The following is a 118,215-nucleotide window of genomic DNA, read 5'->3' on the forward strand; positions in this document are numbered from 1 at the left end:
AAGGCAGTACTGGTAAATAATGGTGGACACACAAAATATTGACACTTAGGGCCAGTTTGTACATTTTCACTTAGGGGTTTACTTACTTTTGTTGCCAGACATTAATGTGTGATGTATTATTTTGAGGGGACAGCATATTTACACTGTTATACAAGCTGTACGCTCACCACTTTACATTGTAGCAAAGTGTCTTCAAAAAAAGTCTTCAGTGTTGTCACATGAAAAGATTTAATCAAATATCTACAAAAACGTGAGGGGTGTATTCACTTTGTGAGATATACTGTGTATCTTCCTGCACAGTGAAGGTAAACATCCATATGAAGAAAACCCAGTTTTGAATGGACAAGGTCTAAAACCTTGCTAACAACACTTTTTTTTTAAACTGTAAACTGATGATGGGACAACAGCCAAATTACAGGCACAGCCACACTTTATTCTGGACATTTGTCTATTTTTAATTTCTCATTTCTAAGAAGGAATACACCAGACATTGGCCAACTAAAAGCCACAATATAATTCACACACTTAGGCTTGTTTGGTTTTGGGGATGAAAATGCTATCTGCTTATGTTCACCCTAGTTTCTGACATCATTGTCATTCATCATCAGTCATTTTCCTGTTTGGCCAGAGTAACTAATGTTAGCTAGTTTTGCACACTGTTGGCACTGTAGTGGAACAGAAGAGAAGGCGCTCAGGAGTGCGTATAGATATCACATCCTCTGGATTTCCCCTGTCCACAGGCTGTTACAGGCAACCGAAAAAGTCTGAGAATAGTCGCCAGTCGTTATGTGTGAACTACTCAACAACACATTTCTGACACATCACAGACGCCATCCAGATATCAGCATGCCAAATATCTGTAAGAGTCCGCTGACTCAACATCCACATACAGCCAATGACAGCAGGCAGAGCAGGCAGCTAGTTTTTCACTGCAAAATACTTTTTACTCACCTCCAGCTCTCTTTGTAGCTCAGATGATCCCTGCTACCTGCGTGTGCTAATTCATTCTTTTCACCCAGATTCTTCTTCTGATGTGTAGTGTGAACACCACAAAGATTTCAAGACTCCCGTCACAAGATGACAAGTTGTGTAGTCTGCACAAGCTTTAAGGTCGAAATCTGAGACATACAGCAGACCAGTCGGGTCACCAGCCAAAAAGGTTGGACAATCAGTAGTACGCTCACACATTCAATACAAATACATTTATTGGTTTTAACTGCAATGTGCCATTACAAAATAAGTCATTACTGCAGTAAAAGCACATCTGCTGAGAACGCATTCATTCACAATCTTGATCTCCATCTGCTCAGTCATACAGAAATATGAAGGCACAACATTTGAGAAACATGGAATGTATTTATAGGCACTTATTGGGGGTGGGGGGGGGGGGGGTCTTCTCATCATCATCATAACTCAAAGTGCTAGTACATCTGTGTGTGACTCTGGAACAGATATGAGGCATCATTTCTATCGTTTTTATAATGCATTTGTAAGTAAAACTTGAGTAAAACTGATGCAGTGACCTTGATGCTCATGAGGACTCCTCCCAGTGAAAGACACTGATGAGGACACCGATTGTACTCACTCTGGCTGCGTCCAAAAAGTCTTTTTCGCTTAGGAAGGTTCCTGAGTAAAGTGACCCAGAAGTGTTTCAGTGGCAGCCATGATGAGAGCTGTTCAAATACTCTAAAAGCTAAGGAAAGGAGCCTCAATGCTTTCGCTCTCTGGATTCTTGTTGATAAACAGGCCTATGGTTGGGCAGGAGGGTGAGTGTGAGCAAGCATTCTCAATGTGACAACGCTGTCCATTATTTAGTAACTGGTACCTCATCTGCCTTTTTGCTATCTTGGTTATGAAGTAATATTTTCCACTGTGGTTTCCACCTTTAGATGGCCTGCATTAAAACAAAACGGGGGCGCAGTGTCAAAGATGCACTTTTTGTAGTCCATATTCAGAACATTGTAGTTTCATCACGGCAGGTCACATCAGTAACATTCGCTGTCACATAATTACTTCGCCTAGAAAAGAGCAGTCACATTCTCTTAGAACCGCCATCCTCTTCTCCTAAGTCCTTATGGATTCTCCACATCTTTCCTTGACCTCTCAATGTTTTCCATCGAGGTCAAGGAGAAGTGGTTAGGAAAAGTGATTTGTTTGACTTTTCGGACACAGCCTCTGTTCATGAACTGTATTAGCTTTTTTCAGCATCTGAACTTGTTGTTTATGGCAGCTGTAGTGGGGCAATGATTTTGTGCCTTCAGGACTCACAGTCCAACATGTGGGAGGAGCATGCCATGTATAAAATACTAAACATTTTGTTTTAAGTTATTTGAATTAAGACTCACTTTCAAAATAGACCAAGGGTTACAAAAAAAATTTCACTCCAGTATAATATATTAAAACTGTGGAAAAAAAATTATTAAACAGCTCCGCACAATCTAATATGGTGGATCATAATTTAACAAGAAGAAAATATATATTCTATTGTTTAATTAACCAGAAAAACAAAATAAAAAAGCTTAAGATCAGCAATAAATACATTGATAAATAATCAGTGACAGCCAAAGCCCTTACTCTGAAGGCTTTGGGAAATTAACTAGACAATAATAATTATTAACATCATAATCTTAACATTGAACATGGTAGAATCAACAGGAGACTTTAAGATGACCAACAAGCACCAGGAAGCTGCAGACTGCTGGCACAGTCCCAGCTCCTCATCACCCCATAGAGCTCAGTGTGAACACTCCTGAGGCTCTATGGACTATTCAGAAGCCTGACCTGGACCAAACTTTATTACACCTAACTCTAATGCTATAGGCAGACCTAACGCCGCTGTATTGGATAGAGGCAGAAATCTCAGAGACCCAAATTATCTGCATGGCTAAAACATAAACACCACAATAGGTATGTGAAAGAAAGTAGTCTGGGTGAAGTGACCCTGTAACTCAACTTCAGAGGTCATTTTAATTCCTGTGTGCATTCAAACCCCAAAAATAAAGTCTCTCAGCAGCAAATAGAATGATAACTGGCCTCCATCAAAACAAGACACACATCTGCAGCACTGCAGCATGACTGATGGAAAGCAGCCTGTAAGAAACAGGAAGCTGGAAAAAGTCTTGGCTTACTGTTGGCTTCACAAGAGTCATCTCAAGGCACTTTTCTAAATCTGACAGAATCAGTCATATTCAACTACTCTATCATGTGATCAGAGCTACATTTCACATTCTTTCACATGCAGGCCACCACTGTGGGGCCTGCATATGAATAATATTCTGGTTTACCAACTGTTCATCATACTGAAAAGACTTGATCTGGATTTTGTGTGGGTGGGGGTCCCTAAAAGACAAGGCGTCTGGTGTTCTGAGGTGACTCACTGGCTACAACAATCCTGTGAACAGGATTGATAGGAGAAGGCGGTGGAGGTGAAGTCTCCCTCTTCCTCTCGTGGAACCCCCCCCCTCCTCCCATCTCAGCCCAGGGACGCAGACACCTTAATCATCAGAGACTGAGAGCCTGCTGAAGATGGGGAGGCGGCGGGAGGCATCCAGGAGGGGGGACTCTGAGTCGCTGTGGCTGCCCAGGCTGCTCTGGTAGCCCTCCTGATCAGACAGGGAGTCTGGGAGATTTGGGGGACTCTCTAAAGTGGGCTGGAAAAAACAGGGGGACATAGGGGAAGGTTGGGCTGGACTCTGAGGCTCAGGTGGGGGCCCCAAGCTGGCACCGAAGAGGCAGGCAAGTTCCTGGCTGGAGTAGGTAAAGGGGTTGCTTTGCCACTTCATCAGGCCTTTGGTGGAGAACATGGGTGGAGGTGTGACGGAGGTAGGGCAGTCTTGCAGGCCGCCGGGGCTGGGGAAGCCAGCGAAGCTGAAGCTGTGCTGCAGCCGGGTGCGCTCCCTCTTGTTGAAGGCAGCGAGGGGAGGGGGCCCACGGCGCTCTTCCGCATTGTGGATAAAGTGGCAGCGGGGGCCATAAGGGCAGAAGCCAATGGTGTGGAAGGTGCGGCACAGCTCAGTCTTGTACTTCGGGTGGCGGCTCATGTTGCGCAGCTCGTGCATGCCGTGGGCAAACTGGCACTTATCGCCGTAGTTACAGGTGCCGTTCTCCTCAAAAGGCCGGCACAGTTCTGTCTTATAGCGGCTTGAGTTGTCCTGGCCGCTTCCACCCACACATGCCTGACTGCCGGGCCGCAGACGGTCCCCCAGCTCTGAGAAGGAGCGTTCACGGAAATGGTTCTCCTTGTTGCTGCCCAGTGCTATTAACGGGTCCGTTTTAAGGCTGTTATCAAACTGGTTCTGGCTAAACTTTGCACTGGGGAGGCTGACTGAATGACGCCGTTGGAACAGGCCTCCAGCAGAGGGGGCCCCCACCACCTTCCTGTCAAGCAATGACCCAGCGGGGACACAGGAAGAGTAGCTGGCACTGAAGCATGGCACAGACGTCATCTGAGGTCCACTAAGACTGCTGTTGTTGCTGTAGTTCAACATTTTATTGCTCTGTAATCAGAAAAATGTGTATTAGAAAACTCTGTTCACCAAGCACACCATCTCATCCTGGTGATGTGAATAGCTGGTGTGCGCTGTGTTCATCAAGACTTTCTGGGCAGTGCAACCATTTTACACCCCAAATGACTCATGGGCAATTAGCAATATGTCGGAGTCGAAGTCATCCCAAGCATAATTTGGAAGTGAAACCTAGTGTTGGGCTGGAAATTGTTCCAAATTAATAAAAACAAATATGACATGTCATTTTTACCACACACACACTAAAATCAAAATTAAAACCGTGGTCTTCAATGGGGCATGACAAGTATCTTTGACACCAAGTCATTTATAACAAATTACTTAATATAATCAGCTGATAACACTTTGGTTCCTTAAATCAGAACCATAATTTCACAAGAACCAGATTTGGTAAGCAGAAATTAGGGGTCGACCAATAATTGGCCTTGCGATTATTGCGTTCGGTATTTAGCATTTTTCCAATAATCTGCATCGTCATTTTAAAAACGGATATAAATGAATAAATATGAATAGAAAATACTCGTTTGGCTCTGTCCTCACCACTCTGTGGGCTGGAGAAATGTCCTGCCCACAGTGCTAGCTGACTGGTTACAAGTCACGAGTAATAGCAATCAACACTGATTATTGTGCGGAAGAAGCCAATAGGACGAGTGAGCCATCACTCTGCAGCCCCTCTCCTCCTCTCTCAGCAGAGCTCCGCAAACACACAGGTGGAGCGAAATGAGCGAGGATCAGATCAAGTTGACCATAACTACGGCCATTACTGTAGGTCAGCGATTCCCAAAATGTGGTGCCCACACCCCTGGGGGTGCGTGACAGGAAAAATGTAATGGTGGTGTAGTAGTGTAACAACTACAATTATTATGTTTTGGTGGAATTTTTCATGAAATTAAAAAACCTGTACTTAAAACTTTCCTTTGTAAATTTAATTTAAAATTAAAAAATGTATTATAAATAGTTAGGTCACAGGAAATGGCTACTCACACGCCTCTTTCCCTCTCCTCTCAATCTCTCAGGCTGAACAATCCTATCTAACTACCTAACTATCCATCCATCCATAAGGGCTCGACAATAATGGGCTGGGAGGAGGCCTCAGGGAAGACCCAGGACTATGTGGAGAGATTATATCTCCACACTGGCCTGGGAATGCCTCGGGATCCCCCAGTAAGAGCTGGTTAATGTGGCTTGGAAGAGAAGTTTGGGGTTCCCTGCTGGAGCTGCTCCCCCCGCAACCCGATCCCAGATAAGCGGATGAAGATGGATGGATGGAATTATGGTTACCCGATGGCCCGGGGCCAGTAAAACGTAACGTTGGGAGATCATTGTTATGGCGTGTTCCCATAACTGCTCTCCTCCCACACTTACACAGGACACCTGTGGAACATTGGATGAGATTGGAGTCATTTGGCTCAGAAAGATAATAATATGCTTGACTCCCAGGCTTAAAATAGTCAGTGTGAGGATTTTTGTTTTGTACTCTGACATGTTTTATAAACACACATCCTTGTCAGAGGTTTGCCATGATACATAGTATGTTTTGTTTGGCTAGAATACACCAAAATGTACAGTATCATAGTCATGGGAGGCAGCATTGAGTTCAACCAGCCAGCAGAACAAAACCTGTCTCAGCAGGTTGGTCCAGGTGATGACTCCCTGCTTTGGATGTGCACTGCTGACGTTCTCCAGCAGTTTGTCTTTAAACTCTGCTAGAGAGAGGCACTGCAGTTTAGCATCCAAGACTGGGAGAACAAAATAACCCCAGTCAGTTTACCCATGCACTGAATTATAGCTGATACGCATTAGGTGGATGCAACTTTCATGGACGTTTGTCTTGTGTAAGTGTGGGATAACATATGCACATATTCCCTACACTTCAAACTGAACTTCTGCACATCCCTTGGTCAATATTTTGGACTGTACAGTTTAAACAGTTATTGTATATATGTTGTATATATTTTATAATATTCTTTTATATTTTCCTTTATACCTGTTCTGTTTCTATTATACATCTTGACTTGCAGTACCTGCTTTATATGGTTTTAGTTTCATTTTCTCTTACTATTTATTGTTATGCACCAGGGCGATGGACGAGACTGAAGCCAGGCAACATGTTATTCGCAGGAATAAATAGTGGTCTGACAAACAAAGAGACATAGCTTGGGAGTGATAATTCCTATCACATTGTTCATTAAGCTAAATGCTCACCACCAACTGCAGACCCCTACATGACTAGCAGGAAAATCACTTAAGTCAAGTCTCAGGTCAGACTTTGAGTAGAGAGAAGATCATCTCCACATAAAGTTTTAGAAATAAAATGGGTTTCTGTGGAGCCATTCCATAATATTATCCACCAATATTAAAATTACCCGTACACCCTTGCTTCTGGGGGAAACTAAGGAGATGGGATGGTTTTGTAGGCATACGTATACATGTAGGGGAGCCAAGCTCATTAGTTCCCAAAAAAACAAAAAAACATAAAAACCCATCCTGCTGTTGTTTTGCAGCTCCTGGCGCGCACCGATGTCCAATCCAGAGTTGTAGTTATGTGATGAGAGGTTGTCAAATGTTATTTCTCTAATCTCAATCATGCAGCACCCTCTGGGTTGAAAGTGAAATCATGCAGACAGATATTAAAGCTGCATTCTCTCTAAAGGCAGGCAGGGGGCGAGTTCCATTAGAAATAATGGTAAAATTTTGCTACTTCTCAGCTGATTTATTACCTCAGTAAACACTTTTAAATGAGTTTGGAGTCTCAGTCGCTAGTTTCAAGTCTTCTTCAATACAGCATGAGGTTCATTTAGTATATTATGATAAAAGAAATTATATATACACAATATATTAAATAGAAAGTATAATGTTACTATATTTACATGTTACACTTGGATAATCTGCCTACAGATAGTTTATTAGTAGAGATTTAGCTGTGTCACAAATAAAACCATTTTCTGATATTAGCCTACACCACTGTGGTTAAAACATTAGTGCTAATGTTTGTGTATTCATTATAATTTCAGATAATAGTACAGGCTACTATAGCTTACCATCAGCCTATAATATTAATTCGAGTTGGGCAAAACAGCAGTTTCTGTGGGTTGTTTTCAGTCACTAAATTATTGTGCAAGAAAATGCTTTACATGGTGGTCAGTCTCTCATTTGTTTATGCAAATTAACTTGTCAAATATAAAAACTGTGCACGAAGAATGATGAGCTAAACATTCTAAAGTTTGCTGTAGTGCCTCAACCTTTTTTTAAATGTTCCGCCTCCTCCAGGCTGGGATTTAACGAGCCACTATACACACGGCTGCATGAAAGGCTCTCAATCTCCCTGCGGAGGTTAGCAGGCAGGCAAGAACGGGAACAGGTGAGCAGCACGTAGTACCCAGAAAACCTGATTTAGAGAGGGCAGAAGAGAGGACCGGTGCCCGTACGCCAAAGAGTAAAGTGTTAAAGTGACAGTACCGGTGAATAACAGCACATTCAAGCATAAACGGCTTTAATATTGTGAGAAATAACAGTAAGTTAGTAGCGCGAGCTTCGTAACGGAGCGTTCAGGCGCAGTTAAACCATACTGTCTATGAGTTAAACCAACGCAGCAGCTGGTTTATTAATCCAGCGTCAGCTTCATGTGTAAAATACAGAGGCTGTGGATGAGAGGTGACTGCTGGACAAGACATTGTATTTAAGTTCATGTTTTGCTTGCTCAACAGTTGTTTGATAAATGGCTATTAAAACACATTTGGAGAATATTAGAAATTCAGAATGACTCAACATAAGGGCGACTTACGATTGCAGATCATAACAAAGCAGGGGGGTTAAGTGACTATAAAATGACCACCCACAAGAGCACTACCCCCCATGGAGGATCATGAAGGATCCCCTTCTCCCCCAGAAGGGAACAATCCCATCCAACTACTGGCCAATAACCTGCCTCTGCACAACATGGAAGCTCCTGTCAGGCATCGTAGCGGCTCAGATGAGTAGGCACATGGCTCAATACATGGACAGGTCCATCCATCCATCAATCCCCTAAAAAGTTTGGGAACCACTGCTGTAAATAAATGCAGCAAAACCAGCAGCACTAGTAAAACGATCAGTGCTCAATATACTACTTTAGAATTCATTATCAACTTTTGCACATAACTATGCAATTAATCATAGAAAATCATGCAAGTAAAAATTTCAATTGTTGCCCAGCACTAAATACAATATAAATGGCAGAAGGTAAAGACAAAGTTTACGATAATTTATCACTCATATCTCTGGGATAGATCTCTAACTCATTTAATCACGGGGTAGTAATGGGGCAGTGGATTAGATACCTGCCTTTGGTGTGAGAGACCCAGGTTCAATCCCCCACTGTGACACATCTACCAACGTGTCCCTGAGCAAGACACCTAGTTGCTCCAGAGGCATGCGACCTCTGACATAATTAGCAATTCTAAGTCGCTTTGGATAAAAGCATTAGCTAAAGATTAAACATGAAAATTAAGTTTAATCTTGTTATTTTCAACAAAGTTGAAAGTTGGAGTTTGGGTTATTCAGGCATGTGATTGGCAAAAGGTAAAAAAGACGGAACCACCCTGAAACTGGCGGCGGCTCTATTTATAACATGATGGTTAAGCAGGACCCATGACAATAACTTATTTTGTGGATGTGTTGCAATCAAAGACAAGTGTCTAATCCACTGCGCCTTCACAACCTTCACAATCTTTTGTATTAATTTTTTACCAAACGTCAACAGCAAAATGTGCAACATGTAACTAACTAAATAATATAACTACTAACTTTCAAATTAGTTCAGTAGAAGTTTTTATTTTTACTGAGTAAGAGACAGCAGCAGAGGTTGTCGCCTGTTTAAGACCTGGCAGCCTAACTGTTAAAGAAACAGTTATATTCTCCAGGAAACTCTGATCAAACAGCTGATCAGTCTCTGTCTATTGATAAACTGTAGGAAAAAGTTTGACATTTCGACTCTGGCAGCAGACGGGCCTGTGCGTGAGACGAGAAGGACGGCAACAGTCTCACTGGATCGTGCCAGTTACACAGAAGCCATTGCCATGGTTACCTCACGGGCGCCAGAGTTGACAGGGGGTGCCCAAAGCTTTATCTGTTTTGAGGCTGTCAAAAAAACTTTGGTTTGCACATTTTTAAACAATCATGATAGATAACTAGATAATTTATACAAAAGTTTTCCGCACTGAAAATAGTAGGCAGACTACTTAGTAGTAGTAGGGCTGTAATGGTTTTGAAACAGAGACCAAAATCGCAACACAAAAGTCCACGATCTGATGGCGCGGATCCAACAGACAGAACTGCAACACACCCGCTCACTGGACTGCTGTCCTCCTGGCGGCTGGTATAGGTTGGTCTTGGTAGCGGTGCATATTGTAGGCTATTTGTATTAACAGTAGGTTATTGTAGGTAATTTTTCACCTTATATTAGTTATTTACTTGAATCTACGCCTCTGCTCTTCTCCCCACACTCACACACACCTAGCCTGCATCTCTGGTCTCTCACGGCAACACGCCAGCTTGTTCTGCCTCTTTCTGTCTCTCTCTACCTGTTATGTGTATGCTGATTTTCTCCATCAGCAGTAAGTTTCATAAAGTTGATGTGTTTAATAAACTCACCCGTGATTCAGTTTTAATGTGCCCCGCATGTGGATTGAAACTTAACGTTAGGTGAGTGACATCTGCAGTGATGCGTTCACTATCGCTCCGTAATGTAACATTTCCTGCATGTCCGTTGACATAATACCAGATGACCTCTCCCTCACCGTTTCTCTACAAAATGTGGGTTGCCAAATATACTTTGGCAGGTGCAACTATACCTGTCCAGCCCACCCAAGTAAAATATGTTGAAAACACTTAGTGCAAGCTGTAGGCCTATAGGTAGGCTATTTTGTAAATATTACACCTTATAAACCCCTTTTCTTGGTATTAAACAATACCAAGAAACAAAAAAACCAGGAGACTGTTTGTGAAGGCCAACCAAGAGCTGGCATTGAGTTACACAGAGCCATGGAGGTGTCATTTGACTCTATTTGTTCCTATTGGTTAGTAATTGTCAGCTGTTGGGGGGGGGGGGGCTGAGCTTTTCTTAGATAAAAGTAGCGGGGGCGCCAAGGAAAAAAGGTTGGGAACCACTGCGCTATATGATTGATCAAACAACAACGTCAAAGTAAACATTAGATAGCCTATAACTCTGGCCAGAGTTTCTTTCCGATTTTCACATTAGCTGATGTGTATAGTATAAAGTATAAATGTAGAATTGTTCGCGTTTTTTTCCGGTTCACACAAAGTTTACAACGGACGACAATGTTCTTTGCATCTTAGACTGACACAATAACGGCAATAACGTTACATACAGTCGAAAAGACTAGAAAGGCACTATACAAATACGGAGCATTTACATTAGAATGAAAGGTAGCAAGGAATCAATGCCAGGCAGGACTTAGCCTATGGAATCTTGGCTGGTAAGTGAAAGTTAGGCTGAGAGGTTAACATGGATAACCCATTAAGGAAAACAAATTACATTGAAAAGAGTAAGTTTGGAAAGCTTTTATGGTCTGTAATTATAGATCACTTTATAATCCATTAAGCCCACATCTTGCAACCACGGCTGCCAATAATGAAATCTGATGCAACCAGACGTCAACTACTGCAGGTAACGTTAAGGTAACATAAAACTTACATTAAATGGTTGAGTTTTGCATTGTCTAATAGTTAATCAAACATATACACAGATTGGACATTTTACAGTAGGTCACTGTGCAAGACAATTTGCTGGAGGCAATATTTTGGAAGGGGGGGCGCTGAGCTGCTTTCTCTTTCTTGGTGGTAAAGTGTTTCTTTCTTTCAGGAACACACCGCGAACATCTTGTTGTCGCAGTGGTTACACATTTACAAGAGGGATATTCCGCTGTCGGGCTCACCCTGAAAGCAACTTTGCTGCGACACCAGCGAGTGATGTGGACCCACCTCGCGCTGCGAGACTGAAAGCACCATGAGTCGCAGACATTTTGCGCCAAAGCAGACATATACTATAGTTTCAGTAAGCTATAAAAATGTAACGTTAAAAACTGAAGCCCCGTCTTGCTCTGTTGGGATCGTAATCGGCACTTTATCAGAGGTGCTGAAGTCAACGTGTGTGGAATTATTCGTGAGCTTTCTGTCTGATCACAGCTAGGTGTTGTCGGTTAGTTTCATTTCCCCCGGCATGAGCACCTCGTCGTCTCATTCAGTTTTGTCTGTTAAGAATTCCAGCAAAATCAGTAACATAATGCAGTATAGGGTATGTCGTAAAATATGAATTCTCTTTATATAGGCTAATGACGTTAGTCTCCCATTACTTCCTTTACATGTCAGAGAACTCCGATATGTTGGAGAGATTCTGAATGTGCAGAAAGTTTTGAACATGAGCAGATAAGTTACGGTGTTTCCCGTACCTTCATTTATTTGTGGTGGCCTGTCACAATATCAATGCTGACCGCCACATATTGATTTTCGATTTTTTCACTAAGCCTATTTAAAATCGTATTTGAGCTGCAGGCAGTGTGTTTTCGTGCAGCACATCCTCTCTCTGGTCTCTCTCATCCGTTCCTCGATCTCTCGCTCTCTCCCTCCTTAGCACAGATGCACAAATCTGTCCAACACAACTCTGTCAATGTCAGAGACCCAGCTATTAAAAGTTATTAGCAAGCATGTAAGGAGCATAGCTAATAAGGAGAGCTAAGTTAATGTTAGAATACAGCTGGGTTTTCGAGGCTAGCATGCTGTATCTGCGCCAGTTACACAGTCATTCTGTGGGAATCACTGAGTTATGATACAAGTTATTAACAGATGAGCTTCAATAACTGAATTAAAACAGATTAATTATTACTGAGACGAAAAGGGGCCACAAACATTTAAACAGGTTACTTCCCCACAAAATAGGTGGTAAGACTTAATCATGTGTGTTGACTCAGCAGGGATGATATTAAATAAGTTGATCTACAGGAGAAAGCCTCACTACATTATATTCTATTATAATTATATATTTTGAATTGTCACCTGACATTTCCCCCATAAATTTGTACAGAAAAGGCAGAAATTGGAGGAGAAATATTCACCAGAATGCAGGAAAGTGTTTAATGCTCAAAATCTTCTGGGGGAGGATCCCATACCACTTGTTAAGTTCCCCATCCAAGAAAACAGTATCTGGCTTCACACACAGTTTCTGGGAGGAAAATTCACTTTAGTTAAATATAGTTACTTTCCCCATGGCTTTTGTGTTACATTTTCCATGTTTTGCACAACAAAAAAAAATATAAATATTCAGGTCAAATCACAAACATCTTTTTTGATGGGAGGCGGGTAAGGGACCTATAAAATGGATAGGGGGGCGCTGGCCCAATAAAGGTTGAGAACCACTGAGTTAGAGCTTCAACAGCTCTTTAGTTTATCAGACTCACGAGGACGTGTAGCTAATTAACATTAAAAGGGACGGCTAGTATGGTAAAGTTTCCTACCTGGGATAACAACAATGTTGAACTAGTTTCCGTGACACAAAGTCCAGACATGCAGCTGGCGCTAAAAAACTCCACACTGTTCAGGGGCAACATTCAAACACTGACCCAGCTGCTGCTGCTAGTGGAGCTGCAGGGCGTCCGCATGCATGTCAACTAACATCATTAACTTACAGGGTAAACACTGGCTATGGAGTCTCACGCTAAACCGCTGACGTTAACTGTGCCCCTTATTTTAAATGACTAAGTGGTTTACAGTCGAGTTTCATGTCGACGAGTCCATCAGACACGTACTATAACTACTCAACAATAACGTGGGGGGTGCAAGTTACTACCGTCAAAAACTTTCGATCAGAACTTATAGTAAGAAAAGTGGATAGGCTAGGCTAACGTTAGCATGCTTTTTTTTGAAAAGATAAACTGGGTCGGCTGCTTCTCCCGGATCGGCGCCATTTACCTTGTTAGAGACATCTCTGTATTCGAAGAAAGAAGAAATAATAGCCGTTGACATGTTTGTTGGTAATTAGAGAAAGAGAATTAGAGGTGGTGGTGGTGGTTGTATGTGCTAACATACTACAGCACTAGGTCTTCCCCGCCCCGTGGAGAGCCCCCTCTGCCGTGGAACGGCGCTGCGCACTTCCTTTTCAGCTGTCGCGGCTGCGCGGTGGGCGGGTTTCCGATGACGCGGTACCGCCGTACACACCTGCTTCTGGAAGCAACTGAATTTACCATACAGAATTGAATACGAGTGCACTCCAGATTTAGCTGCAGCCAGCTGACCGTGTGCTTCTCCCTATACCGCAGTTCTGTGTCCATGCATGCAGCAAACTGAAAGCACTGTCTGTCGGAGCGTCTACGTGAAAAGAGAAGGAAGACATTGCTGGTAGTATTGTCTTCAGAGTTGTTAAACACCTCAGCGCACTGAAGGAAGCCATCTGACTGTGTGAGGGGCAAGATCGTTGATGTCTGCAGGCAGAGTAGGAGCTCTCCTGTCTGACTGGTCCACCAATAGCAGAGAAGATGACCCCTTGAGACACAGCCCCTCCTCATTTGCATAATGAGGCAGAAATGCATACAAAAATTTAAAAAAGACAGGCAGAAATAAATACCATGGGTGAAAATAAATAAGGTAAATAAATACAAAGGAAGAATAAAACAGACAAAAATATTAAAACACACATAAATAAATACATTTAAAAAATTAATAATAATAAAGTTGAATGAACAAATAAGGTAATTATAACAAAGGTGAATAAGTAAAGGCACTAATTAAAATATATACATTTATGTCTACTTGTATAATTTAATTACTACCTACATTTATTTATTAGGGCCCGAGCACGACCGTGCGAGGTCCCTATTGAATTTGCTTGAATTTCGTATTCTACAAGTTTCGCGCATGGGCGTTGCAAAATGACTCGCTAGCGCCACCTAGAAAATTGGAAAAAATTAGCCCCTCGTTCACGTTTCACCTACGTGCACGAATTTTCTGTGGTACGTGTATCATGTCAAGACGCACAAAAAAGCCTCAAGAACCCATAGCCTAAAGTCAACAGGAAGTCGGCCATTTTTAATTTTACGGCCATTTTTGGATGATTTACACACTTCGTACTTTAACGAACTCCTCCTAGGGATTTAGTCGGATCGACGTCAAATTTCTGCTGTGCCTTCTAAAGGCATTGACGATGAAAAGTTGTGCTATTTGCGAGTTTTCGTCAATGGGTGTGTCCGTGGCGGGGCGTCAAAGATCAAGTCTTCGCCATGACGCAGGAAGTTGTTGTAACTTGAGTGTACACATTCACATCTGAACCAAACTTTACGTGCTTGATAACTCAAGGGGTCATCTTCTCTGCTATTGGTGGACCAGTCAGACAGGAGAGCTCTAGGCCTACTCTGCCTGCAGACATCAACGATCTTGCCCCTCACACAGTCAGATGGCTTCCTTCAGTGCGCTGAGGTGTTTAATAACTCTGAAGACAATACTACAAGCAATGTCTTCCTTCTCTTTTCACGTAGACGCTCCGACAGACAGTGCTTTCAGTTTGCTGCATGCATGGACACAGAACTGCGGTATAGGGAGAAGCACACGGTCATCTAGCTGCAGCTAAATCTGGAGTGCACTCGTATTCAATTCTGTATGGTAAATTCAGTTTTAACGGAGCAGAGCGAGCTTTTAGGCAGAGTTAGAGACTTTTTCTGTCCGTTTCTCTCTTTACAAAGACGCATGTTGCAGTCAGAGTCTTCTCTGAGATGCGAGCACGACATACAACACAATTTATCAAATTACACATCGGATATACAGTATGAAAATAAGATTGATTGGATTATACTCACAGGAAGTATAAAACCTGTTACATGCGTCTATTAAAAGTAAAGTAACACAAAAATGTCAGGGAAATTACTTTACTTAGATTTAAGTACTGCAGTTGTACATTTGAAATACCTTCCTACCTTTCTGATAGGAAGCCTTCTTGAGGTGGTATAAAACATTTCTTCTTATATTCTGATTTGAGTTGTGGACAACTATGACCACATGAATTAAAAAAAATAAACATTTCACTGCCCAAGTCAGCTATAACACAAGTCTTGTTCATCAGACTACATGCTGTACAGTATTTGTGGACAGGATTTATTATGCATTTCTTCTTCTTCGTTGCATGATTTAGAATAATAAGGTGAGAAATGGGTCTGTTCTGAGTTCATCCTGCACTGCAGCAGCTAATAAAGTCCATTTAATCCCAAAAACGCTTTTCTTTTAGGCAGGCTGGAGCAGAAAACAACTAACCTTTCTCAAGTTGTACAGTAATGTCTCATGTGTATGAAGGTGGATCAAACAAGCTAATCTTAAATGTCAAAGTAGAGAGGAGCCTAGTAGGCCTATTTATTTTCATTCATTACACAATATGAATAAGCTATGCAGACAGTTGTAAAGAAAGAACAACTTTTTCTTCTGTTCTCTACTTGTTATAGTTACACAGTATTAGGGGTGTGGGCTGTATTAAAAGTATCCACTGTTCTCCCATGCTCTAACACACAGTAACGATGAAATGTGTGCTGTTCTCACATTCTTCCTCTGTATGTACACATAAACAACAAGGCAGGGAAATATAAAAGGAATTTATTTTATTGTTTGGGTACATTATTGTTCAGTGTACATGCTCACATCTGAAACAAACTTTACGTGCTTGATAACTGTCCCACCCCGAAGACATCTACACGCCAATACCGATTTATATTCATAGCGGCAAGTGCTATGTAGCTCCACATATGGGACACAGGAAGTGACATATAACACCTTCATGCGGCGTCGGAACCGCGTAGCAAATTCACAGCAGCACCGGCAGAGGTGAAGGCCATTCAGGGGGACCTGAAGGTAAGGATCAGGGAGGCTAAGGAGAAGTACAGGAGGAAGCTGGAGCGTAAACTCCAGCAGAACAACATGAGGGAGGTCTGGAGCGGCATGAGGAACATCACTGGCTTCAGACCGACTGGCAGCAGAGGAGGTGAAGGCAGCTTTGACAGGGCCAACCAACTTAATCTGTTCTTTAACAGATTTGATGCTATGGCCCCCGCCCATCCCCCCACTAACTCAGCTGCTGTCTCACCTCTAACCCCACTACTCCTCCCTCCTCCTCCTCACTGTCCCTCGCCCTTCTCCTGGGAGATCCCTACTCCCCCTCCTCCGGCTCTCAGGTTAACAGCTCTCTCCAGCCTGACGACTCCTCCTCTCCCCCTTCCCCACCTGTAACCTCTGTGTCCCTAACTGCTGACCAGGTGAGAAGACAGCTGAGGAGACTCCACTCTAATAAGGCTGCAGGCCCTGATGGTGTCCCCCCCAGGGTGCTCAAAGCCTGTGCCCCCCAGCTATATGGAGTCCAACCTGAGCCTGAGTCTCCAAAGGGTCCCTGTGCTGTGGAAGACATCTTGCCTCGTTCCTGTGCCAAAGACGCCACGTCCCAGTGACTCCAAGAACTACAGACCTGTGGCACTGACCTCCTACATCATGAAGACCCTGGAGAGACTGGTTCTGGATCAGCTGCTGTCCATGGTGAGACCTCTCCTGGACCCACTCCAGTTCACCTACCAGCCCCGACCTGGAGTTGAGGACGCCATCATCTTCCTGCTCAACCGCATTTACGCCCACCTGGACAAGCCGGCGAGCACTGTGAGGGTCATGTTTTTTTGACTTCTCCAGGGTTTTCAACACCATCCGTGACAAATGTGACAAAGACTAAGGAGCTGGTTGTGGATCTAGGGAGAGCCAAGACAACAGTGAGTCCTGTTTCCATCCAAGGGGTCAGTGTCATTGTGGAGGATTACAAATACCTGGGAGTGCACATGGACAATAAACTGGACTGGGACAAGAACACTCAAGCCCTCTATAGGAAGAGCCAAAGCTGTCTCTAATTTCTGAGGAGGCAGAGGTCCTTCAACATCTGCAGGACAATGCTGAGGATGTTTTATGAGTCTGTGCATTATGAATTTGCTGTTGCATGCTGGGGCAGCAGGCTGAGGGTAGTGGACGCTAACAGACTCAACAAACTGATCCGCAAGGCCAGTGACGTTGTGGGGGTCCAGCTGGACTCTCTGTTGGTGGTGTCAGAGAGGAGGATGCTGTCCAAGCTACATGTCATCTTGGACAATGTCTCCCACCCACTCCATGACGTGCTGCTCAAACACAGGAGCACTTTCAGTGTAAGACTCATTCCCCCAAAATGCACCACAGAGCTCCACAGGAAGTCATTCCTGCCTGTGGCCATCAAACTCCTCCCTCCCCTGTGTCTGACACATGGACACTTAGTTTTAAACTGGACAAAATTTTCTGTTTTGTGCAATACTCTGCTGCTGCTATTTATTCCTTATGGGAACCATAACATCATTGTTATCACCATAACAATTCCTTTGACTATGTAAATGTTGTACATATCCACACTCCTTATTTTATTTTATATTTTTGCTCTGATATTTATATACTTCTCTATATACCACTATCTTTATTATATTCCTTTGCCCTTGTGCAATGTGTGCAACTGTAACACAGTTAAAACACAGAAAAAGAAAAGAAAGTATTTCTGATTGTGATTCTGAAGTTTGTTAGTATAACCATAAAGATCAATATGATTGAAATTTTATTAACTTTATTTATAAGACCTGAAAGCAAAACACTGTGGTGACGCTGCAGTTTCCCTGCAGAAGTCAAGACCATGTGAATAATGATTTGTTTAGATTCAAGCACAGCTCTGGCTAGTCTCAAAAGTACAACATCAAAATGTAGGGAGGATATTATGTTTGAAATATTGTTATCTTTATACAGAGTAAGTAGTCTGGGAATTGATGTTCAGTTTTTATGGGTCCCAGCACACATTGGCATCCAAGGGAACGAGATGGCAGGTCACTTTAGCTAAAAATGGGTTGAAAGTAAATCGGGTAGAGTTGGCAGCACCAGTTAGCAAAGGAGAGATCAAAGCATATGTATGGAGTAAAATTAGATGCAGTGGCAGAGTTGACTGGATAATGGAAATAAAGGAAGACATTTACACAACATTCAGCAGAAAGTGGGGGAGGAAAAGTCACTGGGGAAGAGCAGGAGAGTCAATTTAGTAGAATTAGACTGGGTCACACAAAGTTAAACGCATCTCTGCACCTTGTTGGAAAACATCCATCTGGAAATTGTGAGGCACACAGGCAACCAGAAACTGTGGAACATGTGCTGTTTGAGTGCACTAAATACTCAAACGAAAGACTGGCTTTAAGAAATGGACTGGAACATGGAGGAATTAAACAAATTCACATTAAAACTATTTTCTCAAATAACTCAGGAAAGATGGTGCTTAAACACATCTCATGTTTTTTGCAACAAACGGGACTGAACACAAGGATTTAGACATGTGTAACTAGGATACAGTAGGTGGCAATAATGCTCCGTGTGGTTGCAAGTCGCCAGTAAAAAGAAGAAGAAGAAGTTGCCCAGCAGTCAGTGGGGCATTATGGCGGACACCAGGGAGAAAGCGTTGCAGGACTACAGGAAAAAATTACTCGAACACAAAGAAGTCGACGGGAGATTAAAAGAATGTATGAAACTATTTCATTTTGACGTTCGTGGCGTGGCAGAAATATATCCATCGTTTGTTTTGATTACTTAATTTTTAGTGGACAGCTGTCATCAGCTAGCCGGCTAGCTAGCTAATGCTTTGTCATGCAGTTAGCATCCTCGTAGAAATGAATGGAAGTACAGCGCTTAACGATAGCAGTGCGATTTTTAGCTAGTAACGTTAGTACACACACAGTAGTAGCGTTAGTGCTGTGCCCAACAGGGTAATACCTTCTAAAAGTCAGCTAACGTTAGTCTGGGTAGCCATTACTGTTAAATGATGTACTTTGTCGTATCAGTTAACGTTATTAAGAAGTTTACGTTAAGCTAACTTTAAACAGCTAATGTTACCTTACAGTTATCTAACAAGCGTGTTTTCATTGACAGTGTCAGATTCTATCCTTATCTGTAACACATAGTTTAATTCTTGGCTTTGTGTTTAATAATGAAAACTAGAAGTGATACATTCTGGTTGTCCTTCATGTTTGTTTTCCAGTGAGGGAACAGCTGAGAGAACAAACTAAACAGTACGAGAAATCAGAGAACGACCTCAAGGCTCTGCAAAGTGTTGGTCAGGTAAGAGTATTGTTTGTTACACATTTACATTTCAGCTCTTCACATCGCACTTCTGGATTAATTCAACGGTAGACTGAAGTTCAAGCTAACCTTAGTGCTACTCGATTTGTGACGTTGTGTCACACCGATGTTTGTAATAAACACTTTGCAAAGGTAAAGGACAAAAACAGGTGATATGACAATTTTGAAAATGTGTCGTGGTCTATCTGCGCTGTTGGAGCAACACTTGTCAGGTATTTGTCATTACTTTTGACTAAATAATTATGGAAATTCTAAATTATTATATATATATATATATATATATATATATATATATATATATATATATATATATATATAGCTTGCAATGTTCAGACAGTAGTAAGTTAGAGGGCTTTAGCTTCTATTTTTTTTTTTTTTACCTCAGTTTTCCAACATGTTTGTTCCCATCACATATTCTCTGTTCCATCCAGCCTAAATTAGAGTGAGTTAAAGATTTGGGTCAGTGTCTGTGGGGATAGAGAGGGTGGACAGTGGAAGGGACCTAACTAGGTGAACAGAATGTTCTTTCCTAACTACATATTTGCCTTGTTCCCTGCAGATTGTTGGAGAAGTACTCAAACAGCTGACTGAGGAGAAATGTAAGTTCATTGGCAGATATTTCCCAAGTGTCACAGCACACGGTGTAATGGCAAAATGATTTAGGTCTAGGGGCTGTAATTACCACTGAGCCTCATGGCTGTCCTGACAGGCCATACATGGGCTAAATACCTTGGCTGTCAATCACTAAAAGAATGCAAGACTTACCTGAAACCCTGGTGAGCCCAGCAGCTGTGCATTCATCTGTTGCCAGCTCCTTTGGAGCTCATATTTACGTACGACCAACCTTCTTGAAGCTTGGCAGCCAATGAAAAATGACAACTGAGAATTGTTACTGATGGACATTAAACAATGTTGAGCTGTGACATAAAAACTAATGCGCCTCTTTGTTTAATTCCAGTCATTGTCAAGGCTACCAACGGCCCCCGATATGTAGTTGGATGCCGCAGACAGGTAAGTGCTGAACAGACACTAATAGGGATGAAACAGTAAGAAATTTTACATCACAATTATAGTGACCTAAATTACCACATTTTATTTTTAGTATTGTATTTAGTATTGTAAAAACAGCAAATGCCTTTTGTAAACAAATGAAAATCATCTAAATGTGCATGATCAAGATTTTATATTATATAGGTAATACAATGACCCTGTGGACAAGTCTTTAGAAGACAGTGATAGTAACTGCAATGAACCCAAAAACTGATATAAATACAGAGCAGGGATTGGATTTTCCGACCTGAAAATCTGACCCACGTGAATCATGCAGATCTGTAATTTAAAAATAAGAAGGGTTCTTATTTTTAAATTACAGATCTGCATTGTTGGTAGCATTCTTGAAAACATCCCAGTCAGTGCAGTCCAAACATGCCTGGAGGTCCTCAACAGCTTCACTACTCCACTTCTTTGATGTCCTCACTACAGGTTTACAGAGCTTTAGTTTTTGCCTATAAGCAGGGATCAGATGGACCATCATGTGATCAGAGTGTCTCAGTGGAGCGCGTGTGACGGCGTGATAAGCACTGCTAACTATGGTGTAGCAGTGATCCAAAGTATTCCCCGCTCTGGTTGGACAAATAAACTGTCTGTATTTGGGGAGTTCATGGTTGAGAGTTCCCCTGTTAAAGTCACGAGAACAATAACAAGGGAGTCTGGGTTTGTCTGTTCCACACACAGTATCTGGTCAGCCAGCATACGCTGTGCGGCGAGATGTAAACACCGACCAGAGTGAAGAAGCAAACTCACGTGGGGAGTAAAACGGTTTACAGTTAATGATAGGAAATTCAAGATTAGGAGAACAGTGTTGTCATGACAATCACTGTCATGTCGGTACACCAGCCATTGTTAATATAAAAACAGACACCTCCATGTTTTGTTTTGCCGGAGAGTTCTGTGTCGCGGTCCGCTCTGTAGAGTTGGAAGCCTGCCAGCTGCAGTGCGGAGTCCGGTATCAGCTCACATAGCCACGTCACATCCCTGACGTGAATGTGCGACCGCGCTGCAGGTCAGCGGCATCAGACCTTATGCTGTTAAAGTCAGCTGTTAGCCAAAAAGCTAAAGGAAGACTGGAGAACAGGGAGAGAGGAATTTCGGACAGCTGTAAGTAACTTTATTGCCATTATTGTGTCACAGTCTACAATGCAAAGAACATTGCCGTCCGTTGTGGAGACTTGCTATAATGCAACGTTATGTCTCGAGCATCAAATCTGATTTAATTTGAAACGCAATGGATAAGAAAATCATCAGGCTGCCTGCTCTCTGTCGGCTCCTACATACATACACACACATACTCACACAGCGGCAGCAGAGCGAGAGGCTGCGGTGGAATAATGTTACGGTGAAGGTTAAGTTGGCTCCAAACTACTGTAACGTTAGTTGATGACAACTACACTCGTTACTGTAAGTACGTGCAATAAAACCGTTGCAAGTAAAAAGACAATACTTTATCAATACACCTGTGTGTAATGTAACATTAAACATGTAGAAATGGTTAATTTAATCATCTATGTCCTCAGTATCTCATCCTGTATGTTTTATACTAACACTGCTAACGCTTGGCATTAGCCAAATGTTAAAAACAAGCTAAATTGAAAGCTGTCTGTAGTCTTAAAAACTCAGCTGCTGGCTGAGACACACCAGACGCTCCTCCTCCTACCTGGTAACTTAACCTGCAGCCAGCGAGAGAGGAGGAGGGACTGATACAGACTGATGTTGTTCTTTCTAAACGTCACTCACTACTTGTGATGTCAGATAAAGTTATTGAGTTACTTTGCTGTTGTAAACATTAATGTTGCTGTTCTAGAAACAACATTTTTAGCTGTATTTAAAAAAACAACCAGGCAGTTAATATGTACCCTTCAATATATGTTTATTTATTGCAAGTGATATGTCATCTCAATATATAACGTTCTCGCACATTGAATATTTCCCGTGCAGGCCTACCTCATGCCCGTTGGGTCTGGTCTTACCAAATAACCATCACTAAAAAATAGTAGTAAAAATAGTAAAGTATTGATAAAGAATCAGATCGTTAAGCAGTCTCAATAAGGGTATCAATATCAATAAAAATTAACGATCCCCATCCCTAGTCGCTACTTCCAGTGAAGCTTGGACACATGGGGAGAGAGTGGCGTTATCTACTTATCAACCAGTAATAAGTAGAATAGCTAATATTACTTTTTAAGGCGTATATGCTTAGTAACTAGTAGGTAATAACTATTATTTCTGAGTAACTTGCCCAACACTGAGTTGACAATAAGGATCGGATAAATTGGGTATGTTTTGATTATTGCTTGTTATAGGCTATCTGATGTTTACTTTGACTTTGTCGTCGACTGATCAATCATATAGCCTATATACACTTTGCTGTATGAATAGTAGCTTTTTAAGTCGTCCTTATGTTAAAGGTTTTGGCATGTTATAAATTAATTTCTTGTGAATGGTTGTGACAGGGTTTATATAAGGCCGTTTCAGACGGCTTGGATCCGCGGGGTCGCTCTGCGCTCAGGCAAACAAGCGCTCCGCGAGGTAACCATGGTGACGGCTTCTGTGTAACTTGTGCGATCCTGTGAAACAGTCGCGGTTGTTCTCGTCTCGTGCACATACTCGCCTGCTTCCTAGAGTTGAAATGTCAAACTTATTTCTACAGGTAATCATCAGACAGAGACTGATCAGCTGTTTGATCTGAGTTTCCTGAATAATATGACTGTTTCTTCTGCGACAACCTTTGCTGCTGTGTCTTATTCATTAAAAATAATCTATGAACTTCTACTGAACTTATTTGAAAGTTAGTAGTTAAATTATTTAGTTATAGACTCCCATTATTTCATGTTGCATGTTGCACATTTAGCTGTTGAGAGGTTGTGATGGCGCAGTGGATTAGCCGCTGCCAGTTTAATCGTGGTGTTGGGGGGGTCTCTATATATTTTCCTGCTTTTTTGCCCTTTGCCAATTACATGCCTGACAGAGGAGACTGTAGCGTTTCTAGATGCGCTGGTTGGTTGACTACACATTATCATGTGCAGTGGACGAACGGACTCTGCCGACACACGACGCACACAGCAACAGAACAACGTGTAGCGTTTTTACAAGAGCAGCAACACTGAGAGCTTCAGTTTACACGCTGTCAGCAAGTCAGTCAAGGCAAGTTTATTTGTATAGCACATTTTAACAACAAGGTAATTCAAAGTGCTTTACATAAAACATAAAAGCAACAGGGAAATATAAAAAAAGTTAGTGTTACAACCAGGGTTAAAAGAGTTAAATGGGAAAAGGCGATGATAAAAAGCTAAAAACAAAGAAAACAGGACAGTAAAAGTTACAGTGCAGTGTAAGTTATCAATAAAAAGAAAAATCTTAAATATTTAACTAAAAGCAATGGTAAAAAGAAAAGTCTTCATTCTTAATTTAAAAGAACTGACTGTTTCAGCAGACCTGCAGTTATCTGGGAGTTTATTCCAAATATACGGAGCATAATAACTGAACGCTGCTTCTCCTTGTTTAGTTTTGACTCTGGGGACAGAAAGCAGACCTGCCCCAGACGACCTGAGAGGTCTGGATGGTTCGTAATGAAGCAGAAGATCAGAAATGTATTTTGGCCCTAAACCATTTAGTGCTTTATAAACTACCAGCAGACTTTGAAATCAGTTCTTTGACATACAGGAAGCCAATGTAAAGACCTCAGAACTGGAGTGATGAGATCCACCTTTTTGGTCTTAGCGAGGACTCGAGCAGCAGCGTTCTGAATACTAATACTAAGAAATTCTGCCACTGTCAGTGTTTAAATGGATGTCATTGAAGACCTTAGCAATAGCCGTCTCAGTGCTGCGGTGTGGTCGAAAACCTGACTGGAAGACATAGAAACAATTATTTAGTGCCGAGAAAGCACTAAGCTGTTGAAAAACGGCTTTTTCAATGATTTTACTTAAAAATGGGAGATTTGATATGGGCTTATAATTACTCATTAGTGAACTGTCTAGATTGCAGTCAGACAAACCAAAGTTAACTCACCCTGCGTTAACTATAAGGTTACTTTCTTCAATCAAGTTTCCCTTCAGCACTCTCATAAAAACTAAAATACGACCGGACTTCAGAGTGACTGAAAAATCTCTGCAGCGTTGTCTTCCTCCGTGTTGTGGTTAAACCAAACAAACCCACGTTGCATTCTGCGCATGCGCACCTGCTTCTGGGAGACGCTGGACAGTGTTTGCCGTGAGATTATACCAGTACCCGGTTATCATGGTAATTAAAATGTATACGGTAATAATGACCGGTAATCGTTTCATCCCTAGACACTAATGTGTTTAGCATCCTGTATTGAATTGTCTTTTCTGGGGTTTCTGAGTCCTGTCTGGTCCATGGCACAACTTTAATAATTAAGAGCTAAAGAAATTCTCATGACACCATGTATTAATGAATTAATGAATTTTATTATTGTGTCATGCCTATAATTATGCCCAGCTGGTATGGGCTAATAAGACACCAAAATATACAATATGGCCAGGTCCAGAGTACATCCTACACAGTGAAGGAAGAATAAGAAGTGGACTAATAATATTAATAATAAATACATATACATGTAGGGCTGTCGTGGTAAATGGGCTTCCACAACTAACGGTACTACAGTGTTACACAGTGTAGTAACGTTATAACTAAATTTCCACAGAAAGCAACATGAAAAATAGCTGCAGGCATCCAACATACTACTCGTTATTTAGTCAGCTTCAAATGAGGTTTAAGTGCATTTATACTTCTGCGTCAAATCGACTGCGTAGCCTCTGCGTAGCCCCGTACACTACGCTGTATGCCGTGCTTAGCTACATCATAGGCTACACACGTAGACGTTAGTCCAACATCGCTGAGCCTGCTAGCTACATTAGCTGTGCAATATGCTGCAACAGCAAGTTAACTAACCTTCAAAATAAAAATAAAGCAACACAAAACACAGCAATACTTAAAGCTTCTAAGTTTTAAGACGGGTCACGTACAGACCATGGGGATCCATCCTTATACTGTTACAGAGCTTGTTACACTGGAAGAATTTTTGAAGCACTAATTTATTAATTCAACACTCACTGAAATATGAACATTGTAGTTGTTGCATTGCTTGCCATCCTCCGTGGTAGGCTTGGCCAATAGCGCAGTATTTCAATTTTGCGGTTATCGCAACAGTATACATATAGATACATACTTATACATATGCAACCACATATACCCATAGTTATACCTAAATATACTAGGGCTAGACAACCTCCACTACTCACCTTCTGTAACATTAAACACTGCTGTGACTCGGGAGAGGGCAGTGAAAAACGGGAGGGTTAGGAAGTCTTGTCTGGTAATGAAGTGATGAGGGCTAATTTTATAATTAAGTCATGTAATTGACGTGGCCAACTCTTTATGAACACTGAGTGTGAGAGGTTAGCTGATGTTTTGTTCTGTGGTGCTGCTGTGTTGTTAATGGGGAAGTTGCAGAGCGCCCTCTGTTGGGCAAAATATGCAACACTCATGACACGAGGGAAGGATCCGACTCACTTTATTTTTTTAATAGTCATATATTGGCTGTTATAAATGCCGATGCAGATATATCTGCAAGTAGCTCATATCGGCCGTCAATATCTGCACAACGATAAATCGGTCGGGCTGTAGCCACTATTAGCATTACATACCTGAATATCTGAGCGAACTAAGGTAGAAACCAGGGGCCACATTCAGAAAGATTGCTGCGCACAAAAAATTGCCTTAACGGCAAGCGTCTGAATTTATAGAAAAAATCTATGCCGATTTCCACGCATCCTTTCACCCATGTGTAGAGCTCACGCAAAGTTTTTCAGATACGGGAATCTGCATTGCCAGATGGCGAGATCACAAAATAAAGCTCAGTCCATGAAAACGGAGATAAAATACAAAACAGACATCACTATTGCTGATAGGCTACACCATCATAGTTTAATATGGATAATGTTTAACATCAAAATGAAATGTGGGGGGATCATTATAGGAATGATGATGCTTCTCAGAAAAGTTTTCCTTTGTAAAAGACACACTTCCACATTATAACTGTGCTAACTGATTAAATGTTCATCGGTTGTAAAAATCCAGGACAGAAGAGTTGCAGAACAGCATCTCAGTAGTTTTTCCAAATATCTATTGATATAAATATTGAGAATGCACAGAGTGGATTTTCAGTATTTATTTTATATCATTTTTGTGTGTGAAGTGGCTGCAGTGAATAGGCTACATTGTGCTGTCAGGCACACTGAGACACCGCTGTGGTACACAAATATATCTGCCTTCTAGCACATCTGCACCACCTGGACTGTGTAAATGAACAAAGTCTGGAAATGAAGCCACTGAGAGCTCTTGCACAGTTGCCACTCTCAAATATCCTCATCATAATGCAGGCCAAACATAACAAACCGAGATTTACATTTTTTTGTTTACCTGTCAAAATTCCATCTTCAATGATATCCCAGGACTCAGGGTGGCGGATACCTCTGACTGAAAAAAAGAAATTTCGGGAAGGTGTGGGTACTCAGTGTGATTGATGTAAACATAAATACTATGTGACACTTGTGTGTAATGCTGCATGGCTGCGTGATAGCCATGCAGAAGACACAAATGGAAGGATTGAGCAGTGTCCATGAGTCATCAGAAAACTTCTGAAGATGGCAGGACTCTGTGTGGTAGTTGAAGTCTGGTGAAGAGGAAGGGAGAGAGGAACGTCCCCTGCGGGGTCCCAGTGTTATTGACCACGCTGTCTGACACAGTGTTGCAAGTGCACATACTGTGGTCTGCTAATCAGGTAGTCAACAATCCAGGACACGAGGGGGGGCATCCACCTGCATCGCTGTCAGCTTCTTACCCAGCAGGGCCGGCTGGATTGTGTTGAAAGCACTGGAGAACTCAAAAAACATGACCCTCACAGTGCTCGCCGGCTTGTCCAGGTGGGCGTAGATGCGGTTGAGCAGGAAGATGATGGCGTCCTCAACTCCTAGTTGGGGCTGGTAGGCGAACTGGAGTGGGTCCAGGAGAGGTCTGACTATGGGCCGCAGCTGATCCAGAACCAGTCTTCATGATGTGGGAGGTCAGTGCCACAGGTCTGTAGTCCTTGGAGTCACTGGGACGTGGCGTCTTTGGCACAGGAACGAGGCAAGATGTCTTTCACAGCACAGGGACCCTTTGGAGACTCAGGCTCAGGTTGAAGACATGGTGAAGGACTCCATATAGCTGGGGGGCACAGGCTTTGAGCGCCTGGGGCAGAGACCATCAGGGCCTGCAGCCTTGTTGGAGAGAAGTCTCCCCAGCTGTCTTCTCACCTGGTCAGCAGTGAGGCACACAGAGGTTACAGGTGGAGAGGGGACAGGAGGAGTCATTAGGCTGGAGAGAGCTTTTAACCTGAGAGCCAGAGGGGGACAGTGAGGAGGAGGAGGGGGGAGTAGTGGGGTTGGAGTTGTTTGAGGGCAGAAGGCAGCTGAGTTAGTGGGGAGATGGGCAGGGGCCATAGCATCAAATCTGTTAAAGAACAGATTAGGTTGGTTGGCCCTGTCAAAGCTGCCTTCACCTTCTCTGCTGCCAGTCGGTCTGAAGCCAGTGATGTTCCTCATGCCGCTCCAGACCTCCCTCATGTTGTTTAGCTGGAGTTTACGCTCCAGCTTCCTCCTGTACTTCTCCTTAGCCTCCCTGATCCTTACCTTCAGGTCCCCTGAATGGCCTTCACCTCCACCTACATGCGTGCATTTTAAAATTTTAATCATGACTTACAAGCTCCCTGTCACATCCAGGATCTATTGCATATACACACCTCTGGTCACTCTCTGAGGTCGCCAGGCGAAAACCTTTTAACTATTCCAAGAACACGTTTTAAAACAAGAGGTGATTGTGCTTTCTGTGTAGTGGCTACAAGGCTCTGGAGCTCTCTCTCCTTAGCCTTGAAAGCCTTGGATTCTGTGTAACCTTTTAGAGAACACCTCAAGACACATTGTTTTAGACAAACTTTTCACTAGCCATATGGTTTTGTAATGCACGTCTTGTTGTTTTATTTTGTTTTTAGTTTATTTTTACTGTAAAGCACTTTGTGACCCCTCTTGTCCGTGAAAGGTGCTTTATAAAGTTTACTTATTTACTTTGTCAACTCACTGTAGTCCCAGTAAATGTAGACCTCAGTGATTTGAATATGAACTCTAATCTATTCATATTTTTCATCCCAGTTGGACAAGTCGCAGCTGAAGCCAGGCACCAGAGTGGCTTTGGACATGACTACACTTACTATAATGAGGTAGGCTGGACACAATCACCACTTAAAATTAAACTGTACCACTATATACGGATAATAACTGGAAGCAAGCAGTTGTAAGTTGTGCGCACAGCGGCAAAGACGATAACTTGGTATAGGCACAATTTCAGTTAGATTTTATTTGATGGGATTTTTTGGTTTCAGTTCATATTGTTGTTTAAATGTGGCCCATATCAAACTCCAGTGTTAACTGTCCACGGCTTGAAAGTGACCCGCATGCGCAGAAGAATAACTCTCCTGAGTTATTTGCATCTCAGTTATGCTATTAACAGAAGAGAGCTCACGATCTGGTGGATTTTAGTTGTAAGAAAGGGAATCTGTGAGCAGATGGTGGCAAGGTAGAGGAGGAAGAGAGCCACATGATTATAATGGCTTTTTGTGGAGCTTTTTCATTCACCGTGGCTCCGTCTAAAGCAGAACTGTGACAACCGCTGCTCTAGAGTGACGTCAAAGTCTCATCAATTCCTACCTGAGTATCCAGACACAGGTCACATTTAAAATGATCCAATCTGTGTCATCTGTGGATTTGGACCACATATGGAATGGGCCCAAATCCAAACTGGAAAAGATCAGGTTCCATGTGACTTGGCCTGTTCACACTGTCATAAAAGATCAGATCTGAGTTACATATGAGTAAAAAAATCGGATTTGGATGGAGTGAGAAACCCCAATGCTAATGGGCATCCTAATAAAGAAAAGTTACAAAAATGTTTATGTATGCAGTCAATTATAGTTTAGGAAATGGCTCGGAGAAATGCAATCTGTCCTTAACTTTTCTTTAACAAACTAGTTTCAAATCTCAATAAGAGCTTAGGAGCAAAACAAACATTTGACCGTAAATATGCTTAATGTGTTGACAGATGTTGTGGGGATCTGACTGTGGCATATTTTGTTCCATTTTCAAAATCTCTGAGTATCCTTCGTGTGCACGTCAGGGTTTCCACAGAAAACTCTTTAGCCGAGCTTGTAAGCTACCCAGCTCTTGATGCATCCTCTGTCATGACGAGTTTTATTAATGTTTGTGTGTTGTAGAGTAGAGCCCTGCACCGGCCTCAAATCTGGGGTCTAACCCGGCCCTGGCCCGAGACGCTGAGGCCTTAGCCCGGCCCATGTCCGACCGCTTATCAGAATTCTCAGCCTGAGCCCGACTGGAGCCTGTGTTTTGTTTGTCTCCTCCCCATAACACAGTTGCAGCCAATAAAATGGTTCAGTGGTTATATTTTGTTTTGTTTAAGTTAATTTAGCAAAAATGTTTTTTATTTGTTTAAATGAAATAGATGTTTTAGATATAAAACATTCAAGCTTATTACAGTGTTAGATCATACGTTTATTATCACTAGTAAAAAGGCATTTTTGACAGGCTGAGGCAGGTGGTTGCTTCTGTTCGCAAACAACATGCAAAAAACAGGCTATACGATCTAAACAAAGGCTAGTAATAAAAAACAGGCAGGTTGTCTTACATCTTGGCTATGCATCAGAAATCAAGGATTCACAGAACATCATGGCCAATCCCAAAGAAAAAAAACAGAACAGCCTCTTAACATTACAACCAGAAGCCGAGCCACTTTCTACATATCCTATATCCACCAATATGCTGCATTCGCTCATTCATATTGAACAAAGGTTTGCCATAATCCCGCAACCCTGTGTTCTTTCACATAGTGATCCGGCTTTCCGGAACTAACGGCTTAGAAAAAGACGGCTACAGGCAACACTGGCATGTCGGCTGTGTCTTTTCACACAGACATCTTTCCGTCTCTTAGGCTACGTTCAAACTGCAGGCTAATGTGACCCAAATCCGATTTCTTTGCCCATATGTGACTCAGATCTGATCTTTTTATGACAGTGAGAACAGGCATGGAATCTGATCTTTTCCAGTTCGGAATTGGCATGCTACTTGTCCGAGCGGACACAGTGAGGGGAGAGAGAGAGAGACGGAGGGAGTGAGTTGGGGGGCAGTGCTGCATGTGACATGGTGTTATTCTTCTGTGCATGAGGGTCACTTTCAGGCCGCGGACAGTTCACACTGGAGTCTGATATGGGCCACATGTAAACTATAATGTGAACTGTCAAACAAAAAAAATGGAACCGGAATTGAGCATTAAGGCCTGCAGTCTGAACGTAGCCTTATTACCATCTTTCTCGGCTCAGAGGCAAATCAGATCTGACTCCCCTTTCCAGCCTAGTAACTTTCATTCTGTGGAACATTGGTGTAATACTCCCGGAAAATAGTGTGAAAGCAGTGTGTGCGAGCGAGCAGACTGTCAGTATAATAAGTTATAAAACGTCTTTCTATCTTTGTTTTACCATGTTAAACTATCTCTCCTACTTTCTTTTAATTGGTGGATGTATAAAACATATAAAGGAGAAGCCTAATACTAGCTTGATGCCTGGCCCGTGTGTGAGCTATTATATGAAAATTGTCCCGAAGCCCGACCCCAGGGCCGTAAATAAGTTGGGGCCCCAACAGTCTTGGGCTGAGTTGCAGGGCTCTACTGTACGCAAAGAATGAAGCCTGTGAACCACTGTTTGAAGTTTCCGTTGCTCAGAAAAAACATATCAAGTGGTGACTACATGGATGTTGTACTGTTAGTTACTCTGCTCAAGCATTAAATGTGTCGCAGAAGATGGAAGCTCATAGTGATTTGGTAAAGATAAAGAATGTGCTTTTTTTTTTTTGTACGAATGTATTTCTGTTTCTTTGTGTCATGATGTTGTGTGTATTTAAAAGAGTGTTTGTTGTGGAGGAACACATAATGCACACTCTGTGCTCAGCATGTGTTTCTGTTTTTTCAAAGGTACCTGCCCAGAGAGGTGGACCCTCTGGTGTATAACATGTCCCACGAGGACCCTGGCAGCGTCTCCTACTCTGAGATTGGAGGCTTGTCTGAACAAATTCGTGAGCTCAGAGAGGTACAACCAAGCCCACAATCAGTCAGCAATTAGAGGCAGTCTCTTCGTGTTTGGCTGTTTCTTGGATTAGAATACTCGGTCTTAGAAATGCATTGGCAGGATGTGTTTTACAAGATAACATTTGTATGGTCGGGCCTTATTGGAGGAATCTGTGGAGATGAGAAAGTCTTAACCTTTACTAACTAGGTGATACATTTTGATCTCCTGTCCATAAGTCCAAAACAATGCTGGTGCTGTTATCTCATGGCAGGTGATTGAGCTTCCTCTGACCAACCCTGAGCTCTTCCAGAGGGTGGGGATCATCCCCCCTAAAGGCTGCCTGCTCTATGGGCCTCCAGGTTAGTTTTCCATACATCCACGTATGCACAAACGTATTTAAAGGTGGGGTCAGTGTTTCAAATCCAATAAACCTCTTTAGGGGTCCATGCCTAAGTGGGCTGGGAACCCATGAATGCAAGGCATCGCTGGAATGGCTGCCCGGCCAGTCCATACCTTAAAGGTATCCATACCTTTAAGGTATGGACTGACTATTGCTAATTGTTTGGACTAGTGATACCCAGCCCTAGTTTTGTCACTGCCTGGACTGTTGTGCTGCTCTGGGACTGCCTCGTCCTCTCTGCATGTTAACTTCTCAGCAGCAACTGCAACCACAGCTTGGCTAACATCAGTTAAATTACGGGCTGTGTCTCTATTTACTCTATATTTAGGGCCCGAGCACGACCGTGCGAGGTCCCTATTGAATTTGTAAAGATTATTAGGGCCCGAGCACGGCCGTGGGAGGTCCCTATTGAATTTGTAAATTTTATATTTAGGGCCCGAGCACGGCCGTGCGAGGTCCCTATTGAATTTGTAAATTTTATATTTAGGGCCCGAGCACGGCCGTGCGAGGTCCCTATTGAATTTGTAAATTTTATATTTAGGGCCCGAGCACGGCCGTGCGAGGTCCCTATTGAATTTGTAAATTTTATATTTAGGGCCCGAGCACGGCCGTGCGAGGTCCCTATTGAAAATAAAGGCATTGACGATGAAAAGTTGTGCTATTTGCGAGTTTTCGTCAATGGGCGTGTCTGTGGCGTCGATGATTCGCCGTGAAACAGGAAGTTGTTGTAACTTCAGTGTACATGCTCACATCTGCACCAAACTGTACATGTAGGATGAGAGTCCCGCCCTGAACACATGTACATGCCAACATTCACCCACAATCATAGCGCCACCTGCTGGCAACAGAAAGTGACCTTTAATGAAGCAGCCCCCGCCGCACGTTTCACCTACGTGCACGAATTGTCTGTGGTACGTGTATCTTGTCCAGACGCACAAAAAAGTCTCTTGGAGCCATAGCCTAAACCCAACAGGAAGTCGGCCATTTTGAATTTTACGTCAAATTTTGGATGATTTACACACTTCGTACTTTAATGAACTCCTCCTAGGGATTTAGTCCGACCGACCTCAAATTTCTGCTGTACCTTCTAAAGGCATTGAAGGGGGCATTCGGGAGTCTCTGGGGCGCATGGCCGGTGTTGTCGGGGTAGGTTTTGGTGCTCCTCCTTGGGGGTGCTTGGCTGGGGGGGGGTGGGCCCCTGTCCGGAGATGAGATCGGCCTCGGGGGCTGCTGTCACTGCCTGCACTGTAGGGAGGGATGCCTCTGGCTGGGCTGGGGGACCGTTGGCCTGGTTCTCCCGTGTTATCGCTCCCTGGCGGCAGGGAGCTTCCCGGCACGGCTTTCTGCTGTTCTTCCTTGGGGCGGGGTACAGCTTCCCCCGGGACATGCGGTCTGGGGTCCTTTGCGCTTTGGGGGGTCGCAGGGTGTCCTGGCTTCTGGGGGTGGGGGTCTCTGCGCAGGTTGATCCAATTGCGGTTTGGTGGGCTGCGGTGGGATTGTGGGGCAATTGTCGATGTATCTTGATGCATTGTGCTTTTCTTCCTGGGCAGGGTCTCTGGATGGCTGCTGGGCGTTTAGTTTGTGCATTGGAGTCCGGGGGAGGCTTTTCCTCGTTGGCTTGGAGGGACCTGTTTGCGTCCCTGTTTTGCTTCGTTGGCCTCGGATCCGTGCTTCCCCATTTCTCTGTCGGCCAGTTGTTGGACACCTCTGATACTGAGGTATATAGTTATTTTTCGGGATGTGCAGTGTGGGTGCAGGGCTGTGCTCCGGTTTGTTCTGGGTTTGTGCCTGGAGTTCTCAGCCCTTGACGGGTGGGTGGGTTGTTGGTGGCATGTAGCTGAGCTAGTTGATTTTGCCTCGTTGCTGGTTTGGCTGGTGTTGCACGGCCGGGCGTGCTGGGCATGGGGGGATGTCGGCTGGCGCCGGCGGCCTTAGTTTTTTCCGGCGGTTGGGGGGACGGCGGACTTTTATTGGCGGGTGCACGGTGACCTGTGCGGCGCGTTTACTTCCAGGCTGGGACTTGCTGCTGCTGTTTCTCTCCGCTGGCTGGCTGTCGTGTTGTTCCGTTTGCTCTCTCTCGTTTGCCCGACCTCGCACGCGGGATTTGCGGGGGGCTGCTGGGCATTGGGTGTCGCCGTACTCGCGCGTTGGGCTCGTCACTTGTGCATTGGTGTTGATGATTGCGTGGCATTTGGGCATTTTGGTTGTTCGCTGCGCGGCGGGGGGTGCTGGGTGGGGGGGGAGCACTGGTCTAGGTTGTGTGCGCGCCGCGGTCGGTCCGGGCGCTGCTCTTCTGCGGGTTATGCTTTTTGCGTTCCATCGGCATTACGTTGTCAACTGGCATTTGGGTCGGGGTCTTCTGCGTTTGCATCGCAGTCTTTGTTTTTTTTTTTTTGATTTGATTTATTCTTTTTCTTTCTTCCACCCCTATTGGCTACTGGGGTTCTTGCCTGCCTGTTACAGTCGTGGCGTCCCACTCTCACTAACAACTACATTCTTTAACAGGCTTATGCGCACACACATGTACACACACACACATACAGACACATTCACCCGCACACCACACAGACACAAACAAATTTAGGTTGTTCCTGGTAGAATTATTCCTGATGCTTTTCTTTCAGTTACTTATTTAAATTAGTTATTATTTCAGCTCTCGTGGCTGTGTTGTGTTGCTTATTTAGTGTGTGTGACTGTTTCTTGTTTTCATTTTTCTCTTAGTTGTGTTACTATGTCAACTGTTTATTGCTGCTGTTCGGCTGGTTGTCTTTTACTATTATTATTATTTTTATTGTTTGTTGTTGTTTTTCTCCTCCTCCCCCCTCTCTGTTCTATTGCAGGTTTCGTTGCTTTCTGCAATTGGTGTTTCCCACAGCTTTTCCCTGTTGTCCCCACCTTCCATCCCCCTTTCCCCCTTCTCTTACAGGTGTTGTCCTTTTCTCTGTGCTGTCTGTTTTTGCACCCTCATCCCCGTGTCTGCCCCCCTGTCCGGCCTGGTGACAAATCAGTACAGAATTAAATAAATAATAAAACAGACAAAGGAGTATGTTAATACTCGCTTGTTAAAGTAAAATCTGTCTGGAACAATATGGTATCCAGGTCATCATACTCTATACCAGGCTGCTGGGCAGGACAGGTTTAAAAAAATAAAATAAAATAATACATATAATATATATAAATACAATAAAGGCATTGAAGATGAAAAATTTGCGAGTTTTCGTCAATGGGCGTGGGCGTGGCGTGGCGTCAAAGATCAACTCTTCGCCATGACACAGGAAGTTGTTGTAACTTCAGTGTACATTCTCACATCTGAACCAAACTTTACGTGCTTGATAACTCTCCCACCCCGAAGACATCTACACACCAATACCGATTTATATTCATAGCGGCAAGTGCTATGTAGCTCCACATATGGGACACAGGAAGTGACATATAGCACCTTCATGTGGCGTCAGAACCGCGTAGCAAATTCTCAGCCGCACCGGCAGAGCTCCAGAATATGCGAGGGCCCGCCCAACGCTGCTTGCAGCTTTAATTATAAATGTGTATGGTTGATATTATTTGAATTTTATGAAGGACATGTAATCCTGTAAATGTATGCGTGCATTGATGGGACTCTGCTGTAACAGGCACTGGGAAGACTCTTCTTGCCAGAGCAGTGGCCAGTCAGCTGGACTGTAACTTCCTCAAGGTGAGAGTCTGTGCCAATATCAGTGTGTCCTGCCACAGTGCAGTGCTGCCAGTAAGCTGATGTGTGTGTGTGTGTGTGTGTGTGTGTGTGTGTGTGGGGGGGGGGGGCGTCCGTGCAGGTGGTGTCTAGCTCCATTGTGGACAAGTACATTGGTGAGAGTGCCAGACTGATCAGAGAGATGTTCAACTATGCCAGGGACCACCAGCCATGCATCATCTTTATGGATGAGATTGACGCCATTGGTGAGTGAGGCTAAGGATCTGGTTTGGTTTTTGTCTGTCCTGGGGCTTTAGCATTTTATTTTAGGTTTAATGCTCTTTAAAGCTAAATACATTTTCTCATCCAGTACTCTACTGGACGCCTTAATCTGGCATCTGTTGTAAGACATTAAATGTAATGCAGCGAAAGCTTCCTGTAGCTGTTAGCGACTGCTAACTCATTCGTTAGTAAAAATAGGGCAATATCAAGCCATGTACACTTTCAGTGCTTATTTGTCAATTGAATTTGAAATTTCAAAAAGACCTAGTATGCACTCTGACACCATTACATGTATTGCAAAACCTACTGCCACTGTACACGTTATATTAATCATACACCCCTTTTGAAGACAGGTTATAGATGAGATTTTATTTTTATTAGATAAATAGTGGGAGAGTACAGTATTAATCTTACAGGGAAATGAGTGTTTATGTAGCCAAATCACATAAATACGGAAAGACAATAAATACAGTTATAAATGTAAATGTAACTAAAAATATACCCACAAGTGTCGATTCACGGGTTCAAACCCTTTTCCACAAGCAGTTATTTCAAAATAATTTCCCACAAGTGGTTCAACATTATTATGAATGTATTTGTGTAATGCCACGCACATTTCACATGTCTCTGATACATACGTGGACACATCCTGTGAGTTTTGTGGTGATTAGCCCAATGCTGATTTGTGTCAATTTAATTCCAGAGCCAAGCCCCTTTTTTTGTTTATTTTTTTATAAATTTGCAAAGATTTCAAACTTTCATTTGCACGTTATTTCCAGTTATTGGATATTCATGTCTGTATGTCCCATGTAGGCGGCCGTCGTTTCTCTGAGGGAACGTCTGCTGACAGAGAGATCCAGAGGACTTTAATGGAGGTAACCGAGTCACTGTAGTGTCACAAAACACAGCCACCACTGTCATTTTCTCTGTTGTCTTATCCCTCTTTTAGTTTAACGAGTGATAAGAAGTGCCAAGTCACAGAGTCCTCTTATTTTTCAGGAGCAATGAGATTTGCGGAGCCTAGTACTGTTAGACTGCAGTGTTGGGCAAGTTACTTATTACTCCTTTAAAAGTATTGAGTGATAAAAGAAACTAGTTACGTTACTCATTACATTAGTATATTGCTTTCACTAACCCCCGCCCACCAGCCAACAAATAGTCTCTCCCAACTTTTTAATCATAATCAAATAAGCAGCAAGGAGTATAGTTTTTTACAAAACATATTGTTTCTTAATGCCACCAGCTAAAATAAAAAATAAAGCAAGTCAAAGCCAATTTGGAGCCGCATTCACGTCAAGCATGGTGTGTTCAGCTGGTGACACACTACTGTTGAGTCTGCTTATTCAGTAAAGCTAACTTGGTTCAAACAGGGCTAATGTTGGGGTTAAAGCATTTTATTCTTTTAGTCATGAGAGCGATTAAAGTAAGCTCAGTGGATAGATGGTTAAAAGCAGTGATTGATTTGTTTAATATATCCTGTCAGCTGCTGAACCAGATGGATGGCTTTGACACGCTGCACAGAGTCAAGATGATCATGGCCACCAACAGACCTGACACTCTGGATCCAGCCCTGCTGCGGCCCGGCAGACTGGACCGCAAAATCCGTAAGATCTCGTTCTGTTCCTGTTCACCATCTGTGTCAGCCCTGTGTGACCATGCGGCAAATTCTATGTCCTCTTCTCTTCTTCAGACATCGAACTGCCCAATGAACAGGCTCGTCTGGACATCCTCAAGATCCACTCCAGTCCCATCACCAAGCACGGAGAAATAGGTCAGTTAGCAGGGATTGGATTTTTCCCATTAATCTGGAATTCTGGATTTTCTGACCTGAAAATGTGACCCACGTGAACCATGCTGATTGGTAAAAAAGTATATTCTGGTTGTGCTAGCTTCTCTGCGCGTTTGACCGAGGGCAGGGCTTAGTGCGCGCGCACACACAGCAGAAAGTGGAGACCTCAAATGCTCCTGCATGCACACTGTGCTATCTGCCTTCTCAGCTGTCCTCTGTCCTTCATGGTTATTGGAAAGTCACAGGGATGTTCAGAGTTTTGTAGTTCTGATGTTTGGTTGCTTGTGATTTTGCTCATCTAGGAAATACAGCCTTATCCTAACCTAATGTAATGATGTTGTAATGAGCCCCATTTGTGTACTCCCTACCAGAAAGCAGTCAGGCACCCCAATTACTGAATCACTGTCCTCGAATTGATCAAATGACTTCTTCTAATCCACATTTAAAACTACCTGGATTAGGCCTTGCACTGCTAATCATAAGGGTTGGGTAGTCACCTCACGATTCGATTACGATTCAGAGGGCTGCAAGATGACAAGAAGACAACATTACGTTACCTTAAAATACTTTTTTATTTTTTATTTTTTTGACATTTCTACAGTCTCAAAGACTCATTTCCCGAGCCACTGCAGTTCTAACAAAGGAACAGAAAAGCGGGAGGAACAAAATAAAAACCACAATAAATCAGTGTAAATAGTTTAAATAAAGTTTGAATAGTTTTCAGTGCAAATTAACAGTTTCAAGTCAGTATGTGGTGCTCACTGGTAAATACTTACAGTAGTTTAATGTGAGTTAAACTTGATCAGTTACTCTCAACCTTAAGCATTTTTAGCATCGATTTAGCTAGCTATTTATATTTAGTCCTATTAACAGGGATTGACGTCAGATATTGTTTAACAATAAGTCACCGCGTACAGAAACAACTTAAGTAGTACACAAGTAGGGATAGGGATTGTTAATTTTTATTGATATTGATACCCTTATTAAGACCACTTAATGATCCGATTCTTTATTGATACCACTATCGATACTTTACTTTACTATTATTTGGTAAGACCAGACCCAACATTCAGTGTGCGATAATATTGTTATACATTGAGATGACATATCACTTAATAAAATAGCCTATATTGAAGTGTACATATTAGCTGCCTGGTAGTTTTTAAAACTATAGGATTAGACTTTAATATTTTAAATACAGCTAAATGTTGTTTCTAGAGCAACATTAATGTTTGCAACAGCAAAGTCACTATATAATCTCAATATCTGACATCACAATACTGAGTGATGTTTAGAAAGAATAAAAAACTACGTCTTTATCCGACCTTCTAACGTTACCTGGTAGGAGGAGCGGCTGGTTTGTCTCAGCCAGCAGCTGAGTTTTTAATAATGTGCCAGATTTTAAAGCTTCAGACCAGTCTGTGCTCCAGACAGACAGCTTTCTATTTGGCTTGTTTTTATTTGCTGTGACATACAGTATGAGAGACTGAGGAATGAGATGATTAAATTAACTATTTCTACATGTTTACCCTACAGACAAGTATTGTCTTATTACTCATGAAGGATTTATTGCACGTACTTACAGTAAGGAGCGTAGCTGTCGGCAACTCGAGTAGTTTGGAGCTAATGTCACTTAATTGCAATGGCGCAGTGTCTCTCTCTGCTGGCCGCTTTGCTGCTCTCTGTCGGCTCCTACATACACACAGAGACTGCAGCCTGATCATAAACAGTCCCGGGCCCGTTTGATACTGCGTTTCGATGCAATCATTAAAAACATTAGTTTTCTTATTCATCACGTTTCAAATTAAATCAGGTTTGACGCTTGAGACATAACGTTACATTATAGACCTGCTAGTCTCAATAGCAGTAGGCTATCGATAAGCTCGAGCCTTATTGATTTTCCGGTTTTGAGAAATTTTGGAACCGGGCCCTTTTTAGAACTGGGTCTTGATCCCCCCTTTACACAAGCATGTACCACTACAAGTTAGCCGATTTTGTTTGTTTGCTAAACGTTAGTCTTACCTGTCGGAGTCTCAGCCATAGCGCCGCTGCCGTCATCAGTAATGTCTTGGTGGCAGTAGGGTGCTGAGATGATGACTGCATCTGCAACTTTCTGCTCTTAAGTTTATTCCATGCACAGTCAAGGGCTTCACCAGGTTTGTCGTGTTGCCGGTCTTGGCAGCAATTATCTTACTTCACAAATATCGCATCAAGCCTGATGCAGTGTAGCCACACTTCTGATCTTCTCCATGTCTTTTACATCCACAAGCCACGTCTCTGCGCGTAAGCAGCGTGAACTAGTGTTTACATCACCACAGCCAATTACAGTCACTTTTAGATTTGGGCACAACAAGCATGCTGCATGCTTATTGGTTCATTGACGTTGACAAGATAAAACCTTAAGGTGCCTAAAAAGTATTGAACTTGATACCCAGCCCTAGTGATGAGGCTGGACTACAATCGAGCTGTTTCAGGCAGTTCAGAGCAGTGTTTTCTGTGGGAGGTGGGAATTCCCTTTGGGGCGGACTTGGGGCTTTTTCACTTTGCACCTATTACATGCAAAAAAAAGATATATAACTCAATGAAGGAGAGGGAAAAGCCAAAAGGCATAATATGACCTCTTTAAATTACTACAGACTTCAGCATAATCTGAATCACTAACATAAATTAATAGACTTGTAGTCAACATCCTCCTGTTAAAGTGAGGAAAATAAGTATTTGAACACCCTGCTATTTTGAAATCATGGAGGGGTCTGAAATTGTCATTGTAGGTGCATGTCCACTGTGAGAGACATAATCTAAAAAAAAAAAAAAAAATCCAGAAATCACAATGTATGATTTTTTTAACTATTTATTTGTATGATACAGCTGCAAATAAGTATTTGAACACCTGAGAAAATCAATGTTAATATTTGGTACAGTAGCCTTTGTTTGCAATTACAGAGGTCAAACGTTTCCTGTAGTTTTTCACCAGGTTTGCACACACTGCAGGAGGGATTTTGGCCCACTCCTCCACACAGATCCTCTCTAGATCCGTCAGGTTTCTGGGCTGTCGCTGAGAAACACGGAGTTTGAGCTCCCTCCAAAGATTCTCTATTGGGTTTAGGTCTGGAGACTGGCTAGGCCACGCCAGAACCTTGATATGCTTCTTACAGAGCCACTCCTTGGTTATCCTGGCTGTGTGCTTCGGGTCATTGTCATGTTGGAAGACCCAGCCTCAACCCATCTTCAGTGCTCTAACTGAGGGAAGGAGGTTGTTCCCCAAAATCTCGCAATACATGGCCCCAGTCCTCTCCTTAATATAGTGCAGTCGCCCTGTCCCATGTGCAGAAAAACACCCCCAAAGCATGATGCTACCCACCCCCATGCTTCACAGTAGGGATGCTGTTCTTGGGATGGTACTCATCATTCTTCTTCCTCCAAACACGGTTAGTGGAATTATGACCAAAAAGTTCTATTTTGGTCTCATCTGACCACATGACTTTCTCCCATGACTCCTCTGGATCATCCAAATGGTCATTGGCAAACTGAAGACGGGCCTTGACATGTGCTGGTTTAAGCAGGGGAACCTTCCGTGCCATGCGTGATTTCAAACCATGACGTCTTAGTGTATTACCAACAGTAACCTTGGAAACGGTGGTCCCAGCTCTTTTCAGGTCATTGACCAGCTCCTCCCGTGTAGTTCTGGGCTGATTTCTCACCTTTCTTAGGATCATTGAGACCCCACAAGGTGAGATCTTGCATGGAGCCCCAGTCCGAGGGAGACTGACAGTCATGTTTAGCTTCTTCCATTTTCTAATGATTGCTCCAACAGTGGACCTTTTTTCACCAAGCTGCTTGGCAATTTCCCCGTAGCCCTTTCCAGCCTTGTGGAGGTGTACAATTTTGTCTCTAGTGTCTTTTGACAGCTCTTTGGTCTTGGCCATGTTAGTAGTTGGATTCTTACTGATTGTATGGGGTGGACAGGTGTCTTTATGCAGCTAATGACCTCAAACAGGTGCATCTAATTTAGGATAATAAATGGAGTGGAGGTGGACATTTTGAAGGCAGACTAACAGGTCTTTGAGAGTCAGAATTCTAGCTGATAGACAGGTGTTCAAATACTTATTTGCAGCTGTATCATACAAATAAATAGTTAAAAAATCATACATTGTGATTTCTGGATTTTTTATTTTTTGATTATGTCTCTCACAGTGGACATGCACCTACGATGACAATTTCAGACCCCTCCATGATTTCTAAGTGGGAGAACTTAAGAACAAAATAGCAGGGTGTTCAAATACTTATTTTCCTCACTGTATGTGCAATGAGCTATATAATCCATCCATCCATCCATCCATCCATCGTCAACCGCTTATCCTGCATACAGGGTCGTGGGAGGCTGGAGCCAATCCCAGCTGACATCGGGCGAAAGGCGGGGTACATCCTGGACAGGTGGCCAGTCCATTGCAGGGCCACACAAAGAAAGACAACCAGTCACACTCACATTCACACCTAAGGACAATTTAGGGTAACCAATCAACCTAGCCTGCATGTCTTTGGATGGTGGTAGGAAGCCGGAGCACCCGGAGAGAACCCACACAGACACGGGGAGAACGTGCAAACTCCACAGGCCGGCTTCAAACCCACAACCTTCTGTGAGGCGACAGTGCTAACTTACCCACCGTGCCGCCTGCTATATAATCCTTCAAACAAAAAACCCAAAAGATTTTGCGGTACCTAAAATCACAAAAACATAGAAATCTTTACCAGCTTACAATAATGCTTGTGGACTAAGCTCTCCTTATTCACAAGTTAATAATAGGCTTCCAAGACCTCTCACTACAAACAAATTCCTGAGCATAGAATCCCTCACACATAAAAACATATTGCTGTATACCACAATCAAAAACCACTTTTATTTAAAATATAGCGACTAAACTTAAAGCAAAAACAAAGTAGTCGCTGAGAGGCTGAGGTAGGGCCTTGGGGTGCTGTTTGTCTGACAAACAATTCACGGATCTCAAAATATAACCTATTGCTTTTATTGATGAAAATATACAACTTAATATAATGTGAAAAATGATCACAATGATCAAAAACTATAAAGAATACCAAGGTCTACAAAAAATACAGCTTCCCATTCACTCTCCCTCTTTCTGCCGCTGGTGTTGAACAGGTGTGCAAATGAACTATACAGAAATCACCGCCCACATCCACGTGACTTATCAAAAAAGTGCAAAAACAAATAAACCTATATACAATTCATTCCAAACTTGCAATAAATCAGTTCATGACTCCTACATAAAAAAAAGATCTTGAGCACTAATTGAAGATCTGCAGAGAGGACAGTCAAAATATTCTGTAAATGGCTGCATTGATTGCAAACCTACTTTAAGACTGAGTTTACTTTCAGATCAGTTTACAATTTCAAAGCTAAACAATACAGAAAGCAGCTTCTATACAAAACATACGAAATCAGCCACAATAAAACCATGACTATGTATGGCGGTGCAAATGTGCTTAGTATCTTCAATCTAAAAACAGATTTGAACAAAATTGTGAGCTGCCTTTTTTTTGCAGGATGAGAACATTCACATACTCATTACACATTCACACCTGGAAGCTGCGCAGTACAATACTAAGCTTGGGGATATGGGCCTTGCTCAAGGGCACCTCAGTGGTTTATTTTCCACATCAGGAATTGAACCGGCAACCTTCCAGTCACAAGCTCACTTCTCTAACCTTTGGGCCACCACTGCCCACCAGGTTTGAATCAAGGATGAAAACTTAAACTAGTCATGCAGAGCTATTTAATTGTTTGGCCACTCAACCTAAAAGGCAACACCTGGGCAACAAGAAACATCTGTCAGTCACATGTTCTAATAGTTTTGCTCACTTGAAAAATGGGTGGGTTCAAACAAAGGGTGATATGTCCTGAGTTGTTTAACACACACAACAAAGGAATTTGCCTTCCTGTTCCAATACTTTTGGAGTGGACTGTAGCTGTTTGATGTGTGGCTAACCCTGTCCACATGTCTCACTGAGTCAGCTACTGAACCCAAGTTTCTCAATCTGTGGTAGACTGTGAAAGGCCGAATGTGACACAGTTGGACAAATAAATGCAGGTCTTAATTTCACATCGTTTGGCTGTTAGATTAGAAAATAAAAGCCTGGATTATTAAGTGAAGTTTTCTGATAATTTAAGTTTTGTAGTAGATTTTGGGTTTCGGTTGATAAACTTTGAAATTCTATAAACATTTTCTGGAACATCGGTTTTTTTTTTAAGGTAATAAATAATGGAATGAGACTATGAATTGCTATTGTTATTCAGAGCTGGAATAATTAGTGGCTGGACAGAAAATGAATCTGCAACAAGTTGTACAGTTTCCGCTGTAGCATCACATTTGGCTTTCAGAACTTAGTAGTAATGTGCTTTTTTAAAGTAAATAACTGACTGACAGATGCATAGATATTTAGATTCAGCCCTACTGTTTTTATTTTTTCTATGCTTTGAACAAAGGTTTTACCTCAAGCTGTCGGGCTGAATACAAAGCTGAAATACTGATCAATTATTTACCAGTATGTGGATTGTGTTTTAATTCAGTGTGCAACTTTCAGTGCATAGTGTGACAAAATGTTGTACATTTCCAGTACACTTGTAGGCAACATGGTTATATCGTAGGATAATGACACAGATGGGATGCAGTCTCGCAAACAAACTTTCATCTCTAGATAATAGACTGGAAAGTTGGACAAACACAGGGACATCAGAACATTTCCTGTGATTGCCTTTCAGATTATGAAGCCATTGTGAAGCTGTCAGATGGTTTCAACGGAGCTGATCTGAGAAATGTGTGCACAGAAGCAGGTTGGACATGAACTCATTCGGTATCATCGTTTTAAGTCATTCAGGAACACTTCTGTTAATGTTGGCTTGTTGTTTGTTTGCAGGTTTATTTGCCATCCGCTCTGACCGCGAGTATGTCACTCAGGAAGACTTCATGAAAGCCGTGCGGAAGGTGGCTGACTCAAAGAAGCTGGAGTCCAAGCTGGATTACAAGCCTGTATAAACCCTCTCTGTGTCAGTCCTTTTCTGATATTTTTCATTGCATTTTTCATTTTTGGTTTGCTGTGTTGTTTATTTGTGGGAAGCTATAAAAAAGTACATTTTCCTCACAGTTTAACAGTGACTCTCCTGTTTCCACTTGTTAGTCTGACTTGCCTCAGTGTTTACACTAGCTCAAAGGCTGATCATTCTAGCATCCCACAAAAAGCTTCATGTACTGAAATATATACCATTATATCTGAAGTTGTGTGTTTTTCTGTTTTTGACCATTCAATTCTCTTGTTACCTTCAAGTGAGTTAGATGGACGTTGAGCATCTCTGTGACTGTCCAAACAGATTACAGGGTGTCCGCGGGGTCTTAAAAAGTCTTAAAAGGTAATAAATGTATTTTGCGAAATTTAAGGCCATTAAAAAATATTTACAGGGTACAGGGTAGTAACAGGGTATTAATTTTTCAATTCAATTTTATTTATATAGCGCCAAATCACAACAGGGTGCCATTGTGCCAATATGTGCTGCTTAGCCTCCTCCTCCTCCTGAGAGCAACACGTTCCCCTTGTTCTATTTTACATCTGTTTTACTAAAGTTTACACAAATCAGCTTTAGGATGCAGAGGTGGGCTGTGTGGTTTTTAGTGGCTTCTAACAGTAAGGTTTTAGATTGCAACCAACAGCATACGCTTTACATATTTGTGACTGAAAATAAGTTACAACTATGTGAGGTAATTATCAACTGGTCGGCGTTTGCAGGCAAGTTTAAGACAATGGATTTTTGCAGGAAATCCGACGAGTCCTTCACATAGAAAACAGTAGGCCTAAACAGGCTGTTATAGGCAACTGAGAAAGTTGGTGAATGCCTCAATTTTTTAGGTAAGGTTACAATCTGGTCATGTATAGGTAATAAAATGTTATAGATATGTTTAAATTCCTTTCAAAAACTCCACAATTCCCCTTTTAAAGGTGTGAGGCTGACTTAACCAGTTACAGCTCAGTGGCGCAGCAGTCTTAAATTATGTTGAAGAAGGTCTTAAAAGGTATTGAATTTCACTTCTGGATTCCTGTATATACCCTGGATTACACACATGACAAAGTAGTAGTACCCAATGGGAATTATTTCGTTATCTCACAACAAGGTAGATTTATTTGTCACAAAGATAGTCTTTCTTCACTAACATAGAAAAACATAATGAACTGCAGCCTGAAAGAAACACTTTCTCTTTTATTTGGAGATCTGAAATGTATGGATCAGTGGGAAACGCTGGATGTAGTGTAATGGATTGGTTCTTAGTTTGTAGTTGTGTGGCTGCTGCAGTGTAACTAACAAAGATAATACATTGCTACAGTCCAGCTAAATGTTTGTCCATGGAGGCTTGATGGAAAATAATTTCAAGAATATTTGATTCTGATTTGGTGTCCAGTGAGGGATTATTTTGCAACAGTGAATGTGGTCCTGTGTATTATATTATAAATAGCATTCACTGGTTCAATATGGAGTCATTGTTCTGCAGCTTGTCCCGGTGTCAGGGTGAAGGACTCCAGGACGAAGGCCCTGCAGATGGGGCAGTGCTGGAAGTGTGACACACAGCTGTCACACACACAGGCATGTCTGCAAGGAAGCAGGACCCTGTTCACTGCCGCATTCTGACAGACCACACAGTCTCTGCCCCTCCCTTCTGACCAGTCCTCATCCTCCAGCACCGGACTCTGCTGTACTCTGCTGGCCTTGTCGTTGGGTTCACTGGGTTGGGGACTCTGTTCTGAGTCAGGAGGCCCAGATACCCCCCCACCGTCAGCTGACATGAAGAGAGGCTGCAGGAGACAGAAGGCATGTTCTCACATACAGTACTGTGTAAAATATGCTGCAAAGTAAGAATGCTTTCAAATAGACATGTTTACATTTATTCATTTAGCTGACGCTTTTATCCAAAGCGACTTACAGCTGCTATACATGTCAGAGGTCACACGCCTCTGGAGCAACTAGGGGTTAAGTGTCTTGCTCAGGGACACAATGGTGGATGTCTCACAGTGGGAATTGAACCCAGGTCTCCCACACCAAAGGAAAGCGTCTTATCTATGTGCCATCACCACCCCAGTGGTTAATAGATTATATTTATCAATGAACAAAGTCCAAAGTGAGTTAACAGAAGAAAAATCTAGATCAAATCAATATTTGTTGTGACCACCTTTTGCCTTCAAACAGCATCAGTTCTAGGTACACTTGCACAAAGTCATATCATTGGGTGTTTGATTAAACAATTATACTGAACAGGTGATAATGATCATAAATTCAGTACATAGGCTGAAACAATCAAGTGAAACAGAAAAACAACTGTAGGAGGAATCCAGCTGTGTGAGGCTGCTGAAAGCCGTTTACTGGCAAAACTCATGCACTGTGGCGAGACTGACCACGCCAACACAAGGTAGTTGTACTGCATCAGCAAGGTCTCTTTAAAGCAGACAGGGGTTTCCAGATGTGCTGCCCAAGCTCTTTAGAAGAAGCACAAAGAAATGGGCAATACTGAGGACAGTAGATGCAGTAGTTGGGCAAAACTTACTGCAGCAGATAGGACACATCTTGCACACTCCCCTTCCCTCCCCAATTGGAAGATCATGACCTGAACTCAAAGGTGTAAGACTTTCTCTGTACACAGAGGGCCTGTTTCTCTCAAATATTGCTCACAAATCTGTCTGCTGAGATAATCCATCCACCTCACAGGTGTGGCATTTCAATATGCTGATCAGACAGCATGGGTATTGCACAGGTATGCCTTAGGCTGGCCACAATAAAAGGCCACTTGAAGATGTGCAGTTTCACTGTCTTGGTGGGACCGGAAATCAGTCAGTATCTGGTGTGGCCACCATTTGCCTCACGCAGTGCCTTCGCATAGAGTTTCAGGTTGTTGATTGTGGCCTGTGGAATGCTGGTCCATTCCTCTTCAATGGCTGTGCAAAGTTGCAGTCAGGTCGATTCCCTGAGAAGGTTCCTGACTGTTCAGAAATTCTTTGGTTATGCAAACTGATTGTTGAAGCAGCTGTCCGGGTGGCTGGTCTCAGACGATCTTGGAGGTGAAGATGCTGGATGTGGAGGTCCTGGGCTGGTGTGGTTACACGTGTTCTGCGGTTTTGAGGCCGGTTAGATGTACTTGCAAATTCCCTGGAACACCTTTGGAGACAGCTTATGGTAGAGAAATGAATATTCAAATCACAGCCAACAGCCCTGGTGGACATTCCTGCAGTCAGAATGCCAATTGCACGCTCCCTCAAAACTTGCGACTGTGGCATTGTGCTGTGTGATGGAACTGCACATTTTGGAATGACCTTTTATTCTGGCCAGCCTAAGGCACACCTGTGCAATACCCATGCGATCTGATGAGTATCTTAATATGCCAAACCTGTGAGGTGAATGGATTATCTTGGCACAGGAGAAGTGCTCACTAATACAGATTTGTGAACAATATTTGAGAGAAATAGGTATTTTGTGTATATAGAGAAAGTCTTTGATCTTTGAGTTTCAGCTCATGATGAATGGGGGCAAAAACAAAAGCATTACGTTTATAATTGTGTCCAGTGTAGATTTAAGAGGTCTCTTTGCATCCAGTATGAACAGGAAGAATAATTACAGCACCCAATAAAACGTTCAATGTATATGTGTGCATGTGATTATTGTATCAAGACAAACTTACAAAATAGGCAACCTGTCCTTTTATGTTGTGGAGAACCTCAAAAAAGCCTCAACCCCATGACTAGTGAGTTGTGCCTCTCGACGCAGGTTCACTTAACACGGGTTTTGCAAGTCACAGTGTGGTTACCTTGCTAAATACCACACTCTCTTCTAGCTAACCATTGATTTTAGACAAAATACAAAGCACCTGGCAGGAACAATCTGCTTGAACCACTATCACCATATTTCCATCTAATTGTCAACCAAATTTTAAGCAAACTTTTGAAATGTCGCAAAAAAGAAAATATGTGTGTTTCCATCAGCTTGTTTGGAGTGAATAAACCAGGCTATGGTAAGCGGAGGTACATTAATAGTTGATGTTACACATGGCTGTAATTAAAGGGGACCTACTATGCTTTTTCATATTTTCTAGCATTTTATATAATGTTACAATGTCAGATGTTCATATTAAACATGACCAAAGTTTCAAATGATGAGGCAAAAGTATTAAAAAGAAATTCCTGTGAGCCAAAACCTCATACCCCCCTGTTCTGAATGCTCTGTTTTGAACTGTTTTTTTCTCCAGGCATCGAATGCTGGCCAGGCCCACAAAGGAACATGCAGCCCTATCTCTGCATCAACCTGGTAAACACATTAGACAATGGCCAATCAGAAGACAGTGGGCTTTGGGGGGGGCGGGGTCTCAAAGAAACAGAAGCATCTACAGCTTGTTTCAGACAGATGCTGAAATGAGGGCCTGCATGAAGAGCCAGTATAAGATAGAAAATACTTGAATCTTGAATTGGGCAAAGCCACCACACAGGAGTCACAGAACTACAATATAGGGCTGGAAATGCAGTATAATAGGTCCCCTTTAAAAGAAGTATGGGTTGCAAACCAGAAACCAAACCAGTCGCATGGACCTGAGGACCATGCATCTGAGAAAAATCCTCAGGAATTTGTTTCCTGCGGGCAAGTTGCTACCAGCAATGTCTATACGTGTTATGTGAATATCCGACAAAACAGCTGATCAGTCGTAAGTTACATGTTTGCTATGTCAGAACTTATTCGGCAAAAGTGTTTCCATCTCCCATTTGTCGCATTAACTCTTTTTTTGAGAAAGGCAAAGACAACCTCAGGCGAGCATAAAAACTTTTTTGCAAAATTAAGGAAGTTTTTTCAAATTTTTCGTTTCCATCAACCTTTTCTAATGCGATACTTTAAATTGCACAAAAAAAAAACATTGATGAAAACATGGCTCATGTGACATACCTTTAATTCGAACATGTTCCCTTGTGACGTGAGAAGGTATTGAAAGAGAACACGTGCAGAAAGGCTGTATTTGTCATCAGGAACGTGAATAATATTCACACTGGCCACCTAAAAGAGGAAACAGCACAATAAGTTTCTTTCAATTTGGATTTTTTAATTGGTTTAAAAAGTCTCCTTTCTATGCCAAGGCTTTTCTTTCTAGAGAGTGGGCTGGTCAGGATGGTGGAGCCCACTGTCTACGTGATGGACTAAACAAAAATCTGCAATTTCCACTTACCCTTAGTCTTTGTGCTAAATGTCCTGGACCCTGTGTAGGGTCAGGTTTGTCCCCTACACAGTGTGGTGAAAATACAGAGCTGAAACTGAGAATCACTTTACTGTTGTGTGGATGTGAAATTAACTCACAATGTTGTACATGTCTCTGGCTTCTCCCTCTGCCAGTGTCAGCACAGCCACAAGAGGGTAGCATTCCCTTGGCAATGGCCCAAAATCTGTGATCCCCTGGTCAGCAGGAATCTGTGTGTGCCGTTCCTCTCTGTCTTCAATGCCGATACTGGGAGGGTGGGGTCAAGGCTGGAGGCTAACATCAGGAGCTACTGTAGGAACCATGAACATCAGCCTAATATGTAGAATGTTGCATACAGATGCTGTATGTGTGTCAGTGATGAGAACACAGACCGTTTTAAATAGCTTTACTTCAGTCCACCAATCAGAACAGAGGACAAAGTCCTTTGATATTTAATTACCTAACTAACATCATCAAGGTAACCCACTCTACAATAAAGATAGATAAGAAAATCCCTCTGAAACTTTGTCAAATAAACCTACTAAAAACCCTATAGGTTGTATCGGCAAAATGACCTGACCAACAGTAGTATTTGTGAACAATTTGAAATTTTATTTGTGTGGAGTATAAAAAAGTGAGCACCTCAGTGAGTTCAAAAACTGGTACGTTCTGTTTTACAGAAATTTCAATTATTATTTTTTTTTTTACAATGTGAATGGAAGAGTTTCTTGTGACTCTCGTCCTTTGGAAGCGTGCTGAGGTAAATATATATGTTGGATGAATTCAATAAACCCATGTGAGGAACCACAACAAGATTTCCTACATTTCAGATGTAAAATAATTCATGAATAGTTAAAATTGTGGTAAAACCAGTGATTTAAAGACAATTTTTTAAAGATGACTTTCCAAGGCTTCTCCACTCAATTGATGTCACACACTTTAACACACACAATACACACTCATTTTTAATTTAGAAAAGAGCTGAAAAGAACATAAAACTAAAACAGCGAAACTTACTCAACTAAAAAAGACATCAAAAAGCCGAATACAAATTTAGAGCTTTGTTTAATTTAGAAGAGTTTATATGAATTCTGTAGCTGAAAGTATGCCCGACTAGTGACATTTCAAATTGGAGTAGTTATGAGGAGGATTTGAACCTTCGCTCCATTCACTTGCATGAAAAAACATTCCTGGAAAACTTGAATATTTTGGGAAGTATTCAAAGTATCAACATTCTGAATAGAATCAACCCTTTCCTCATTGAGATGAATGAACAGAGTTTCTACTTACTACTTACTAAGCCATGTGAGGGGAAAAGGACCTGCCCACATATCTGGAGGATATAAGCATACTATTTTTTAAGAATCAGGACTGCAAGATGTAAATCTTGAAGGAGAAGCAACTTTTCAGTCCACTGCTGGGGGCGGCAGTAACTCGGTGACTAGAAACTGTGGATCTTCACAGAGAAGCATCTTCAGTCCACTGCAGTGTTTGTTCTATAATGCCATCAGAGAAGAACTCAGCCTGCAGTTAGCACAGGAACCAATGAGACCACAACTGATGGTTACCTATCAATTAAGGTTTAAATTTACAAAACTAAACCTCCACTGAGGAAGATGTTGGCATTCTGAAAGAGAAAGAACCTGTAGCTACATTCTGATGCCTTTTTGTGCTTATTGAGATGAATATGCGTGACTGGCAGCTAAAAACTTTCTGGTCTTCAAAATCCCCTTTTCCACACTCTAGCTGATCATGTGAGACACTGATGATAGCAATGACAGCATTGACTGCTTTGATTGATTAGTGTTGTTGACATTTGAAAAACAGGGCTCCTGACTGCGACCAAATGTTCACATTTTGCGTACATTTTTTGAGACAGTGCAAGAATTCTTTACAACTACTCTACTACTTGTCAACTTGACCACCAACTTTTATTGTTGAAGCTCATGTTCAGATTCACTGAAAGTGTGTGAAGTTTTTTGGATACTTATGTATTTTGTTATTAGCGGTCTGTTGGTTTGCGTGAACAGGGTGGCCTGGATGGAGTCAAATTCCTTGCTTGAATTATTGTACCAGTCCGCCCCTGGCTGAGACAGTTTACAGTGATAGATGAGATGTATCTACTGCTGAGGTCCACAACATGTAAGGGGAAATAAGTTTGCTAAGGCAGCTAGCACTGCACAGTTTAAACACGACACCTCAATGAAACAAAACAGCAGCTTAAAACATAATATAGGGTATGTAGAGACTGATTCAATAATGAGTCTGGAGCCCTGAAAAGGAACATCCTCTCCAACGCATTTCAACACTCATAACTAACAGATATTTGACTCACTTTGATTAGTTTGTTTTTCTTGGGTTATTTTGCTGTTGTTTTTATTATGACCAATCAGAAACATGACATCCCTACAGTGAAGACAGAGAGCAGAAAATCAGTTATGTGGATTATCTGCATGGACAAAAACCACCAAGAGTGAGAAAGTATGCATGTTTGTAATGTGGGTGAACTGACCTTTTAAGGTATAAGGTTAGAAAAGGTGTTTTTTAGGTATCAGGTAGAGCCCGACTGAGTACAGTCAGCCGATATGAGCTAATTGCATTAGCATAATGGCATTGGCGTTTATAAGAGAAGATATATGACTATTAAAAAATAAACTGAGAGACAGATCCTTCCCTCATGTCATGAGTGATGAATAGTTTGCCCACCAGAACTCTGCAGCCCCCCTGTTAACAACACTGCCTTACCACAAAAACCACAAAAGAAACAATCAGCTGACCAGAGTCTACCAGAGCATATAGAAACAGTTGAGTTGCTCATTTGTTGTGTTAATTACATGTCTTAAATTATAATACAAACAGCCCCCATCACTTCTCCTCTCCTGAAAACATTCATGTCTACTGTCGTTACAACAGCCAGGAGCAGCGGACGAACCAGTGGTATCAATGATCTTGGCAAACGACCCCACAGATGTTAAATAGCTGAGTTTCCCTACTAGTCATTTTAGAACTGAAGATGTCTCTTAGATAAGGGACAAAACAAAACGTCTTCTAGTATCTTCAACCAAGTCCAGTTGCCCTTGACTTTAACCTTCTTTGGATTCATGCCTTGCTAACTCCCATTTTTCATTGCCCTCCCCCGGCTTCCTCCCGGCTCACAGCAGTAACGTTATGTTGAATTTTACAGTAGTTGGGTGTTGGAGACTACGCTGCTGACAGAAGTGACAGCAGATTTCTTTCTGAAACAGTTTGAGTGAAGAGTCCTATCATTTCTCCCAAGTTCATCACCTCTAAATATTCTCTAACATCACTTACAGCAGATAACGCGGCATGTTGCTAAATTAGCTACAAAGCTTATGCCGTGTTTATCAGTGGAAGAGTGCTAACGTTAATGAGCCGTTAAAATATAGAGTTTAACATATTCTAAATATATTTGCGAGTTGCTTGTAGTTGTAGTTACAGTTGTCTATGAAGATTCTCAGTCATCCAGGTCATAGTTATCCAACGAAGGTTAAAATGAAGGGCAACTGGACTTGGTTGAAGCTACTGGAAGACGTCTTCCAGTAGCTTCAACCAAGTCCAGTTGAACAACTGAACAAGAATCTAACACAGCTTCCTGCCAGACAATGTTATCTAGCTCCTCTTTCAAATGTGAAACTTTAATGAATGAAAACAATACACAAAAACGATACCACTGTTTTTTCCATCTGGAATTAATACTGCAGCATACTAGTGGGAAGCTATATAGTAATCTATACTATTTTCAACTTGTGAATGGAGAGTACTGTATACAGTGACTGAGAAAATAAAAAAAAGTGAAATAAAAATGAAACAGAAAAAAAGTTCCTCATTAATTATCATATAGTTAGATATGTAAAAAAAACAGATATTATTACTATTAGATATTTCTTTAAAAGCAAGTAGAAACTTGTTAAATGTGTAATGTATTATGGCATTCCATTTCTTTTGTATGTATAGTTAAATGAAATCTCAAAGTTGCAAGTGCTCGTTGTAGACAGTCATGTAGTACTTGACAGTACAGCAGTTCACTGTATCATATATGACTCGCTCACAGAGCGAGATGGTGGCTGAGAAATGGTTACTCGTAGCTTTGGTTAGAATTAAAGAGTGCTGGTACAGGGATAAAGCACATGTGGATATGCTACATTGAAAGTAGTTATTAGGGCAGATTACGTGTAAGGTAAACTACACATGCTTATTCTCTCTCACGCTCTCTGTTTACAGATGGCTGAAAAAGTTGCACCTTCCTGTAGCAAATATTTATTGATGTGCGATTGTTCAGTTATTGAGACTGTAATCCATTTTCTTAACATAATCCATTAAGTAAAGGTATTATAGCCCACATATAGAACAGCTTTCAATGTCGGCCTGTTCTAAATGTAGTTTATACAGGAAAGGGATCTGCTATCCAAATAATTTTCAAAATCAAAACATCAGCTCATAAATAAGCTCTTTTTCATTTTAATATTGGCATTGGCTTCCAAAAACCCATATCGGTTGGGCTCTAGTATCAGTTTATGTTAACAGGAAATATCTTGTGTGCTCTGGCATCAAGCACTCTCCTGGTGCCATGCTTTGTTAAATAACAATAAAGATCCCCTTTATTAAATGCTTAGACACTTTACAAAAAGACAAGATTAAATCTATGAAGAGCAAGGGGTGAGGTTGGGATGGTAAGTCAGAAAAGGTGATGTTAACCTGAATATTATTGCAGTGAAAGTATTTATTAGCACTCTAAAGGATATTGGAAGCTCTGGCAGTGGTGGTAGCGAAGGTGCAGGGCATCCTGGAAATGTTGGGGGGTGTTGAGCCTCTGGCCATGCTGGTGGGCCTGCAGCCCTCCCTGCAGGGCACTGACCTCACAGCCCCAGAAACAGCTCAGCACGCAGGGCTCCAGACAGCAAGGCCTCAATGACACCCCGTCTGCAAGGGAGTGTTCTCTAATGTTATCATGGCCTATGTGGCTAATACTGGATATATACAGGCTGGATATATATATATATACAGGACATGTGGAGGCAGGAGTTTATAGCCCTGCACATTTATAGTTGGAGAAACAATGCTTCCAACTGCAGAACAGAAAAGAAATGATATATAAGTGATATATAAGTGATATATATATATATATAGTGTGGTATATTCCTTTACTTAGTACTGGGTGATAAAAGTAACTAATTATGTTATGTTACTAAATTACTTTCACTACCCTCCCCCAAACAAAGCAGTCTCTTCTGACTTTTTAAACTAATATCATATTCATAACAGCAACAAGGAGTATAGTTTTTACAAAACATACGTTTCTTAACATCAGAGCTGAAATAAAAAATAAAGCAACTAAATTCAGACTTTTGAACTACTGTTACACATGCATATATAAGAGCAGTATTCAGTTATCTTACAAAACGTAAAACATTGCTTTACGCCACTCTCTCCCCACGAGTGCATGCCTCACTGGCAGTAGCGGACGGAGACTCCGGCTCCCTCCACCCTGTGCTTTACGACTGTTCTCACCAGTGACAGATGCCAGCCCAGAGCCCATCTCCAGGGCAAAAGGATTGGTCACCTGAACCATTTGCTTATCAGGGGTTGGTAGGATAGACGCTGTCTCATCAGAGCTGCGAAGGATCACTGGGACATCAAAGCCAAACCTGCAGGACGGGAGGCCGAGTGCACAAAAGAATTATGTTCTGCGCTCATCCCACTTATTCTTCTAAAGATTTAGAAAGCGTAGAGGTGTACACACAGGAAACATCTTTCGTAAATCAGACCAACTGACTTCACTGATTACAAAACTCTGCCTCTCTGTTGACTCTGTCCAATACTCTGGTCCAGAGAAAGTCTCGACAGCTGTTGGTTACATTGTTGTAAAATTCACTTGACTACACCAGCCGTGTTCAGACTAATTGTGCAGACTGCCATGACAACGTGTGAATATATTCATGAACCCTTCCACTTTAACCTCTCCCTGAGGTTTCTCCTTTTCACGATCTCTCACAATCTAACAAAACCTTTTTCTAGCGCCACCTTCAGGACAAACCCCACCTAGAACGTATAACATTAAGGCATTGTTGCAAATGTACAGTTAATCTAGCCCAGGTCTTTTTTTGACTTGTGCTTTTTTATGACGCTGAAGTTAGCTTCCGATTCGCAGCTTCCGATTGGGCAGTTAAGGGAAAACGTAAGGGGACTTAAGTATAAGTTAACTTACGTTGCCGAGCGACCGATTCTCCGTTTTTTGCACCTCTTACTGCTGTGAAAGCTGTTATGCATTTTAGACAAAGCCTTAACGCTGTCTGAAACACTTTTTTAGATTTGAAAAAACTTCAAAAAAAGTTTCTTTTAAACATAGTTTCAGATATGTGAAACCTTTTTTCAATTTGTGAAAATGCAATAAAGTGCTATTTTCCTTTTTTTTTTAGCATGTAGACATTAGACCAGGTCCAGATCCAAAACCACTATGCCTAGAGTTCTCAAATCTGGAATAGATTGTCCCAGAGAGACTAACGTTTCTCTATAACACAGTTTCAGATTATTAAACTTTTATTCCTTTTGTGAAAATACTATAAAGGGCTACTGCAAAAACTTTGTAATGTCCCATGAAGTAGACCTGGTTGCCCGCGCTGAACATCCAATCACATGTCCTGCTATTTGTGATGCATTCAGGCAATGTCAGCAGAATGGACACAACCGCAAAAACACTCCATGGTTGAGGCATTATTGGCATAAGGTTGTGGCTTATGCTAACCTTAAAGTTACAGTAAATAAACATCATAAATTAGCTGTATTTGTAGTACTACGTATTTTTTGTAGTTTGTTACAGAGTGAAACCAGATCAAGACAAACTGTGTACCTAGACCTAAAAAATGAGCAGAATCGATGCCTTAATGTCTTAATATTGGGTTTTATTTGGATGTATCGGACAGTGGAGGTTCTGCAATCTCTCTGTTGATGCCTGTAGTTGATGTCTATAGTTAGTATATACTAAATACATAATATATACAATATATAAACACATTATAAACATAATCAGAGGTGAAATAATTATCCAGATCCTTTACTTAAGTAAAAGTACTACCACACTGTGAATATACTCCACAACAAAAGTACAAAATGTACTCAGTTACATTCCATTACAGTAATCAATGCATTTATACATGTAAGTGTTATACTATACTATATGTATAATATGTTCTTATTTATTTGCATAATGAAGGCTTTGGACTTTGACAGACTCAGAGACTCAAAATATGCCTCATATCCTGCCCCCTACTCTGACTGATTGGCAAAGGAAAGGAGTACTAACCAATCAGAGGAAGAGCTGTAGAAAGGCTGCAAGACCAGGTCCCTTGGTGTGAAAAAAAAATTGAATTATCACCCTTTTTTTATTTTCATGTTTTAAAGAAATTTTAGCCTCTGTGGGACAATCTTGTCCAGATTTGAGACCTCTAGGTATAGTGTTTTTTTATAGATTTTATTTATAGTGGATCTAATGTGGTCTACAAAAAAGCAGATAAATCGCCCTTTAAAGCATTTTCACAAATTGAAATAAAGGTTTCACAAATCTGAAACTATATTTGATTGAAACTTTAGCCTCTGTGGGACAATCTAGTCCAAATTTGAGAGCTCTACTCATAGTGGTTTTGGATCTGGACCTGGTCTAATGTGGTCTACATGTGAAAAAAGGAGTGAAATCGCCCTTTTTTCATTTTCACAAATTTCAGACAGCATTAAGGCTTTGCCTAAAACGCGTAACAGCTTTCACAACAGTAAGAGGTGCAAAAAACATAGAAACGGTCGCTCAGCATCCTAAATTAATTTATACTTAAGTGCCGAATCGGAAGCTAACTTCAGCGACGTTGCTTTTCTACGGTTTGATACGGTGTGTGCGTGTCTAACAACAGCTTACTTTCTTACATTGGCCCAAATATGTTTCGACATCAGCGATGTTATGAATTTGCGTCAGAGGATTCGGTGCTATATTACGTATTATGCTGCAGTAAACGTGCGAGTTATTAAAGAAGAGGGTTCAGGGTTACATGTCGGTAATATGAGGAAATAGTAATGTAGCAGCTGCTACTAACTCACCAGCCGAGCACAATGGCGGCGGTAACAACAAAACACAAAGACACCACGCTGATATAAAACAGTGGGGAGTACTCATACAGGGTCACCAGGAAAACCGCTGCCATTTGCTATCATTTATGTCATAGGTTAAGCCAAGTTATGAAAAGATCCTCTGGTAAACACTTTCCATGACGGCCATAACTCCTCAGGAACAACTACGGTGGCCTGAAAGGTATACAAAGGTAACAGCAAATGCTGGCGTAATTTAAGTTTTTAACATTTTTATTGTAACCTCATATCGATAACCACTTTAAATGAACATGTTTATTTTAAATATGTTACTTTTCCTTGTATTTAGGCCAATACCTTACATCCATCAAGCCCAAGAAAGCTAGAACACATGCATGTTATTTATATGGTGAACCTGCCTTCAAATTAAAAGTGTATAATTAAATAGTAAAAATGGCTGCAAGCTATTTATTAAAAATACACAGTAAACAACAATACAAACTACTTGAACAGTTGTTTTTATCCTTCAATATATATCTCTCTTACATACTTTACTTTCTGCTAATATATTGCAGTTTTAAAATCCTCCAATTTATTTTGAATGTTTGAACAGGAAGTTAAATGTTGTCGTCGTCCCATTGCCACTATGGAGCGGCTGAGATGACCATTTTAGCTAAAACCGTTCATTGATTTTTTACTTTTTCACGAAAAAACGGGAACATGACCGAGGGAGTGTACCGGCAGGATATCCGGAGGTCGCAGTCAATGTTTTTAAATCTGGAGCTATAATGTAACGGCTCTGAACAATTCGGCACACAGATGTGACCAGCTGGGGAGAAAGACGCCGTTAATCTGGGATAACGTTAATTGTCTAGCGGTATCATCGTGGATTTTATTACACCCTTTACATGTATTGAGTGTACATATGTGGGTGTGTGTATATATATATATATATATATATATATATATATATATATATATATAGTTAAATGAATAACGTGAACCATGAGCAGTATGAAGGACACACCGACGATCCGCCAGCAGAGCTCGGAGAATAACTCTGTCAGCAGTAGTGAATGGGACATGGCAAACGATGTGTTTGTGTCCGGCTACGACGACACTCCGGTGGGAGACGTGGCCGCTGCCGGGGACGGGAACCCGGCGCAGCCCGGTTTGGACAGACACCTGCCTCTGTTAAGGCGGGACTCGCGTCGGTTATCTCAGGATGGCATGATGCTGGGCCTGGCTGGAGAGGAATATACGGGCTCATCGTATCTTTCCATCGACCCGAACTACACCGAAAGTGACGGGAATGTGACTGCCAAGAAGCGCATACGGTCCAACAGCTCTAGGCACCGCGGAGAGGTCGTCGCGGAGCTGGGGCCGGAGGAGGTCCGGTGGTTTTACAAAGAGGACAAGCGGACGTGGAAGCCATTCGTCGGACACGACTCTTTAAAAATCGAGATCGTCTATCGGAGATTCTGTGAGCAAAACCCCGACAAGGTCAAACGCCCTGTCGAACCCGGCGAGGCCGAGGGGAAGGAGGCATCCAGGTCCGGCGACAGTGGGGCGCTGGACAGTGGAAGTGTCCGGGCGGAGTCGGCGGTGCAGCGGGGCGGGGGGCAACGGCGCTCGGTGTCAGAGGAGATGAAGGACCCGGACGACATGAGCAACAGCGTGGAGGCAGTGTGTGTCAGAGGGGGGCTGTACGAAGTGGATATAAGGGAGAAGGAGTGCTACCCTGTTTACTGGAACCGTGAGCATGTCAATGATTTATGTCCATCCTGATACAGGTCTTAATCTACCATGGCATCACTGTTATCAGTACCATCAGCACTACCAGCCTGCACCACCTGTGACACCAACACCAGCACTCAGTTAGCAGTAGCTATTCTCAACACCACTGCTGTCTTCAGATGTCACTTACAATGAGATAAAGTCCTCACATTGGAGAAGCTTTTCTTTATAAATGACTTCAATAATGAATCGATTATTTATTCAAACTGTTGTCAATTGACTAATTGATTGATGGATGAATTGTGTCTTGTAAAAGGTATATGAATGAGTCACATGTATATAAATCCTGGTGAGCAGCAGCCTAAACATACTGGTGGATGTTTTTATTCATATTTATTTGAAATATGGAAAAACTGTGTTTCTAACACACACGCACACTGAACAGCTGACCAATCTGCAGCTGTGATACAGCATATAGCTTGTCGGATACTTTCAGCAGCATCAGTATTATTTCTGCTACTGCATAAATTTAACTACTAATACAGCTTTTGAAGACATTAAAGGACGGTGAAACAGGTTAAAAATATCCTGCCAGTGATCTTCTTCTTTCTGTCTTTGATATCAGTGTTGTATTACCACTTATGTTCTGTCCCTCAGAGCAAGACCGCATTCCTGTGATGAGGGGTCAGTGGTTCGTTGATGGAACGTGGCTTCCCCTGGAGGAGGATGAGAGTGACCTCATTGAGATGGAGCACCTCGCCCGTTTCCGAGGGCAACAGATGAGGGACACCTACGAGATGGAGATGGTGACCACCACAGTGGACAGCAAGGATGGTATATGTAGACATGTGTTTCTGTGTATGTGTGACAGACAAAGAGGATTAAGATGTGTGTGTGTGTGTACAGTCTGTATCATGACTTTTGTAAATGGTCTTGAAGTGCACACACACACACACACACACCCTGGGGAATGGTAAATTAATTATGCTGCATTAAGTGTGTCACTTGCTGTTAATCACTTTGTGGCTGTCTCCAAGCCATCCACAGCCTGAAGCTGAGCAGAAGTCATGTGGACTGGCACAGTGTGGATGAGGTGTACCTGTACAGTGACGCCACCACCTCCAAGATTGCACGCACCGTTACTCAGAAACTGGGCTTCTCTAAAGGTATATATAAAGGAACAATAGCACAGGACAAACACAAGAGATCTGATGGAAAGTGTTATTTAGCAAATCAGCGACCAGGTGAACAGTGTTGACATGTGTCTGTGATGTCATTTAGATGTATTTACACTGAAAAAATAGAGGTCGCTGCAGTCCGTGAGCAGTATTTGTGTTAAGAAATAACGGGCTTCTGGGTAACGTTAGTAGTTTGTTGTATATTTTTAGCATCTAAAGCAGTAACTGCTAGGTAAAATGCTAGTCTGTTCGAGGATGTCCCTACCCTAACCCTAACCCCCTAACCCTTTCTTATATACAGTCTATGGGATGTCTACAACTGTTAAACAGTAACTACAGCATGAGTCAGTGTACTGCATGACAGTGTCCTACACACATCCATTCCACTAGTTAGTGGTTTACTGCTGCTGCTTGTTTGGCCACAGATGCCTTTCTGAGCTGAAAATAACATCGGAGGCTCAGTTCAACTAAATAACAAAGAAAGTCATTTGTAGTGTTTAGAGCATTTAAAAGGTACATTTGGAAAACTCAGCAGTAGGGCTGCAGCTAACAATGATTTTAGTAGTCGAAGCTTCTATAGATTATTTCATTGATTCATCGATGCTTCGTTTAAGTACTTTTGCTTGGCAGCGCCTCCCCCCACCTCGGTAACGGGATTAGCTGTGTACGTTTATAGATGATTGATATTTATTTGTCCTTTCGGAAATTCATAGAGCCTGATTTACTAACATCCCAAATAAACAGTACTAAATTGTGTGTGCATTCTAAAATATTGCATGTGCAAATGTAGTACCTGTTATGGGTGATTTACTAAGAATTATTGCATAAATGACAACAGGAGCAAACACAATATAGGTGGCAGTATTTAAAGGAGGGTTTTGTGTCTTTTAATGGTTTTCGCCATGGAGAGCAGCCACTGTGTAAAAACCTTGGTTTATTTCATTCAGTGCATCCTGAGTACGTGGAAATCGTATGTACCAAGTACTTGGGACAGCACACCTAAAAAACTGCTTTGGGAACAAAAACAGATACAGTATGCTGGATTAACCTAGACGCGAGGAAATGGCAAAAGATCGTGCTTCATCCAGCCAGAGGGAACAATCACCGACTGTCCACACCGTGCCCGGTCGCTCTGCGATCTCCTGTCCCGGTACCCCCCAACGCCCCATTCCCTCTCCCATACCTAAAATGGCTTGTGTCGCTATTACGACTGGTGCGCTGTGATCGCTCCCTCTGGCTGGTGGATTTTACACGTGATCCATGCACTACTGCAGCTGGGGACTCTCCACAGCGCCACGCAACAAGTCAGGTCGAAACGAAATTTGCTGTATTGGCATGAATGTTAATACAACAGTATTGCCAACGCTAAAGGAAAATACAAAAGAAAACAATTCAATTCATATAGTCCATCGAATAAATAAAATAAAATAATTGTATTTCAATACATTGGAAATAGAATAATATTATCTAATATTGTTAATTTCTCTACATTTTCTTTCATTATAGCCGTGTCTCCTTCTGGCAAGGATAACAGCTGCCATCTCTGCGCAACACTTGGCAGTTTGCACCTTCCTTTCAAACGTATTAAATACAGATGCTGTTGCACTCACATGAAATTGCGTTTAGGCTTGCAATGAGGCCATAATGTTGATACAGCACTGTATTGGCCAATCGATGCAAGCGCACATAACTTTGTTAACGGGGTAACTGTGCTGTTTACCTGGTGACTTTTGACATTACAGTTAACTGCTGTATGATGCTGTATTGTGGAAAAATGGGACAAATAAAAAAATGTTGATGATGGGGATGCTTTGGGGGATTTCAGAAAAGTTATATAAAATGGTATTGACCACTTTAGTAGTCATTAGCTGGTAGTGTCAGAAAACAGACTGAACTCATGTTCCCTCTAATATCCTCAGCCTCCAGCAGCGGGACGCGTCTCCATCGGGGATACGTGGAGGAAGCAGCACCTGAGGACACCCCACCTGAAACCACACACATCGTCTTCGTGGTGCATGGCATCGGCCAAAAGATGGACCAGGGACGCATCATCAGGAATACCAGCATGTGAGATATTGAGAGGTTTCCGGTGGGAGCACAGAGAACTGAAAAAGGAATCAAAGCCATTACTGAAGTACTTGTTTTGTCTCTGGTGGTGTGCAGGATGAGAGACGCTGCCAGAAAGATGGAGGAGAAGCATTTCTCTGATCGCACCACGGAGCATGTTGAGTTCCTTCCTGTGGAGTGGAGGTCAAAACTGGCTCTGGATGGAGGTATGCTACACCTCAGCTCACGGCCATCCAAAACAAAATCTGAAGTGGCATTCTGGTTGGCTGCTCTGCCTTAAATGTGTTCAAATTACAGGCAGGTAAAATGCCTGGTTACACTATTCATGGGACTTTTTGAAAAAGCCCTGAATCTCAAAAAGATTTTTGTATCAAAAAAATATGAATGATCATGCATTAAAGCCCTTGAAAATAATATGATATGGTTGAGTCCTCTGCCCAAGCAGCAACATTGCTCCACACATTACTCAGCTTTTAGAGCGAGCACAAGAGAAGAGATAAAACCCCTTATTGATTTCAGATTCAAGACTCGTCAGTGACTTCTGAATTGTCCCTAGCAATAATTTTGATCAAAAAATTTAAATATCATCGCTGTTATCCATCAGTGTCTAATCAGTGTATTTGGTGCAGAAATGGGTACATCTGAAAATGATACATGTGCCACAGAACATTGGATGTGTTCAGGGTGGGACTCTTATCACATATGTAAAATTTGGGTCAGATCTGAGCATGTACAGTGAAGTCACAACAACTTCCTGTGTCATGGTAAAGAGTTTAACTTTGCCACCACACCACCGCCACGCCATTAACTGCAAATTCACAAGTTTTACAAATTATTTTTTTCTTTTCCTTCCTTTTCTTTCCTCCTTTCTTCCTTCCCTTCCCTTCTGAAGAGGAAGGAGAGGGAGAGAAGGGAGTGTTGACTGGGGGGGGTTGAGAAGATGAGGCAGAAAAATATGAACAGAGAAAAATAAATTAAAAACCACTGAGGTGAAAGAAAAATAAATAAATAAAATATAGCCATAAGCGACAATAATTAGGATCCAAGCAAGTCGTGAAAAACACAACATTTGAAATTTTCAGAGGAGAAGAACAGATGCAGACGACTTGAGAGATTGAAGTAATGAAAGAATTTGGACTTTGTGATAATTGCAGAAACGCAAACTTTACAGCATCACCTTGAGATCAGACAGTGTCATTATATGTAGCTGTATTATGTATTATATGTATTATATGACTACTGGGTGAAATGTTCAACCCACCTGCAACATTTTGTGTTTCAAAGTTTTAAAGTTTAAGCTGATCTAACACTTTTTAGCAGAGAAAAATAAGAAAGTATCACGGGATCCAAATTAAATGGAGACCTTATACTCAGTGTGATTGTCATCTGGGGATTTGAACCCTGGAACTTCAGATCTCCAGAGTAGGCGACTTATTGACTGAGCTACTGGGTGTTTCCATACACCTTTTCACAAAATGAGGTAGTGACGTGATGTGCCAGATCTGGATAGTTTTGTCAGTTTAAACTTAAAACGCTTAAACAACAGTCAAAATGTTGGTGAGAAACTTGGTAAGAAGACTTTTAGTTATGCTGCCCCATCCAGCCGGAACACATTGCAGACTGATTTGAAGTTGCAAAATCTTCTCTCATTTGGTAAATTTAAACACCACATGAAAGACTTGGAAGTAGATGTTATAAAGTGTTGTCACTGCTTTTAAAATAACTAAATCCTAAAACTGTACTTTTAAGTAGTCTAATGTCGTTTGTTTATGTATCGTAAGGGTCTTGTTAATTATTCTTTGTTGTTGTGCGTGTTCTTGGTGTTCGTATTAGTAACTGTGCATGGTCAATATCTTGCTATTTTGGCCGGGTCACTCTTGAAAAAGAGGTTTTAAATCTCAATGAGACCATCTGGTTAAATAAAAAATAAAAAATAATAATAAAAATAACTCATAACCTAATTATTATTGTTTTATTTTTGTTTCTGTTTTTCTGTTAACTTTTCTCCTTCCCCCTAGATTTTCTATTTCTGCTGCTATTAATATTATGGTGTCCATCACCTATGTAACATATACCCCTGTAACTAAATAGATAAGTAACTAGCTAGAGTCTATTAGTAGAACAATAGTATGATAATAGTTATATAATATGAGTACAGTGATTCAGATTCAGATTGTCCTTATCAAATCTCAGTTCCGATTCCTATATTCTAAGCTATAATCTGCCAACTGTCAACTTTAACAGGAAGTTTTTTTTCCCCTTAATTTATAAAATAAATGACTCTCTAATAAGGAATTATCTGTGATCTGTCAGCTGTTGAGCTACGACTCAGGAAAATACCAAAAAGGCTGAAGTCCATGGATATTGCTGTGAATAAGCAGATATCAATAACATATTTTGAAATCAACCGTAATGGATGTAACCTCTTCAACAAAATCTTATCAGCGCTCCTCCTTGCTCCTCTTCCTCTTCATGACTAAAGTGAAAGGACAGCTCACCTGTGTTTTATACCTAAGCGTGAGATGTTGGCATTGTCAGCATTCCTTCAGATTCACGTCGTGTTGAAGTAAATGCTTCGTCATGTTGGAGCCGCTTTCTCCCTTGCACCAAATGTCCTTATTGCAGGTGTTGCGTTTTGCTGTGTCATTGTCTTTCTTAGTGAAGCTAAGCCAAACCTTTTCTTTTTCAAGCATTTGCTGCGTTCCGCCATGGTCCAGGAATGGAAACTGAAGGAGACCAGGAGGCAGAGTCGCAGTCTAACACACTTCTCTGCTCCTCCATTTCAGCAGTTAGTCAAAATCCTATAGTGAGGGTGTCTGCCCCCCGACCATTGAAATTATTTAAATCAAAGGTAAACAGAAGAGGAGCTGTGCATAAAAACCTCATAAAAATTAAAATCACAAGTGCAATCGCGCAAAAGAATAGGAGAATTAAATGTGGACATAAGCTCTCTCTCTTCTAAAGGTGTACTAGTAAATGAACTAATATCAGATTATGATATTTATTTATTTTGTCTTACTGAAACCTGGCTGAGTGATGGAGAATATGTTTGCCTAAATGAATCCATCCCTCCCAGTCATATTAATACTCACATTCCTTGAGGCACAGGCCGAGGAGGTGGAGTTGCAGCTATCTTCGACTGTAGCCTACTAATCAGCTCTAAACCTAAACTAAACTATAACTCAGTTGAAAGCCTTGTTCCTGGCCTTTCGCACCCAAGTTGGAACTCACTGCAACCAATTCTTTTTGTTATAGTGTACCGAGCACCTGGTCAGTACTCTGAATTATTATCTGAATTTGCAGAGTTTTTGTCAACTTTAGTCCTTAAAACGGACAAAGTTATTATTGTAGGGGATTTTAATATTCATGTGGACGTTGAGAATGACTGCTTCAGTACTGTGTTAATCTTTCAATTAGATTCAATTGGCTTTTCTCAGAGTGTTCACAAACTGACTCACTGTTTTAACCACACCCTCGACCATGTATGGTATTGAAATCTGTGAAATATCTGACCACTATTTGACAACTTTTGAGTTCTCTCGCCCCCAACCGGTTGAGGCAGATGGCTAACTAACCTGAGCCATGGTTCTGCTCAAGGTTCCTTTTCTCTCAGTGGGAATTGTTGGGTTTCTGTAAATATCATCACAGAGTACGGTCTAGACCTGCTCTTTTATGAAAAGCACTCTGAGATAACTGTTGTCATGATTTGCTGTAATATAAATACAATTGAATTGAATAGAAGTACTCTCTTCGTCATGCTTTGTTGACGTACTGCGTAACAAATGATGTGACATTTGGTCTGCATATCAGGCCCTGGCAGATAAGTGACACTTTTATAGACTGTAAAATGCTCACTGCAGTTCAGTCAGGAGGTCCACTGACATGTGCAGAAAGTTAGAAACTCATACAGACTCCAAACGCACGGGGCTTAGAAATTTGGTAATGGTTCCAACTTGAATACCTGAAAATATATGTGATGTATTTGTATATTCTCCCTCCAGACACTGTGGATTCCATCACCCCAGACAAAGTGCGAGGTCTCAGAGACATGTTGAACAGCAGCGCCATGGACATCATGTACTACACCAGCCCTCTGTATAGAGATGAGGTGACACTAAGACTATACTGCACGATTGCTTTCCACTTCCCTTCAAGAAACACATTCAGCCTGAAGTTCAGCCTCCTTCTGTCTCCTCATAGCTGTGTTGCTGCACTTTGACATCCTGCTGGCAGTTTGGGAGCGTTAGTCCCATGACTCCAAATCAACTCCCCTCAGGCATAACTAAATCCTGGCTAAGCTGTTTTAATCCAACATGGCTGTATAGGACTGAATTATGGTCTACTGCCTGACTGTAAAATAATAGATGATTAAACAAGACTCTGAAGCATCAAACATAACCAAATCTACCTGAATCTTATTGACACAATTAAAGTTAAAGAGGCAAGTACCTCACAAATGTGTATATGTGTGTTACTTGTGTACTTGTTGTGTGTCTGTGTGTATGTAGATTACCAGGGGTTTGACTCTGGAGCTGAATCGTCTGTACTCACTCTTCTGCTCACGGAATCCAGACTTTGAGAAAAACGGGAAGGTGTCCATAGTGTCGCACTCGCTGGGTTGCGTCATCACCTTCGACATCATGACAGGCTGGGACCCCGTCCGCTTTCATCATCAAGAGGCGCCAGACCCGGAAGAGACAAAGGTCCGCTGGCCGAGTGATGAGGAGCGCCACCTTCAGGAGCAGCTGAGACTCACACGCCTCAGGTACTACCCAGGTTGTTGTCCTGGAACAGGTGAGGAGTTTGACTCTACATCTGTTCTGTCAGAATTGCACTACCTATGGTCACCAAAATTGCAAAAGCAGTTGGTTACAGGGAGTTGAACTTTTGGATAATGACACTGATTGAGTTTACCCTTGTGTTTGTCCTTGCATGAGGTTTTAGGAAAATATGTCCCTATCAGTGGTAAGCTGTAACTGCCTTACATTGGAGTAATTTTAATCTATGTATAATATTCATATATCCCAGGTTGAGAGATTTGGAGGATCAGTTCCAGGGTCTGCAGACATCGTCTTGTGTTGCAGTTCCACCCTTGAAATTCAAGGTAACGTTGATAAGTGTTGGACTCTTCATATCTTTATCTGTGTCCTAGATATGATTACAACTAAAAATCCTTTGACTCTAACTATAAACCCTCTTAATCAAACTACAAACCCTTTGACTCAACCTACAAACCCTCTGAATCAGACTACAAACCCTCTGATTCAAACTACAAACCCTCTGATTCAGACTACAAATCCTCTGATTCAAACTAGGAAACCCTCTGATTCAAAATAAATCCTCTGATTCAGACTTCAAACCCTCTGAATCAAACTACAAACCCCCTGACTCAAACTAGAAAACCCTCTGATTCAGACTACAAACCCTCTGATTCAAACTACAAACCCTCTGATTCAGACTACAAACCCTCTGATTCAGAATACAAACCCTCTGTTTCAAACTACAAACCCTCTGATTCAGACTAAAAAGCCTCTGATTCAAACTACACACCTTCTGATTCAGACTACAAACCCTCTGATTCAGACTAAAAAGCCTCTGATTCAGACTAAAAAGCCTCTGATTCAGACTACAATTCCTCTGATTCAAACTACAAACCCTCTGATTCAAACTACAAACCCTCTGTTTCAAACTACAAAGCCTCTGATTCAGACTAAAAAGCCTCTGATTCAGACTACAAAACCTATGATTCAGACTACAAACCCTCTGATTCAGACTACAAACCCTCTGATTCAAAATAAATAGCCTCTGATTCAGACTACAAACCCTCTGATTCAGACTACAAACCCTCTGATTCAAACTACACACCCTCTGATTCAGACTACAAAGCCTCTGATTCAGACTACAAACCCTCTGATTCAGACTACAAACCCTCTGATTCAAACTACACACCCTCTGATTCAGACTACAAAGCCTCTGATTCAGACTACAAACCCTCTGATTCAGACTACAAACCCTATGATTCAGACTACAAACCCTCTGATTCAAACTACAAACCCTCTGATTCAAACTAAAAGCCTCTGATTCAAACTACAAACCCTCTGATTCAAACTACAAACCCTCTGATTCAAACTACAAAGCCTCTGATTCAGACTACAAACCCTCTGTTTCAAACTACAAACCCTCTGATTCAAACTATAAACCCTCTGATTCAGACTACAAACCCTCTGATTCAAACTACAAACCCTCTGATTCAGACTACAAACCCTCTGATTCAAACTACAAACCCTCTGATTCAGACTACAAACCCTCTATTTCAAACTACAATCCCTCTGATTCAAACTACACACCCTCTGATTCAGACTACAAACCCTCTGATTCAGACTACAAACCCTCTGATTCAGACTACAAACCCTCTGATTCAAACTACAAAGCCTCTGATTCAGAATACAAACCCTCTGTTCCAGACTACAAACCCTCTGATTCAAACTATAAACCCTCTGATTCAGACTATAAACCCTCTGATTCAAACTACACACCCTCTGATTCAGACTACAAACCCTCTGATTCAGACTACAAACCCTCTGATTCAGACTACAAACCCTCTGATTCAAACTACAAACCCTCTGATTCAGACTACAAACCCTCTGATTCAGACTACAAACCCTCTGATTCAGACTACAAACCCTCTATTTCAAACTACAAACCCTCTGAATCAGACTACAAACCCTCTGATTCAAACTACACACCCTCTGATTCAGACTACAAACCCTCTGATTCAGACTACAAACCCTCTGATTCAGACTACAAGCCCTCTGAATCAGACTACAAACCCTCTGATTCAAACTATAAACCCTCTGATTCAGACTACAAACCCTCTGATTCAAACTACAAACCCTCTGATTCAGACTACAAACCCTCTGATTCAGACTACAAACCCTCTGATTCAGACCATCTGATTGAAACTACAAACCCTCTGAATCAAACAATGAATGAGATTTTTCATTGGAAGCAATGACACACACATATATATATATAGTTTTGATTAATGATTATTAAAAGAAGGTTTAGTGTCTATGTTATAAATAAATAATAATAAAGCAGCATATGGAATACATATACTGTCGGACACATTAGCCCACTACAGCGGTCCGGCAGTCCTCTGTAAGTCCTCTGTAACTCAGCACCTCTCCTGTTGAATTAACTCTGTTCTCTGTGTTGCAGGTAGAAAATTTCTTCTGCATGGGCTCTCCTCTGGCTGTTTTCTTGGCATTAAGAGGGATCCGGCCTGGAAACAACGGTGCGCAGGACCACATCCTTCCCACTTCTATCTGCAAACGCCTCTTCAACATATTCCATCCCACAGACCCTGTGGTGAGCTACAGTACACACAACTGAGTGTGTTACTATCCTGCTTCAATCGCAATTATCACCCACTTTTGTGATCAACCTATTGTCACATCTTTAGGGATGAGTTATGGCTTGTAATGAACATAACAGACTTTTATAGTATCCATTGAAAGGTTTTTTGTCTGTGGTGTTGCCATTATATTGCACAACAAAATGATTAAAACTATCATGACAAGCTGGCAATTACATTGAAGTAATGTGTGTTAATTTTTGATAAGTAATGTTGACAGGAACCCCCCTCTGCTCAAGCATTTGTATTTGTTTGTTTCAGGCATACAGATTGGAGCCTCTTATCTTAAAGCACTACAGTAACATTGCACCTGTTCAAATCCACTGGTAAGATATTACATTACATTTATTTAACTGCTGCTTTCATCCATAGTGACTTATAATAATTGCATTCAACCAGGTGGATACAACCAAGTAATTGCAGGAATCACGCAAAAACATTAATAAGTGCTGCATTTAGAAACAGAGGTCGGATGGCACACGCAGGGACACCAGACAGGAGCGATCTGCAGTAATATAGATGAGAGAGGACAAGACGAGAACCTGTGATGCCTCCTGGGTGAGGGGCAGATGGATTCTCCTGATGTTGTGGAGCATCAAATTGCAGGAGCGGTTCTAATAGTGATGTTGGCAGCGATACAAATGAATTGTTTCAGCTTATCCCTAGTTTCTGTCTCTTTACTTTTTAGGGCCCGAGCACGACCGTGCGAGGTCCCTATTGAATTTGCTCGGATTATATATATATATATATATATTTATTTTTTTATTTTTTTTCTGCAAAGTAGGCCCAAATGACATGGCCTAAACATACTCGAAAACTCACCAAAATTTGCAAACATGTCAGAACCGGTGAAAAATTTCGTATTCTACAAGTTTCGCACATGGGCGTGGCAAAATGACTCGCTAGCGCCACCTAGAAAATTGGAAAAGATTAGCCCCTCGTTCACGTTCAACCTACATGTACGAAATTTTCTGGGGACATGTATCGTATCAAGACGCACAAAAAAGCCTCAAGAACCCATAGCCTAAAGTCAACAGGAAGTCGGCCATTTTGAATTTTATGGCCATTTTTGGATGATTTACACACTTCGTACTTTAACGAACTCCTCCTAGGGATTTAGTCGGATCGACGTCAAATTTCTGCTGTGCCTTCTAAAGGCATTGAAGATGAAAAGTTGTGCTATTTGCGAGTTTTCGTCAAGGGGCGTGTCCGTGGCGTCGATGATTCGCAATGAAACAGGAAGTTGTTGTAACTTCAGTGTATATGCTCACATCTGGACCAAACTGTACATGTAGGATGAGAGTCCCGCCCTGAACACATGTACATGCTGACATTCACCCACAGTCATAGCGCCACCTGCTGGCAACAGGAAGTGACTTTTAACGAAGCAGCCCCCGCCGCACGTTTCACCTATGTGCACAAATTTTCTGTGGTACGTGTATCTTGTCCAGACGCACAAAAAAGTCTCTTGGAGCCATAGCCTAAACCCAACAGGAAGTCGGCCATTTTGAATTTTACGTCAAATTTTGGATGATTTACACACTTCGTACTTTAACGAACTCCTCCTAGGGATTTAGTCCGACCGACTTCAAATTTGTGCTGTGCCTTCTAAAGGCATTGAAGATGAAAAGTTGTGCTATTTGCGGGTTTTCGTCAATGGGTGTGTCCGTGGCGTGGCGTCAGAGATCAAGTCTTCGCCATGACACAGGAAGTTGTTGTAACTTCAGTGTACATGCTCACATCTGAACCAAACTTTACGTGCTTGATAACTCAAGGGGTCATCTTCTCTGCTATTGGTGGACCAGTCAGACAGGAGAGCTCTTACTCTGCCTGCAGACATCAACGATCTTGCCCCTCACACAGTCAGATGGCTTCCTTCAGTGCACTGAGGTGTTTAACAACTCTGAAGACAATACTACCAGCAATGTATTCCTTCTCTTTTCATGTAGATGCTCCGACAGACAGTGCTTTCAGTTTGCTGCATGCATGGACACAGAACTGCGGTATAGGGATAAGCACACGGTCAGCTGGCTGCAGCTAAATCTGGAGTGCACTCGTATTCAATTCTGTATGGTAAATTCAGTTTTAACGGAGCAGAGCGAGCTGACAGGCAGAGTTAGAGACTTTTTCTGTCCGTTTCTCTCTATACATAGACGTATGTTGCAGTCAGAGTCTTCTCTGAGATGCGAGCACGACATACAACACAATTTATCAAATTACACAACGGATATACAGTATGAAAATAAGATTGATTGGATTATACTCACAGGAAGTATAAAACCTGTTACATGCGTCTATTAAAAGTAAAGTAACACAAAAATGTCAGGGAAATTACTTTACTTAGATTTCAGGACTGCAGTTGTTCATTGGAAATACCTTCCTACCTTTCTGATAGGAAGCCTTCTTGAGGTGGTATAAAACATTTCTTCTTATATTCTGATTTGAGTTGTGGACAACTATGACCACATGAATTAAAAAAATTAAACATTTCACTGCCCAAGTCAGCTATAACACAAGTCTTGTTCATCAGACTACATGCTGTACAGTATTTGTGGACAGATTTTGTCCCAGGATTTATTATGCATTTCTTCTTCTTCGTTGCATGATTTAGAATAATAAGGTGAGAAATGGGTCTGTTCTGAGTTCATCCTGCACTGCAGCAGCTAATAAAGTCCATTTAATCCCAAAAACGGTTTTCTGTTAGGCAAGCTGGAGCAGAAAACAACTCACCTTTCTCAAGTTGTACAGTTATGTCACATGTGTATGAAGGTGGATCAAACAAGCTAATCCTAAATGTCAAAGTGGAGAGGAGCCTAGTAGGCCTATTTATTTTCATTCATTACACAATATGAATAAGCTATGCAGACAGTTGTAAAGAAAGAACATCTTTTTCTTCTGTTCTCTACTTGTTATAGTTACACAGTATTAGGGGTGTGGGCTGTATTAAAAGTATCCACTCTTCTCCCATAACCCTCTAACACACAATAACGATAAAATGTGTGCTGTTCTCACATTCTTCCTCTGTATGTACACATAAACAACAAGGCAGGGAAATATAAAAGGAATTTATTTTATTGTTTGGGTACATTATTGTTCAGTGTACATACTCACATCTGAAACAAACTTTACGTGCTTGATAACTCTCCCACCCCGCAGACATCTACACACCAATACCGATTTATATTCATAGCGGCAAGTGCTATGTAGCTCCACATAGGGGACACAGGAAGTGACATATAACACCTTCATGCGGCGTCATAACCGCGTAACAAATTCACAGCCGCACCGGCAGAGCTCCAGAATATGCAACTCGGCCGGCTCACACGCGGACGCGCTACAAGTGCGAGGGCCCGCCCAACGCTGCTTGCAGCTTTAATTTTTCATCTGTTACTTGTGAAATCATTTTGTTGTCTGAACAATTATCAATAAGCAATTAGCTTAAAATTTTAAAGGTCAGTCCGTTAGCTGTGTTTGAAGCTATGGTGTACCCAGTTTAATCAGCTGTAGAAAGAATGAGGAGTTCAGTGCCCTGAGGTTGATATGGATGTGATGTGTAGGTATAACACCACCAGCCCGACACCGTACGATCAGATCCGGCCCACGTTGCTCAACCTCCCAAAGGAGACCACATCTGTCTCAGATTCAGAGAGCATCCCCAGCCCCTGCACATCTCCCCCACAGGCCCGACGGCACTACGGGGAGTCCATCACCAGCCTGGGCAAGGCCAGCATCATGGGTAAGAACACATGGAGGGTTGTGGTTGCATGGATGACCAATTTAAGAAATAAACAAAAAGCAGGGAACCTGCTATGGATGTGAAAGACATTCAGTCACTGTGTACCTGATCTGAGCTGAGAGAAACTGGAGCCGCCTGCACTGCTCATACTGTAGCAAGACAAGCATGGTCCAAACCAATCAATACAACCAATTAGCTCTTTACTCTTCCTTTATGCATCAACTGCAGAGTGGAGACTAAAAGCACATTATAGACAGATGTTTTTTATATAAAACATCTGTTTTGCTCAGTCCACCAGCCACGCCATCAGTAGATATTGAGATACTGTTCCTTATTACTACTAAATATGTCCTCTTTATTGAGCTCTTACTCCACAAATCAGACAAATATGAAATAAGATGTGTGTCAAAGTAAAAAAACCTTTTTTGATAACTCATTTATGTGAACTATTCTGGGCAATCCATTCTTTTCACTTTGTTTATTAGTTTTCACATTAAAACAATATATGCAGAAGATCACAAGATCAAACTCACTGGAGCAAAAAAATTCCTTATTGTGGCGCTTCAGTGGTCGTTCCCTCTGGCTGGATGAAGTCTGATGATCCACTTATGTTTATGTTCAAGCTTATCTTAATTAGCCCACATTTAATCAGTCACTGCCATTGGCCAATTGTATCTGCTGCAGGTTTATCAAGTGTAACACACAAGCTACATAAATCAGACAGATTTAAAATCAAAATCAATATTTTTCCGTTTTGGTTTTAAAACAGAAAAACAAAAAATTACTAGTTTTTTTGTTTTTTACGATATGGTTTTGAAAGGAAATAATCAAAGAATGAACCATACACAGATTGTGTAGACTGCCTGCCTGGCCGTGGTGGAATCCATCTACGTTTATAGTTTAACGCAGGGGCGATTCTAGGATCAGACCTTTAGGGGTGCTCAGCCCCTAATGAGAATGTAGCATGCAGACAATGCTTTGCAAAAGTGTTCATTAATCGGTGGAGAGTATAAGTAGGCCTACTAGGGAGGAGCTGGTGCAGAGTGGAGTCAGGGGCGTCACTTTGTGTTGAACAATGGGGGTGACATAAGGGCTCAGATTAGGGGGGTGATGATACATTTGGGTCATGAGACATGACGATGCACGAGAACAAGACAAGAAGATTTTTAGCACCATTTCGATTAAATATTTGATGCAGAAATATATGTGCCCGTCTGGGGGTCCTCCCCAAAAGATTTTGAGTATTAAACTTGTAATTTCCTGCATTCTGGAGACATTTTCTGCTCCAATTTATGATGGAAATGTCTGTTAATACATGAGGGAAAAATGTATTGCATTGCATGTTTTCTTATTGTTCAAATAAACCTTTTCTCAGACCATTTTGATTTGCTAGTTAACATTTCTTGGTGCGAACTATTTTTCAGAACATTTTTAACAAATGCTTTAAAAAAGTGATGGACGCAAAATCAGCCATTTCAAAATGTGGTGGGGACATGTCCCCAGCATAAATGACACCTATGGGGTCAGTGAACCAGTTAGGGTCAGACAGCAGTGTGGAGCTGTGTGCTCGTGTTTACTCCCTCAGAGGAGGGAGGGTGTTAAAAGTGTCCTAAATAAGTGTTCATTCTTGTGTTTTCAGTTGAATCTTGGCTTGCTTTCTCTTTTAAGGACGTAGTTTTCTGTTGCTGATTGAGTTTAATTTGTCAGTATTATTGAATTGTTAATTAGGGCCCGAGCACGACCGTGTGAGGTCCCTATTGAATTTGCTCGGATTATATATATATTTAGGGCCCGAGCACGACTGTGCGAGGTCCCTATTGAATTTGCTCGGATTATTAGGGCCCGAGCACGACCGTGCGAGGTCCCTATTGAATTTGCTCGGATTATATATATATATATATATATATATATATATATATATATATATATATATATATATATATATATATATATATATATATATATAGGGCCCGAGCACGACCGTGCGAGGTCCCTATTGAATTTGCTCGGATTATATATATATATATTTTTTTTTTTTTCTGCAAAGTAGGCCCAAATGACATGGCCTAAACATACTCGAAAACTCACCAAAATTTGCAAACATCTCAGAACCGGTGAAAAATTTCGTATTCTACAAGTTTCGCACATGGGCGTGGCAAAATGACTCGCTAGCGCCACCTAGAAAATTGGAAAAGATTAGCCCCTCGTTCACGTTCAACCTACATGTACGAAATTTTCTGGGGACATGTATCGTATCAAGACGCACAAAAAAGCCTCAAGAACCCATAGCCTAAAGTCAACAGGAAGTCGGCCATTTTGAATTTTATGGCCATTTTTGGATGATTTACACACTTCGTACTTTAACGAACTCCTCCTAGGGATTTAGTCGGATCGACGTCAAATTTGTGCTGTGCCTTCTAAAGGCATTGACGATGAAAAGTTGTGCTATTTGCGAGTTTTCGTCAATGGGCGTGTCCGTGGCGTCGATGATTCGCCATGAAACAGGAAGTTGTTGTAACTTCAGTGTACATGCTCACATCTGCACCAAACTGTACATGTAGGATGAGAGTCCCGCCCTGAACACATGTACATGCTGATATTCACCCACAGTCATAGCGCCACCTGCTGTCAACGGGAAGTGACTTTAACGAAGCAGCCCCCGCCGCACGTTTCACCTACGTGCACGAATTTTCTGTGGTACGTGTATCTTGTCCAGACGCACAAAAAAGTCTCTTGGAGCCATAGCCTAAACCCAACAGGAAGTCGGCCATTTTGAATTTTACGTCACATTTTGGATGATTTACACACTTCGTACTTTAACGAACTCCTCCTAGGGATTTAGTCCGACCGACCTCAAATTTCTGCTGTGCCTTCTAAAGGCATTGAAGATGAAAAGTTGTGCTATTTGCAAGTTTTCGTCAATGGGCGTGTCCGTGGCGTGGCGTCAAAGATCAGCTCTTCGCCATGACACGGAAGTTGTCGTAACTTCAGTGTACATGCTCACATCTGCACCAAACTGTACATGTAGGATGAGAGTCCCGCCCTGAACACATGTACATGCTGATATTCACCCACAGTCATAGCGCCACCTGCTGGCAACGGAAGTGACTTTTAACGAAGCAGCCCCCGCCGCACGTTTCACCTACGTGCACGAATTTTCTGTGGTACGTGTATCTTGTCCAGACGCACAAAAAAGCCTCTTGGAGCCATAGCCTAAACCCAACAGGAAGTCGGCCATTTTGAATTTTACGTCAATTTTGGATGATTTACACACTTCGTACTTTAACGAACTCCTCCTAGGGATTTAGTCCGACCGACCTCAAATTTCTGCTGTGCCTTCTAAAGGCATTGAAGATGAAAAGTTGTGCTATTTGCAAGTTTTCGTCAATGGGCGTGTCCGTGGCGTGGCGTCAAAGATCAGCTCTTCGCCATGACACGGAAGTTGTCGTAACTTCAGTGTACATGCTCACATCTGCACCAAACTGTACATGTAGGATGAGAGTCCCGCCCTGAACACATGTACATGCTGACATTCACCCACAGTCATAGCGCCACCTGCTGGCAACGGAAGTGACTTTTAACGAAGCAGCCCCCGCTGCACGTTTCACCTACGTGCACGAATTTTCTGTGGTACGTGTATCTTGTCCAGACGCACAAAAAAGTCTCTTGGAGCCATAGCCTAAACCCAACAGGAAGTCGGCCATTTTGAATTTTACGTCAAATTTTGGATGATTTACACACTTCGTACTTTAACGAACTCCTCCTAGGGATTTAGTCCGACCGACCTCAAATTTCTGCTGTGCCTTCTAAAGGCATTGAAGATGAAAAGTTGTGCTATTTGCAAGTTTTCGTCAATGGGCGTGTCCGTGGCGTGGCGTCAAAGATCAGCTCTTCGCCATGACACGGAAGTTGTCGTAACTTCAGTGTACATGCTCACATCTGCACCAAACTGTACATGTAGGATGAGAGTCCCGCCCTGAACACATGTACATGCTGATATTCACCCACAGTCATAGCGCCACCTGCTGGCAACGGGAAGTGACTTTTAACGAAGCAGCCCCCGCCGCACGTTTCACCTACGTGCACGAATTTTCTGTGGTACGTGTATCTTGTCCAGACGCACAAAAAAGCCTCTTGGAGCGATGCCCTAAAATCAACAGGAAGTCGGCCATTTTGAATTTTACGTCAAATTTTGGATATTTACACACTTGTACTTTAACGAACTCCTCCTAGGGATTTAGTCCGACCGACCTCAAATTTCTGCTGTGCCTTCTAAAGGCATTGAAGATGAAAAGTTGTGCTATTTGCAAGTTTTCGTCAATGGGCGTGTCCGTGGCGTGGCGTCAAAGATCAACTCTTCGCCATGACACGGAAGTTGTCGTAACTTCAGTGTACATGCTCACATCTGCACCAAACTGTACATGTAGGATGAGAGTCCCGCCCTGAACACATGTACATGCTGACATTCACCCACAGTCATAGCGCCACCTGCTGGCAACAGGAAGTGACTTTTAACGAAGCAGCCCCTGCCGCACGTTTCACCTACGTGCACGAATTTTCTGTGGTACGTGTATCTTGTCCAGACGCACAAAAAAGCCTCTTGGAGCGATGCCCTAAAATCAACAGGAAGTCGGCCATTTTGAATTTTACGTCAAATTTTGGATGATTTACACACTTCGTACTTTAACGAACTCCTCCTAGGGATTTAGTCCGACCGACTTCAAATTTCTGCTGTGCCTTCTAAAGGCATTGAAGATGAAAAGTTGTGCTATTTGTGAGTTTTCGTCAATGGGTGTGTCCGTGGCGTGGCGTCAGAGATCAAGTCTTCGCCATGAAACAGGAAGTTGTTGTAACTTCAGTGTACATGCTCACATCTGCACCAAACTGTACATGTAGGATGAGAGTCCCGCCCTGAACACATGTACATGCTGATATTCACCCACAGTCATAGCGCCACCTGCTGTCAACGGGAAGTGACTTTTAACGAAGCAGCCCCCGCCGCACGTTTCACCTACGTGCACGAATTTTCTGTGGTACGTGTATCTTGTCCAGACGCACAAAAAAGTCTCTTGGAGCCATAGCCTAAACCCAACAGGAAGTCGGCCATTTTGAATTTTACGTCACATTTTGGATGATTTACACACTTCGTACTTTAACGAACTCCTCCTAGGGATTTAGTCCGACCGACCTCAAATTTCTGCTGTGCCTTCTAAAGGCATTGAAGATGAAAAGTTGTGCTATTTGCAAGTTTTCGTCAATGGGCGTGTCCGTGGCGTGGCGTCAAAGATCAGCTCTTCGCCATGACACGGAAGTTGTCGTAACTTCAGTGTACATGCTCACATCTGCACCAAACTGTACATGTAGGATGAGAGTCCCGCCCTGAACACATGTACATGCTGATATTCACCCACAGTCATAGCGCCACCTGCTGGCAACGGGAAGTGACTTTTAACGAAGCAGCCCCCGCCGCACGTTTCACCTACGTGCACGAATTTTCTGTGGTACGTGTATCTTGTCCAGACGCACAAAAAAGTCTCTTGGAGCCATAGCCTAAACCCAACAGGAAGTCGGCCATTTTGAATTTTACGTCACATTTTGGATGATTTACACACTTCGTACTTTAACGAACTCCTCCTAGGGATTTAGTCCGACCGACCTCAAATTTCTGCTGTGCCTTCTAAAGGCATTGAAGATGAAAAGTTGTGCTATTTGCAAGTTTTCGTCAATGGGCGTGTCCGTGGCGTGGCGTCAAAGATCAGCTCTTCGCCATGACACGGAAGTTGTCGTAACTTCAGTGTACATGCTCACATCTGCACCAAACTGTACATGTAGGATGAGAGTCCCGCCCTGAACACATGTACATGCTGATATTCACCCACAGTCATAGCGCCACCTGCTGTCAACGGGAAGTGACTTTTAACGAAGCAGCCCCCGCTGCACGTTTCACCTACGTGCACGAATTTTCTGTGGTACGTGTATCTTGTCCAGACGCACAAAAAAGTCTCTTGGAGCCATAGCCTGAACCCAACAGGAAGTCGGCCATTTTGAATTTTACGTCACATTTTGGATGATTTACACACTTCGTACTTTAACGAACTCCTCCTAGGGATTTAGTCCGACCGACCTCAAATTTCTGCTGTGCCTTCTAAAGGCATTGAAGATGAAAAGTTGTGCTATTTGCAAGTTTTCGTCAATGGGCGTGTCCGTGGCGTGGCGTCAAAGATCAGCTCTTCGCCATGACACGGAAGTTGTCGTAACTTCAGTGTACATGCTCACATCTGCACCAAACTGTACATGTAGGATGAGAGTCCCGCCCTGAACACATGTACATGCTGATATTCACCCACAGTCATAGCGCCACCTGCTGGCAACGGGAAGTGACTTTTAACGAAGCAGCCCCCGCCGCACGTTTCACCTACGTGCACGAATTTTCTGTGGTACGTGTATCTTGTCCAGACGCACAAAAAAGCCTCTTGGAGCGATGCCCTAAAATCAACAGGAAGTCGGCCATTTTGAATTTTACGTCAAATTTTGGATAATTTACACACTTTGTACTTTAACGAACTCCTCCTAGGGATTTAGTCCGACCGACCTCAAATTTCTGCTGTGCCTTCTAAAGGCATTGAAGATGAAAAGTTGTGCTATTTGCAAGTTTTCGTCAATGGGCGTGTCCGTGGCGTGGCGTCAAAGATCAACTCTTCGCCATGACACGGAAGTTGTCGTAACTTCAGTGTACATGCTCACATCTGCACCAAACTGTACATGTAGGATGAGAGTCCCGCCCTGAACACATGTACATGCTGACATTCACCCACAGTCATAGCGCCACCTGCTGGCAACAGGAAGTGACTTTTAACGAAGCAGCCCCTGCCGCACGTTTCACCTACGTGCACGAATTTTCTGTGGTACGTGTATCTTGTCCAGACGCACAAAAAAGCCTCTTGGAGCGATGCCCTAAAATCAACAGGAAGTCGGCCATTTTGAATTTTACGTCAAATTTTGGATGATTTACACACTTCGTACTTTAACGAACTCCTCCTAGGGATTTAGTCCGACCGACTTCAAATTTCTGCTGTGCCTTCTAAAGGCATTGAAGATGAAAAGTTGTGCTATTTGTGAGTTTTCGTCAATGGGTGTGTCCGTGGCGTGGCGTCAGAGATCAAGTCTTCGCCATGACACAGGAAGTTGTTGTAACTTCAGTGTACATGCTCACATCTGCACCAAACTATACATGTAGGATGAGAGTCCCGCCCTGAACACATGTACATGCTGACATTCACCCACAGTCATAGCGCCACCTGCTGGCAACAGGAAGTGACTTTTAACGAAGCAGCCCCCGCCGCACGTTTCACCTACGTGCACGAATTTTCTGTGGTACGTGTATCTTGTCCAGACGCACAAAAAAGCCTCTTGGAGCGATGCCCTAAAATCAACAGGAAGTCGGCCATTTTGAATTTTACGTCAAATTTTGGATGATTTACACACTTTGTACTTTAACGAACTCCTCCTAGGGATTTAGTCCGACCGACTTCAAATTTGTGCTGTGCCTTCTAAAGGCATTGAAGATGAAAAGTTGTGCTATTTGCAAGTTTTCGTCAATGGGCGTGTCCGTGGCGTGGCGTCAGAGATCAAGTCTTCGCCATGACACAGGAAGTTGTTGTAACTTCAGTGTACATGCTCACATCTGGACCAAACTTTACGTGCTTGATAACTCAAGGGGTCATCTTCTCTGCTATTGGTGGACCAGTCAGACAGGAGAGCTCCTACTCTGCCTGCAGACATCAACGATCTTGCCCCTCACACAGTCAGATGGCTTCCTTCAGTGCACTGAGGTGTTTAACAACTCTGAAGACAATACTACCAGCAATGTATTCCTTCTCTTTTCATGTAGATGCTCCAACAGACAGTGCTTTCAGTTTGCTGCATGCATGGACACAGACCTGCGGTATAGGAAGAAGCACACGGTCAGCTGGCTGCAGCTAAATCTGGAGTGCACTCGTATTCAATTCTGTATGGTAAATTCAGTTTTAACGGAGCAGAGCGAGCTGACAGGCAGAGTTAGAGACTTTTTCTGTCCGTTTCTCTCTTTACAAAGACGCATGTTGCAGTCAGAGTCTTCTCTGAGATGCGAGCACGACATACAACACAATTTATCAAATTACACATCGGATATACAGTATGAAAATAAGATTGATTGGATTATACTCACAGGAAGTATAAAACCTGTTACATGCGTCTATTAAAAGTAAAGTAACACAAAAATGTCAGGGAAATTACTTTACTTAGATTTCAGGACTGCAGTTGTACATTTGAAATACCTTCCTACCTTTCTGATAGGAAGCCTTCTTGAGGTGGTATAAAACATTTCTTCTTATATTCTGATTTGAGTTGTGGACAACTATGACCACATGAATTAAAAAAATTAAACATTTCACTGCCCAAGTCAGCTATAACACAAGTCTTGTTCATTAGACTACATGCTGTACAGTATTTGTGGACAGATTTTGTCCCAGGATTTATTATGCATTTCTTCTTCTTCGTTGCATGGTTTAGAATAATAAGGTGAGAAATGAGTCTGTTCTGAGTTCATCCTGCACTGCAGCAGCTAATAAAGTCCATTTAATCCCAAAAAGGCTTTTCTTTTAGGCAGGCTGGAGCAGAAAACAACTCACCTTTCTCAAGTTGTACAGTAATGTCACATGTGTATGAAGGTGGATCAAACAAGCTAATCTTAAATGTCAAAGTAGAGAGGAGCCTAGTAGGCCTATTTATTTTCATTCATTACACAATATGAATAAGCTATGCAGACAGTTGTAAAGAAAGAACATCTTTTTCTTCTGTTCTCTACTTGTTATAGTTACACAGTATTAGGGGTGTGGGCTGTATTAAAAGTATCCACTGTTCTCCCATGCTCTAACACACAGTAACGATGAAATGTGTGCTGTTCTCACATTCTTCCTCTGTATGTACACATAAACAACAAGGCAGGGAAATATAAAAGGAATTTATTTTATTGTTTGGGTACATTATTGTTCAGTGTACATACTCACATCTGAAACAAACTTTACGTGCTTGATAACTGTCCCACCCCGCAGACATCTACACGCCAATACCGATTTATATTCATAGCGGCAAGTGCTATGTAGCTCCACATAGGGGACACAGGAAGTGACATATAACACCTTCATGCGGCGTCATAACCGCATAGCAAATTCACAGCCGCACCGGCAGAGCTCCAGAATATGCAACTCGGCCGGCTCACACGCGGACGCGCTTACAAGTGCGAGGGCCCGCCCAACGCTGCTTGCAGCTTTAATTGTTCTTGTTTTTATTTTTTTTATTCTTCAGCCACTAATTCCACTACTGCAACCTAGACGGTAACTGCCAGGGACGCGAAACTCATAGGGTGGGTACAAGCCACTGCAAGTAACACAGGCGCAAAAATCCGCACACCTCTAGGGGGCACAATAAGTAAGGTCAACACGTTTGGGCTTGGAACTCCCGCTCAAGAAGGCGGATATCTAAAAACCTTATATCCACGCGTTCAGGGGTTCGAGCTGAATCTCATGGGATAGGCCATGCCCATTTCCGTCTAAACTTTTTTTTTGCTATATTGCTAAAACTGAAAATCTATTTTAATTAACTCCTCCAAAGCCGCAAGTCCGATCGACACCAAACTTGGCATGGATAATCTCTGGACCAAGCTGATGACAGTTTGTAGAGGAAATTTTGATCCAACAAAAAACTGCCCAATTATAGGCTAACAAGTGTTTGCGAAAAACGCTATAAACAGGAAATGAGGTCATATCTTCGCTTTGGAATGGCCGATCAACACCAAATTTGGAGCCTTAATGTGGGAGCCCCCCCTGAGGACCTCTGCAAAATGTAGTGCAACTCACCCCTAGATGGCGCTATTTAATCCGAAAAAATTGTTCCTCTATAACCACAACTTACATTGACATGAAACCACAGCTGAATTGTTCAGCATGGTCTCCTTACTACAGGCACCAAAGTTCACAAAAATATTCCCATAGGTGGCGCTGTTATTGCAGATTAAAGACGTAAAATAAAATCCCATTGACTTACATGCATTTTATATCTCCATAACCACAAGCCCAACTCATACAAAATTATTCCCCATGGGGCCCTGATGAAACCTGATGAATTTTGTGCAATTCGGCCTAAAGGTGGCGCTATAATCAAAGCTCAAATACACCATTAATTTCAATGGGATTTTGAACCAAAGGACATTTTGCCTCATAACTACACGCCAATACATTGCACATTCATAAACCTTATGTCTGCGTGTTTCGGGGATGCTGCCGATTCCGATGGTATAGGACACGCCTCTGTGCAATGACGTTTTCGTTTTGCTAAATTGCAAAAACTGAAAAACCTATTTTAACTAACTCCTCCGAAACCGCAAGTCTGATTTGCAAGGAAATTGCCACGGACGATCTCTGGATTGAGCCGATAAAAGCTTGTAGAGGGAATTTTGACCCGACAAAAAATTCCCAATTGCAAGCTAACAAATATTTGCGAAAACACAAAAAATAGGAAGTATAACATATCTCAGGCTTGGAAAGGCCGATCAACACAAAACTTGAGGACCTTATGTGGGGGCTGTGCAAAATTTGGTACAGTTAACCCCTAGTTAGCGCTATTCAAAAAAATCCCATTGACTTACTTGCATTTTGTATCTCCATAACCACGTTATGTCCGAATGACACCAAATTTGGGTCAGTTCTTCCCCATGGGCCCCTGATAACACCTAAAAAAATTGGTGCAATTCCGCTTACAGGTGGCGCTAAAATCCAAGCTGAAATCTCTCACTAAATCCCATTCATTCCTAGGGCATTTTCAAAGACAGGACATTTCGCCTTTTTTTTGATTGGCCCATCAACACCATACATGGGGACCTCATGCGGCACGACGGCGGGGCGCTCGGGCCAACTCTGGACCCCGCTTATAACTGCTTGCAGTTCTAGTTTTACATTTATTCTTTTTCACAGTAACTAGTAGTGTAACAGATTACTATTTACAAAACAATATTATTATTCTTATTATTATTACAGTTACTAATCCAAGTAACGCTGCGGTACAGAGTTACTGAATGTACCATCCTTGGTATGAATGCGCAACTGGGCATCAGGTCAGCTGCACTGGATCTGATCAAGTCAGTTGTTATTATAATGTTACTATATTACTAACTATAACTATACTCTCAGCTTATTCAATAAATTTTCATATACTGTGTAGTTACTACTAGTTTAGGCCTATTATGAATATTATATTCCATTTAACAGTGCTGGGAAGTAACTAGTTACATGTAATTTTGTTACGTAATTTAATTACAAATGAACTGTAACTAATATGTTAAAGTTACTGGAGAAAATGTGTATTTAAATCAGTTATTTCTGAAAATGTTCATGATAACATCGGGGGTTACATCTGAACATTTTCTATAAAAAGCTCGGCTATATATTAAATAATATTAATTAATTAATTAATTTAGTTATTTCACCAAGGTGATTATCCCAAGAGACATTTTATAAGTATTTTGTTATCCCTGATAGAAAGTGTTCCCCCTGCCGCCGGAGCATGCGTGCATTCAATGGTGAAGGTGGATTTTCGACTTCACAAAAGTAAATGAAAAATATCACGTTTCATCCATCATTTTAGTATTGTTTTATCAACAAGGTTTTTGCAGAGCCCAGAACCCTTTTATAGGCTAACATTAACGATACGTGTAATTGAACTTTGTATTATTCATTGCACTGAATTGAGAATGACTAAATTATTATCATAACAATTTAATAATGCATTTAAACAGCACTTTTCATACACAAAAAGTGATAACAGTAGCCTACTGGTCCAACCAGGCTGAACATGCAGTCTGCCAAAATACGTATCCCCAAAATGCACAGATGATGGCCTAGTATTTAATACTGTGTACTTCACATCATGACTAATAACAGGGGTGTATATGGAGAAGTTTCTTTTTCCTAGCAAAAGTTACAGTGGGATACATAGATCTAGTACACTAGAGCAGTGGTTCCCATCATGGGTTCCGCGCCCCTAAGGGGGCGCCAGAGATCACAGGGGTTGCCCAAAGCTTTATCTGTTTTGAGCATAGACTGTATATAAGAAATGGACGTAGTCATCGTGATGTCACCCGTTGTGGACTGCCGTTTTGAAGCCTCAAGTTTGGCCGATAGGGCAGCGCCATGTTGAGTTTTTGCAACCAGGAAGTGTCGCCCCCTGCTGGATTTTCAATAGAATGCAGGTTTCAGGGACTTCCGCATCGGCTTCATATTGTAGACCGGAAGCTTCCCGCTTGGTTTTGAGGTTGTCAAAAAAACTGGTTGGTTTGCACATTTTTTAAAAATTGTGATAACACACTAGATAATTTATACAAAGGGCAGTTTTTCCCCACTGAAAATAGTAGGGCTGTAGTGGTTTTGAAACAGAGACCAAAATCGCGACACAAAAGTCCACAAAAGCCCACTCAAGATTACAGACATCACGGAGCATTAATATTTTTCTTTCATATTGGACTATATAATAATTTAATTGAAATATACACTATGTATATACTAGTATTATTAACCATACTAATTCATTAAAATGGTTTGAAAATATAGATGCCAGTAAAACTACAATACAATACTTTCTCTTGCTATGTTTCTAACATGTCAACAAACAGCATGGTTCCACAAAACACAGAGAGAGAGAGAGAGAGAGAGACAGAGAGAGAGAGTGTTCATTTACACTCCCCGGCTCCATACCTTTCATATAGCGCAGCCAGCCGCCATATTGGCGTAATAATCGCGGATAATAAAGCAGCATGAAAGCGGCTACATGACAACATCCATAGCCTGGTATCACAACATATGTTATTCTACAGCGAAATTTTTCATTATTATATTTCCTACGTACGTTTTTCACTGGGTTTCAACTCCTCTCTACTTTGTGCTACAAAAACCATTCAACTATCAAAATGTTCAGCTCTTTAAGGACATTTATGCAATTTTTTTTAACAATGTAAATCAATGGAGAAATCTTCAAATTCTCCTTAAGCTTTTTCAAATTTCAAAGGCTACTACTTGTGCATACTTTCAGCTACATTCATCATTTCAGCTTTAAAATGTTCACAAATCTTTAAGCTATAATGTTTACATTCAACTTTTTGATATCTTCTACAGTTTTTTCACAGTCCCTGTTTCAGTTTTACAAAGATTTCAAGCCGTTTCTGAGTTTATAATGGAAGCAGATGGCACGGAATGTTCAGAGTTAGAGCATGTGACATCATTGCTAAAGGGGATGGCAGCTTGCAAACTGATCTTAAAAAAATCTCTTTAACTCGCTGCCATGACTACAATTTTAACTCTTTTAGGCATAATTTTATACTAGAAATGTAGGTATTTTTGTTGTGATTCCTCACGTGTTTAGTAAATCCCTTGGACTTATAGATTTGTCTCTGGTCCCTTCCAAAGGACAAGAGTCCTTTGGGAGCCAATATAAATTCTCCTCAACATTTCTTGACCAGAGCAGAAGGTACCAGTTTTTGAATTCGCCAAAGTGGTCCCTTTTTTCAACTTTATCCACACAAAAAATATATCAAATCGTTCGCTAATGCCTTCTGCCGTTACCGGTCAGGTCAATATGACCTATAGTTTAGTCTCTAGGGAGGTTTGTTTGAGACAAAATCTCAGAGAGATTTTGCCTGCTCTCTGTTAAAAGCACAGAGAAGATCAAAAGGGGACACACACACAGGCACATGCAAGGGCGCCGTATAGGGGGGAAAAGTTAGGACAATTCCAAGGGCCCCTGACTGACAAATAAACAAATAAGTAAAAACTATTCCCATTGACCAAAAAGTAAACATCCATATTGAGCGACCGCGCCCGAAAATCAGGTTTTCAAAAAAGGAAAGACAGAAAAGAGAGAGAGGAAAGACAAAAGAAAGCATGTCAATCTGTAACCCAGTTTTTCACCAAGAAAGGTGGGCAGCCTTTAGTCTGTGGTGTTAACCTGTTGGCTTAATGTCCACAGTGAAATAAGCTAGCTAGCAACAGACTAGCCTACATTTCATCAACATTTAATCAGTGCAGGGAAACGTTTAGCAAGACATTCATATTAAATCATAGTCCCTGCCCCTTTTAGCAGACTAACAACAGATGAGTCAGCAGCACCCCAGTCTGCCCATAACTGTAGCCCTCCCTGTCCCAGTGAAGAAGGTGAGCAGCATGGTGTTAATGACATGCCAGTCATTGCAGGGAGTCTGTGGGGATTTCTCTGTCTCTCTTGCTCTTTATTCCATAACAAAAAAGAAAATGAACAGATGACAGAAATTCAAACAAATTATTTTCTCACAAAATGTTCTTTATGACATAAATAAATAAACAAAACAACCTCCTGTCTGTACTGGATGCTGGACAGTTGGAAACAGTGAGTAGTTTACCTGAGCCTGCATGTAAGTTACAGACAATATTAATATAATCCAGTTTGACATGTTCATTTAGATTAAATTATGGCCGTTAAATGACATTTATAGATTAGATAGACAATATTATTCCCATCATGAAGGGCAATTTATTTGAGAAGCGTGCGCACATACACACACACACACACACACACACACACACAAAAGAACAATCGTATCTAATGTATGTAATCAAGTGGTGGTGATACAGAACTGTAGGTAATTTGTGAAACGATTCATCGATAAAATCGATTCATAAAATGCATCGACACAAATTCTTTGCATTGATGCTTCGTTTAATCCATGTAACTATACAGCACAGTGTTTTGCAAGGACATTTATTACTGTGGCACATCGTGCTTACACTGTGAACACGACGTAATTATGATGGGAAGAGAAAACAAAAAAGAAAGTGTCCAAAGTCTGGGATTATTTCAAGCTAAAGAAAACAACAACTCTGTAATGTTACCGTCAGTCCACCGTAAAACGAAACTTTTGTCGCCTCGGCAACAGCACGACAGTGCCTTATCAGAAAGCAGCCGGTGTTCTGCCAGCGGACCACAGACAAGGTAACAGTAAGAGCAACTTTAGCATTTAGCTTAAATCTTGATTGATTGTTGAGTTGAAGCCAAAGTAAGCTGCAGTCCTCTGCTGAAAATGTGCACATGTGCGTTTGTTGTTCTCCTTTTTGGGCTCTGAGTTGTAACCTCACAGTCAAGAGTTAACTGGGTGTCGGGAGCTGTACCTTTCAACTCCCCTGCAGCTCAGCTGTTTCGTGTGCAGGATCACTCATTTCCCATTTTACATGTGTTTTCTTGATAAAAGTGGTTTGGAAATCAGCGTTGGGCGCCATAGCTGTTGTCAGCTCCTGTATTGTGTGCGACCCCCTTGTCAACGATCAGTCACGTAGTGTGAACGCCACAACGACTTCAACACTGCCGTCATATTACAGCAAGTTGTGTGAACTGCACGGCCATCGGCTGACGCTGAAAGTCATGTAGTCTGCACAAGCCTTTAGTATAACTTGTATATCACTCGGGTGATGTTTGTGTTTGTAAAGCAGCTGTCTGGTTGTTGGTCTGATGTTTGCTGTATGACACACTATGAATTTCCAAAAGGACTAATAAATATCTATCACTTATAAACGTGCACAGCTGATCCCGTTACCGGGTTACCGAGTACTTCTTAAACGAAGCATCGATGAATCATTGAAGTAATCTATAGAAGCTTCGAATACTAAAATCATCGTTAGCTGCAGCCCTACTGTATATCACAGTATACTGTATATGTATATATCACAGTATATATGTATATATCACATGCATTGTGTGCATCCTACAGAGCCAGGGCCCTCTCAGGTAGAAGGAGGAAGAAGTGAATCCTGGATGTAACACTGCACTTGGCATCAAGGAATTTACCTTTCAGGGGTAAAACCAAAGACCTAGATGCTATCCATAATGGAAATTTCTTGGGCACACTAGAGCTTTTGTCTGATTATGATCCACTGCTTAATGAGCACTTGCAAAAAGTCAGGGACGAAAAAAAAGGAACCAGGCTGACGCATTATCTGAGCTCTGACATTCAGAATGAATTTATAGATTTATGTGGCAGAAGAAAACTATTTTAAAGGAAAGGGAAGATGCTATTTATTTTTCAGTCTGCTGTGATGCTACACCAAACATTTCTCACACTGAGCAGAATGTGGTGCATATCAGATATGTGAGGTATAACAAAGAAACTTTCACACAAGCCCAGATATTAAAGAAAAATTATCTAGCTACATTTTAACCCTATGCCTCCCACACCTTAAATCTTGTTAGGACAGACAAGCCCTGTCTCCTTTTTTAGAGTGACATGTATAACAGGTAGCTAACGCTAGCCATCTTGGCATGAAGTTTGACTGGCAGTGCATTTGTGCACTCAGGCATGACGAGCTAGGCTAAGGTTAGCTATTCATGTTTAAAACACATTGTACATGATATCCAGCTAAACTAGTTCTTTGTGACTGTGGTAACTGAAGTTTATGGTCACACAGCATACACTGTAATATATGAGGGACTAAAAATTACACATCTATAAATGAATAAATAAATAAATGCAGAAATATATTTTGTCATAAAAAATGCTATTTCTGTATTTCTAGATGCATATATTTCTGTATATATACATTTTTTAAATCTATTTATTTATATATTTATTTATATATTTATACATTTATTTATTTCTGTATTTCCACATTTATTTATGCCTGTATTTCCACATTTCAACATTTATTTTTCCCTGCGCCTGTATGCTAATAGAGTGGGTGGTGCCAACATCAGTCTGAAGCAGGATTGGTTAGCTGGGGGCCACATTGCAAACCAGACAGAAGCAAGCGATTCATCTACATGACATAAGCCAGCTACACAGTAGATTCCTTTAGTCAGACATATTCAGTGTCCATGTACATGGATTCTTCCATGGTTATTACAACAACAGCTAGATTAAGATTCTTCCACTGTTGGTGTAGTTTTTCGTAGTTAAAAGACTTAGTGAAAGAATTACACCGGGAAGGCCCGCCCAACTCCTTCTCTCGGATTTCAACCAACCGGATTATTTACTGCGCCATTTTCCTCTTTGAAAGTCTTTGGTAAGTGTCTCTAAATTACTTAAATCATTGTTTTGCATTTCAATAGAAGCAGTAATGTAGAATATTGATGTCCACCTACACTGCAGCTGGTTGTATGTCTTAAAACACAGAATTCCGAAGGGCTGACAGAGTTGATGGCTAATGTTAGCTCCAATGTGCCATTAAATGGACGAGCAAAAGTAAAAAGCCTTAACTTAATCCAACCTGCTAAACTATATTTCAATTTAAAAAATAATTTAATGCAACATGACAACTGATGCTCAAGCAGCAGGACCTTAACGTAACTTTAGGTTCCTAGTTTCTAAAAACCTGAAAATTTCAGAGCATAACATTAAATACAGGTAACATTATTCAGTCTAGCTTGTGCTTTAATGCAGAGCTAATGTCCCAAGAGTGTCATTTAAAACTGATCTAACTTGAAACGTGATGAAAAAGAAAACTAATATTATTAGTGATGGCACTGAAACGCGGTCTTAAACTGGCCGGGGGCTACAGCGTACTGTTAATGCTGCAGCCTCTGCTGCTCTGTGTCGGCTCCTGCCCCTCCCCCCACACACACCCCCACACTGGCCAGCGGCCAGCGGAAGGCGAGGCCGCGGTGTACACCGTGTTAGGAAGGGAGCTCTAAACTACACCAGTTTACCACTGCTACGCTCTTTAGTATAAGTATGTGCAATAAAACCTTCGTGACTAAAATTATATTACTTTACCAATCCACCTGTGGGCAGTGTAAAAATGTAGAAAGCGTTATTTTAATCTGCTCTCTCCTCCAGTCTGTCATCTTCTGTGTTACAAGCATAGCTAACGTTAGCTTGGCAATTAAAGTTAGCCAAATGTTACAAACAAGCTAAATTGAAAGCTGTCTGTCTGTAACATTAGTCTAACTGTTTAGCTTAGTTTGCCCTGTAGCTTACAATTTGGCACACTGTTGTAAACTCAACTGCTGGTTGAAACGAACCAGCTGCTCCTCTACCAGGTAAGGTTACCTGCTGGTGTGACAGTGGTGGCTAAATTAACTGTGAGCACAGACCATGCTACATCGTAGCCCACATTCTCAGCTGATTTTAGGTATGAGAATTACTGTATGATTAAATGATTGTATTTCAAAGTGTAGCCTACAACCTCTACAGTAGTAGAAATACGTTGTCCAGCTCTATATTGTCTGGCTAAAGTAACGCGATTCACTCGCATTGTATTTGTAAGCACTGTTCAACCTACTCCCACACCAGTAGTGAGCACAGACCATGCTACATCGTAGCCCACATTCTCAACTGATTTTAGTTTCTACACCCACTGCTTCCAACTTGTGTGTGTGTTTGCTAAATGAGTGATATGGGACAGGTAGCTAACGTTAGCCGTCTAGGCATGAAGTTTGACTGGCAGTGCATTTGTGCACTCAGGCATGACGAGCTAGGCTAAGGTTAGCTACTCATGTTTAAAACACATTGTACATGATATCCAGCTAAACTAGTTTTTTGTGACTGTGGTAACTGAAGTTTATGGTCACACAGCATACACTGTAATAGACTTTAGACCGCTAATATTGGAAATATAGACCGTTATCCAGATATTTTGAGGTGTTGTTGCCTTGTTACGTTTTCTCCTGTAACGTTAGATGTGACATAGAAGAATTTATTACACTCATTTATTTTACACCCATAGTTGCAGTGTGGATCATTGGTTACAGCTATGTCCAGCATGGTGGCCAGAGAGCTGCAGAGAGCTTAGGGAGCATCTTCACCCTGCCGGATGTCTCTTGGTCTGGTTGGCTTCTCCCCTTCTTTTCCCCTCACTATGAAGAGGTGTACCATCAGATGTCATTCACTGTGGCGGCAGCAGCATGGGGGAGGTCATCAGCGTGAAGCTGGTCAACATGGAGGACGACCTGCACCGGCTTTACCTCCAGCACCCTGGCATGAAAATTCTGTTTTTGTCTGTGACACAAAGTGTTGGTGGAAGGCTGGTGACAATCAGTGAACAGTGTTATGGCTGTATTTGTTTGTAGCTTAAATGATGCCATGATTAAGAACCCTCGCATCAGACATGGTAGTCCTGGGCTATATTTGAAAAATGTATTTTATTTTACAACTAGGGCAGATTATGTTTTCAATTACAGTAGCTAATTGTCTCAAAGATAACTTCCAAATGTAGTGAACTGCTTTCAGTTGGCAGTGTTACTGCTTTTGAATTTGGTTGCTTTTAGGACCCATTTTCTTGCACCTAAACAGCTGACAGTCATGGTTAATGTTGTTTATGTTCATAATAGTTGTTAAAAAAAATAACACTCCCACCTTTATACCTTTATCCCCCTTTCTCCCTACCACATCATCATTTAATTGTGATGATTAAAACAACTAATGAAAATCCCAAATTCTGTATCTCTGAAAATTTGAATATTACTTAAGACCAATACAAAAAAAGGATTTTTAGAAATGTTGGCCAACTGAAAAGTATGAACATGAAAAATAGAAGCATGTACAGCACTCAATACTTAGTTGGGGCTCCTTTTGCCTGAATTACTGCAGCAATGCGGCATGGCATGGAGTTGATCAGTCTGTGGCACTGCTCAGGTTTTATGAGAGCCCAGGTTGCTCTGATAGTGGCCTTCAGCTCTTCTGCATTGTTGGGTCTGGCGTATCGCATCTTCCTCTTCACAGTACCCCATAGATTTTCTATAGGGTTAAGGTCAGGCCAGTTTGCTGGCCAATTAAGAACAGGGATACCATGGTCCTTAAACCAGGTACTGGTAGCTTTGGCACTGTGCAGGTGCCAAGTCCTGTTGGAAAATGAAATCTGCATCTCCATAAAGTTGGTCAGAAGCAGGAAGCATGAAGTGCTCTAAAACTTCCTGGTAGACGGCTGCGTTGACCTTGGACGTCAGAAAACACAGTGGACCAACACCAGCAGACGACATGGCACCCCAAACCATCACTGACTGTGGAAACTTTACACTGGACTTCAAGCAACGTGGATTCTGTGCCTCTCCTCTCTTCTTCCAGACTCTGGGACCTTGATTTCCAAATGAAATGCAAAATTTACTTTCATCAGAGAACTTTGGACCACTCAGCAGCAGTCCAGTCCTTTTTGTCTTTAGCCCAGGCGAGACGCTTCTGACGCTGTGTCTTGTTCAAGAGTGGCTTGACACAAGGAATGCGACAGCTGAAACCCATGTCTTGCCTATGTCTGTGCGTGGTAATATTCTAATTTTCTGAGATACTGATTTTGGGGTTTTCATTAGTTGTCATTTATAATCATCAAAATTAAAAGGAATGATCACTTGAAATATATCAGTTTGTGTGGAATGAATGTATACATTATACAACCAGAGGTCACTAATAGGCGGACCGCGGTCCGGATCCGGACCCAGCCGCCGTCCTTTATTATTGAGACTTACTACCTCGTGACGGAGCGTTTCTATTTTAACCCGCTCAGCTTTTCTAGCATTTACTGTACTGGTTTAGAGGACCAGGAAACTCACAGACCAATCACATGTGCTCCAATCGTCTCATGTGACGCTGCTCAGCCAATCAAATCTGTGCATACCGATGCTTGCGAGTCGAGTCCGCGAGATTCACCAGAGACGTTTTGGAAACACACCCGAATTGAGGAGACGAAAGATAAAAGAGATTTCACATGACTTTTAATCAAGAATGTACAGATTTTTACATGTACATTCCTCCCACGGGCAGTTCAAAACCAGAATATCTCATAGATCTCCAACATGCTAGCTGGAGCTCACGTTTCTCACTGAACAACAGAAAGTAGGAAAGTGGTTGCTCTGTAAGAGGAAATGAAAGAGAAGAGGAGGCATTACAGCTGTTCATTTGTTATGATGTGTTGAGTGTTTATTATAAAATTGGTTAAGACTACACTTCATCACTTCAAGCTACACTTTTTATTACATTTTTTCTAAAAATTAGGCACTTTAGTTTACTTAAATTTAGAATTTATTATTTTAATAGTTATTATTTATTATCCCTCCAGTTTGATGTGAAAACTGACTGAAATATTATTTGATTTGACAGTCAGTCCGTTGTTGACTAAAAACATGTGTTGATACAACTATAGGTTATAGTACTGAATGATGCAAGTTTGTCGTTTTGATGTTCCGGACCTTTGCTTCAGGAAATTTTCTCTAACTAGACCTCTTTGAAATCTAATTGAATACCCCTCACTCACCCCTTTCACTTTTTGAATGGAATTACTGAAATAAATCAACTTTATGATGATATTCTAATTATATGACCAGCACCTGTAGTGCTGAATAAAAGGGCTTAGAGTGAAAAAATGAGGATGACCTACACACTAAGCAGTTTTGAATCCCACTAGGCAGTATCATTTATTACAATGTTTCAAACTCTGAGGTCTTCTCAGGCAAATACACAGGTATCGTGAAGCTTTTACAGTGAGGCAAAGACAAACAATCAGCTGATATGCACCTCTGATTATGCTTTCTATCAGCTGATTTAGTTATTTTCCTTTTGCCTCACTAAACAGGTAAAGTCTCACAATACCTGTGCAATATCTACAAGACTTCTCAGAGGTCGCAATAAATGACACCTCCTAGGGAGCTTCACAACTATTCATTGTGCAGATATTTCTTTGAGTATAACTTCTAAGTTAATTTCACACTGGTCTCTTGCTTTCCATTTTTTACTTTCTGCAAAAAGAGATTCAACATGTTAACCTATAAATACCATCTCATTGTTTTCAATTACAACTATTTACCATCATATTTTGTGAAAGGTTTAGATCACTACTATGTTTCAAATTAACATAGGGAACTGATTATTAGTCCTAATAATAGGATAAGCGGTTCACGATGGATGGATGGAACTGATGAAACAAATGATTACACTGCACAGGAAACAGTTAATCAAATTAAAATCCTATCCTGCATTCATGAAAACAGCAGTAAAAAGGTTAAAATAATTGTTTTGTATAACTTGAAATAATGTACAGTTAAGACACTTAAATAAATGAAAATGTGTAAAAGTTGTAACAGTAATTACAATAATGGAACCTGGATAGTAACAGTGGTAAATAAATAGTGTTCATATACTGTGGGATTAGGCGTGGAGTAAAAATAAAAACAATGGTTCAGCAAAGCTGTAAGGTGCAGGTGCTGTCAGGGAGAGAGCCAGCCACAATGCCAGCCACAATGGAAGGTGGGACTTTTATATCCTGTAGCGCACTGGGCTACAGGATATAATGTATATTATTATGTATAATATGCGCTCCATATCAGGTAGAAGTAGACTAAGCAGGGGCCGTCACACGTCCTACATGAGAGACAGACGACAGGTTAGAAATACATGCAGCCATAGAGCGTAGACAAAATAAGAAGCACCTGTCACACACATATTGCTAGCTAATCTAGCTTTACATAACTCGCCCTACAGCCCAGCTACCAGTCTTCATAAGGTACAGCCAATGATTCTGATAGTGTCCGCAAATCCTTCCTCTCCCTGACCACCCTGTTATAGTACCTTGCAAAGTAAAGTCTATTACTTGTCAAAAGTATTATCACTCTAAATTATAACACTTCTGTATTACGTCTTGACTTCCGTGCATGTTGGTTTAAAAACTACGGCTAGCATACACTCACATTATGTTAGCACAGCTTGGCATTGCTTAATGCTGGCTAATTTGCTAGTTAACGAGCTAACCTTACATGCTGTTGCCGCCACAGTGGATAATGAGGACATCCAGTGCTGCAATTCTTCACAGGGAGGGGAAAAGAAGGGGAGAAGCCAACCAGACCAAGAGACATCCAGCAGGGTGAAGATGCTCTCTAAGCTCTCTGCAGCTCTCTGGCCACCATGCTGGACATAGCTGTAACCAATGATCCACGCTGCAACTATGGGAGGAAAATAAATATGTGTAATAAATTCTTCTATGTCACACTAACGTTACAGGAGAAAACGTAACAAGGCAAGGCAAGGCTCAGGTGAAGATACCAACGATGGTCGTTCAGTCTTGGCCACAGGTAGTCTTAACGACTGTAACGACTGTCGTCACAGCAACAAGAACCAGCGGTATCGATGACCCGGGCCAACGACCCCACTGAGGTTAAATAGCTGAGTTTCCCTGCCAGTCAGTCAGAACTGAAGAAGTCCTTTGGATGAGGGCCGAAACGTCTTCCAGTATCTTCAACCAAGTCCAGTTGCCCTTGATTTTAACCTTCGTTGGATAACTATGACCTGGATGACTGAGAATCTTCATAGACGTAACAAGGCAACAACACCTCAAAATATCTAGATAACGGTCTATATTTCCAATATAATATTAGCGGTCTAAAGTCTATTACAGTGTATGCTGTGTGACCATAAACTTCAGTTACCACAGTCACAAAAAAATAGATTAGCTGGATATCATGTACAATGTGATAAACATGAGTAACTAACCTTAGCCTAGCTCGTCATGTCTGAGTGCACAAATGCACTGTCAAACTTCATGCCAAGACGGCTAACGTTAGCTACCTGTTATACATGTCATTCTAAAAAAAGGAGACAGCGATAGACTCCGTGACCTTGCCAACAGTAAATATAAATGATCATTAAATCATGCATGCCATACTACATTTAAAAGCATTTCTATTGAAATGAGCGACACAACGTCAACTTCCCTCCATCTAGCCTATACACGCTACAGCTCCGTCTCCAGAAAGTGGACGGAGCCGTCAGAGGGGATTGTGGGCGTGGCAAGCGTTCGATGCAAACCCATGATTGGTCAGTCAAACCACCAATAGAATCTCTTATTTAGACATTTTTTGACTTGCAAAACTTTTCAACTTGCAAAACTCTCTCACTTGCAAAACCTTCTGACTTGCAAGGAAAACTATTTAACTTGAAAAACTTATTAACTTGCAAAACTTTCTGCCTCACAAGGAAAACTTTTTAACTTGAAATCAATAATGACAAATTATTATTACTTTTAGTGACACAAAAAAAAGGCCTGTTTATTTCTTATTACAAACTTAATTTTTGATTGCACTGCGATAAATATGATCTCAAAACATTTTTTTTAGCTTGCATTAAAAAGACACAAAAATACCTTCATAGGCGCTGGGCTCTTGGTGAGTCAGGCTGAGCAAGGTCCAGTGACTGGCAAAGAGACAAGGTCTCAAATGGCATGGCTATGGAGATTGAATATTACTACAGACATAATGCCCACAGCCTTAAAAACAAACTGAGAACAAGATGTATGGCTGAACTGCCAAAAAACGTGTTGAGCTGTTATTTGAGAGAAAAGTCAGGGGGTCCAGGAGTCCATTGTTCTTATTTGTACCATGTTAACTTACCTTTTAATTTGATGTCACTGGTACTGTTAGTTTGTTATGACCATTTTCCAAACCTCAAAACCTATTGATTTAGTGATCACTTGATCTGTTTTGTAGCACTATAATAACCCTGATGTGGAAATTCCTTTTAACATGTCAACTTTATTTTTTTGTTGGCATATATGGGCAGCAAAGTTAAAAATTCTGCTGTTTTCATTGTTTTGAGATGATGATGTTAATTTATTTAGATTAAAACCTTAATATATATTTAGTTTTTTTTCGTTTTTCTTTTTTTTAATGTGATTAATGTTAAGAGAATTTATTCTTTGAATTTTACAATAAAAATACATTGAGGCTGTCAAAGATTGCCTTAAAGGACATTTTTTTATGATGGCTTTTAATCTTGCATCAAATAGTGAACTGCATACTGTATGCAGACTTGCATGTACAAATCACCAGCAGTAAATATTGTGCTAGTACTAGTATTGAACTACAAGAAGCAAGACAGTTGCAAGCCTTTGATTAGAGTTATGTAAAGCTTTTGATGGGACAGTTAGGTCCTCGAGATGTGGTGACAACAGCTGCGCAGAGGGGGCCCAATGAAATTTTTTTGTCATGGGGCCCAAAATTCCTGCCGGCGCTGCTGCACACACTTGGTCCTGTGTTCTGATTGGTGGACAGTCATTGAGCTATTTTCTGAATGAACCTCACTGTACTGCACAGAGACTACTGCTAATAATAGTACTACTAATGCTGATAGTTATCACCTCTAGTACTACAGTCTGGTACTACTACTTCTACCATTACCACTACCACTATGTAGTACCAGTACCACTATTTGTACCACAGTCTATACTGCTACTCGAACTACTACTTATTTTACATCAAATACTACTACTAACTGGTACCACAGTCTTCATCTCTACTACCAATACTACTACTACTACCTGGTACTACTACTACCATTATTAATACTTCTTGTACTACTACCACCACCACTATTGTACTAACTACTACCTGGTACTGCTACTACCATTACTACTATTAGTACTGTTAGTAATGCAGTAGTTACTACAACAGCTGCTAACACTCCTACCACTGATAATACTTCTTGAACTACTACCACCACCACTACTTCACTCACTAGTACTACTACTACTACTATCTGGTGCTACTATTAGTACTATTAGTAATGCAGTAGTTACTACAATGTCAGAGGTCGCACGCCTCTGGAGCAGCTAGGGGTCAAGTGTCTTGCTCAGGGACACAATGGTGGATGTCTCACAGTGGGACTCAAGCATCCCAAGCATCTTATCTATGCGTCATCACCTCCCCTTCACATCAGAGTTCTCTCCATGATGGGGGATGCAGTCGTGGGTGTACAGCGGGAACAGGAGGGGTCTGAAAACCTTGTTGCTAGAACGGTAAGGTGTGACGGAATAACCGGAGGAGTATAAAGCACACTTCATCATTAGCTTTTTTCTATTCAGCAGGCGCTCTGTATGTTGTTTGACGAAAGCTCCAGTCCTACAAGCAGTGTGTCTTACCTGAAGAAGAAGTCTACCAGCATGTCCGGCAACCAGAAGTACAGAAGGTGTGTTTTTCCTTGCCCTCGGTACATCACGGATGGAGATTCTCATGAGATGTGTGTCTCATGTTTGGGGATGGAGCACGCCCGGGCAGCTCTCGAGGGGGCTGCCTGAGGCCATTGCGAAGCCCTTTCCGTGCGGGTACTGAGGCCCCGCATGGCTCTCTTTTCTGAGGATGGCCGGATGTGTTCTCCCCGTGCTGCGGCGGCCCGGCGGCTTTACTCATGGGGTTCACAGCATGATCTGTCGGCGAATTTCGGGACAGCTGAGGCTTTTTCCCGACCTTCATCCGCTGGCCCCGACGCTTCCTTTCCTCGTTCGGGAGCCCGTTTCTCAGCTTCTCCCGCTCGCGGTTGGAATCCGGAGACGCTGCAGCAATCCAACTCCGAGGAGGTGGAAGTGCTCAGCATAGTGGACGATGACTTCCGGGTGTTGGGGCGGCGTCATCAGGACCAAGGTCCCCTCCGCCGTGGTAACGGGTGATGTTATCCCGTTTACACGTTCGGGACGCACCTGCTACCATCGAGTCCACGCCTCACTGCCTGCCCCGAGGGTCTGCAGTCAGGCGCCGTCCAGACTCACTCACCGTGGATCTTCGGCGGCTCTCCCCTGCCGTTCTGGGGCTTCAGGGGTCCACCAGAAGATCACACGAGATACCGACCACCAGCCCCGAGGGACTGGTTCCGTTGGCAGACTTTGCAGAGGCTTGGCGGAGCCTGACAAACATTTCTCTGTGGGTCCTGCGCACTGCCATAGATGGGTATCGACTACAGTTCAAAACCCGCCCTCCAAAATTCAACGGGGTGGTTTGGACTGTGGTCCGCCCGGAGCAAGGTCCGGTGTTGAGACAGGAAGTTCTTACTCTGCTGAGGAAAGGGGCCGTGGAATGTGTCTCCCCCCCAGACAGAGACGCCGGGTTCTACAGCCGGTACTTCATAGTCCCCAAGAAGGATGGAGGGCAGGTTCAAGATGCTCACCATCCCCGCCATGGTGATGCACATCCAATCCGAGGATTGGTTCGTCACGATAGATCTAAAGGACGCCTATTTCCACGTCTCCATCTGTCCTTCTCACAGGAAGTTCCTGAGGTTCGCCTTCGGGGGTGTGGCTTACCAGTATCGGGTTCTTCCATTCGGCCTGGCACTTTCCCCTCGCACATTCACCAAGTGTATGGATGCAGCACTGGCCCCGCTGAGGCTCCAGGGCATCCGGATTTTCAATTACATCGACGACTGGCTCATCCTAGCCCAGTCTCGAGAGTTGGCGGTTCGGCATCGAGATGTCGTTCTGGCTCATCTGCTGCGTTTAGGGCTGAGGCTCCACGCAAAGAAGAGTGTGCTGGCGCCCACCCAACGGACTACGTTCCTAGGGGTAGTATGGGATTTGACAACCACGCCATGGTACATTCGTGGCCGAGGCTACGTCTGTACGCTTTTCTCCCAGTCGCTCTGCTCCCGGGGGTTCTGGAGTGGGTCCGCCAGGACAATGTCGGCCTACTGCTCGTAGCCGTTCTGGCCAACCCGGGTGTGGTTCTCGGACATCATGTCGCTCCTGGACAGCCCGCCGTGGCAGGTCCCTCTGAGGAGAGACCTGCTGTCCCAGGCGCAGGACCGGGTTCTTCACCTTGCCCCGCCGTATGGCGACTGTGGGTCTGGCCCCTGAGGGGGCACAGTACCTAGAGGCGGGTCTAACAGCCGGAGCAGTCGAGACCCTCCTCAGCTTCAGGGCCCCGTCCACACGGAGGATGTACGGCCTGAAGTGGAGTGTTTTCTCCACTTGGTGTACGTTTGTGACACTCTCTTCTCTGTGTGCACCGAGCTCTCTCATGTGCCTCTAAAGACAGATAAGCCTAAGTGCAATGAGAAAAATTATTTATAAGCAGTACCTTTTAATAAAACAAAAACCTACCTTAACCCCCCGCCCCGCCACTAATCGTTCAAAACATAGTTGGATGCGCCATCGGAGCACCGAGAGAAATGCTGGCGGCCGCTCTGTGACAGAGACAGAGAGATGTCGGCAGCCACTGAAGCAATAAGACAGAAGAAAACAGGAAGGTTTTGCTGTATCTGTTGTATCTGTGCCTTTTGTTGTTCAACATGTTCAACTTTTCACAGAGCCGATGTGCTTGTCGTCAACCGACCGAATCATAGGCTGGATGGGGGGAGCTTAACAAAAGTTTGATGTGCTACAGCAAATCACTAAATGTTGAACAATATGATTATTGATAAGTTAGTACTTAACATTAACAAATTAGAGACTAATTAAATAAATAAAAACAATCCACAGAAATGAAACAGCTGGAACTGGATTTAATATTCAACTAGTGCTAAAACAGTATACTATTATATGAAATTATAATGAATGTAGTATATTATTGTTATACTAACAGTATACTATTAACTAAACATTATACTCTTTATTTAATACACTCATGTACTGTTCCTCCTCCAGGTTGTGGATAAAGACTCAGTGCAGTGGTTAGAGTACATTGTGTGCCAGTGTGCCAATATACCTCTAGCCGCCTCCTCTGTAGAGCAACACACTCCCCCTGTTCTGTTTTACTAGTTATAGTTATTGTATTGTTTAACTTTGTTCAAGTTGAGAAATACACATTTCAGAATATCAGTATTTCACACATTCCTTGATAATTAAGCAAGTAGACTCATAGTACCATTTGTTCAATTATAATCAAATCACAATCGCAATATTGTCCACAATAATTGCAATATGACCTTTTCTCCAAATCGTGCAGCCCTACTTCTGACATGTTTTACTCTGTATTGGTAACTTAGATGAATGAATTCCATGATGCATGAATCTTACTGCCCCTCAGGTGCTGCAAGTCTTGGAAAGGGAATCGGAGGAATCCTGTTTTCCCGCTTTTCCCGTTCCAGTGGCCAGGTGGGCGGAGTGGAGGAAGAGCCATCAGATTCTGAGGGTGGAGTCTCTGAAGTGGAAAACGTGGCATCAGGAGAGGAAGGAGCATCGGTCGCTGAGATCGATGAAAAGGACAAAGAAATAGAGGAAGAGAGGCAGGAGGTGGAGCCTGCCATGTCCCAGTCCACCTCAGCTGTCATGGACAGCACCTCGTGTAAGTACTATGCTTTTAGTGAAAAACTAAGATAAATATACCTGCAGATTACAGTACATCATACCCATTAATGTCTTCTGAGCAGTAGACCCTGCACATACTGTACATTGCCAGTGTCAGTATATACTCATCATGTTGAGTCCAGCAGGGCTCAGAGAACTACTAAGTAAAACATCTTCTTCTGACGCAGCTGGATACTAATCTGTCATTCTCTGTGTTCCAGTGGAACTGGAGAGACGCATCGACTTTGAGCTGCGGGAGGGCTTGGTGGAGAGTCGCTACTGGTCAGCAGTGACCTCACACACGGCCTATTGGTGCTCTTATGATGTGGCTTTGTTCCTTCTCACCTTCATGTACAAACCACAAGAGGCTCTTGAACCTGCAGAAGACAACCCAGACACCTCATAAGTGCAAACTGAAACATCATGGGTCAACTCACTTTCCATTTACGCCTTTTGAAATATAAACTGAAATCCTAGTTTATGGACATGAAACACATGTCCATAAACACACAAAAGAGACTTCATTCTTCATTTTCTAATTTCTTAATAATTCTGTGCTTTACACAAATTTTGAAATGTGAAATATTATAGTATTTAATAAATACATAAATGTAGTTTTTGGAAATGTAAAATATTACAATACTAATTCTTATTTTAAATTATTTACCATTTTGTTTGATCAAATACTGAGGGATGAAACTTCATTATTTGCTATTATTAGTTTATCTGATTGGAAGAAGGTTTGAAAATTTTAAAATAGTCGGTCCCTGACTTCATATGTACCAACAGTGCAAATTAAAACCACTGTTGGAATTGAGTGAATTGAAAATGAATTGACCCAACAGACACAATCACAAGTCACTTACCTGTTTTCCACACTATATCTAATTTCCTCCCAGTTTACACACTAACCTCGCTGTGACCTTGGACCCGTACCCAGCCCTTAAAGCCTGTCCTCTGTTTCCTGTGAAGCATCCTGCTGTGTTCAGCTGCAGCAGTGACATCCTGCTGTTACATGACTGACCACGAATCTCTGTCGATGTGCTGATGAAGCTGTAGCCATAGAGAGAGCCCCAGTGCTTGTTCCAGGTCCAATCCTTTCTTATAATCAAATGCCTCAGATATGAACACACAAACCACATGTGACCATGTTAGGTCACGTTTGAGAGAAGGCTAAAGGGCATACTTTCCAATGCAATGCACTACACTGAATCTTACCTGCTGAACACTTTACGGATGGTTAGGATCAGGTAAGTATCTGAGTTAAAGCAGCGAACCATGTGCACAAGCAATTGGTTTTACACACTCACTTTTTCAAACACTACTGTTCATTAAACAGATTCTGATTCTGGCACATGACTAGCATCGCTTTTGTCTTTTTAGCTGTAAACAGATCGATGCATCCTCAGCACTGAGGAGCTTTAGGGCAGTGCTCGCAGCCATGTTCCTCTGAATGACTCGATGACACAGAATACTGCAACAAACAACGTGCTAAGCATAAATGCCTATGCGCATGCTCATAGTTGTACAAACAAAGCATAACGGCGCAGTCCAGGAAATTACCTCATTGCTTCCCAGGAACAGGCCAGCTCTGCACCCTGCATTGACATTGACACCTGGTTGCTGCTCGTGTAACGTGTTCACCTTCTTGGCCTAACCAGGTGCATGTAAACATAATGAGTAATGCTCCATGTTGTGGCTACATGAGCACACCTGGACTTCCCAGAATTAGTATTATAAGCTACAAGACCATTGCAGCATTGCTTCTGAAGGAGGATGCACTTTATGAAGGGACCACTTCATGGCCAGTATGGAGAGGAGGAGTGATGACAGCCAAACGGTCAGAACCTATAAAAAAAAAAGCAGTGAATAGAGCTCTAACTCTCATATCAACCCATGTGGTATCATAATGTTTACTTAGACTGAACTGTTAAAGGACATAGCACTGATGTTTAAGTGATAAAAAACTGGTGGCCAAATATTTGTGAGTTGCCAACAGACAGCTGTTCTTGTAGCTCTTACTGCTCTTACTTATTGTAAGATGATGATGCTGACTGCAATCTCAGTCCAAAATGCTTCTACTGCAGTATGCTATACTGCACATGATTGAACATTTTTCTGCATTTTGTACTGAGACAGCTAGCCAAATGATCAGTCTGTAAGAGGAGTCAAACAGTAAGAATCAGATAAATTTCAATAAAGCAACAGGTTCAAAGTATTTTGTAGTGTTTCCTAACACTAATGTTTGTTAATACTGTGACACAGGCTGTATATCCATTAAGAAAAGAGAGAGTATTTTTTTAACCAATTAAAAAAAGCATGATTATAGGCTTTGATTTCTTTTTGATTTCTTTTGATTTATCTCAGACGTGAAGACACAACCATGCAGACCAACATTTAGAACCTGCTGGTTGTACAAGGCAATCATTTTAATTAAGGGTGTAACGAGACACTTAGCTCATGAGACAAGACATGATCATGATCACGAGATCAAGACAAGATTTTAACAAAAATTTCAAGAAATCTTCAGTGCAGAATTATACAGTATTCTGTGCCACGCATGGGCCTCTCTCAGGTCCGCAAATTGGGTATATAATACCGGTGAAACCAGAGATCTGCTCCACTTTTTTCTTCAGCGCTGCATAGCAGTCACTTCGAGAGAGCAGAGTAGCGTTAGAGCAATTTCTCGTACACGAGCACATCATGGTTTCCAGCGATGATTCAGCTGCTGTCAGGGAAACCGTGGCAGCTTCCGTGGCGCAGAGACGCGCTCTCACAGCTGGATGGCTCCATCCTTCACTTCCCAGTGATAGGTCAGCGTTTGTGGGCCTGAACGGGAGCGCCTTGAAAGACTAGGATTGTCCCCTAATGTAGTGCGCACCATCCAAGGCGCTAGAGTTCCATCCACTACTGCTTCTTATAGAACAAAGTGGTCCGCTTTTCAGCACTGGTGCGTGGAAAGAGACCCCGTCTCGTGTCCCTTATCTCATGTTCTGTCCTTCCTCCAGCTGCTGGTAGACAGAAGAGCCGTGCTGGCGCACTCGACAAGAGCCATGTCATCCTCCACAGCGCTGTTCAGCGGGATGGCTGTGGAAGATATTTGCACAGCGGCATCATGGGCTTCACCCTGCCTCTTCATCCATTTCTATCTAAGTGATGCATCTGGGTTTTCCCTAACGCACTCGGTACTGAATGTTCTGGAGACCAGGTGCGACGCTGCTGGCTCAGGGCACATTACGCACACATAGGCTTCCCTGTAAAGGAGCTGGTAAAGGCTCCTCTTGCCATGGGCTGTTGGGGCTCTCCTCAGTCTTAGTTGCGCTCCAGTTGGACTACCACAATGCATAACAACCGTCCTTACTGTTCCCTCAACATAAGCCTGCAGTGTTCGTCTGTGTGTGCTTTTACTCTGGGCGCTCTCGTTGCTGTGTCGTGTGTGTGTGTTGTTCCACTCTCGCACCTGCTCTGCTTATTTTTGGGACTGGTTACAATACGTAACTCTCGTTGTAATTCCCTCACAGCAGCAGGTGTAAGGAATGTGAGTGATCTGTTCAGCCATCCTGTTATCTGGTTTAACACGGATGGCAATCACCGTGTATCGCAGTTTCTGTTGTCGCCTTCCGTACTGGAGGTTCCTGGTTTGAGACCAGACAGAAACAATGATCTATATTTTGGTCTCTTATCATATCATTGTGTGATTAGGGTGCTACACACTGGTGTGTTAATGCTTATGACTGCTGGTGGTGGGCATTGACTACATCTGGCTTCGCCCTTATCCCAATAGCGACAGCTCAACAAAACAGTTGGTTACGTATTGTAACCCCAGATTCTATGAGTACAGGCGTAGCCCTCTAAGCTGTGGGCCGAATGGTCCCACCAGCGTCGGCAGAATTAAAAAAGCTGACCTATTGGGAGCAGGTCTCGCCGGTATTATATACACAATTTGTGGACCTGGGAGAGGCCCGTGCACGGCACATGGGCACGAAAGAAATCTTCAGGACTGCACATGCGCACGGGGATGAACCCAATAGCGACAGCTCTTAGAGGGCTACGCCTAAACTCATAGTTACAATACGTAACCAACAATAGGTCTCCTTTAATATAAAAACAGACACCTCCACCTTTTGTTTTGCTGGAGAGTTCTGTGTCGAGTCCACTCTGTAGAGTTGGAAGCCAGCCAGCTGCAGCGTGGAGTCCGTGAAGCACAGAACAGAAGATGAATAAAAGTTTTTCCCCACCAGAAGCTGAAGTTCATCCAGTTTGTTGCACAGTGGGCGTACTTTGCAGAGAAATATTGTCGGTAGCGGTGTGCGGAGTCCCCTCCGGCGGAGATGCACGAGCGACCTGGCTCTTTTTCCTCTCCTGCGGCGCTTCACCGCCCGAACAACAGCAAGAGTGCCCTTCACCAAAATGTTCAATAATTCCACTGATGATGCAAGAAAAGTGGGAAATAGATCCACTGGAGTTGTTCCCTGATGTTCATGAGCTCCGGGAATCACAGCCAAAAACTGAATTAACACAAAAACAAAACAAAACAAAGCGCACCAAACACCAAGGCAGCTATATGCAGTGCCATCTTAGTTAGTTAGTTACTACCTACCCTATACTGATGATGTGCATAACGTTTTTGCTCCGCTAGTAATATCCCCTTCAGACCGTTTCACCAACACAGTTTGGGACTGCATGTTGCATGTGAAATCATAACTAACCGACAACACTTGTGATCAGGCAGAAATCTCACCACAAATCCCCACATGTCAACTTCAGCAGCTCTGATAAAGTGCAGCTCACAGTCCCAAACACAGCAAGGTTACGCTTCAGTTTTAGATGTTCAAATTGCAAAATTCTACCAGCCACATTACCACTCGGTCACACACTGTCTGGACTCACAGCACAAGTACACTTGTTTACTGTCACGGTGTACGCCGATGTTGCATCAGCTGGGCGGAGTTGATTAGCTCTGCGAGTTGACGTTATCAGTCATACATTTGTTTTTCACTGTGTAAGAAAATCAATGTGTGGGGGGACAGCATCTGAACAATGTCAATTGCTTGTGTCTCGCATGACAACTTTTAACCTGAGAAATCTCTTGAAGCAAGATCTCATCACACCCCTAATGGCTACTAGTATAAGTCGGCACATCTTTTTCTGCACGTTATCAAAGTCACAGTACTTTTTATATTGGCACTAAAAGATGTCATTACAAATATACATAATAAGTAGCATAATGACTCTCTCTGAACCTATATGAATGATGCATAATGTTGCCTACGACTGTAAATCATAGGGACTGCGTTGCATTAGGATTAGGACTTTCTAATGTCTGCTGCACTGGGGGGAAGCCTGGTCACTGACAATTACTACTCGTGTCTGCTTAGTGGCTTGTGGTAATTTGCCCTCTGGTCTAACAAGAATTGTGTTCTCACTACTGTCTGTCTACATTTACATGCCCTTCTGATTAATGTCTTAGGAATAAATGAAAATCTACTTCCTGTGGAGCAGGTTTAGGTTTACCATCATCTGTACCATATGTAAGCAACATGAACACACGCTGTAGAGAGTCCTTGTTAGCACGCCCTACTGAGAACAGAGGTGGTGATGTGTACTCCACCCAGCTGCATTTCTCTATAACATATTGAAAATGAAATCACGACGTTCTGTAGATCAATATATGTCTAGTCTTTCATGTCACATTCAGTGGTATAGAGGATAGTGACTGTGATTGGAGAGGACAATATACTGTTTACTTTTTGTGTTGAAATGGTTTTGTAAAGTGCCATTTTTTTCAGTTTCTCATTTTGGTGAATGAAACTATTCAAATGTTATCTGCAGCTGATCAGTGTGATCTAGGAATGATTGGAAGGTCTGCTTACTTAATTGAGTGAAAGTAAATGACCTGAGTCGTGCTTTGCACACATCATCCTCCCCCGTTCTACCCTTGCTGTACTGTTCCTTCTTGGATGAGTTGGTGCTTTACCTTTGATTTTTCTTTAAAATAAAGAGGACCTACACCTCTCTGCTGGTCTCCACTTATTCCTTTACTCAGATCTCCTCAGCTCCAAGTCAGCTTCATAAAACATTTGTTGCTTTTCACAGTAAGCCCCATTTATTGGTGCGTTTCATTTACCTTAGAAGTCGGAGGTTGGAGCTGAGAATGACATCACACCTGAGTTGAAAACCTCGCTCGGCAACACGTCCACAGACAGCAGTTGGCCAGCAGTGCTAATATACAGTATAAACTACAGCTTTCACAACTGTTGATACTCAGAGCAGCCATCTTGGATCACAAAGTTAGGGTAGTGCGGTTCTCCCAACGTTCTAAGTCGGCTTAAGGGGGCGTTCCCTTTGAAATTTCTGACTTTGAACTCGGATATTCCGACTTCCCATGTCAAATGGAATGCATCACATGAAAGAGTTCTCCATGTTAACCCTTTGTCTTTATATTCTATATACTTACCTTGTGTGGCATGGTGAACCAGGAAGTAGAGAATTGAATGAAAGCCAAACTACACCACCTAGGGAATTGCACCCCAGGAAATACTATTTGAACTTTGATGATATGAAGGAGAATAAAGAGAAAAAGGCACACAGGAAAGTTACTGAAGAGGCAGAGACGTGTTTCAAAATATACAAAGATGTATTTATTTTAATAGGGCAGCTTAGGTGTGAATGAGTTTGTCTGTCTATGTGTGGCCCTGCAATTTACTGGCGACCTGTCCAGGGTGTACCCCGCCTTTCGCCCAATGTAAACTGGGATTGGCTACAGCCTCCTGCGACCCTGAACGCAGGATAAAATGGTAGGATTAATAAAATTTCTTTATTACAATAAATTGCTAAAAAGGCCTGAGAGGCCCTAGAGAAGCAGACTTCTGCTGCCTTCCAGGCAACTCGGAAATTTTCGACCTCCAATTAGAAAAACTATCCTGGAACACCACTTGAAATTGGATTTCTACTTGTGAAAAAAATATGTATCCCGACTTCAGGAGTAGCAGCCAAATGACGTCACACAACTATGGCAGCTCCCATGGAAGCACACATTGTAAATGGTAAACCATAAACTAAAATCAGGAACATCCTGTCTAAAAATTATGCAGAAAAACTAGTCCATGCATTTGTTACTTCTAGGCTGGATTACTGCAATTCCTTATATTATCAGGCTGCTCTTAAGCTGATCCAGAATGCTGCAGCACGTGTTCTGACAGGAACCAGGAAACAAGATCACATTTCTCCTGTCTTAGCATCTCTGCGTTGGCTTCCAGTAAAATCCAGAATAGAATTTAAAATATTTCTTCTCACCTACAAAGCTCTTAATGGTCAGGCAACATCTTATCTTAAAGAGCTCATAGTACCTTACTACCCCACCAGAGCGCTGTGCTCCCAGAATGCAGGGTTACTTGTGAGTCTCCAAAAGTAGAATGGGAGCCAGAGCGTTCAGCTATCAAGCACATTTAAAAGGAGGCTTAAGACTTTCCTCTTTGATAAAGCTTATAGTTAGGGCTGGCTCAGGTGAGTCCTGAACCATCTCTTAGTTATGCTGTTATAGGCCTAGACTGCCGGGGGATTTCCCATGATGCACTGAGCTCCTCTCTCCTGAAATGGAAATATGTCCTTTAGTGAGTCTTCTGAAATAAAGAGTCCAATTCAGACGTCTTATAAGGGTTTTATTCTTTGCAAAGGGTCAGACAAATATACAGAGTGCAAACAGTCTGCAGAGTGTAAGACAAAGAGCCAGTGAAGAAACAGGTGACTTTATACTGTAAGGGTATGTAATGGGAATTCCAAACATATTGCATGTAACCCTGGACTCAGGGAGACTTATCTGTGATGTGGTACTGAATCTGTGTAAACGTAACAGTCAAAATATCTGTGTTCTCTGTGTTATCCAGACTTCAGGCACAATGTGTTTCTGTGGGATGATATGATTGACCCTAAAGCTGGATAAATAACAGGCTCACGGAGCTCTCCTCACTCATTCGAGCATACATGTACATGGTGTATGTGTTTTGCTGTGAGTCCTTCTGCAGAAGACTTGAATAAAACTCACAGAAAGACAAGTGTTTGCCTGAGCTGTTTATTTAAACACGCAATTCCCACCACAGGTATTACGCAGCTATCCAAGGGAGGAAGGGAGTAGGGACCAGCTGTCCTGAGATGAAGGCCTATCAAGGACAGTCTGATAAGAAAAATCTCTAACAAAATTCTAACCCATGGGAAACTTCACCTAGCTGTAACATAATAAAATAATCAAATACCACACAATGAAACACTGGTCTATTCTAATGAAGTATGCAGGGTGAAACAGTAAACAGAGTAAAATATCAAATTTCCATCACACATCACATCTACTTTCTCTCCCTCTGTATGCAACCTCATCCCATTAATGCATGTTACTAACACAACTTCTCCCCTTTCCCGTAGTCTTGTGCTTTTTTGTCCCTCTCCTCTCTCCTCCTATCACTTCCTGCAGGTGTTTCTGGCTCTGGAGCTGTGGAGTCTGGATCTGTGGTTGTGAGTCACCCGGTGACCCTGTGTTCCTGCTCGACACCCTCTGCAATGATTAGTATCGTTATTATAATTATTATAATCATTAACATTACGATTATTATCATAAACACTACTGTAAATATCTGTACCATTTTTCATTTAGTCTATAGCAAAATCACCTTTACTGTCTGTACCTCTGTGTGGATATTGTGTAGGCTGCCTCCCTTCCCTCCCTCTTTGTCTCTGTTGCCCCCCCCCCCCAACAATTCAATTCAATTCAATTCAATTCAATTCAAATGAGCTTCATTGGCATGAATGTATAACAACAACATTGCCAAAGCATCATACATACAACATAAGAACAATCAACCCCATACATTTCATTAAACAAGTAATTAAAGCATAAAGTAATCAAAGCGTAAAGTAATCAAAGCGTATGTGTGTTTGTGTTAAAAAAATAACAAATATTAAAAATTTAATTAAAATAAATAAATAAAACAGTAAGTGTGTGTGTGTGTTAAAAATATATATATTAAAAATAAATAAATAAAACAGTAAGTGTGTGAGTTTAAAAAAATATTTTAAAAATAAAATAAATAAAACAGCGTGTGTGTGTGTTAAAAAATAAAATAAAATAAATAAATAAAACAGTAAGTGTGTGTGAGTGTGTGTGTGTGTTAAAAAAATATATATTAAAAATAAAATAAATAAATAAAACAGTAAGTGTGTGTTAAAAAATATATTAAAATTAAAATAAATAAATAAAACAGTAACGTGTGTGTATATATTAATAGACAAAAAATGTTTTTGTCTAGAGGCTTACTGCAGAGAGCCTCAGGACCAGATGGCTGAGGGGACTCTTCTCTGGTTTCAGCTCCTGGTATGTTATGGCTTTGTGAAACTGATTTTAAGTGATTGTAAAATTTAAGTGATCTTTTCTGTATTTTTAGTAGGAGGGGGTATTGGCTGAGCTCTGCACAGGTTATTTGGTGTCTTTCTCTTCACCTGCATGATGCTCTTACAGAACACAGTATGGAAAGATTCTATGATTGTTTTGTCCCATTTGTCAAATTCATTAATATGTTTTGATCCCCAAATTTCGCTACCATAAAGAATTATTGGTTCTAGTACAAATTGGAATTTTGAAATTTAATGTAATGTTAAGGCCAAGGTAAGTGTAGTTTTTTGTGTGTTGTAATTTAGTGGTGTCTAAATAGAAATTGTGTGTAACCTGATTTCTGTATTGTTTCTGATAGATCATTATCTTAGTCTTTGCTGTGTTTACTGTCAGGGCCCAGGTCTGGCAGAATCTCTGCCAGAATCAGGAGATTAAGGTGCTGCTGCAAACCTTCTTTAGTAGGTGAGAGCAAGTCATCTGCATACAGCAGACCTCTGATCTCTGTGTCGTTCAGGAGGAGGCCAGTTGCTGTGGAACTCTCTAATTGGTTTGCTAATTCATTGATATATAGATCAAAGAGAACTGGACTGGGATTGCATCCCTGCCTCACTCCCCGGCCCTGGGAGAAGAATGCTGTTTGTTTGTTTCCAATCTTTATGGCACATTCACTTTTTGTATACATGTTCTTAATCAAATCATATGTTTTCCCTCCAATGCCACTTTCAAGTAGCCTATAGAAAAGGCCCTCGTGCCAGATGGAATCAAAACAGGCATATACCTTTCTTTTCTTAATGTTTAATTCTTGATCAATTAGAGTCTGCAGGGTAAATATATGGTCCGTTGTGCGGCAATTTGGCAAAAAAACAATTTGGCATTTATTAATGATGTTGCAGAATATTTTTCCCAGGTTACTGGATACACATATTCCTCTGTAGTTATTTGGTTCATTTATTGGGATTTATGTCTGGAAAAGTTCCAGTTGCTAGAATAGTATTGAATAGTTTTAGTATAGCCAATCTGATTTTATGGTCTGAGTATTTGATCATTTCGTTGAGGAATACCACAAGCCTTTTTTCCTTTCAGGGACTGGATGACTTCTGTTAATTCTTGTTCTGTTACAGGGTAATCTAGAGGGTTTTGGTTGTTTTTTAATCACCGCCTCCAGAATTTTCCATTTCGTGAATATCTTGTACTGATCATCATTTTTTGTAATATTACTGTATAATTCACTAAAGTGATTATCCTGCTGGGTTTTGTTTAGGTTGTTCCATTTCTCCCAGAACTGGTTGGACTCTAAGGATTCCTCAATTTCACAGAGCTGCTTCTTGGTGTGTTGTTCTTTCTTAGTTTTTAGGGTGTACTTGTATTGTTTCAGAGTGGCCTCATATTGACAGCGTATCTTGTGGTTATCTGGGTCCCTATGCTTTTCATTTGATCATTTCCTTTAAGTTTTCCTCAGGTTTTTGCATTCAGTGTCAAACCATTTGTTTTTGTTCATTTGTTGAGGTTTTGGTTTGGAGGCTTTCGAATTAGACAATGAAGCCAAATGATGAAATATTGAATTGATTTTGTCCACAGCAGAATTTACACCAGAATTATTCTGGGGAAATGTTTCCGTTAGAAATAAATGAGTTAAATCATGTATGTTTTGATTTTCCAGTGCCTTTTGGTAAGCCCCCATGCTGTCTGGGGTCCATCTGTATGGGTATGTGCTGTTAAACAGTTCACAGGAACTAGGGGCCCCAGACTTGGACTGAGCCCTTTTCAGATAGATAGTGATTTTGCTGTGGTCTGAGAGGGGTGTGAGGGGGCTGACTGTGACAGCTCTAAGAGACATTGGATCTAGATCTGTAATGAAATAATCTACCGTACTACTGCCAAGAGCTGAGATGTAAGTGTAGCGACCCAGAGAGTCCTCTCATAGCCTGCCGTTGACCCTGTATAGACCCAGCGTACGGCAGAGCTGTAAAAGCTGCATACCGCTTGTATTAGTAAGCTTGTCAAAGCTCTTTCTAGCAGGACATTCAGGGAGGGGGAAGCAGGTGCTTCCAGGTAAGTGTTTGTCTCCCTGGGTGTTCATAGTGTCAGCTCTTTCCCCTGTTCGAGCGTTCAAGTCCCCACAGAGTAATATATTTCCCATGGTTTTATAATGGTTAACTTCCTCCTCAAGAATAGAGAAAATATTTGGGTTGTGGTAGGGGGATTCTGATGGAGGTATATAGATGGCACACATGTAGACATGGTGCTCAGTACAGATCATCTGTTTGTTAATTTTCAACCATATATAAGATTCTTCTTTTTTAATAACTGTGATGGACTGGCTCAGTTCTGATTTACACCATATAATCGTGCCTCCTGAATCTCTGCCTTCGGTTATTGTGGGATTTTTTGTTGATGGTATAATAATCTCAGTGTAGCTGTGAGGACGACCAGTGGAAACATCTTCTCTGCACCCTGTCTCCTGTAAAACTATGATGTCAGAATCTTTTAACTCTCTATTAAAATCTGGATTTCTGCTCTTTAAACCAAAAGCTGATGATCTCAGACCTTGAATGTTCCAACATGTTATTGTAAACGATTTCAACGTGTAATCTGTTCAAAAATTAGACAAACATCTTAAAAAAACAAATAAAAATAATAGTAAACTAGATATTAAAAAGTAATACTAGTAACAAAAGAAAATGTAAAAAGAAAAAATTGTAAAAACTGTAAAAAGCGGGTTGTGATGTTGGTGATACGGTGGGTTTGGTGCCCTGGCCGTCCTCTCTGACGGCCGGGGGTGGATGTATGGTGGAGGTCTGGATGGTCTAGGAGGTCCTGGAGGTCTGTGTGGGTCTGCGTTGTGTGGTTACCCCTTGGAGTGGTAGTAGGGCTCCTTCCAAGAGTAACATCATTCAGGGTCCTAGCAAGGATGGGGACTGCATTTCTGTGTAGGTGTAGTTTATCATACAGGCAGTTCAGGTGCAGGGTCGGGTGGTGGACCAAGAACACATTGGGTTTGAGGGCACAGTCCCTGGAGAGTCTGATATTCACTCTGTGAATAGTGTGGGGGTGGAAGTCTCTCCTGTGCAGCAGTGTGGATATGACTATTTTGCTGGTAGGAAAGTTGGTGGAGGCTTGCTCAATGACTCTCCTCAGAGAGTCTGCCAGTCTGTCCTGCTGGGACCTTAAGAGGAGGATAATGTCAGCCCTTCTGCCTGTGTGTGTTTGTTCAGACTCAGCAGTCAGGTCTGGATGTGGAGCTGTGGTGGTGGTTTCAGGTCTGGAGCTCCTAGCAGGAGGCTGGCCAGAGGCCGGGCCTTGGACAGATGCAGGGTTGTGACTGGTCTCTTGGCTTGGGATGTGTGTATGGAGGCAACTGGTAGGTACGGGGGGGGCGATTAGAGTCTGCACCAGGCTGCATGAGAGGGGGGAGTCCTCGAGGAAAGGGCTGTGTTGTCCTTCAGCAGGTGTAGTGAGAGTTTGGCTGGATGTGGTCTGGATCTGAGAGGCGGGCACAGGGGGTTGTGTGGAGTTCAGTCTGGCTTGTAGACTGAGCCTGCCCCTGTCCTGTAGCTCTTCTCTCAGTGTAGCCAACTCAGTTCTGCAGTTGTCTCTGTCCTTCCTAAGTTCCTTCACATCCTCACTGAGATGATCCAGCTGTCTTCTCTGACGAGTTAGTTCTTGTTGAAACTCTCTCAACTGTGAGTTGACACTGTCCTGTTCTTTCTTGGCCTGGAAGTCACTGACAGTAGGAGTAGTAGGCTGCTGCAGTTGGTCCAGCTGCTCTCTGATCTGTACCAGTTCTATTTCCATCTGGGAGAAGTGTTCTCTCATGATGTCCAGGGCCTCAGACTGCTGTAGCAGGAGAGGATCAGTGTCAGCATCAGCAGGCTGTCTCTCTGGAGCAGGGACAGAACAGGACAGTTTGACTCCCAGGGCTGGAGCGATGCTTGTGAGGACCTCCTTCTCCTTCTCAGCTCTCAGTCTCATAGCAGAAAGCTCTCATAGCAGAAACTGTCTTAGGTCACCTTGTATCGTGGCAGTTCCATTTTTGAACAGGTTTACTGTTATTTTGCTGGTGTCAGAGTCATTTTCTTCCAGTACACTTATTTTCCATCCATTACGAATGCCTGCTCTCTTAATTGCTGGGTAATGAGAGCTTAACACATTCAGCCAGGCACATGGTTCATCCATCCGGAAGATTAAATTGCAGGATCTTCCATCTTTGTAGTGGTCCAGGAACAGGATTTCTGATGTTTCTCAAAGTAATGTTTGTTTATATTTTTCCCTTGCAGTTTTGCTTTTGATAGCTGGGGGGTAGTCAATGGTTTCAGAGTGTGGAGACATCATGAAACAGTTGTTGATCTTCAAGCTTCTGTGTTCTGTGTTTAAAAAGCACTACTGCTGTTTGATGCCGTTGCTAGGTAACCACAGTACAGTGTTAGCTCGTTAGCTATTAGCTTGAGTGTTTCAGTTGGGACTTGTTTTATGGTAATAAATGCAAAAACTTACTGATTTCAGTGTCCAGTAGTTTGCTATAACTTGCTTGAGTCCCTCTATCCTCTTTTTGTTTGTTTTTGTTCTCTCCTCTTTTGTTTCTCTTCAGTTTGATGCTCTGTTTTCTGAGCTCCTTCTTCAAACTGTATCTCTTTTCCTTCTTTCTATTTCTTTCTCCTTCTTTTTCCTCTTTTTCTCTCCTCTGGCGTATTGTGGTCACTTCTTTTGCATTTTCCTCATAAAAAGTCAGTGTTTATCCAATTTTTTTTTTACGGTCTAGACCTGCTCTTTTATGAAAAGCGCTCAGAGATAACTGTTGTTGTGATTTGGTGCTATATAAATAAAACTGAATTGAATATATTGCCAGCCTTCAGCAATATCATTAATTAATTTTACTTACTTAAATTTACTACACATTCGCCTTAATAAAGGCAAAGATCAAGCTGGATGACCTCTACAGTAGGCGTTTCCAACACACTGATTTATTTGTGGCGCCCACCACATTATCAACGCTGACTGCATTTTCTTACTATCTAAAATGGGCAGCGCATTCGCCCAGCACCTCCTCTCACTCGGTCACTCCCTCTCTCGCTCTCTCGCGCTCTCTCTCCACAGTTGTGCTGTCATTCTGTCATTCTACAAACAATAATTGGTATTCATGTTGATAAATATGGGTGGGCAGGA

At 42.0% G+C, this 118,215-nt stretch overlaps 4 protein-coding genes across 6 annotated transcripts; 2 read left to right on the top strand and 2 right to left on the bottom strand.

The window, feature by feature from the left end:
- Positions 1-1,187: 1,187 nt before the first annotated feature.
- Positions 1,188-13,658, bottom strand: zfp36l1b (zinc finger protein 36, C3H type-like 1b). 2 transcript variants are annotated; one of them, XM_038726952.1, is made up of 3 exons: positions 13,488-13,623; positions 12,635-12,741; positions 1,188-4,496 (listed from the first exon to the last, which is right to left on the bottom strand). In XM_038726952.1, exon 3 carries the CDS (start codon positions 4,485-4,487, stop codon positions 3,495-3,497), a length of 993 nt encoding a protein of 330 aa, XP_038582880.1. In that variant the 5' UTR covers positions 4,488-4,496; positions 12,635-12,741; positions 13,488-13,623; the 3' UTR covers positions 1,188-3,494. The 2 variants fall into 2 exon arrangements, with proteins under 2 accessions (XP_038582880.1, XP_038582877.1); XM_038726949.1 differs by lacking the exon at positions 12,635-12,741 and having other exon boundaries at positions 13,488-13,658.
- A 5,291-nt stretch (positions 13,659-18,949) lies between these two features.
- psmc6 (proteasome 26S subunit, ATPase 6) lies at positions 18,950-45,391 on the top strand. The gene is made up of 14 exons (XM_038727274.1): positions 18,950-19,102; positions 19,618-19,697; positions 20,278-20,317; positions 20,677-20,729; positions 28,985-29,052; positions 31,869-31,983; positions 32,234-32,321; positions 35,992-36,053; positions 36,172-36,295; positions 37,125-37,186; positions 37,795-37,915; positions 38,002-38,082; positions 44,879-44,950; positions 45,034-45,391. Exons 1-14 carry the CDS (start codon positions 19,018-19,020, stop codon positions 45,150-45,152), a joined length of 1,170 nt encoding a protein of 389 aa, XP_038583202.1. The 5' UTR covers positions 18,950-19,017; the 3' UTR covers positions 45,153-45,391.
- Positions 45,392-46,257: 866 nt separating this feature from the next.
- cgrrf1 (cell growth regulator with ring finger domain 1) lies at positions 46,258-58,669 on the bottom strand. 2 transcript variants are annotated; one of them, XM_038727275.1, is made up of 6 exons: positions 58,470-58,669; positions 55,896-56,032; positions 55,130-55,307; positions 50,486-50,633; positions 50,081-50,188; positions 46,258-46,956 (listed from the first exon to the last, which is right to left on the bottom strand). In XM_038727275.1, exons 1-6 carry the CDS (start codon positions 58,571-58,573, stop codon positions 46,642-46,644), a joined length of 990 nt encoding a protein of 329 aa, XP_038583203.1. In that variant the 5' UTR covers positions 58,574-58,669; the 3' UTR covers positions 46,258-46,641. The 2 variants fall into 2 exon arrangements, with proteins under 2 accessions (XP_038583203.1, XP_038583204.1); XM_038727276.1 differs by lacking the exon at positions 58,470-58,669 and having other exon boundaries at positions 55,784-55,902.
- Positions 58,670-59,087: 418 nt separating this feature from the next.
- On the top strand, positions 59,088-109,687 carry ddhd1b (DDHD domain containing 1b). The gene is made up of 13 exons (XM_038727273.1): positions 59,088-60,213; positions 60,852-61,028; positions 61,232-61,360; positions 63,292-63,439; positions 63,536-63,645; positions 67,441-67,547; positions 67,948-68,204; positions 68,468-68,543; positions 70,661-70,810; positions 71,118-71,182; positions 74,414-74,592; positions 103,411-103,668; positions 103,892-109,687. Exons 1-13 carry the CDS (start codon positions 59,463-59,465, stop codon positions 104,074-104,076), a joined length of 2,592 nt encoding a protein of 863 aa, XP_038583201.1. The 5' UTR covers positions 59,088-59,462; the 3' UTR covers positions 104,077-109,687.
- The last annotated feature ends 8,528 nt before the right edge of the window (positions 109,688-118,215 follow it).

Source organism: Micropterus salmoides, unplaced genomic scaffold (genome assembly GCF_014851395.1).
Source record: "Micropterus salmoides isolate LMB-PRFRI ecotype aquatic unplaced genomic scaffold, ASM1485139v1 Ms_hic_scaffold_18, whole genome shotgun sequence".
Classification (NCBI taxonomy): domain Eukaryota; kingdom Metazoa; phylum Chordata; class Actinopteri; order Centrarchiformes; family Centrarchidae; genus Micropterus; species Micropterus salmoides.

Coding starts and splice junctions, on each gene's coding strand:
- ddhd1b (XM_038727273.1), top strand. CDS start 59,463: ATGAGCAGTATGAAGGACACACCGACGATCCGCCAGCAGAGCTCGGAG. Junction 60,214..60,851: donor CTACCCTGTTTACTGGAACC/GTGAGCATGTCA, acceptor TCTGTCCCTCAG/AGCAAGACCGCATTCCTGTG. Junction 67,548..67,947: donor GCCCTCTGTATAGAGATGAG/GTGACACTAAGA, acceptor GTGTGTATGTAG/ATTACCAGGGGTTTGACTCT.
- zfp36l1b (XM_038726949.1), bottom strand. CDS start 13,541: ATGTCAACGGCTATTATTTCTTCTTTCTTCGAATACAGAGATGTCTCT. Junction 4,497..13,487: donor ACAGAGATGTCTCTAACAAG/GTAAATGGCGCC, acceptor TTCTGATTACAG/AGCAATAAAATGTTGAACTA.
- cgrrf1 (XM_038727275.1), bottom strand. CDS start 58,573: ATGGCAGCGGTTTTCCTGGTGACCCTGTATGAGTACTCCCCACTGTTT. Junction 50,634..55,129: donor CACCACTGCCAGAGCTTCCA/ATATCCTTTAGA, acceptor CCACCCTCCCAG/TATCGGCATTGAAGACAGAG. Junction 46,957..50,080: donor GGAACATGTTCGAATTAAAG/GTATGTCACATG, acceptor TGTCTCCTGCAG/CCTCTCTTCATGTCAGCTGA.
- psmc6 (XM_038727274.1), top strand. CDS start 19,018: ATGGCGGACACCAGGGAGAAAGCGTTGCAGGACTACAGGAAAAAATTA. Junction 20,730..28,984: donor TAGTTGGATGCCGCAGACAG/GTAAGTGCTGAA, acceptor TTTTCATCCCAG/TTGGACAAGTCGCAGCTGAA. Junction 36,296..37,124: donor GGATGAGATTGACGCCATTG/GTGAGTGAGGCT, acceptor TGTCCCATGTAG/GCGGCCGTCGTTTCTCTGAG.